The sequence below is a fragment of the Nelumbo nucifera genome, chromosome 5 (genome assembly GCF_055504915.1).
Source record: "Nelumbo nucifera cultivar China Antique chromosome 5, China Antique-T2T, whole genome shotgun sequence".
Taxonomy (NCBI): Eukaryota; Viridiplantae; Streptophyta; class Magnoliopsida; order Proteales; family Nelumbonaceae; genus Nelumbo; species Nelumbo nucifera.
The window spans coordinates 52329951-52474129 of NC_142653.1; the positions used below are offsets into that span (position 1 = coordinate 52329951).

Consider the following 144179-nt stretch of genomic DNA (forward strand, 5'->3'; position numbering starts at 1 on the left):
AGAAATGATTTGTTACACATTAAAGAGTTTAGAAGAGCTTAGGATAGACCAAAAAGTACATGGGTAGAAGTAGTAAGAAATGATTTAAGCACAATTGGTATGGATTTAAATAGAACGGATTGGCATTGGCAAAACAGGATCCATATGGATGATTCCATGTTGTTGGGATAAGGCACGGAAGATGATGATTTTATTTGATTAATTATTTATCCATTTGATTTGGACAATATGATTCTATAAGGATAAGTTTCATTCATAAGAACAAAAAAAGCATATGAAGATACATTTTTTTATTTTTATTCTTGACTTAAAATATTAAAGTACCAAAATATGCTATTTAAGACTTATTGGATATAACTTTAATTTGGGAAATTTAATTTAGTTGCCAACATTATCCTTGGTTGGCATAGAGAACTAAGGGTCCATTTGGTTTATGAAAATAGGGGTTTGGAATTGGAATCCTATTCACATTCTTGACAGAATGGTATTTTCTCATTTGAGAGAATGGCCATTCCCTCCCCCTCTCTTGGGAATGATAATCCTATTCTAGTTGATTCTGATTCCAATTTTGATTCCTGTCTAAACCAAACAGACAAGGGATTTTTCTGATTCCATAATTCTTAAAATCATGTCTTAATTTTTCACGATTCTTTTTTTTGTTTTTCACGATTCTAGTTTCCTATAAAACAGCCCATCAAAAAGGATTTCTACAGGTTACGTATATAATTTACATTGTATTTGTCCTATTCTTCTGGTTAAGTAAGTTGGTAATAACGAATCAAACATAATTTAATTTACTAAATCGAATAAAAATTAGAACTCATCACTCTTCGTAATGGGTCTCAAACAAAATATATGCTTTCTGTACCGAGCAGGGGTCATCAACTAGTATTTTGGTTATGGGAAAGTCTTTTTGTTTGAGGCTCTAAGGGGCCCTTGTGCTCGAAACATGGGACAGATGGCAAGTTGTGGGCCCAGAAACTGTACTGTCTTGTGTCCCCAGACACAAGCTTCAGCGTTTTCCATTTATATATATAAAGCTACTACTTTACCACAAGAATATGTTTACCTGAGTGCTTGCCGGCCGGACAATCACAGAATTGCATTCTAAAGAAATGCCACCGCGCCACCGCCCTTCAGAACAACCAAAATGAATAGCTTGACGAATGGTTGATCATTTGATCTTCGTAACGCATCTGTGTGTTTAAACACAGTCGAGGGTAGAGTCTCTTCCTCCTCACCAGTCACCAGCGTCGTCGACAATTTCCTCTCTCCATGCTGCCTCTCCACCACCTTCGACGTCGAGCAGTTAAAAAGGCTACAGCTTTACCGATAGAGAGGATCCATGGCCTGCCTCTCTCTCTTTCTTTCTTTCTTTCTTTCTTTCTCTCTTTCTTTCACGCATATAGATATAATGTTCCTCGTTATATGACTTAGCTTTGTAGGTCTTCTCCAAGTCAACGTTGTGGGATTTCATTAATTATCTATACGAAACAACCAGGCTACTTCGCCTCTTCAGTTTTCACCAGAAGACCCTATATCCATATCCATAGTTAATACTCATCGGCAGTCCAATCCCCACGCTTACCTTGTCATGGGCTTCTATCGCTCCATGTATTTACCAAATTCTCCTAGCTAGTCTCAGTTTGTATGCACCTGTGTAAAGTGTAAATTGTGATTTACTTTGTTTCAAATTTGACTTTGTCTTATTTCTTTGTGGGAAGTAAAATGTAGTACCACTTTATATGCAAGTAGAATAGAGGCAGAATGAGTGTGTTATATATGTTTTTGACATTGAGGTAGGAAGCAATCAAAATGGCATGGTTGGCACTTTATGTATGAAAGATAAGGTATGAAAATGGTGGTACAATTTTGCATCAGTTTTTGAGATACAATTTTGCACTGCCAGGGAGTATAAATAAGAGTACAAATTTTATATCAGGAAAGAGTGCAAATCATATATGATTTCAAACAAACGAATGCAAAACTCAATTGGGTGCAAAATTTGTATCTAGTTCAGATTTTCACTACAAACAAACAGAGCCTAAAGTATTCTCTATCAGTTGAATATGTCTTGCCAATTACATAGATTTATTGACCTTGTCAAGGGAAAAAACAAAAAAAAAAAACATAGAACAGCCTTCATACATGGCTTACATTTCGAATTTCCAATCTGAGTTTTTCTATGGTTTGGGTTTAAATTTTTTGAGATTTGTGTTCGGCCTGCACATGAGAAGTCAAGTGTAGCAAAATATTGGCCCAAACTTATCTTATAAAAAAAAATATATTGGACCAAACTTGGGTTAAGGCTACAGGTAGCCAAGCTCGATTTAAGCATAGCCTGGTGTAGACTTCAGTTACCCAAATGCGGCTTGACTTCAATTTGATATCTAAACCTTATACATATAACTTTTAAACCATTTGAACAGTCCAATTCATTTTCAAAGACATAAAAGTAATCATATTTGAAGGCCAATAAACTCGCCCAAACAAGCTCAGTTAGACACAAACTTGAAAGTGTTTTGCATGGTTTAGGTCAGATTAGGCTTGGGCCTATAAAGTCAGGTTTGACTTGAGCCAGGCCCAGGATCGGACTCAAGTTTTCACTTTAGAATTGGGTCTGGTGTGGCTCCAAGCCTAGCTTCCAAATTGCAGCCTTAGTATCTAATCCACCTTGTCCAAGAACTTAGATATTAATCTGAGACTAGCAGCTTAAACAGTCTAAGAATCTTACTCAAGGAAACCCAGTCATCAATTAGATACAAAAATAGTGTAGATAAAAATCCAGAAAAGATAATATTATTTGTCACGGCTGTTCTTCCTTTCTTTTCTTATTGCACCAATTAATAATAAAGATTAGATCTATCTGTCTGTGTGTGCGGTTGTGGGTTTTATTAATTTAGAGGGCATTATTGGCATACAATTTTTTTTGGTAAAGATAAGTCATCCATATTGCTATCTATTTGTAAATCTACCATGACTCAATGTTCAAGGTACACAATCTTGGTATATACAAAGACAGGTTACCTGGCTTTGTCAGTAGCATGTTTGAGGAGGATTCAATTTCTTTTTTTTTTTTCCTTTATTTCTGCCCCTTACCCCAGCTTCCCCTTTCACTCTCTATACTTTTGACCATGAATGCTGAATCAAAGTGTTATCCTTCTCCTCTCTGTCATTTAATCCAAACCAAGGGACAATGAGCATTTTCACAATACAAGGAGCTAAAAACTGTCACCCAAGTAACTGTCATGCAAACATGTACGTATGTTTTAAAGCAGACTTGGATTAAATCTGAATCTGATCCAGGTCTGCATGATCTGAACCTAATCAGATATCCCTATATCTGATTGGATTCGAATTTCAATTTATGTGGTTGGATCCAATCTGAATCTGACTCGACTGCAGCCATAGACCCAAGTATAAGTCCAGGAAGAATAAACTGAAAAAGCTGAAAATAGTCATGCTGAAAACTAAAAAAGCTGTCATGCTACTGAAAAAGCTCCCCACCATGCCACCTAAGAGATCCATATTTCATTTTTCTTATTTGATATGTAAACAAGCTATCCAAAACAGAATTTTCTTATTTAACCAAAATCTCCTACTTCTATATTTTTGAAGTCCTAGAGGTCATTTTACTCAAATGACCTCTATTTCCATGGCTGCCATACTACTGAAGATGATGATGATGCAATGTATAACCAAATGGCTGCCATGCTCTGCCCGTAGGCTATACTAATTATAACAACTACACAGAAGAAGATACCTTCAAAGTAGACCTTTCACGGGCTGGGTTTTGGGCTCTACTTTACATGGTTTCAGGCTTGGGCTTGGAGTTGGGTCCTTTAAAATTTTGGCAAAAGTTAAGCCCAAGCCTGGCCCAGAAAAAGGTCTACTTCAGAGCATAAAAGAAATATGATCAGTGTCAGTAAGATACCTTGAAAGAGAATTGTATTCATCCATCAATTAGTATTTCGAATCCATCATCACTTACAAATGAAGTACCTGATGAAGTAATAACAAAAGGAATTGTAGGAATTGGTAACACTGGAGATTTTGCTCGTGTAATAAATTTCTGACCTGAAAGAAGTAAAACAGAATTTGGAAAAATTGCAGTTGATCCAACTAATCTAATCTCCATAATTTTATGACTTCTATAAACTTCAAATGCAGTTTCTAATATAACATTAGACCATATAGAATCAAATTGCATACAGTTGACCTGATGTTTTAAAAATTACAAGTGCGAGGGGTTCCTAGAGCTTGAATTGCAAGATGAGGTGCATGATTGAATTAAGATGTCACCTTTGAAAAAAAGAAATTTAATATACAAGAATACATAAATCTAAATTCTGTAAGAAATAAAATATTTCAGAAAGTCTATTATCACAAATAGTTATAGTACTAACCTGAAAGTAGAGTTTTGATTTATGGAAACTAAAGCCAGTTAAAACTAATAGTCATTAAAAGTGCCTTTTCATTCAGATCTATAGTGACAGGTGAATAAAAACATAGATCTGCATGGAGGCAGAGATGCCATTGGATTGAGAGGCTTCCCTACATGCATAGGTTTTGAGACTTGAATAGGATTTATGTGTTCTGTTTTCCAATAAAGGTACAGAAATCAATGCTTTTTCTTACTTGATATGTAAACAAGCTGTCCAAAACAGAATTTTCTTGATTTGTAGCAGTCTACATTCAAGACAAAGTTTTGCTTCATTGCCTTATTGGTGTGCCATGAGTTATGCATATTTGATATGTTTTAATCTAAAGATCACCTGCATCTAGATCTGATACAACAGTTGGTTGAGATAGTTAATTTATTATTTACTTTTTTTTTCAGAAATTAGGCTATTCTAGAACCTCACCCAAATAATTTTAAGTTTCAGCACAAAGGTGGTACTTAATGGAATTTCTATTTAAGCTAGCATGCTTCTGTGGTATGTTTGACTCTTCTATGAAAATCATTTGGATATAACATTATTTAGAGAACCATATTTTTATTAGTAAATCCATTGCCCAAATACCTCCATTCTAGGTTTGTGGTGGAACAACATAAGGTGATGTCTATAAAAGTGATGGTATATTAGAGACCGTGTCTCTCATATGATTAATGTTCTCTCTACAATTGGTGAGATAAGAATTCCAGGAGTTTTGATTGACACGTTCTCTTTTTGATAAGTTCAAGATGCCTTATTGTGGATCATGCAGCCTGATATATGCAAACCATATTTTACAAGGGTTAGGGTGCTCCAGAACCAAGGTCCATGAAACTAGAAGGAAACCAGCAAATGGATGAGTGCATATCCTTCTGGAGTAATATGGACATAGCTTGCTTAGGGATAGAGCGATAATGTATTAACCATGAAATGACTCCCCAAGATCTCGAAAGGTGGTTCACCTGTTATATTGAGTATTAATTGGATAACCAAGGAAGCATTCCCCTCTAGCTAGCAGATATCTGTAATTCCATATGAGAAAAGCCTTCAGCAGGTAGGGCTGTAAACATGAAAGTAACATGTACCCATTAGATATGTGTGTGGACTGTAGATAGATATGGATACATGAAAATAATATGTATCCATTAGCAAAGTTAGGTTTACTAAAGAGTCATAGGTTCAAATATCATAAAAGTTATTTTCAAGTCATTGTATACCTCATATACAATATCAAAATCCTTCTGAATTCATTTTATTAATAATATATAATATTCTGCTTATTTTTAATTTAACTTATCAATGATATTCAATATCCAAATCTGATCCAAACTCAATTTGAACTGACAAATAAATTTGATTTGAATTTCAATATTAACAGATGATGTTTGGATCTGGGTATATCCAATTTAATCCAATCTGTCTGCAATCTTACACGACTTCTTCTATAAGGCTATCAGAGATCTGAAGATTAAAAGAAAAGCATTCAAGGGTCCACCATATTGACCAGAAGTGGTCTGAAAGACATACCTATGTGCCTGTAGAGTTCCATCCAAGTTGAATTTGATCCATGTATAGGAAAGATGTATCCAAGAGAATAATGGAGTGGTTTTGGGGGACAAAGGGAAAGGTTAGATGGAGAAATGGTAGTCTCAGTAAAATGATATTTGAACTCAACTCTCCAATGGCAGCATATGAATATGAAATAACAAAGGACATTAGTTGGAATGCACTAGAAATAGGGGAATCTCATATTTAATTTTGATGGACCCTAGGGAATCCGGAAGCTTCAGGGATTAGGGGAATCTCAAATTCAATTTTTCTGACCCCATTGATGTTGAAATTCTCCAAGGCTGAATTACATGCCTTGATTCAGGGGTTAAATTTGATGAGCATGAAATGGTGGTGGAATGTGGAGTTGAGGAAGACTGCAAAACTATAATTTGCTCGATGAGGAAAGAAGATACGATTTCTTGGAGACAGTCATAGTCCTTAGGTACCTTATTGAGTGGCCCATTCAACAAGTTCTATGTATATTGCCCAATCCTTGTCTGAATTTCAATCAACCACCTCAACTCCTAGGATGAAATTACTGCCCCCCTCCTCTAATTGAGGAGCATTATATGGTGAATGGTGAAAGTATAATATCTAATCTAAGTAAGTGCCCTGATGAAGCGTATTTTGGCAGCACCCCGCTTGCTGGCTACTCGGATGCTGACTGATGATGTGCGATCTGACTGCTCTCTGGTCATTTGGCTACTTCCTGATGGCTGATGACTCAGAAGCCGAGCTGTATGATTTTTGCTAGATGAAGGCTTGGATGCCGAGTTGACTTGGCAGACTAGGGGGTTGATCGAGTACCGAGCTAGATTGATTGTCGAGCTGTGTAGCTTTTTCAGAGAAACCTGCAAGGAATCAATGTTAGAGGACCCGTGGTGGCTAACCCGGCAAGGTCGCTCTGATGCTTAAGTTAGTACTCTTTTAGTGATTGTGAGCTATAAATTAGAAAGTATGAGAGCTAGAATGCACTTAATCGCGCATACCTTTTCCCCTGTGTCATTGGGGTTGGTGCCTTTATATAGGTATTGTTTGGTGTGGGCTTCACGCACCACATCCGAGATTTCCGGGAGGTCGTGCCTAACTGGTTCGAAATCCTCAAAGGTAACTGCCACGCACGTTGACCATTCTCTGGAACACTCGGTACGTGGGCCAACTCCCGAGAAACTTGGGAGTGTCGGGATATGCATACCGAATTTGTCGACGGGCATATCTCACAGGTCGCCACCTAGACCTTAGTTAGGCCGACAAACCCTTGAGGGAGGTCGCTCCTCGCGCCAAGGTCACTTCAGCCAATGACGAGGTGCTACAGGTCGGCCCTGGATGAGGTGCTCCTAACCGACCTAAGTTGTGGCCGAGGTCAACAAGTCAGAGCGAAGACGAACCACGATCTGGGACTCCAAATCATCGCTTAGGTGGTGTTTATGTGTCATCCAACAATTCCAAGATGCCATGTGTCACGATGTTACTGGAGGGCCAAATTTGCCCTCATCAATTGCCCCCCACTCTTGAGCTGAGGGCAACTCAGCGAAGGGAGAGATTGCTCCTTTTGGCCTGGAATGATTGTTTGATGAGCTCATAGTTATTGGCGTCGACCCAATTTGCTTCTCAAGTCGGAAGAGTCCAAGTGTTTGCAGCCTTACGCAGGACCTCTCCGTCTTGATTTTCGGGGCACGAGAGCGAACTCATCCGCTCGAGGAGAGGTGAAACAGGTACCCCAAGGACATCTACCTTATTAGGGATGCAACCATCAAGGGGTTCTGCAATCCGACCTATTACCTCAAGAGCGAAGCTCATCATGTCGCCCTCATGAAGGGGTTCTATGTGACTACTTTATCAGGTCGCTCCACTTAGGTAGACTTCGACGCAGTGTCACTCGATCTAGTTCTCAAAAGAGTAGCCAGTGATTTCGACATGGAGCCTGAAACCGAGGTGAAGAGATCGGCCAAGTTTGCATCTGTCATGATGCTGAGAGTGAACTAGATTTTCCTTTGTTCTCTTTCTCGTGCTGAATGCAAACTGCTTTTTATTTCTCCCATGCTGAAGAGGCGACTGGGTCTTATTCGTGTTTAACGCCGAGGTCACTTTTCGTTTGGTGTCGTAGCCCTTGGCTCTAGGAGCGACTTGTGGTCCACTCTCCTTATCCTTGATCTTACCCATGCCAAAGGGGCGACTGGGTCTTATGTAGTGCTGAGGTCTTTTATCAGCTCGGCACCTTAGCCCTTAGGCTCTGGGAGCGACTCATAGTCCACTCTCCATTTATTTAGCCGACGTGCGGCCTGACCTGTTCGCTTAAGCAGGTGGTCATTCTGTTGTAACTTTAGATGTGGCAACTCCTACATCGTCACTTGAGATTGGCTTATTCGGGAAGGTGCTTGCAAGATCATGGCGTACTGCTCTTAGAACTGTTGACCGCCTGCTCCTATTGGAGTCATGGGAGGCTCACCCTGAGGGGTTAGCTCTGCTGTCTACGGATCGCCTACTTTCACGAGAACCATAAGGGGCTCGACCTATGAGGGTGGTTCCACTTTCAGCTCGCTTCCAACTCTCAGGGGGGCCATAAAAGCTCGATCTATAGTGAGGCTTCGCAGTTCAGGCTAGAGGTAGTTCGGGTCAGATCGTTGAGGCTCGTTCGGGCTGGTTATTCATTTCTGTTCAGTTTGTAGGTTTTGTCATTACTTTCGACGTTAGATGATAAGTTGATGCTACGGTTGCACTGCATCAGCCTTCGGAGACGCTGGTCGCCAACTCCTACGAGAAGCCACAGGGAGCTCGACCTGCAGGGGCAGCTCAATTAGCTGTAGGTCGCCAACTTGAGCGGGAGACTTGAAAGGCTCGACCAGCAAGGGCGTCCGCACAGTCTGTAAGCCGCTAACTCCCGCGGAAGCCGCGAAGGGTTCAACCTGTAGGGGAGACCTCGCGAAAAAGGCTAATGAGGCTCGTCCGGGCTGAAATGAGGTTGGTAGAGCTGCTTTACCGGTTGATCATCAACTCCCGCAGGAGCCACAAAGGGCTCGACCTGCAGGGGCGGCCTTACTCCAAGGTGCCTGTCGTCAAACTATTGGTTGTTGAGGTCATTCAGCTGCTGATTGTTCTGTGAATGCGCCGAACTTCTCCCATGCTTACACCCGATTGTCACAAGGGGGTTCTCAAGGTTTGTCAGTTGTTCTTGCCCCCCAGTAATTGATTTCGTTCTTGATGTTGGTGTTGCTTAAAAATGCCATTGAGTTAGCAAAAATGGAAATTAGAGAGTAAGAACTTAAATTTTTAAAAGGTGAGATCTTAGCTTTCTGGAAGATGAGAATTTAGCCTTTTAGAAGGTGAGAACTTAGCTTCTTGTAGCGCATTCCCACAAACAGCGCCAATTGATGGTGTGCAATCTAGATGCTCCTAGATGGAAGGCAGCTCGTACGCCTATCACTGACTGGATGAGCAAACTGCAAGGAAGAGGGATCAGAGAACCCGGGGTGGCTAGCCCGGCGAGGTTGCTCTGATGCTTAAGTTAGTACTTGTGTATTGGTTGCAAGCTTAAAGATTGAATGTAAGAGAGCTAGTAAGCACTTAAATCGCGCATACCTGGTTCTTGGGGGCAGATGCCTTTATATAGTTGAGCTGCCGTGAGCCCTAAGAAACCTCTCCGTGATCTTCAAATCGAGTGGTAGGAGTCAGTTCCGTTTCGAAAAGTGCTTATCCGATAAGGCTTATCGTGCCCACCTGATCCGGGCGGGCTAAGGATAAGGTTCACGGTCACTCATCGTAATCCCGAGATCTTTGGAAATGGTTGGCAAACTCATAAATGTCTGCCACGAACCACTTCGAAGCCTTTGGCTGCCCAAGGAGCTTGGACCTCGGTTCCACCGAGCTGACGAGGACCCCAAGGTGAAGAAACGACCGAGGTGGTCAATGGCGCTGAGTCATCATTTAGTTGGCGGGGTGCATCCACGTGTACTTCGTGCAATAGGTCGGACCAAGATACCCCTCATCATGCCCCATTCCTCTTAGCAAGCTATTCAATCCAACTAAGAAAAATGCCACCAAAACCCTACGATGGTTAGATCAATTGGTTACAGAAAAAATTCAACTCTTACATACAATTTTCCATTTGATAAACACGAAGAGAGGGTGCAGCTATTCAGTCCAGAAGCACCGACAATAAACAGACAGAGAGTGTGTGTGTGAGAGTCTCACCTAAAGCCGAGAACGAGATCGAGATCGTTCTCTGCTTGCCGTCTTGTTGTGGGAAAATCGAGACCGAGATCATTCTCCAGCTGTCATCAGGTCATGAGAAAGTCAAGATGTGGTTGCCAGTTGTGAGAAAATCCAGACAGATGTCATTCTCCGGTTGTGAGAAAGTAGAGAGAGAGGGAAAGACAGAGAGAGAGTGGGAAGAAAATGATTTACACGGGAGAGGAGAAAAGGAGACCTAACTTTTTTGGTGCCAGTTTTATAGCAGCAGTGGACAATGTTTTTAGATTTTATTCATCAGTAAAGAATGATTTTATTAAAATAATGAAAAGATTACAAGTACATCCAGAACCGGGACTGTATACCCAACTGCCCATATATTGTATTTAGTTTTTAGAATCCGCCATCCGATTAGAAGTTCTCTTAACCTAACTGAAAACTGCACCTACTTTATTCACTAGCTTCCCAATTTCCCTCAAAGTTTGCCTGTAGATCCAAGCTCCTGGGTTGTTTCTGCACATCCATAAGATTACCAGCTTTGACTCTCCCTCTATTTCAATATGCTGCAGTCCAATTTGCTTTGCTAATCTTAGGCCTTGTAACAGCGCTTTACTTCAGCCTTTAATGGAATCATAAAATCCAATTGATCCTGAATATAAAGTCACTACCTTGCCTTGCACATCTCTGAAAACACCTCCAATCCCTGAAGGTCCCGAATTTCCAATTGAGCTCCCATCAAAGTTCAGCTTCACCCTATTATTTCCTGAAGGCTTCCACTCCATTGTCTTGAGTTGCGTAGGAATTTACCACCTCTCCCCAAGCCCTCATAATATCATCCACAGTATATTCCTTAAAGGTATCTGTAGTTTTAGTCCAATGAGCAACTTTTATTTTAATGCTGTCTACAATATCCTCCATAGATCTGCCTTTTTTCCTTAAATAATCTCTCATTCCTTTCTTCCCAAATCATCCATAATACTGCTGCCCTTGCTGCTCTCCACATGATTCTGCCCCTCTTTCTAGTCTGTCTTTGAAGTTTGAAAGCTAGGGCTGAAGAGGGTATCTATGCTCTGGGGTGGATATTTCTTTTAGATTTTTCTTTCCGATACTTAGAAGTTCCTATGGACTATTTGATAATGGTCCCCCAAATCCCTACATTCGTTCAGCCTTCCTCTACAAACCAATTTCCCTAGCTGGCGACCATCTATTTCCCTTTAAATCCTATGCTTCAACACTTAATTCCCAAATTTTTATCACTAGTTTAATTTTTAAGGAACCCTTATCTGTCCCACATCAAAGAATATTTCATGATTAAAACAATACTAAATAGAATAGCATGAATAGCAATATCCCTCTGGTTCCAATAACTATGATACAATATTATATTACTTTGATTGGTAGTGGAAAATGAAGGATAAGGTGTAAGTATTAGGAAAAGAACATATCATTAATGTATAAATGAATTTCTTTTCTCTGCCTGGTGGGAAGTAAAAATAAGTTTATAGGCATAAGAAAAGAGGTCATCTCCTCTAAACTCTAAGCTAAGATAAATCAATTGCCAAACTTAGTAAAGCTAAGTCCACAAATATACACTTTTATAAAGTGAAGGCTTACATGACAGGTACAAACCTGCCCTGCAATTCTAGGCTCAGCATGAGACATTTTGGGACCAATAATTATCAACAGCTAAACCCTGTGACCTTCAAAATAGTAGCTACAAAACCAAATAATCTCACCCCAAAAATTCAAAATTCCATTTTCTTCTGTGCAACCTTCCCAAACAATATAGTTCCACTACTATCACAGTGCTACTCAGTTTTGTACTTAAAAATCCAAAAGCAATAGGTAGTGGTTCAATATGGGTGCAGTTATTGAAGACTGTTTCCAATCATTAGGTCAGGATTATTTAAGGAACAATTACTGCAGAATACATAAGGAAGTTGCATAAAAAACGAAGATAGTAAGTAGAGAATGTACACTAAGCAAATCTCAGAAGGATTCCAACAGGTTGAACTGATGCAGGAAGAGGGGAATAATGGAAGGGCCACTTCAATTGCTGTAACTTAGGTAAAGGTTGTTCTGTAGCTTCCTTCATTGCCTTCCTTAATGAAATTCCTGACTAGTGCATTCCAAGTCACATGATTGGGTAATATTCCATTGTCCACTCCTCTACTTAGAAGTAGGGTGGCATCATCAAGCATGCCTGCTTTGCAATGCCAACTGATGAGGGTGTTATAAGTAATAGTGTCAGGAACAATTCCTTCAGATTGTAACCTGTCCAAGAGCTTCAAAGCTTCCCAAATGCGACCACTCTTGCAAAGACCATTAATGAGGCTATTATAGGTGACTATATCTGGTGTTAACCCACGGTGTGTCATATCCATTAGAAGCTCAAGTGCTGCTTGTACTCTCCCTGTTTTACAAAGAGCATTGATCAAAATGTTGCAAGAAATGTTATTAGGTCTAACACCCTTTCTCATCATTTCTTCAAACAATCCCAAAGCCTTCTCTATGTCTCCAACTCTGCAGAGTGCTTTTATTAGGCCATTATAGGTTATGACATCAAGTAAGAAACCCCGGAACACCATTTCACTCACAAGCTTCAGTGCTTCTTGCAATGCACCTTGCCTTAGAAAGGCATGAATCAAGATGTTGTAAGTTACATTGTTAGCAATCACCCCCTCCAACAACATATCCTGGTAGAATCTTAGTGCCTCTTCAATCTGGTTTGCCTTGCATAGACCATTAATTAGAGAATTGAATGTGAATATGTCAGGCTTACATCCTTCATGTGGCATCTTAGCAAAAAGTTCCACAGCCCCATGAACTTTCCCATCCTTGCATAGAGCACATATAAGGCAATTATATACTGCAGTACTTATATCATGTCCCTTAGCTGATATCTCCTCTAGAATATCACTGGCTTCCTTCAGTCGGCCTTTCTTGCAGAATCCATCAATCAAAATAGTGTATGTTATCATGTTGGGCTCGCACTCCTTGGTTTCCATCTCATACATCATCTCCTGAGCCGAAACCAAACAACCCACCCTGCAGAGACCACGGATTAAAATGTTGTAAGTGAAAATATCAGGTTTGCACCCAACAGTTAACATCCTTTCATTGAACAAGGTTTTTGCTTCATCAATCCTTCCAACTGTCACATACCCATTGAGCAAGGTATTTAACAAAACCACATTAGGGTCTGGTAGTTTGTCCAGTAATGCCCTTGCTTTGTCAACATGCCCATTTCTACATAACCCATCCATCAACACCCCATAAGTTACAGAGTTGGGAGTGAAACCACGGAGAAGCATCCTATCAAACAACCTTCCTGCTTCATTTATCCGGTCAAGCCTGCAAAGACCATGAATGACATCATTGAATGTATCTACATCAGGTCTACAGCCCATCAAAAACATTTCTTCTAAGAGTTTCAATGCTTCAGACACCCTATTATCCTTGGAAAGGCGGTGTATCAGAGTCTGGTAAATTACTGAATTGGGCACACAACCATGTTTAGTCATTTCCTTGAGTAGTGAGCATGCAGAATCCACTTCATTTACTGAGCAAAGGGCTTTCATTACGATACTAAAACTATAAACAGTGGGACGCACTCCCTTACTCAACATTTCATAGAACACATTGGCTGCAATTTTAGCACAATCGCCAGCAACTAATATTTCCATAACAACATTATAAGATCTGAAAGTGGGTTCACAACTAAAACAATCATTCATCTCCATGAGAAGCCGGGTTGCTTGCCCAGGCAAACCAGCTCTCCCATACCACTTCATAATCACGATAAAAAGGGCTTCTCTAAAAACAATCCCTTCTTCCTTCATCTGAAGCAGTAGTCTATCTATAACCTTAAATTCCTGGGAAGCTCCAAGTTTATCAATCAGAATATAATATACATCAAAAGAATGGCAATAGGCCTTCTGCTTACTTGCCCAATTAAATATCTCCATCGAAGTTGGGGCATCGAGAGGTAGTTCAAGCAATTTACAAAGCTGTTTTGGTGTGACCCTACTGAGTGAGCTCCTGAGCTCTTCAAAATCGAAGGGTTTGAGCAATTTTTCCCACTCATTCTCACGATCCAATACACTGGTGTCCAAGTAAATACCACCACCACTCTCATTAGAGCCAACTGAGAAACAACGTTTTCTGCATAAAGCTGATAGATAGTTTCTGATACAAGTTGTAAAATTCAATCTTTTCAACATAATTCTACATGGGAAACTTGGAGATTCCAGAAACTACCAGAAAGATAGGAGCTTGGGAGAACCCAAGAAGCATAACGGCCAAGATCCCTATTCTTCTTTTCTGCACCTAGTAAGAATTCCAAATAGACTAATCAATCTGAACTCGGATTTTCAGAAGAAGAGGTCAATGTAAAACAAAGAAGAATGAATAGAAAACAGTCGTAACTACATATGAGACATTTGAGAAGAGCCATAGGCAAAGGTGGGAATCCCCTCTTCTTACGTACACTTTCGTCTTTCGGTCCAGAAACCAGAACCTTGGGCTGATGGCAAAGGTGGACCCTGGGAATTCACATCTGCCGATCTGCGCCCCACACAACCAATGACAAATACGGTTGATGTTTTTACATCTGCGCCCCATAGTAAATACCGACCTTGTATTAGGAATATCTATCGATGATAGTACGGGAGATGATAAACATTATTGGAAGATGTTCTCAATACAAGGTCATCTGTTGTGGGGGCATTGTGAGGTGCAGATGTGTACTCGATTTTGAGGCACGCTTTATGGGACGCAGATGTTAACTCGAGGACTTGAGGACGTCGGGCTTAGGATTTATCAGGGTTAACGAAATGAGGGTGGGTTTGAGCCTGGATGGGGTTTGGGCTTACACAGGAGACCGACCTTAGAGACACATCCCACCCTATACGAGAGATATTCCGATACATGGTGAGATGTCCCTGTGAGGTTGGTGTGAGGCGTAGATCCGGTCTCAAAAGAATTGGGTCGGGTTGGATGAAAGGTGCCGATGGGGTTTGGGCCAGGGGAAAGGGCTGGCTTAAGGTCTTGTACAAGGATTATGCCAAAACCTCCCTAATTAGAACTCGGAGAGTATCCCGAGAAATACTTTTAGGTTATGTTTGCTTTGAAAGAAAAGGTAGGGAAAGAAAGGAAAAAGAAAGTAAACCTATACAAGTTTTGTTAGGCTTTGTTTGGTTTGTGGGATGGGGATTAGAAAAAATGAATATTTCTTTTTCTCTCATTTGTTTTGAGGGAAATAGAATGATGGGATGAGAAAAATGTGGAATGTCAGATCCTAAAATCGCGAATTTGGAGTCGCACCAAAATCGTGCAACCCCAATGGAAAAATTTGAGAAATCACTGTTACAAGTACTAGCGACGCCGAACAGAAGAGGCGGCGGTGGCAAGAAAATCAGTGCGAGGGGCAACGGCGATCTGCTACCTCCCCTTCCCCATTTGAACCCAAAAGTAGAGCAACGGCGGCGGCACCCCCCTCTCAGCCACTCCCTTCCGTTCTTCTTCTTCCCTGTTTGAACCAAAAGCAAAGCAGCGGCGACGGCACTCCCTCTCAGCCACTCCCTTTCATTCTTTGGTTTTACATACACGTTCAAGAACTTGAGACTGAGGAGCGAAGGAAAATCAGATATGGGAAGTTACCGTTCATGGCGTTGTTAGAGACTTCTAGGTACTATAACGAGCAAAGGTTAGTGATAGGCTTCACGCTCCCTGAAATATTGCAACTTGAGAGGTCGAGGGACACGGGCTTCTCCAACCCAAAAGGAAAATTTCTGAGATTGTTATGGGATAGGTTGAGTACTTCCAGGCTCAAGAATCCTGAAAGATGCACTTTGGTGAACCTATTGTGTGAGAGATTGAGCTTCTGAATCGACGACAAAGAGGAACCTGAAGCGTTTCTCGACATGGGCTCAAAACCCATGTCAATTCATCGCGAGATTGACTTCAACAAGGCTCAACATAAACCAAAACCCACCGGGAATAAACCCATTTAGTGAATTGTCGGAGAGATCAATATATTGCAACTACGTTAGATTCCAAAGAGAGAGAGAGAGAGAGAGAGAGTAAAGTAGATGAAGGCGTGAAGCTTCTTCTCTTCCCGCAAGAGTTGTGCTTGTTGGTTGTTGCATATATTCCTTGAATATTTTTATACAACAATAATTGACTAGAGAACCCATGCTTTCCACCGGCGAACTACTGTTCGTCTTCCTCTTGTTGGTGAAATAGTGTTTTTTTCATTATTTTCCCATATATAAAACCAAACAATGGAAGTGTAATTTTTTACACTTTCCCATCCCATCCTATCCCATCTTTTCTCATCCCACCCAAATCTTCCCACAAATCAAATGTGAGCCTAAAAGGTTTCTTTACCTTTCCCAACCTTTCCACACTTTTTCCTTCAAACCAAAAGTGAAAAGTTGTATTATTTTACATATTTGCATTTGTACAAATACCCTATACTTTAAGGGGTAGTGTTAATACCTGAAATTCATATGTGTTATAATATAAAAAGACAAAAATACCCTTTACCTATTATTTAATTTTCTTTACCTACCACATTCACATAAAACGCTTCCTCAACACCTCGCCGCATGGTACTGTCCTGGAACAGCTTCGTGCAAGGGTGTGTTCCCATCTATATTCGGTTCTCTCACAAGAACATTCCCATGCTGAAGAATCGCACTTACATGTTGAAAGTCCTAGTGACTGTTGGATTTTAATCTCATAAGAGATTAAATCCAATGGGTTTGATTGGTCAATTACATGAGAAATTGCACTTGCACACTTGGTTAAAAAATCAGTTTTTTCTCTTACAAAAACCCAGTTTTGAACTTGTCCCACATTGGAAAATTACAAGTTTTGTTTTCAGTATTTCAATAGGAGCTGATTTACACTCCTTAGAATTAGTAGAGGAGAGTATGGGGATTCGATACCGCGCAACGCGCGCGCATGCGTGTGCGTGCGTGTGTGCGGCGCACTTTGCTCGCACCTTGCGCGCACCCACGTGGCTCGCGATGGGTAGCTTTGGTTTTGGTGCGTTGCTGACTGTTGATCACCGTTGATGAGATCAACGGTCACGATTCGATCGGGTGTGATCAAGAGGCACAATTCAAAGTTAATAGTCACTAACTGTTAACTACTTTTTAAACAGTCACAATGTTTGAAATTGTGACTGTTCAAGGTGCCTTCTCTAAACTAGTACCTACCTTTTTCACAAATTATTTAAGGAGCATGAATCAGACTCCAAATCACACAATGTCGAAATTCACTATCTCTCTCTCACAGAAGGTTTCTTTGGAGACTCTTCAACTTTGCTGGTTGCAGATTCTCGCCCAAGGCTCTGTTGTATCCTGGGAACGAATTTGCCTATAACCCAACAACAAACTCAGTGAAACTAAGTGGGGGCAAATAACGTTCTAAAGACAGTGTCTTCAGACGCGCCTCAGAGCTTCTCCTCCAAAGTTACAGTGACCCCATCTTCTCCAACAGTGACCTTATCGTTGGTGGTCTTGACTGCGGCTTAGTTAGGGATGCCTCATTTGGTAGATAATATCCTTCCTTCATCGAATGTGTTCATCCGAAAGAAACAGGCCAGAATCAAGTATCATCACCATTGATGTCGGTGGGCAACTCTTCCAGACCACCAAACAAACCCTGGCCCATCCAGAAGAAACCAGAATCGAGTATCATCACCATTGATGTCGATAGGCAATTCTTCCGGACCACCAAACAAACTCTGGCCCAAGCTGGTTCCGGCTCACTCCTCTCGAAGCTTTCCAATCCCTTGTCTCTTTCTCGCTCGGATGTTCCTTTCTAGTATGCTCGAATTCATTAACATTTTTAGAATCTTCTAATCGAACATTTTTAAATGTATCACCGATCCGAACAGTGTGGTAACCTCCGCGTCTGTAGTCTTGTTGAGAAAAATGATGAAAAGAAAAAACTAATGATGAAGTGGTTTCTTTAATGGATTTCAAGCACTCTTCAGTGCAGAGCGATCCAAGAGAGATTCTAGGTGACTGGAGACTTGGCTCATCGAGTCAGTGCTCGTGGAGGGGCATCAGCTGATCCTTTGGGTAACAAGTAACATCTCTCGATCTCAGTAATGGCACTCTTATCGGTCTACTCCAAATGGGTTCTCTCATAGCTTTGGTGATTGCTTGATCAGGTCCGTCGAGAATCTCAACGGCACGGGAGGTAGACGAAGGGTAACCTAGATAATGCATGGCAAAAACCTTGGCTTATCTTTTATGGCTCCCATGCTCGTTCTTCTTCTCCTTGCTGCTGCTATAAGGTGGAAGGCTGTTTTATATGAGCCCAAAGATGCTATATTTGGTACGTTGAATTTAGGGCTGTTCATGGAATAAGAATAACCCACGTCTGTTCATCACTTGCAAACGATCTAATTCTATATTTTATTATATCAGCGATTGGACTGATATAGTTCTTCACGTACCTTGTCAACAGGTAAATTTGTCACCAGCAACCAGAACTTTTGGACGGCTCTCTCTTTATAGCAAGGGTAGAGCAGTCGTTTTCTTCCTGTTTCTTCCATTTCCCAGCAAGACAAGTCAACCGGCTCATGGTAATGACATTGCTTACGCATTGATTCAAGTAGAGTGAGCAAATATGAGGATGAAAACAATGAATAGTATGGTTCAGTTTAAGGTAGAAGATAATAATTAAATAGTTTCTTCTTTTAATTTGAAGCGTGGTTATGACATTTTCAAGAATTTTAAGCCAGACATGTCATCACGTGATAAGTTAATAGGCTGCTAACATTAGGGACTAAATTTGCAGTTTTTGAAACATTAGGTATGTAGTGACACGATTTGAAGTTGGGTATTAACTTGACACCAACCCTAAAGTACAAGGTACTAATTTGGATTTTTTCCTATAAAATAATATAAAATACAAAATTTTGCACTCTATATATTTGTATTTATATTCCTTCCAAATGAAAACTTTTCTTTCCTCTAGAACTTTGAATGCAAAAAAAGTTGTTATGAATTTTGAAAATTGTTAAATGTCCATTTTAACCCCATATACTAGATTTTTTGTTTCTCTATGTAATTCAATAAAGAATCATATTAATAATTATTATATTTATTAATAAGTAATTAATAACAATTAATAATTACTATTAATTAATAATTAAAAATTATTAGTTATTAATTAATACTAATTAAAATAATAGCCATTAAATAATTAACAACTAATAATTAATAGTTAATAAATATGAATTAATAATTACTATTAATTAAATATCCATTATTAATATTTAATTAATAATTATTATTAATCAACTATTAATTATGATAATCATTAATAATTATAATAAGTCTTATTAGTTCAAAATTAATTGTAATTAATTATTAATAATTAATAATTGATAAAAAAATTATTACTAATTAATTATTATTTTTTTAATTCAATAAATAAATAATATTAAAATTTGTTATAAAGATTAGTAATTAATTAATATTTAATAAAAATGATTATAATAAGTAATAATTATTAAATACTATTAGTTATTGTTAATTAATAATTAATAACTATTTATTACTTATAATAACTAACAATAATTATTAATTCATAATTATGAATTATTAAATAATACTAATTAATATAATAGTTAATAATTAATTAACAACTAATACTAATTAATTAATTAATAATTAAAATTTAATTTGTAACTAATACTAATTATTATAATAACTAATTCAAAATTCAAAATTAATAATGATTATGAATTACTTATTATCCGTTTGTAATTCAATAAAGAAACATTATTAAAATTTGCTATAATTATTAATAATTCATAATTATGAATTATTAAATAATACTAATTAATATAATAGTTAATAATTAATTAACAACTAATACTAATTAATTAATTAATAATTAAAATTTAATTTGTAACTAATACTAATTATTATAATAACTAATTCAAAATTCAAAATTAATAATGATTATGAATTACTTATTATCCGTTTGTAATTCAATAAAGAAACATTATTAAAATTTGCTATAATTATTAATAATTAATTAGTATTTAATAATAACTATGAATTAATAATCATTAATTATTAGTTATTATTTAATAATAATAATAATAAATTAATAAAATAATAAGTTTTAATTAATTATTATTGCATATGAGGCCCTTGAGTTATAAGGAAGTAGAAGTGTTTTGTGTTTGGGGGGTATCATTAGAAAACAAAAAAAAAAAATGTAAGTTTCCTCTTTAAGGGATAAGAGATAAGAGGAAACAAACAATCATTTTCCTCTTAAAATTGTAAGATTCCTCTTAAGAGGTAAGAGTTAAGAGGAAACAAACAGGCCCTTAAGATCAATTTGAAAGAATTCACATATGCACCCAATAGCATACCCCAATTGTGTATTAAGAACACCTCCCACTAATAACTTCGGAAGACGTTTCCAATGCACATTGAGATGTGCATGTGGACGTTTGTTGAGTGCCCTTTGTGGGGTGTAGATGTAATATCAATTTGAAAAGAATACAAATACAAATATGTACATACAAATGTATTCATAATACAAGATTTCTACACATTCCTATTTGTACACCTTCAAAACTTAACCTTTCAAAATTTGAATTTTTTGCCTCAACCTCCTCCATTCAGCTACCTGTCTTCTTGTGAATAGCTATCAAATAAAAGTGTTCTTCTTGCTCTTCCCGCCCACTTTGGTAAAGCACTTTTAGCTCTTAAGTCAGGTTTGGGTTCAAGTCTGATTTGATGTAGACCCAAACAAATGATTGATCACCTCCTTTGTCTGTGGGAACTCCATCTATGACTCTTCGACAACATTCATCGATGATGTTTGGATCTCTGTATCTTCTCCACTCTTACCTATACTTCTATTGCTTCTAGCCTTCTATATCTCTTGAAGGGCTTCTCACCTGAGTCTTATAGGTTCATATAAAATCAAAACCTGTTTGAATCCATAGACCCTCATCACCACCACCAACCTTCGAGAGTTTCTTCCTAGTATTGGTAAAATATAGGGTAGGAATTCTGACCAGATAGCTACCACATAAAGAATACCTTTAGATAAAATATTTTTCACCATTGGAATCGATGACGTGCAATTAAGTGCAATCTTAGCTAGCGTTGTTGTTTTCTTGCTCTCTTTCTCAATACAAGCTCGAGTAATTTAAGCATTGGAGTGCTCACCCTAGGTCCAAACCCCCGAACACTTTATTCTCTCTCTTGTAGATCAGTTCGTCCACCTCAACACTCATCGTCTGAGTTGTCTACTTGAGCAAAACTAGCACAAAGCTCCCCTACTGTTTCCATTGTACTGCTACTCCAAAGATGCATTGGAAGCCCATAGACTCTTATGCAACACAAAGAAACATTCCATTCATCTTCCATTACTCCAAGAGCATTCTTTGCAACCAAACTCTCAAGACATGCTCTGTTTCATGAATCAACAGCAAAAAGACAGAGCATTCCTTGAGGTAGCTTTCATACTCCAAGGAATAAAAGAAGACCCCATCTCTCTCTCTCTCTCTCTCTATATATATATATATATTAAAATTGGTCTATCCATGTCAACATGTCTCTCCTTTAAGAGAAGTTATTTATTAGATAACTTATGAGTTGAGACCTTAATAAACACTAATAAAAAATATTAATTGATAGTTTTAAAATGCCAACAATTAATTAAAAATCTAAAAAATTCTAAAAAACCTAAACATAATTAAAATACTAAAAATAATTTAAAAATATTGAAAATTAACAATATTTTATATTAATAAGGGTATTTACTAAAAATAAAAAAGTACAATTAATAGTATTTTATTATTAAAAATAACAAAAATTATTAAAAAATACCCAAGCAAATGGTATTTATTTAGTGAAAATAATTAGTGGTATTTTTATTATCTATGGTATTTATTTAGTTTTTTAATTTATTTTTCTGCAAGCAAATGCAAATTAATTTTGTAGTGACTAATATGCAAATATAAATGATGAAAATACCGAAAATTATTGAAAAATACTCATATGCAAAAATTATTGAATAATATGAAAAATACCAAAAGTTAATTAAAAATCCCAAAATTCTAAAAAACCTAAAGCTTAATTAAAATACTAAAAATAATTTTCAAATTAAAGTAATTGTACTTTATTGCAAAAAATACTAAATAATAATGAAAAAAATAATGTATTTTAATTATTAATAGTAATATAATTAACAATAATTAATTTTAAACTATAATTAATGGTAATTATAATTTAATCTATAAATAGTAGAAAATTACATTTAATTACCAAAAAGTTTTATTTAATAACCAGAAAATCACATTTAATTAGTTTTAGCTAAGAAATTAGTAATATTTCTGAAAATATGATAATTTCCTGAAATTATTGTATTTTAAATAAATACAATAATTAAATAAAAATCATAATTTTATAATTAACATGGGCTTCTTTATCAATAGAAAATGTACAAACCCGAGCCCAACCCTTATATAATATATATATATATATATATATATATATATATTATAAACACTTAAAAAACACTTAATTTTAACATAAACACTCATAAACATGGCCGAAGACTTGGACCACTAGTTCTTGAATTGCCCAACAATTCGATTGAAGAGAATCCCTCAAAGGACTGGATTTGAATTTGGTTGAGTAAAATGGATACCACAGCATATTTGGCATTGTTGGAAAGCCCGATATCAAATGATAATGGAAAAATATTGATATCAATAAAGCTTTCAATCATTGTGGCATTTCACTCTTAGATTGATGGTTTAGTTCTAACAACGAACTTTTGCTTGTACTTTTGGAAGAAAAAAAATTGAATAAATACTTATTACATAAGTACTTAGAAAAATGGAAATTTATAAGTTCTTATTTTTAAAATAAATATTTATTTTAGACTTATTTTCTAAACAACAATAAGTACTTAATAATGACTCAAACAAATACTTATTTTGAATAATCACTTATTTTTAAACATTTTCAAACATGACCTTCATCACCCGCCTTGCAAAGCTCACAATTACTTTCATATATTTGACAGAGAAGCTCATTAGCTCACAATGGTCGAATGTGCATTAAACAGAACATGAAAACAAGAATTATGGATGGCAATTCGTGAAGGCACCAAAATTGCTTCCAAGTTTCAGGCAGAAGTGCAATATGATTATTTGAAGAAGATTGCTCACTCTGCAACAATTTCAAAGTTGATGTATATGTAAATCTTCCATGTGGAATTAACATGGTTTTAAAACCATTATTGACCCGGGCGATCAAATCGTTTGACCTGAACTGTCCGGTTTTGTTTTATACTTGATCCAGGATTTCTCAAAATAGCATTAACTTGTCAACGAATCACTGACCTAAATGATTGAATTGTTAAACCGGCCATTCCCATGAATGATTTATGGGACACTACTATTTTAATTATTTTTTTTTAATTTTTCAAAAATTTTATGAACTCATTAATTTGAATCATACGGCTGAACCATTAACCCAAAAATCATTGACCAAAACGGTTGTGTTTCTGAATCTTTCGAATTAGAGGGAAGCTCCAAACAAGAAATCCCAGTCATTTTGGTGAGGGGAGGTATAACTTGAATAAATGAAACTAAAAACAAAGGGATCATACAAGGACAACATTGGTATAACTTGAGTCTTTTACGTCTTTTTGGTCGAACAGTCAAACTCTACCCCATGGAAGAGTAGACGGGACACATGTTTATCAAATTAAAACAACTACCAGACGAGGCACGTGTTTATCAAATTAAAACAACTACCACACGAGGCACGTGTTTGATCCCAAGTCTCTACTTCCACAGGTCAGAGATATTCTTAATACATGGCTGAAAAGCATGAGAAAAGGTTTTGGCATAATTATGTGAGTACCAAATTCAGTTTCTACTTTCTAGTATTTTTTAATGACTTTTTCTAGTTGGGACTCCACCAAAGTATCAATGCAGGCAATAGAAAATAATTAGGCAGACTAAACAGACTTGTTAAATCAAATTATCCTTTTCTAGCAAGAGCCTATGACTATAAATTGGTGGGTACAGTCATCCTTCACTCATAATCAGAGGTAAAACCAGAATGGAGATAGCAACAAGAGTACAAACCTTGGCACTTAGAGGGTTGAGGGAGCTGCCGGCGGAGTTTATCCGGCCAGCTAATGAGAGGCCGGAAAACAGTAAGGCCATTGAAGGCACATCAGTGCCTGTAATTTCACTCTCTCAGCCAACGGATGTGTTAGTGAAGGAGATGTCGAGTGCATGCAGTGAGTGGGGGTTCTTTCTCATCACTGACCATGGCATCTCTCCTTCACTAATCCAACGTCTCCAAGATGTTGGCGAGCAATTCTTTCAGCTCCCACAAGAAGAGAAAGAGAAGTATGCAAACGATCCTTCTTCAGGAATGTTTGAAGGCTATGGCACGAAGATGACTCGCAACCTTGAGCAGAAGGTCGAGTGGGTAGATTATTTCTTCCATTTCATATGGCCTCTTTCAAAGATAAACTATGCAATATGGCCTCAGAACCCTCCTTCTTACAGGTATGAATGTTAAATCATGTTCATATAAAGTATCAACTGTTCCATAAATGTTGACAATATTCACTTAATGCAGGGAGGTGACGGACGAATACACACAGGAACTGTTGAAAGTAACCGATAAGCTGCTGGAGTTGCTCTCCCTGGGACTTGGTTTGGAAGGGGAGAAACTGAAGTCTTGCTTGGGTGGTGAAAAGTTGGAGCTTGAACTGAAGATAAACTTCTACCCACCATGTCCACAGCCTGAGCTTGCGTTAGGGGTGGAACCCCACACGGATATGTCTGCTCTCACCATACTTTTCTCTAACAATGTCTCTGGCCTTCAGGCGTGGAAAGATGGGAACTGGGTTGCTGTTGATAACATACCAAATGCACTCTTTGTTCATGTTGGTGATCAGTTTGAGGTTATTTCAGCTCTCACTCGCTCATTCTCATTTAACATTTGGAAAAGTACAGTGCAATACATTGCATAATTCTGAATTTTACTACAACTTTACACAATTCAAAATGACAAATACCCGTCTGCATATTGGCATCAATTCTGAGGTAGCACCTACTCCAACTGTATGGTAGGGTTAAGGATTCTTAGGATGTGCTGAACATTCATTCTCATATTTGCAAGTAGGGGTGGATTCGAGCTAAGCCAAGCCGAATAGTATGGGACTCGAGCTCAGTTCGCCTAAGAAGTACAAGACTCGAGCTCGAGCTTAAACTCGGCTTGGCTTGAGCTCGATTTAAGAAAAAATATTTCATAAAAATTAAAAATTATATATCGGAGGTTGGTTTAGGACTCCTTCACCCTCTGAACCGATCAAACTCTGATACACCCACATATCAGAGAGGTTCCGGAATACGTGTAGATGCTTTAAACCTTAATCACCAACATTTGAATGAAAAGACATCTAAGGCCTCTCATTAACTAGTCGTTTTACTGTTGTAATGGCCCTTCCTTTTTATTGCAGGTACTGAGCAATGGCAAGTACAAAAGTGCTCTCCACAGGAGCTTGGTGAACAAGGAGCACTTGCGTATGTCATGGCCTGTGTTTTGTGTTCCACCATTAGATGCTGTAATTGGGCCCCTTCCATCACTGATAAATGAAGAAAATCTACCGAAATACACGAGCAAAACCTATGAAGAGTATCGATACCGCAAGTTTAATAAGCTGCCACAGTAGAGAGGCCGCCATTTGGTTAATGTAGCTCACCCTCTCTGGCCAGGACTAAACTTTGCAATCATCTAAAATATTTTCTGCAAGTTTGTAGTATGAGTTTGAATAAATCCAATGATGTATGGATTGCATGATTAGAAAAACTCTGCTGGTTTCACTTTTTCTTTTTAGGGTGGATGAGCTTCAATTCTCCATCCATTACATCACGAAAGAGAGTTACAACCACAGAAAAAAACAAACAACAAGAAAGGAACAACAGAACAAATTAACTAGCACTATCAAGAGATAGGAACGACATCAAAAGCCTGAAAAATCTTCTACAAACTAAATCTTGCAGCCACATGGGTTACCCTGTTAGTTTCTCTGGAACACCACAGGAACCTAGTTGATTTGCCACTACAGCAAACAAAACATTAGTGTCCTTGCAAAAGAAAGAAGATGTCTTGATGCCAAGAGTTTTCATTCGGATTCATTCCTCACAGAACCATATTCATACTGTATTTACAATCATTTAGAATATGTCTCCATGAATAAAAACATACGAATACAGAGATCTTTTTGATGCATGTATGGCTGCAAAAGACTATGAGCATGATGTGAGAACTATTTTGTGAGGGCTGAATCCATACTCATTTTCATCATTATTATAATAGATTAATTGATCACTATTGTTTGATTTAAACAAAATGCTAGCGGGGAAGCCCTTGTTCACAGAGGCAAAATAGAAAAATGTCAAATGCAATTTGGAGATATAATAATAAAATGGACAAATGACTTTTAGCCCCCCTTCACAAAAGGAAAACTCCCTCACACTTGTGCCATTAAAACCCAGCGGCTAATTAAAATGCCATATAAACCCCCACTCGGCAGATATGATATACGTCTAACACTTTCAATTTTTTTTTAAGAAAATACCATTCCGTACTCTTCAATGCATTTCTAATATTAATTTGGGTATCCATGAAGGCGGCTTTTCACTTGTCCTTTGAAAAAACCATAAGCACAATTTCTCCATAATATCAAAACATCTTTTCTCTCTCAACGATACAGAATTTCAACAAAATTGACTTTAATTTTTATGAACAAATTAAACAAGTTGTCTTAAGCATAATTTCTCCATAATATCAAAACAACTTTTCTCTCTCAACGATACAGATTTTCAATAAAATTGACTTTTTATTTTTATGAACAAATTAATCAAATTGCCTAAGTGATCTTAGTTATCTGAGACATAATGGATTTCTATCCACACGTCATAACCAAGAATAGCCATTTGACATCGGCTCTAAAATAAGAAAATTTAAATTTTCATAACACTGGTACCATAAGAAAGTATTGTCGAGCATTAAGAACCGACTACTACATGTAAGGCTGTAATTGGATCGGATTCCGATCAGATTTAGAAATATTTGAATCCGATCCGATTATTGAAAATTTTCATCCAATTCTATCCAAAATTCTATTGGATTTGAAGACTTAGGATTTGAATACAAGTTAAAATGGACTCAGATCGGATTCGGATTTAATCCGACTCCGCTTTAATCCTATAAAATTTAAAAAATTAATTACTTTTCACTTTTAATATATAATAAATTAATATAAATAAACAGATTGAATAATATAATTAGCATGAGAAAGGGAAAGTGAAACTAACTAGTTTTTCATAGGTAAGGTCTAAATATGATGCTTGGGTATCATCATGAGACATGAATAAGAAGTCAATGGAGGTGGGGTGAGAAAGTTGAATAGCTAATCTACACATTATAGGAGATAAAGATGTGAGAATTTTCTAGAATTGGTTGACATTCTGACCTGCTACATCTGCATCCCTGTTGGGTTTGGTTTGGTTTTGTGTTGTTTTCTAAGTGAGACTTTCTTGGATAAATAGGTGAATGATCGATTCACCCATTGCGTGTTAAAAAGCCTTTTGATTTAGTGCTAAAAGCTTTCAAATTAGTGATTGATTTCTTAATGGAATTGCAATCCATGGAACCAAGATCTCCAAAGTTTTAGTTTTTGAAAGCCTAGTTGCTATTTTTTGCAGGAGGACAAAGCTCCCCCAGAAGTGGTGCCGCTTCTCATGAGGGTTTGGGTTTGCTCTCGGGATTGTTCATGAAACCAGGAAAGAAGCACATGAACATAACAGTGCTGAGCAAAACTTGCAACTCTTGTAGAGACTGGACATTTTTGTGTGTATAGGTGTCTCCGGTTTGTCTTGAGAGTAATTGGTTTAAGATCTTACCACCAATAACTTTGACAAGGCTCTGGGATAACTATACTAACAAGAGGTTTAAGTTGATAAACACCTTTTGTATGCATAACTGTGTCATAGAAGTTTGGATTGAGAGAGAACTATGTAATTTATCAATCAATGTGGGGGATTGTTGGATTTTAATCTCATAAGAGATTAAATCCAATGGGTTTGATTGGTCAATTACATGAGAAATTGCACCTGCACACTTGATTGAAAAATCAGTTTTTCTCTTACAAAAACCTAGTTTTGAACTTGTATCACATTGGAAAATTATAAGTTTTGTTTTCAGTATTTCAATAGGAGCTGATTTACACTCCTTAGAATTAGTAGAGGAGAGTATGGGGATTCGATACCACGCAACGCGTGTGCGGCGCAATGAGGCGCACTTTGCGCGCACCCGCGTGGCTCGCAATGGACAGCTTTGGTTTTGGTGCGTTGCTGACCGTTGATCACCGTTGATCTCATCAACGGTCACGATTCGATCGGGTGTGATCAAGAGGCACAATCTAAAGTTAACAGTCACCAACTGTTAACTACTTTTTAAACAGTCACAATGTTTGAAATTGTGACTGTTCAAAGTGTTTTCTCTAAACCAACACCTACATTTTCCTCATACCTCTTCACAAATTATTTAAGGAGCATGAATCAGACTCCAAATCACACAATTTCGAAATTCACTCTCTCTCTCTCTCTCTCTCTCAGTCCGATCTGCTACAGTCTCACATAAGGTTTCTTTGGAGGCTCTTCAACTTTGCTGGTTGCAGATTCTCGCCCAAGGCTCTATTATATCCTGGGAACGAATTTGCTTCTAACCCAGCAGCAAACTCAGTAAAACTTAGTGGGGGCAAATAACGTTCTAAAGACAGTGTCTTTAGACGCTTCTCAGAGCTTCTCCTCCACAGTTACATTGACCCCATATTCTCCAACACTATATTTAAGTGAAATCCTTGTAGAAGAACTTTTGTGAACCATGTGAATGTATCGGATTGTATTTGCAAAAGAAAATGAAAACTGGGACGTCGACAATTGTGTGATATGTTTCCTCTAAAAAAGCATATCAATTGCGTGATATGCGTCTTCAAAGCATTTGGCACAGTTCTAAGCTTAATTTTCTAGATTCAGTTTTTATGATATTTTAGTTCGTTTGAATTGAAAGGATACAAACAACAGTTCTAACATTTTATAACTAAAAATTACAAAATAAGAAAAAAAAAACTTATGAACCATACTCTTGCAGAGGTAATATCTTAATGCAAAAAATTAAGAAGCGCCCACTAGGAATCATGGTAGTGATAGCAACAATTGCCTTATAGCAGCTGTCAATCCAAGAGTTTCTGCTATGTCTTGAAAACAAACATGTACACAGAAGACAATATTGTCCCACAACTACTACAAAATAACTAGAAGATGCTTACCCATGTGTCCTAAAAATCGTAGAGATATAATTATGTACCTAAAAGTTGAAAAGAATTATAAGATGCCATACAAAATCGAAACCAGGGGTTGGACCATGACATCAGAAATAAAAATCCAAGGAATGGAAGTAAAGTTATCAACATAATGGAAGATTTGATAAATGGAACTATGCAGTTTAGGTATTCAAAAGATAAATAGAAGAAAAGTGTAATTAATTGTGATGCCAACCAAAATGAACAAACAATAAAAAGATAATATCTTCATGATACTCGAGGTCTTGATTAGATAAATAGAGCATCTTTGGTGTTATTTAATATTTGAACAAGTTCAGCACTTTTGATGTTAACATGGCAAAACGTCTCTTAATACTGTAGGGACATTATAGCATCCTCTTTGGGAATGAAACACATTCTATGCTTCCCTTTTAGCCTAAAATCATACAATTTAATGACAATTCTTTTTTTGGATTTTTAGAGAGGGAAAAGTTGGTCAATGAGATTTTGATTCCCATTGACAAAGAAACCCATGTTCTTTTCTCAGATTTATGTAGGGACTAGAGAAAATTTATTTTTCTAGGTATGGTAAGTGATACTCATCTCCTAGGTGGGTAAAAATAATTTCCCCACTTGGAGGGAAAGTTACCAATACTTGAATGGGGAAAAATTGCACCTTTTAATATCGGATTTTTATGGCTAAAATAGTCATTGCCTTATTTACATGGGAAATAAAAGAATAAGTGTAAATGAACTTACTTGGGTAAGTTTTTCTTGGGAAACACTTACCCAGGTAAGTAACTTACCAAAAAGCAAATAGAGCCTTTAGAGAAAGGATCTTTAGTCCCATGCTAAACCAAGGTACAAGGTTCAACATAAGATTTTTTTTTCTGTATTATACATATTCAACTTATTGTCTTGTATCAATTCCCAAAGTCATAAGTTTTAATCAAACAATTTTAATTTGAAAAGCACAACCTTGGTTAGTCATATATACCTTATATTTACGTTATATCCATTTTATGCTACTACTACAAAAAAAAAGAAGAAAAATTGGGTATTTCAGCTCAACTTTTAGGCTAAGTTCCATGATTGACAAATGGTTTAGTGATTCTTTTCCTATATCAAGACAAGGTTTGTTAATTCTAATTGAGTTTAAGTCATGTGACCTCGTTACAATCTCTTCAAGAAAAATTTGTTTCACAACTTTGTCTAGAACTTTAACTGGATCAAGATTCCTGAGTCATGCAGACAACTTGACTCAATCTAAATCACAACTATTGGGGTTAGCTACATAAATCCTATCATGCCATCATGTTCCATCAAGATCCATGTTTTCTATCAAATAGAAAGTCCTTAACATTTCAGGATTTATCTTCATATTGTACATTTGTACTATACTTGATATCTTAGACCAGTCGGTTCTGTATTAGATTTAGGTAAATACATAATCAGGCTATTTAGGTTCAATATGTCTTGGGGATTCAACAGTTTTATTCTGTCATGTCATGAATGAATTTTAGTTGTTGGGGAATGGGAGAGAGGGTTCAATATGACTGATCACCAAACAGAGTAGTGGAAATTCAGGTGCTAATGTAAAACGCCTTGAGCAAGAGACATGATAGAATTCGACACTTGAAATCAGAGGTTGCAACCATATCCCGTGATGTTATCCACATGCTTATGAGGCATGCTGATTTTTTAGACTTTCCACCTAGTGCATGTACTACAACAATAGAAGCTTAGATTGATAAACATATCATGCTTGTTTCTTTCTGTATTTTACATATATATTGCTTGTATTGGTTGATTAGGCCTTGATCAAATAAATCATTGGATGATATTTTGTTATAATAGATATGTAGCAATTTTTGAGAAGCTTTACAAGAACATACATGATAAATAAAATGTGAATTTACCAGGTAATGCTTGAAGACAATGGGCTTGATTCATCCTACCCAACCAACAATTGTTGAAGTGTGATGTGACAATGTTAATGGCATTTGATAGTGACAATGCTAATGGCATTGATTTGTGTTAATCGACCACCGGTGGAGTATAAAACAAGACTAAGATGTAGAAAACCAAAATTCTTTGACTCTTCTTGCCATGGCTCGCCCTCTCACATGCTTACTGCAATCGAATTCAAAGTAAAAAACATTTTACATTTCATTTTTGCCAAGTGTCAAATAAGTGCTAACATGTTCTTCTATTGCAGTTCAGATCTTCTCCTACCATATGCTGTAATGCCTAATTAAAAGGAACAGACAAATAACGAGGACATGTTAAAAAGGAATCAGGGGTGTATTTAAACACGTAATCCTGGAAAAAAAATCAGGGTGTGTTGATGACTCATCCCTTTTTCATTTAATTTTTGGCAAAAATAGGCCTGGCAAAAAACCCGAAAAGAATTCAGCTTGGTTTAGATAACAAGTAACGGCAGTTTTCAGAGTGGGCCCAATCAGGGCGCACACGGAACAATGCTTGGCAGGCATGTTGGAACCAATAACACGGCTGCACTTGGCAACCCCAGATGGTCATGCTCCCGCATATGGATTGCATCCAAGCCGTCCGAGCCCACATACCTACAAATGACCTCAAGTATAGATAGGAGACAACCCCCTCAAGGTAAAGGACTGGAACTTAGACTCAAGAACAAGCACTTCAGAATTCTTAATTTCCTTTGTGGCCTCGTTTGAGTGTTCACACTTCAGGCCTCGTCCACCTTGCACCTCCCTCATACTAATTTGACTATTGGAGCCTCTGCCTCGGGTATCAACCTGTTAGAGACACTAATATCTCCCATCGACCAGCTACAAGCCTATCGGCCCTTAGCAGCCCTTGGTCCTTTACCAAGTAGGGCATGGATCTCCTTGGCACCTTCCCTCAACTCATGGGAACCAGAAAATACCTCGTTGTCACCATCGACTACTTCACCAAATGGGTCGAAGTTAAGCCCCTAGCTACCATCACGACCAGAATGATACAAACTTTCCTCTAGAAGAACATCATCTACCGCTTCGACTCCCCCACATGCTAGTTACTAACAACGGGAAGCAATTAGATGACACGAGGTTCCAAGAATGGTGTGCCTCCCTCGGAATCAAGCAACAGTGTGGTACACTACCCTAAAACTAACGACTAAGCCGGCGTTACCAACGGGACTATCCTAGAAGGGTTAAAGACCAGACTAGATAGAGCCAAAGGCCTCTGGGCTGACGAACTAAACAATGTCCTATGGGCCTACCGGACGACACCTCGGATAGCCACAAAATAAACCCCATTCAACCTAACTTATGGCACTGAGTCCGTCATCCCAGTAGAGATCGGCCAGCCAATACTTCGAACTGAGACGTACAACGAAGCTGAGAACAGCGAAGAACTTAGAACAAATCTAGACCTATTGGGGAAAGTCCAAGAACAGGCATAGATCAGGGTAGTAGCCTATCAACAGAGAGTAGCTCACTATTACAATTCAAGAGTGAAAGAAAGACACTATAGAGAAGGAGACCTCGTCCTCAGAAAAGTATGGTGCTTGAGCCCGGTGTAGGCAAGCTCGACCCCAACTAGGAAGGTCCCTACAAAGTCAAGCACGTCTTCGGCCCCAGCACATTTTGGCTCGAATACCTAAATGGAAGACCAGTCCCTTGGACATGGAACTCAGAAAATCTCTGGATGTATTACTAGTGAATATACTCCCTAGTAGCCAAACAGTGAATGCAAGTGCAAATTTCCTCCCCCCTTGGCCTAGTATTTTAGTGTACAAGTTCTTATTTTGATAAGTGGTCAAGACCCCTTAGTCACACAACTGGTTGACATGTATAGCCTCCTCCAAGGCCCCACGCTCGGACTAGATGGTGGTCGAGATAGACAGTTCTTCATGAACTATACATCCGCCTCGCCTTTGTGCTAAGGCAGGGAGTTGACAGGGGCCTCGGCTAGTAACCTCGGCCTATAACGAACAAACAACTAAAATTAGCCTAAGTACCACGTCAAGCAGGAAAAATGTGACAACCTTGACCAATCATGCCTCAGTAACCCAGCCCGCTTGAAGGGTCACCCCTTGGGCACTTCTAAAAAAGATAAGCCTGGTTAGCCAAGTTATACCTTCCGCCTCAAACCTCTCCGTCAGTAGGCCACCTCAGCTTCATAGCTCAGCCTCGGTCAAGCCCCTTTAACTTCTTAGGCGAGCGACTAAGTAATAGGTCACCCCAAACATTAACTTTTTTCTGCTTGTGACCTCTTAGAAGGGGGCATAGACCCCCAAAGCAAAAAAGAAAATAGAGAAGAAGCAAGAACAAGTAACAAAGGCACAAGATACGCAAAAAGAATGTCTCATTAAGTATATACATTCATCTCTTACAAAAGATGAGGTCTCGGATGGAGAAACCATGCCCTTTACAAAAAGATAAAAAAAAAAGAAAAAAGAAGCAGAAAGGCAGGTTGCCTACACACCATCCTCGGCATGATGGGCAACAGAGTCGTCGGCAACAACATGAACGATAGGGACCTCAGGAGGAACCTTAGGGGGAAGAGTCTCGACATCTAGAGGGACCTTCAGTTCATCCACCGAGAAGTCCAGAACCAACCTCAGCATCTCGAGCTTCGTATCTTCGATCCCCTCCAAGTAGGAATCGGCGAGGGCTTGTTGGTACTCCTCTATCATCTTCCAAATGAGGATAGCATTCTTAGCGTCCACTTCGGCCTCCGTAGCTCATGCCTAGACCTCCACCATGGCCTAGTCAAACCAGACATGCTTGAGCTCGGACTTCTTTAATTGTTCCTGAAGCTTTGCAATCTGAGCCTTCTCCACCTTCAAATCATCCTCCAGCATTTGTCGGAGCTACTTCTCCTCACCTAGAGCCGAGAGGGTGTCATCCCGTCTACTCTCAACCGAAGCAACCCGCACCACAATCTACTCATTCTTCTTGACATCCCTCTTTAGGTGATCGAGGAGGAGACCAACTTGTTCACCAAGTTGATGTAATGCCGATAGACCTGCAACGAAAGCATCCTCATTAGTAAAGTTAACCAAAAAAGCAAAAAGGCAACCATTGAAGCAACAAATGGAAAAACAAACCTCAGCCAGAAAGTTAAGACCCTGGTCCTAGATGGCGAGAGGGTCCTCGTTCATCATGGTGAGACAATCCCCCTAAGGGATCATCTCCTTGATCCAAGGTCTATCAACCCTCTAGGCATCAATGGAATCCCCCTCTCAAACATTCCACCAAGGGTGGGATACTCATCGCATGATGAACTCTCTGATGAGAGTAGAATTTATCATATTTTTATCCCCAATTACTCTGTCTTTTATACTGAATTAGCACCTAATTGGACTCATATTTTTGTTCAGGGCATGAAAGAAGGCATCAAGAGCAAAGAAAGACAAATCAGATGATTTTTCATAGTTTCGACATCGTTCAGTGATCTAGGCCTAACTCGCGTCTCCGAATTCCAAATAGGCTGAGTCAAGACCCACTGGAAAGATAAGAGAAAAATCTACAACTTTCATGTTTTGGGCTTTCATAGATTCGGCCTGCATCGAAGTCAAATCCGGGCCCGAAGTCGGGGAAAATTTGTAGGAAGGCCCAATCCGCGACGAATGAATTGAATGGTATATAGAGATATATATACATGATTCATCTGAATTTAATGGTTTTTCTTGGACTTAATGCACTTCCATCTTGAGAGCTCTACTCGAGAGATCGAAGGGTTACCTGATGGGCGTAGGTTTAGTATATCTCGAGAGAGAATATTAAATAAAATTGGGAAGACCTCAGCTTATGGGAATGACAAATAATCTTGGTTAATCGAACCCATCAATATTCATTACATTGGTTAGGTGGACCAAAAGTCCTAGCGATTTCATCCATTGCATATTTGGTTAGTAATCACCTTTGTTTCTATTTTCCCTTTCTAGTGTTTATTTTCAGTAGTTCTTGCTCAAATCTGCATTTCGATTGTCCAGATAATTAGGGAAGATGGTGGTTCTAATACTTGTTTTGTTAAATCCCCGTGGGAACGATATTATTATACTACTTGATAACTAGTGCACTTGCTAGGGTTATATATTTATAGCTATCACTCTCCCTCTTCCAGGGGCTTTGCTGAAGATGAAGGCTCGTTTACAGACCCCTTTATTGAAGGCCTCCTTGGTGCAATGATGGCCTTCCTTCCTCTCTCACCGCCCTCGGCTGGGCGGTCTTTGTGTGCCGACCTCTTCCTTGGAGGGGGATGAGGTGCCTCAGTCGGCCTCTTCTAGCCAGTCTCCCACTACCGGATCCCCTTGGCCCACCTATTACCTCGGTCGCCCCCTCTGCCAGCGGCAACTTGAGGTCGAGTTGTCCTATTGGTAGGTGCAGGAGCATGTCTCCTCAATGTTTGTCTCCCCAATGTGCCCTCGCTTGGGGCTTTCTTCTTGGCCTGGGCCCTCTCCAATAGAAGCCTCTTCGCATCGACCAACATCCCTGCAAATAAAATGAAACAAACATTAGTACCTTAAAGAAGAAGTGAAAAGACCAATGTGTTAAAAGCCGACAATAGGATTTCTCCTTCTGAGATGTGCCGAACTAAGCTCGGCAAAAACTAAGGGAAGTTCCTCCCCCACTAGGGGCTTAGCTTGGATCGTCCCCAACACGAGAATGTGGATCATCACTGTGGCTTCATCGTCCTGAAGATGAGGCATGGGCTTCTTGGCGGATAGGTACTTCTCCCCTAGCTCGTCCTAAACGACCAACCCTCGAGGTAGAAGAGGTACATCTCCCCCCAGCTCTTCCAATTATGCATGGACGAGGGGTTGTTTATGGGTTGGCCTCTCTAAGGCTAGAAGTAATATATACCATCCTTAGTAGGGTGCGGCCTTAGCATGACCATGGCACGAAAGATCTTTGGAGTCAACTCCACATCTTGAAGCCGAGCCACCACCAGCAAGGCAAGGATGTTGGTAGACACAGATCTCCCCCTCCTCCAGTGTCGACGGCTGATCACCAGTGTCAGGGACCCTAAGCCTATAAGACTGAGGTATATAGTACTTCCTCCCCAAAGCTTTTACTTGCTCAAAGTCAAGGGTATTATCTAACCCGAGCAAGGGAGACGTTCGATTTTCAGTCCTTGGGCAGCATATTCAACGACCATCCTCGGGCTGGGCTCAGAAACTTCCTCCCCCTCTACTACCTAGGGGGAACCCTCAGGCTCCCTTGGCCTCGTAGACACGTCGCTCCCATAGGGATAGTCATCACCCTATTGGATGCACTTGGAACCTTTAGGGGCAGTCCTCTCCCTTAGTACCTTGACTTCATGCCTTGGAGGTGGGATCTCGGCTACCGAGGAGCCTCGGGTGAAGCTGGCGAGTGATGGGGTCCGATAGGAGCTCGCCCCCGAGGGGTCCAGGAGTTCATAGCATTTTGGGCTGGAGTCGGAATAAGACATGATGACGAGGTGTTTACCTAATGAAGATGAAGGCTGGAAAGTTCTAAGGAAGGTGGGTAAGCTGAGGGCTTTGGGAAGCAAATGTCACTACAAATGAGGGGGGTTTGGAAGAAAATGGTGGGAAAAACACGACTAAGATCCCTATTTAAAGAAAAATGGACGGTCTAGATTGCCTCTAATCCAACGGCCGCATGGTGATCACCTTTACGGCCCTGTCCACTGACTAACATGTGCCACTCGCCTTGGGAAGACAAAATGACAACGAGCAAACCGGCTGGGCCTCTCATCACACTCATTGGTTCGCCCAGCGGTGCTAAACCAGTGAACGTGTGACTCGGCTCGCGTGACTCCCGTCTCCCCTATGGATGCGGTACCACAACCCGTTGTGGACATGACCCTGATTCGATAATTTGAAAACCCGTGTCGTGCATGGTCTCCTTCACAATTTGCAGACTGGTAATGGTGAGTTCCGTCCTGCAAATGGCTAAGTCACAAGCTTAGGCCTCTAAGTGTCATGCCCTCAGTAGCCTCAGTACTCCAACAAGAAAACAGGGTAGGAGGCAAGGTTCCCTCTCATCCATCTTCAGCATGGACACCAAAGCCGAGGCTAAAGCCAAAGCCTCCCAGCAGCAAGAGCCTCCATGACATCCCTTAGAGAAGGGAACAAAGATCAAGTTGACACCACCGCAGGCCATGTCATATTCGTCCCCAACAAGTCGAGGCGAAGATCCTTACCCAGAAGGTCCAACAATGTCTCCCAGTGCAATTAACGCACTCTGTTTTGCTAAAACCGAGGTCCTCAACTTAGATCTCCACCTCAGCCTCGAGATTGGGGTGCAAATGATGTAGGCGAACATCAGGAGCTATTGTTAATAGCCACGTGATCAAACACCACTTGACAGAAGTAAGTAGATACCACATTAGAGTGGCAACAGCTGGCAATGTTATTGTTTACTAGACTACAGTGTTGGCAGCAGTATTAAAATTCCTATTGATATAAACAATGTCTAGAATATCATAGAAAACATTTAATTTAGCAACAAGACAAAGAAAACCAAGCAATACATATTGCCTCGGGAGTAATGGAATCAGTTTCCATTAAAGCTTTCGCCCTTTTCAACCTTTATTTATTTGTTATTCATTGCAATGGTTCATAGGAATTGTAGACTTCACTATATTCTAGTTTGATAATCAATTATGATATTTTATTATATTCTAAACATGCTTGCTTCATAAAACATATGCAGTCCGCTGCAGACTTATCTGGAAAGATCTCAAGTTTTATTGTTTAGAACGAGGAGAAGAGTAACAGAAGAGAAAGCGACCGCTTCGACGACTTCGAGCCCAGTCCCTTTGCTATATCATGTAACCTTTGCTAGATCAAATAAAATTGTTACACTCTGTCTCATACCATATGAAATGAAATAGGCACATGAATTCATACCCACTAAAGAGAATAAATTAACAATTCGCTTTATAATTGTTTTAATAAAACGATTTCAATAAAATGTATTTACAAATATGTATATGATTAATTTACAACAAAAAAAAATCCAACAAATTTTCTTTACTATCTGTTTTTTTCTTTTGTTAAAAATTTAGAAAAAGTTAACAAAAAGGTATGAAACGTATTAGAATAGCCGCACTCAAAACAGAATGGTCTTGACTGGAAATTAATTTACGGAAAAACAAAAATATATGAGTTTTCTCTGCACCAGCCACTATTTGAAACGTTACACCAATCGTAAAGCAAAAGCTTAATATACCAAAAAAAGAACATTAAATCTATATGCAACATATGTGGTAAATAGTCTAATGTGACTTGGTACTCTGCAATTTGACTTTTAACCAATCATCCTACAGTCCTAACCAAATAGAATTTTTCAGGACTATGATCTGTCTAAAGTCGTTAAATGATAAAATAGAAATTAATGATTGATAAAAGTTAATGCAAGTTCAATTTCCTTGACCCAAAAGAAATTTGATAATATAATGGGTGATGTAACACGATTTGGTCACTCTTATCTAGCAGGGCCTTGTTTTTAATTGGCAACAGATAGTACCTGAGAAGGAGAAGATGAATGATTCTCAGGGAGCTCGTCCGACAGTAACACTCTGATGCTTAAGTTAGAACTTGGTGGAGAGCATAGAGAGTTGCAAAGAAATAAATGCTAAGAGTGAAGATGCACAATTTTCGATTAGAAAAATTCAACTTACCCCTTCCTTGGGGGTCGGAGCCCATATATTAATGCTCTGTCAAATCGGGTGTAACCGCCTCAGATTCTCTGCTACAGCAGTTATTCGCCAAGCTGATTCGATTGGTGCAGGTATCCGTTGCAGAGTACGGTCCTGTCAGTTGAGAGACGTTATGCAGAGCTAGCGTGGACGACGCTGCCTGACGTTGAGACATGGGTGCAGTCCTCTAGACTGGCCAAGAGACAAGGGAGCAGTCTGAAAAGCATGGTCTTGTCGGATAAGAAGTTTCCCGAAGACTCCGGATAATTCAATAGCGAGCTCCCTTGTAGCGAACTCCTTCGTAGCGAGCTGCCTTGCAGCAAGCCGTTCTGTAGTGGACTGTAGCGATCTGTCTTGTGGCGAGTAGTTCTGCTAGAGTTTCAGCGAGCTCATTACGCCGAGTTGTGGCCAAGCTGTCATGCTGAGCTGTCACTTACGTCGAGTCATATCCACGTGTCTCTTAGTTAGGAGGTTGGGTCAAATCACCCTCTATCAATTGCCCCCCACTCTTCGGGCTAAGTGGATTTGACCCATAATTTAAACTAGGTTGACTGATCGCATGATGTATACGCGTGGATGTCAGGCGACTTCTGGATTTTTCGGGCGCCAAAAAACACGCCAAATTGCCTTCTGTTTCGAAAGACGTGCAACCAGCTTTATTTCAGTCTCAGAGGACGTGCAACCGGCTTTATTATAAGTCGTTGGATCCGCTTTGATCAAAACCGTTGTTTTTTTTTGGGCACAATGGCTATAAATAGGAGAGCCCCAGGCCTCTTTTTCTTTATGCCAACTTGCCTTGCTTTTAGTTTGAGGTCGCGCCTTCGCCTTGTTTGCTCGAGCTCTCCCCGTTTTCGTCGCTTTCTCAGTTCACTTTTCCGGTGAGTCCTCTACTTTCTCCAAACAATGTCTGGGTATCTGTACTACGGTGGCTTTTCCCGAGACGATAATCAGGGCGAGGTCCCCTCGAGCTCGGGAGGAGCTTGGGGGTTCCTTGAAGGGCAGACTCCGGAGGTCCGAGAGGCCTCAGGTAACTCGGCTTCCACTTCCCGGGGTCGGGAGCCAGATAACTTTGGCCCTTCCTCCATGTCAATGGAGAGGCTTCGGGCCCTAGTCTCTTACTATAACCTCCCCAGGGATCTCATCTACAGCCTTCCATCCGGTAACTATCCCTGGGAGCACGGCCACGACGAGATCGTGATCTTTGAGGAGCAGCTCGTGGCTGGTCTCTGACTTCCTCTACATCCTTTGATAGTGGAGGTTCTTACCCATTTTGATGTCACCATAGACCAACTCCACCCGAACTCAATCAGAAATGTGGTTGGGACAATTTCTCTGTTTTTTGAGTATTGTCTTCCTCTTTCCCTCGATATCTTTGCCACTATCTTGTCAATTAAGAATGCCTCCCCCGGAGCCCCTCCAGAAAGGCGCTCTTATTACTTTTCCCCCCCGTCTTGGCTTCAAGCTCCTCCACGGGCTGCCAAACAGGATCCCAGCCTGGAAGCGGGGTTATTTTGTAGTTCGCAACCCTGAGGGGTGTCCCTTTCCAACCCACTGGAGGGCCGCCGTTTAGGACCCGGGGATTGAGTTGAACCCGAAAGTTCGAGAAACGCTATAGTCTTGGGCTGGGGTAGACTTCCTCTGTTCGGACTACTTGGCTGAGGACAAGCTCATGCAGGCCGGCTTGATCCACGGTAGGTTACCCTTAGGTTGCTTTCTCCCCCCCCCCCCCCCTTTTTGTGAGCTGGACTAATGCCTTGTGATTCTTGTAGCCGGCATGTTTGGTGTGGATGCATGTCGCCTTTTGTCGAGAAACCAGAAGCGTAGGGCGAAGAGGTCGCACCCCGACCAAGCTTCCACTTCTGGGATCGCCGAGTTCGAGGCTGCGGACCCAACCTTTGTTTGCCGCCGGAGGTCCCACCTGTGCCCTTTGAGGGAGTAGCCGCGAGAGGCGACGAAGAAGAAGAGGTCCCACACCAGGAGCAGTATCCTTCGGCCGCGCGGTCCGGCCCCACCGTCTTCCCGCGGTTTCCTACCGAGGGGAGGGACGAAAGTGTCACCAACTTCCTCGTGGCCTCGCGGAGGAGCCAACAGGCAGTCATTCATGAGAAGATCGCGAACTGGGCCGGGATGCACCATAGGAAGATCGCCAAGCTGGCCTCGACTCACTGCATGGTGGTAAAGTTATCAACATAGTCATGAGATTTTGATTTTCATTGACCAAGAAAACCATGTTCTTTATTCAGATTTATGTTGGGACCAGAGAAAGTTTATTTTCCTGGGTATCTCTTAGGTGGGTAAATAACTTCTACACTTGGAGGGAAAGTTGCTAACACTTGAATGGGGCAAAATTGCCCCTTTTAATATCGGATTTTTATGGCTAAAATAGTCATTGCCTTATTTACATGAAAAATGAAAGAATAAGTGTAAATGAACTTACTTGAGTAAGTCTTTCCTGAGAAACACTTGGGTAAATGTATTTACTTAAGTAAGTAACTTACCAAAAAGCAAATAGAACATTTAGAGAAAGGATCTTCAGTCCCATGCTAAACATAAGATTTTTTTTCTATATTATAAATATTCAACTTATTGTCTTGTATCAATTCCCAAAGTCATAAGTTTTAATCCAACAGTTTTAATTTGGAAAGCACAACCTTGGTTAGTCATATATACCTTATATTTACTTAATATCCATTTCATGCTACTACCAAAAAAAAAAAAGAAGAAAAATTGGGTACTTCAACTCAACTTTTAGGCTTAAGTTCCATGATTGACAAATGGTTTAGTGATTCATTTCCTATATCAATGCAATGTTTGATAATTCTAATCAACTTTAACTGGATCATGATTCCTGAGTCATGCAAACAACTTGACTCAATCTTAATCACAACTGTTGGGGTTAACTACACAAATCCTATCATGCCATCATGTTCCATCAAGAGCCATGTTTTCTATCAAATAGCAAGTCCTTAACATTTCAGGATTTATCTTCATATTGTACATTTGTACTATACTTGATATCTTAGATCGGTGGGTTCTGTATTAGATTTAGGTAAACACATAGTCGGGTTATTTAGGTTCAATATGTCTTGGGGATTTAACAGTTTTATTATGTCATGTCATGAATGAATTTTAATTGCGGGGGGATGGGAGAGAGGGTTCAATCTCTCTCTCTCTTTCTCTCTTTCTCTCCTATAACTGATCACCAAACAAAGTAGTGGAAATTCAGGTGCTAATGTAAAACGCCTTGAGCAAGAGACATGATAGAATTCAACACTTGAAATCAGAGGTTGCAACCATATCCCGTGATGTTATCCACATGCTTATGAGGCATGCTGAGTTTTTAGACTTTCCACCTAGTGCATGTATTGCAACAATAGAAGCTTAGATTGATAAACGTATCATGCTTGTTTCTTTCTGTATTTTACATATATATTTCTTGTATTGGTTGATTGGGCCCTGCATTTGATCAAATAAATCATTGGATGATATTCTATTATAATAGATATGTAGCAATGTTTGAGAAGCTTTACAAGAACATAGAACTTACGAGGTAATGCTTGAAGACAATGGGTTTGATTCATCCTACCCAACCAACAATTATTGAAGTGTGATATGACAATGTTAATGGCATTTGATAGTGACAATGCTAATGGCATTGATTTGTGTTAATCGACCACCAATGGAGTATAAAACAAGACTAAGATGTAGAAAACCAAAATTCTTTGACTCCTCTTGCCTTGGCTCGCCCTCTCACATGCTCACTGCAATTGAATTCAAAGCAAAGAACATTTTGCATTTCATTTTTGCGAAGTGTCGAAAAAGTATTAACATGTTCTTCTATTGCAGTTCAGATCTTCTCCTACCATATGCTGGAATGTCTATTTAAAAGGAACAAACAAATAACGATGACATGTTAAAGAGGAATCAAGGGTGTATTTAAACGGGTAATCCTGGAAATCAAAAACCAGGGTGTGTTGATGACTCATCCCTTTTTCATTTAATTTTTGGCAAAAATAGGCCTGGCAAAACACCCGAAAAGAATTCAGCTTGCTTCGGATAACAAGTCATGGCTCGGTCACCTATTTTTATACCTGATGTAGGCGTATATGGCCTTGTCCATTAGCGGGCCTGCATGTGTTAGGCGGCAGTTTTCAGAGTGGACCCAATCACGGTGCACACGGAACAATGCTCGGCGGGCATTCCAGAACCAATAGCACGGACACACTTGGCAACCTTAGATGGCCGTGCTCCCGCATATGGATTGCATCCGAGCCGTCCGAGCCCACATACCTACAAACGGCCTCAAGTATAGATAGGAGACAACCCCCTCAAGGTAAAGGACTGGAACTTAGACTCAAGAACAAGCACTTGAGAACTCTTAATCTCCTTTGTGGCCTCGTCTAGGTGTTCACACCTCAAGCCTCGTCTACCTTGCACCTCCCTCATACTAATTTTACCGTTGGAGCCTCTGCTTCGGGTATCAACCTATTAGAGACACTAACATCTTCCATCGACCAGCTACAAGCCTATCGGCCCTTAGCAGCCCTTGGTCCTTTGCCAAGTGGGGCATGGATCTCCTCGTCACCATCAACTACTTAACCAAATGGGTTGAAGTCGAGCCCCTAGCTACCATCACGGCCAGAATGATACAAAATTTCATCTAAAAGAACATCATCTACCGCTTTGGCTCCCCCACGTGCTAGTTACTAACAACGGGAAGCAATTCGATGACACGAGGTTCGAAGAATGGTGTGCCTCCCTCGGCATCAAGCACCAGTATGGTATGCTACGCTCAAACTAACGACCTAGCCGAGGTCACCAACCAAACTATCCTAGAAGGGCTAAAGACCAGATTAGATAGAGCTAAAGGCCTTTGGGTCGACGAACTAAACAATGCCCTATGGGCCTATCGGACGACACCTCGGATAGCCATGAAAGAAACTCCATTCAACCTAACTTCTAGCACTGAGTCTGTCATCCCAGTAGAGATCGGCCAGCCAACACTTCGAACTGAGACGTACAACGAAGCCGAGAATAGCGAAGAACTTAGAACAAATCTAGATCTGTTGGGGAAAGTGCGAGAACAGGCATAGATCAGAGTAGTAGCCTATCAACAAAGAGTAGCTTGCTGTTACAACTCAAGAGTGAAAGAAAGACATTATAGAGAAGGATACCTCATCCTTAGAAAAGTCATGGTGCCCAAGACTGGTGTAGGCAAGCTCAACCCCAAATAGGAAGGTCCCTACAAAGTCAAGCAAGTCTTCGGCCCCAGCACATGGAACTCGGAAGACCTAAATGGAAGACCAGTCCCTTGGACATGGAACTCGGAAATTCTCTGGATGTATTACCAGTGAATATACTCCCTAGTGGCTAAACAGTGAAATGCAAGTGCAAAGTTCCTCCCCCTTGGCCCATTGTTTTAGTGTACAAGTTCTTATTTTGATAAGTTGTCAAGAACCATCGGCCACACAACCGGTTGACATGTATAGCCTCCCCAAGGCCCCACACTCGGATTGGATGGTGGTCGGGACAAACGATTCTTCATGAACTATACATCAGCCTCGCCTTTGTGGTAAGGCAGGAAGGGACAGGGGCCTCGGTTGCCAGCGTCGGCCAGTAACCTTGGCCTATAATGAACAAACAGACTAAAATTAGCCAAAGTACCTGGCTAAGTAGGAAAAATACGACAACCTCGACCAAGCACGCCTCAATAACCTAGGCCGCCCGAAGGGTCACCCTTAGGAAACTTCTAAAAAGGATAAGCCAGGTCGGCCAAGTTATTGCCTCGAACCTCGGCGGCAGTGGGCCACCTCGGCTTCATAGCTCAACCTCAGCCAAGTCCCTTTAACTTCCTAGGCGAGCGACTAAGTAGCAGGTCACCCCGAACATTAACTTTTTGGTGCTTGTGACCTTTGAAAAGGGGGCATAGACCCCTGAAGCAAAAAAGAAAATAGAGAAGAAGCAAGAACAACTAAAAAAGGCACAAGATACGCAAAAAGAATGTCTCATTAAGTATATACATTCATCTCTTACAAAAGATGAGGCTTCAGATGGAGAAACCATGCCCTTTACAAAAAGATAAACAAAAAGAAAAAAGAAGCAGAAAGGTAGGCTGCCTACACACCATCCTCGGCACGACAGGCAACAGAGTCGTCGACAGCAGCATGAATGATAGGGACCTCAGGGGGAAGAGTCTTGACATCTAGAGGAACCTTCAGTTCATCCACCGGGAAGTTCAGAACCAACCTCAACATCTCAAGCTTCGTATCTTCGATCCCCACCAAGTAGGAATCGGCCCCATTGTCAGTGAGGGCTTGTTGGTACTCCTCTATTGTCTTCCAAATGAGGATAGCGTTCTTAGCATCCTCTTCGGCCTTCGTAACTCATGCCTGGGCCTCCACCACCACCTAGTCAAACCGGACACACTCAGGCTCAGACTTCATTAATTGTTCCTGAAGCATAGCAATCCGAGCCTTCTCCAGCTTCATATCATCCCCCAACATCTATTGGAGCTGCTTCTCCTCACCTAGAGACGAGAGGGCGTCATCTCGTCTACTCTCAACTGAAGCAACCCACACCACAAGCTTCTCATTCTTCTCCACAGCCCTCTTTAGGTGATTGAGGAGGAGACCAACTTGTTCACCCAAGCTGACGTAATGCCGACAGACCTACAACGAAAGCATCCTCATTAGTAAAGTTAACCAAAAAAGCAAAAAGGCAACTAGTGATGCAACGAAGGGTAAAACATACCCCAACCAGAAAGTTGAGACCTTGGTCCAAGATGGGGAGAGGGTCCTCGTTCATCATGGCGAGACAATCACCCTAAGGGATCATCCCCTTGTTCCAAGCCCAATCGACCCCCTAGGCATCAATGGAATCCCCCTCTCAGACATTCCACCAAGGGTGGGATAATCGTTGCGTGATGAGCTCTCCCTCTTCTAGTGGCTTTGCTGAAGATGAAGGCTCGGTTACAGATCCCTTTTTTGAAGGCCTCCTTGGTGCAATGATGGCCTCCCTTCCTCTCTCACCACCCTCGGCTGGGCGGTCTTTGTGTGCCGACCTCTTCCCTGGAGTGCGATGAGGTGCCTCAGTTGGCCTCTTCTGGTCGGTCTCCCACTGCTGGCTCCCCTTGGCCCGCCTATTACCTTAGTCGCCCCCTTCACCAGCGACAACTTGAGGCCGAGATGTCCTCTTGGTAGGTGCAGGAGCAAGCCTCCTCAACGTTTGTCTCCCAAACGTGCCCTCGCTTGGGGCTTTCTTCTTGACCTGGGCCTTCTCCAATAGAAGCCTCTTCGCATCGACCAACATCCCTGCAAATAAAACAAAACAAACAGCAGTACCTTAAAGAAGAAGTGAAAAGACCGATGTGTTAAAAGCTGACAATAGGATTTCTCTTACTGAGATGTGCAGGACTAAGCTCGACAAAAACTAAGGGAAGTTCCTCCCCCACTGGGGCTTGTCTCGGTTTGTACCCAACACAAGAATGTGGATCATCACTACGATTTCATTGTCCTGAAGATGAGGCATGGGATTCTTGGCGGATAGGTACATCTCCCGCTAGCTCGTCCTAAACGACCAACCCTCGAGGTAGGAGATGAAGAAGAACTTGCTCTTCCAATTATGCTTGGACGAGGGGTTGTCTACGGGTCGGCTTCTCCGACGCTAGAAGTAATATATACCATCCTTAGTAGGGTGCAACCTTAGCATGAACATGGCACGAAAGGTCTTTGGAGTCAACTCCACATCTCGAAGCCGAGCCACCACCAGCAGGGCAAGGATGTTGGTGGACACAGATCTCCCCCTCCTCTAGTGTCCACGGTCGATCTCCAGAGTCAGGGACCTTAAGCCTATAGGACAGAGGTATACAGTACTTCCTCCCCAAGGCTTTTACTTGCTCAAAGTCAAGGGTATTATCTAACCCGAGCAAGGGAGACGTTCAATTGTCACCCCTTCGGTAGCATATTCAATGACCAACCTCGGGTTGGGCTCAAGAACTTCCTCCCCCTCTACTACCTAGGGTGACCCCTCAGGCTCCCTTGGCCTCGTAGACAAGTCGCTCTCAGAGGGAGAGTCATCGCCTTGTTGGATGCACTTGGCACCTTCAAGGGCAGTCCTCTCCCTCAGCACCTTGACCTCATGCCTCGAAGGTGGGATCTCGGCTACCAAGGAGCCTTGGATGGAGCTAGCAAGTGATGGGGTCCGATAGGAGCTCACCCCCAAGGGGTTCAGGAGTTCATAGCATTTTGGGTCAGAGTCGGAATAGGACATGATGACGAGGTGTTTACCTAATGAAGATGAAGGCTGGAAAGTTCTAAGGAAGGTGGGTAAGACGAGGGCTTTGGTAAGCAAAGGTCTCTCGAAAGTGATTGCCTTTACGACGCTGTCCACTGATTGACATGTGCCACTCACCTTGGGAAGACAAAACGACACCGAGCAAATCGGCTGGTCCTCTCATCACACTTGTCGGTTTTCCCAACGGTGCTAAACCAGTGAATGCATGACTTGGCTCGCCTGACTCCCGTCTCCCCTACGGACATGGTGCCACAACCCGTTGTGGACATGACCCTGATTCGCCAATTCAAAAATCAGTGTCGCGCAAGGTCTCCTTCACAGTTTGCGGACTGGTAATGGTGAGTTCCATCCTGCAAACGACTAAGTCACAAGCTTAGGCTTCTAAGTGTCATGCCCTCAGCAGGCTGAGGCCTCCACAGATTTCTCTACTTCGACAAGAAAACAGGGTAGGGGCAGGGTTCCCTCTCATCCATCTTCAACATGGACACCGAAACCGAGGCCAAAGCCAAAGCCTCCCAGCAGCAGGAGCCTCCACGGCATCCCTTAGAGAAGGGAACAAAGATCAAGTTGACACCACCGCAGGTCATGTCATGTTTGTCCCCAACAAGTTGAAGCCAAGTATTTTATTTAGTGTTTCTAAATAATTATCAGTATTTATTCGAAGATAGTATGAAAAATTACAGAATTTATTAGTTAACATTGATTAAATAATTATAGTATTTTATTAATTAACAATATTAACTATACTTTTAATTAATAAAATATTTTTAATAACTACTATATGATTAATTAATTAAAACTATTTATTAATATACATAATTTATTAATTAACAGTATTTTTAATAATTTCATTATTAATAATTAACCATATTTTACAGTATTTTCAATAATTGTAGTATTATTAATTGTAGTATTTATTAATTAAAAGTATTTATTAAAATATTTTTTATTAAAAATATCAATATTTTTATTAATTCTTTAATTAATTTATTGTATTATATTTAAAATAGGCAAGAAAATAACCAAAAATAAAGTACCAATAATTTTTTCTTAATTACCAAAAATGGATTAACATGATTTCTAATAAATGTGATACATTACCAAAAATTTAAAAATATAACCATTAAAATTACTTTTGAAAATATGCACCAATTATGAATAATCTTCAAGAAGTAAATGTAATTAGTTCATAGTGTATTTAAAATACATTTGATTTTTCATATAAATTATATAATTTAAACATTATAGTCCTTGCCTATGATGATATTAGTTCATAGTGTTACAATGGAAAATAGAAAAATGCGTTTAGTACTATTAAGTATTTCCATTATTGCACTTCCATTCAACAAGGCCCATGCATCGCACGGGTCCCTGCTAGTATATACTAAAAGGCAATGTGCCAAGTTGGCACTTTAGTGCTTCTTAGTTTCTTCTTGGCATTTATCTTTTTTTCTCCATTTTTTGTATTTTGTTTTGTTTTAAAAATATAAAAAAGTAATCATTGTATATTTTGATTAGATCAATAAAAGTTGTACACTATTATAGGGAGAGACCTTTGGGTTTTCCAAAGCCTCTTATTTTAATGCATGTCATTATTATATTTAAAAATAACATTTAAGAGAGATGCAAGAGAATAGAAATACAATATAATAAAGCAAAACATTAATAAGTCAAATAATATAAATATATTGGGGTAAAACAACATAAATAAAAATATTAATTTCAAAATCCACTAAACTTTCACTTAAAATGGGTCCATTAAGCCCCGTTTTCCTTGAGACTCAGTTTCAATAAACAAGTTCACATATAACTATTTTAAAGCAGGTCCATTAAAACCTGTATGCTACACGGTTATGATTATAACCATCTATATTATGAGTAATAATAATAATAAATTAATTTAGTTCATAATAATAATAATAATAATAATAAATTAATGATAATAATCATTTATTTTAAATAATAAGTTGTTAAATTATTAAATTAATAATAATAACTACAAATAAAAAATAATAGTTATTTAATTAATATTAATAATAAAGAAATAATTTACATAATAATAAAAAAATAATAATAGTTTATTTTATATAATAAATTAACTTTGTTTTGGACATTTTTATTATAGTTTATTTTAGTTTTTGACGAAGTGATTAGACCATTCTTTTGATTTTTCTTTTTCAATTTCTTTGCAAGTCTTGATTGCTTCTTTTGTGATTAACAAAACCTGTGTGATGCACGGGTCCCCGCTAGTATATACTAAAAGGCAATGTGTCAAGCTGGTACTTCCCTGCTTCCTGGTTTCTTCCTGACATTTATCTTTTTTCTGTTCTTTTTTGAATTTTATAATTTTAAAATTGAACAAAATAATTCAAGTGACCAATTACCTTTAAGACTTACTCATTAATACATCATTAACTCTCTCCTCTCTCTCTCTCTCTCCTCTTCTCCATTAATTCTTTGGGTAAAATATAAATACCTTCCCTAAAGTTTCTGACAATCATAAAAACCTCCCCTATAGTTTCATTTTAACAAATATCTCCCCTAAACTTTTGAGAAACTCGATAAAACCTTCCTCCCATCACCTTCATAGATGGAAAACATTAGATTGATGTAACAGTTTCTTTCAAATACCCATTCTACCCTATTATAAATTATTTTACATACAAAATTACTGAATAACAATGTTTTAATTCGACCAAAACATTAGAAGATGATTGTTAAAAGTATATTTTTGTCAAGTAAAAAATGGGATTATTTTAGTAATTTTGTATGTAAAATAATTTATAAAAGGATAGAATGGTTGTTTAGAAGAAATTGGTTCATGAGTCTAACGTTTTTTGTCTAAGAAAGTGATGGAAGAGAGGTTTTTGTCAAATTTCTCAAAAGTCAAGGGGAGGTATTTGTTAAAATTAAACTAGAGGGAAGGTTTTTATGATTGTCAGAAACTTTAGGGGAGGTTTTTGTATTTTACCCTAATTCTTTTAATAATCTCTCCTCATTGATTATGCTATTAAGTCTCTGTCCTCTTTTACATTAACTTTTTTAACCCTCATTAATAAAGCAAGTCACTAAGCACTAAGGTGATTGATCACTTGAATTATTTTGTTCAATTTTAACATTAAAATATAAAAGAGACATGCTGACATGGCACATTCCCTTTTATATAATAACCATTATAAAGTAATGGTTATTTTATAATTAACAATAATTACTTTTTAAACAGTAACAGTAATTAACATTAATTATTTTTATAAAATAATGATTAACAGTAATTAATTAACAATAATTAACAGTAATTACATATTAACATTAATAATTTAAACTATAAATACCAGAAAATTACATTTAATTTACAAATAATAGTCATAAATTAGTTTTACACAATAAAATAACAAAAATTAAAGTACAAATATTTCTGAAAATTGTCATAATTACAGTATTTTTAATAATCAATAGTATTTTAATAAATATAGTATTTATTAATTAACAGTATTAATTAACCATATTTTCAATAAATACATTATTTATTAATAAACACTATTTTAGCAAATATCATACACTTAATAAATACAGTATTGTTAACATTATTTTAGTAATACAGTATCTTATTAATTAATAGTATTTTTAATAATGTGTTTTTAAATTAATAATATCTATTAAAACTATATTATCAATTATAGTATTTTAATATTAACTGTATTTATTGATTAGCAGTATTTTCAATAACATTATTAATTAACAATGTTTTTGATAATTACAATATTTTAATAAATACTATTAATTGTTATTATAGTTTATTTCCATAAACTTTGCAATTGACTTTGTTTTGGACATTGTTATTATAGTTTGTTTTAATTTTTCTTTGTCAAATTGATCAGATCATTATTTTGTTCTTTTAATTTGTTTACAAGTCTTGATTGTTTCATATTTTATTAACAAAACTCGTCATCACACGGGTCCCCGCTAGTTGAAAGAAATAAACTGAAACTCAATCACTCTGAATGCATGAAGCCTGAGGAGAAGAAAACATTACCGCTTTCATCATTGAGCAAAAGCAAAATGTATTCACATTGATCTTGACATATAGTATTAACCTAACAACGTATCAAATTGATTTTGGCAGGTTATTTTTTTTTCACCCTTCAACTAGTATCATTTCTTTGTTTTTTATGGCAACCGAGTATCATTTTTGTCCAAAAAAAATAACTGGTATCATAGAAATGGTAATCAATGAGTTGGTATCTATGAAAATGCCGAGGCTCATTTTTGAAAAAGAAATGCAAACGGATAGGATCGGATTCGAATCAGCGTAAATCTGGATATGATTTGGTATTCTATAGATCCAAACCGATTTGATCCAAAGATTCAATCAAATATCACAAACATTGATTCAAATTCGAATCCAAAAAGAATGTCAAATATCCGAATCTGATCTAATACGATTTAATTTTTTAAAATATTAATAAATTATTAAAAGAAAAATAACAGTTTAAATAAAGAAAAATAAAAAAACTACAAATATTTTTTGCCAAATATTTTCAACATATATACACATGTTTTTCATAAAAGAATAAATAATATGAAAAATTTACAAAAGTATACAATATAAATAACAGATTTATAAATAAATATGTGAAGTGAAGCATTGCTCTTCCACTCTTCTTTGAGATCACTTTCATACAAGGATCAAAGTATTGGTATCAAGTATCGTATCAGACAACTTGGATATGGATATGGATACGATACGCTTAGGAAACAAATGGATACGGACGAAAAATATAGAAACGTTTGGAGACGCAAGGGAAATGCATAGAAATTCCATAAATATATTAAAAATATTAAGTTTAATATCAAAATAATTATAAATAATATATAAATACATAGGAGCTTTATATTTTAATGGTATATATGAAGAAATATATTACAACTGATATAGCGAGATGCAAAGATGTTATGCAATTTTATTGATAGTGCATCGATCAAGAATCTAAGACATATTATATAAATTCTTAGAAATTAATACATGCACAAAGCCATTATTATTTTATCTTTTATTAAATTCCCAGGCACAAAAAATATGCAACTATTCTATTTGAATTACTCTATCAATATTTATATTTTACTAATTTTATTTCCTACCATTAACAAAAAATCAACAAAAAAATTCAATTAACAAGTAAATATAGTATTATAAAAAATTAATACATTATTTTCATTTTTAAAAAATAAATATGTTATTATAAAATGTAAAGTAAAGTATTAATTAATTATTTATAAAAAATATACAATCTTAACGTCAAATATATCAAATCTATTAAAACTTTGAAGATATATATCATATAAAATTCATAAATTTTAATAACAAAAATAGTTATTCCATTACTAATATTTTTATTTTATAAAATTTCTAAAATACAAATTTATTTTATTTTTATATAATGTGGATTAGTGGAATTGACTAATTCAATTTATGTTATACTCTCAAATATTTGTAAATAACATTTTTATTTTTTAAATAGTAAAGACATTTTTATTTTATGAAAATTAAAATATTATTTAATAATTTATAGAAAATTGAATATACATGTAATTTGTAAATTTATAAATTTTAAGTTTTAAAATTATTATTCTATTAATAATAATTTTATTTGTATAAATCTCTTGAAATTAAAAATCAATTTTTGGTATATATGTAGATTTGGTAAATTATTTATTCAATTGTTCATAAAATACTAATTTTAAAAATTATTTTTTTTAATTTATAGTTGGAGTTGTTGAATATTATTATATATTGTTTGTTTGGGTTGTATGTACACTACTAGACTTTAATGTTAATAGAGGTTAATATATTCCTTTTATTATCAAAACATGGTAGGTGGCTTGGTGGTTGAAGAGAGAGGCGTATGTTCTTGGTAATTTGGCGACACATGGTTATCACCCCATTTTCAAATTTTTAAAGTGAGATAGTAGGCGTCACCCTATTTTCAAATTTTTAAAGTGAGACTGTAGGCAATAGGCATAGACGCCCGTGCAGTACACTGGTACATCGGTGCGTATCAGATCGTATCGCTCGATACAATACGATATGCATTCATACAATAGCGTATTGGCCCGATATGCGCTGGATGGTTAAGTACAGTTGTAACGTATCTTGTGCCGATGATGTCTGATACGATATGATACGCCCCGTATTGATCGTATCGTATCGATATTTTAATCCTTGCTTCTATCCCACTCCTTGTCCCTGACTTCTCTAAACTTTGACTCGAATCTTCTTATCACTTCTCTTTTAAAAGATTCACCACCCATAAAAAAACAAACCCAACGTTTTCACTACTTGGACATCTCCCTCTACAAGTTGATTGATGGAACTATAACCCCCCAAGCCTTCTTCACTAGCGGACACCAAACCTTGCCCATTCACACTATCATGTGATACTTTTTTGGTTATTTCTTCTCCTTCTCTTTTGCCTTTCAAAGATTCTACTATAGCTTCTAATTCACCTCTCTCTAGGGTCGGGATGAAACTTGCACTAGCACCTAATTCATTGTCCTTTGCCAACTCCACCGTGCACCATATCCTCCTATCAGAATGTCTCCTACACAAAACCTTCAGATTGGCCTTTTTCACCACCCCTTTAGATATGATCACATTTTTGAGAGATCTTATTGGGTTGAGATGCAACTTGGCCTCCCTTGGATCTATTGCCACTCATAGCAACACCTACATTGTTGAGGATGGGATTAATCTCTTAGCATCCCCATTGCAACCACCTTTACCAACTAACCCAGCCGACACAACATAATTCCCTCCTTGGCCTGAATTTGAGCGTCCACTATCCTTAATGATACTTGAACCGCATACCCCAAATGTAAGAGCTCCTAGGTTGCTGGCATCCACGATTGGTGCCACCAAAGAATTTCAATTCGAAGTTCCACCCAACCATGAGGTGAGCCCCACCTGACTACCTGCTTTCCTATGTTCATGAAATGAGAGCACTAAGCTCCTCCACCATCGGGCTCTTTCCTTACCCAAGGTTCAACTTCAAAGTATTGAAAAAATGCTAAGTGTATCATAAAGATAAATTTAATAGACATATTGAGATATGCCTTATCGGGCTCTTTCCTTACCCAAGGTTCAACTTCAAAGTGTATCATTTAATGATTTTTATGAAAAAACATATCATAATCAACATATAGAAACATAAAGTTATTTTCTAATAGGGTTATAACTACAAGATATAGGCATAATAATTATTTAATGAAACCTTTTATATAATTTAATAAACAATTATTTATTTCTTATTCAAACAATTATTTTATTTTTTTATTACAAAAATTAAAAAATAAAATGTAACAGAAAAATAATTTTATCAATGTGATAAATCTTCCATATATTTACAATGTGGTAAATATTATGCTTAGATAACTCCAAAAATTGGAAAAAAATAAATATTAAAAAATAAAAATAAATATTTTACAATAAATTTCAATAGATCTATGACTTAAAGATTAGAAAAGAATATTCTAAAATTACAAAAGTTTAAAAAATAAATATTTTTAGCTTTACAAAAATAAATATTTGTATACTAAAAATGAAAAAAATAAATGTTTTTACTAAAAAAATTATAAAATATAAAAATGAATATTTTAGAAATTTCAAAAGATCTATGGATATGGTAGATCACCGATAGGTCTATAGCACAATTATTCTTCATGGGAAGATTACACCAAAAATATAAAATTTTATTTTTTGTTGTTATATTATATTTTTTTCTAAGTTTTCTTCAAAAAATTAAATAGATCTATTTAAAAAACAAAAGATAAGAATTCCAAGCATTAAGAAAAATACAAAATATTGTAACATACTATGAAATAAATTGAAAATATATATATTTTACCAATTTTTGTAAAAAGTTGAAAAAAATAAAAAAAAATTGAGTTTTGGACATTGTTTTTGGGTTTTTTTAACAATTTTACAATCCAAGAATGTGTAGAGATAATTTGGTTAGTTTGGAAGAGTAGAGAAGGCTTTTGAAGAGAGTTAGAAGCCTATTTTTTCTCAACTTTTTAATTCATTTTTTGCCTATAGGAAATTGTACTGTATTGGCTAATACACCTTGATACACCCTAATACAGGTCCGATACGCCCTGATACGGTCATGATATGGGTTCAACACGACGAAAAGACATGATACAAATGATTTTGTAGCATTTCCCGTGCTGGCCCCTTAAAGATATGATATGTGTTGACCAATATGGGTCAGTACATTTTGAAAATTTGAACCTTGACCCAGATAGTTTTAGGGCACTTCTCACCACTATTTGCCGACCTATCTCTAAAATGGCGAACTTGGCCTCACTAGTGAATCCTTCTACTAGACTTCCCCCTTCCTTGGAACTTAACTCATGTGGAAAAACATTGGCTGTTTGTGAAAAACAGCTTGGGCTATTTTGGGAGTTTGCTATGAATGACATCTCCTAATAACTATGTGGTAATAAACAATATTTACACTCAATACCTTTTTAGTTGAAAAGACAAATGAGGACCTGAATTAGCTAAATTGTAATGTGTAGAGGCTCCCAATACCCATCTAGTTTTTTTCTAAACAGCCAAAGTGATTTCCATACAGAAAAACTTTGGTTGTTTGCGAAAAACAGCCTAGGCTGTTTTGGGGGCCTATTGTGAATGACATTTCATAATAACTGTAGGTAAAACAGTATTTATACTCAATACCTTTTTAGTTAAAATGACGAATGAGGACCTGAATTAGCTAAGGTGTCTTGTGTAGAGGCTCCTAAGACAGCCTAACCTATTTTCTTTTTTCTAAACAAAATCTTTGTCGGTTTGTGAAAAACAGCCTGAACTATTTTGAGAACCTGTTGTGAAGGACACATCTCATGACTGCTGATAAAACAGTATTTACACTCAATAATACTTATTTCGTTGGAAAGACAAAATGAGGACTTGAGTTAGCTAAGGTGTGATGTGTAGAGGCTCCTAAGTCAGCCCACCCAGTTTTTTACAAATAGCCCAAGTAATCTTCACTCATACTTCATCCACTACAATCAATGACTAAGGAGACACTTGGCATGACACCTCTCTCTACTCACGTTTCACCTTTATAAGGCTCTAATTTAAATTTTCATGACATAGCATCAGTACACTTTTCTCGGGTCTGGATGTAGTAAGCACGTTAGTAAGCGCACTAAGCACCTAATAGTTGTGTGACACCTTTCCCAGCTAATTCGCCTTTAATCTTAGGGGATGTTTGGAACCGTGACCATTTTTCAGAAAAAACGGTGCCACGTCGGATCCACATAGCTGTTTCAACAAACGCCAATGTATCTCATTGTTTGGTTCAACTGATTATTAAAAAATCAGGCCATTTAAATTTTCATGACATAGCAACAGTACACTTTTCTCAGGTTCGGATGTAGTAGGCATGTTAGTAAGCACATTAAGTAAGCACCTAATAGCTGTGTGACACCTTTCCCAGCTAATTCGCCTTTCATCTTAGGGGATGTTTGGAACTGTGGTCATTTTTTAGAAAAAACGGTGCCACGTCGGATCCACATAGCTGTTTCAACAAACGCCCATTTATCTCATTGTTTGGTTCAGCCGATTATTAAAAAATCGGGCATGTTGGGACCCATCGATGCATGCATCAGTGAACCATTTCCCCCAATGGTTGTTGATGTGTATCCTATATGGTGCTTAACAATCAGCACATACATGAAAAAAAGTGATGAAAAAACGATGCTTACCAAACAACATAGTGTTGCTCACTGCTTACGTGGCAGAAGTGTTTTTTATGAAAAACACATGGGCATTTTTTCTTGAAAATCCCACAAGTGCCCACGCTTCCAAACACCATGTTAATGTTTTTGTTCTGTTAGGAGTTTTCTATTGTTTTATTATTTGTGTCAAAATAATTAAGAATAAAAAAATCATTAAAAAGAAAACTTGTCCCATTTAATGCGCCTTTCTCTCCACCCTTCTGCCGTTTAGGGTTCTCCCACCTCTGGACCTTCAGTCGTTGCAACTGGTTGGTTGGGGCAGGCACTCAACTTGGTTGGGTAGAGTGGATTCAATTAGTTTCATTGTGTTTTTTAAGGACCCTTAGAATAAATATCACATATAATTCTATTAATTACAATCTTTTTTCATCCTCTACTTTAGAAGTTCTGAAACTAATTTTTACTCTATTGTTTTCAGTGTATAAATTATAAAATTTTAAAACATAAAGAAGTTTCCTACACATGGAGAGCTTTAGTAGTAATATATATAAACTAGTAGAGGGGCCATGCTTCGTAGGGTCTGGAATGCAATTGTCTACCAGTTGATCCGGTCTCTGGCCAAAAACCATTGAATCGGTCAACGATTCATTGACCCAAGTGGTCGAACCATCAACCCGTTGATCCATTCAATGGTTTTTGGTTGTTTTTTATTTTTTTAATTGGGAACCATCTAGGCAACTGATTCTGTTTTATCCTAATCTTGGTCCCTAGCCAAAAACCGTTGAATCGATTAACGACCCATTAACCTAAGCGGTTGAATCATTGACCCGTTCAATAGTTTTTGGTCGTTCTTTTTTATTTTTTTAATTTTTGTTGTGAGAATGGGCCATCCGTTCGAGTCGAACAATCGAATTGTCAACCCAAAAACCAGTGGCCAGAACGGTTTCGTTTTTAGGTCGTTTGAGTTACACGCTCGAATGACATAACACGTATGGTACTACTTAATGGAATCATCCAAGCAACTTGTTCCATTTTACCCCAATCCCAGTTTGTGGCAAAAAACCATTGAATTGGTCAACAACCCATTGACCCGAGTGGTTGAACCGTCAATCATTGACCCATTCAATGGTTTTTGGCTACTTTTTTATTTTCTAAGTTTTTGTTGTCAGAACGGGTTGTTTGTTTGAATTGGACAGTTGAACCGTCGATCCAAAAACCAGTGGCAAGAACAGTTCCATTTTTGAGTTGTATGAGTCACACAGTCGAATGACATAACATCATAGTTTTTAAAACCAACCCGGAGATCGAACCAATTAGGGGTCTAGTTATCGGGCCAAACGACCGTTCTAGCCAAACAGTTGACCCATTCTTGCAAAAAAAATTAAAAAATAAAAAAAAATAAAAACATTCAAAACCATTGGAACGGTTCGATACCCATTTATTAACAATATTTATAATAATTATTATATATTTATATAATTAGATAATTAATTCTAACAAAAAAGACATGAATCAATTTTCTAGAGATATGCATAAACTATTTTGACGAATTGATGTTTTGGTTAATTGAGAAAGACATACAAAAAAAGATAAATATTTATTATGACAAAAAAGACATAATCGATTTTCTAGGAATATGCATTAACTATTCTGATGAATTGAATATAAGTGTTTCTATTTACAAATTTATGATAATCAATGTAGTTCTCCTGCCCTTCTAATCAGTGAGTTCAATGAGAGAGAAACCCTCTTTATAATTGAAACTTAAATGGCATAAGGTTGGAGATCGAGAGTCCAATGAGTTTCAAGCATTTCCAACTTCCAACACATTTAGGTTTTCCTTTTCTATGATTTTTTCAGTTTTAATTATTTTGACACAAATAAATAAAACAATAGTTAATGCACCTTTCTTCTAAACGTTTTTGTTCTGTTAGGAATTATTTATTATTTTATTATTTGTGTCAAAATAATTAAAAATACAAAAAACAATAAAAAAGGAAAACCTGTCCCACTTAATGCGCCTTTCTCTCCAACCTTCTTCCATTTTGGGTTCTCCCACCTCTTGACCTTCAATTGCCCAAACATCGATGAAGACTCTGGTTTTAGCTGGGATATGGTAGCCATTAACATTGATAGCTCTAATGGACTCTCTTGGAATAAAAAAGGAAGCAGGAGGATGTAATCTTAGAGTCTCTTTGGTAACAGCTTTTAAATAAGCCATTTGAGGAATGTCATCTTCTTCAAACTTGGATTTCTTACCCACAACACGTCTAACTTCTTCTTGGGCTTTTCTCATCACTTTGGGATTCCTGATGAGCTCGGTCATGCTCCATTCCACGGTAATGGCCGTCATATCACTTCCACCAATAAACATGTCCTGTGAATAAGTAGTGGGAATATGATATATAAGATATATATATGAGCAAATTAGTTAAGAAATATATTATTTGGAGTGCAAAAGCCAAAATGAGTACAAAATTGCATTTGTAGGTCGACGCATGGATCAACTTCGATATGATATCCGAGAAAGCCAGCAATTGTAATGTCATTTAAAGGAGGCCTAAACTGAGAAGATCAAAAAGTGTTCTTAATTAATATTTGGTAGTTCAGAAACAGAAATGAATATTACCAAAATGATGGCTTTGATGTTGTCTCTAGTGATGGGGATATCAGCGTTGAATCCTTCTGAGCTTGGAGCAAAATATGCAGAAAGTCTTCTCCCTCCCTCTGGTCCTTACTTCTTTGGTCATCAGTAGTACTAACATGATCTCTGATCACTTGATCCAGGAGTTTATCCAACTCTTGAGATGTCCTCTTTAGCCTCCATCCAATCCGGTAACTGTATCGATGCATCCTATGGGAAGAAATCCTGAACACTAAACATTCCCAAAAGTGACATTACCTCCCTTGTCAAAGGCCCGATCCTTCTGCTATTTTCATCTTCTTCTTCAAACTTGCTACTGAAAGCAGCTCTAGAAATCAAGTTATCGGATAGAAAGGTAAGTAACTCGCTTAGATAAATTGAGTTGTGCAACTGACATGCGTGAGATATCTTCTTGATCAAAAGAGCAACCTCTTCTTCCCTTATAAATCTGAATGACTGCACTCTCTTGACGCTCAAGAGGCGGAGAACAGACATCTTCTTCATCTGTCTCTAGTACTTGCCGTAAGGTGCAAACCCCAAGTCATTACAGCCATAGAGAAGCTTCTTTGCAGCAGTTGTAGAAGGCCTAGTTGCGAAGTTAGTATCTTGGGTCTTAGTGATCTCTATAGACATCTCTAAGGAGGAAACGACGAATAGAGGGACACTGCCCAAATGCAATAGCATGAGCGGCCCATACTTTTGAGACAGGGCCCTGAGAGAGCGGTGGGGAAGCGTGCCAAGTTGGTGAAAATTTCCGATGACTAGAATCCTCGTTGGAGACGGTGGCAGCTTGATTGAACATCCCCGGAGTCTGAATAGGAAGACAAAAGAGAAGAGGAGAAGTGGGAGTGAACAAGGCAACAGAATTCCTTGTTGCTCGGCCATCGGATGTTCCAAGCGGCAGGGGTTGGCAGGGTGCAGGTCAACTGCTCGGCCACTGGAATGCCCCAACCAACCAGTTGCAGCGGCTGAAGGTCAGAGGTAAGAGAACCCAAAACGGCAGAAAGTTGGAGAGAGGCGCATTAACTGTGACAGGTTTTATTTTTTTATTTTTTATTTTATTTTTAATTATTTTAACACAAATAATAAAATAATAGATATTCCCAAGGGAACAAAAACGTCTAAAAAAAGGCGCGGTGTTACACTGCTATCAGTGCTTACCTAACGTGCCTACTACAACCGGACCACCCGGATCCCAAAACACCTCACTCACTACGTCCCCACCTCTTTCAGCACATTTCGTCCATGTTTTTCTATCGTCGAACTCCATTGATGCAAGATGAACCTCTATCCATTTATACTCGACACGAACTGCAATCCAGAGCTTTTAACGCTTCTAATTCTGATTCACATATGAGAAGGAAACGATCACCAGCTATAGCTGCCTTACCAGCTTTGAACATCCGAGCAAAGGGGGCGAAATCCCTGAAACTCTCCTTCTAGACACCTGCGAAGACTGCCTTCTCTCTCTCTAACACCTACCCCTCCCACGCAGAACCGCAACCTGCTATTGAGTTTCGAAGTTTCGAATTGTCGCCCTCTCCCTCTTTTGAGAAACCCAACATCGTCATGTGTTTGCAAAGTTTTAGATCTAAGTGAAGCGATTATCCCATTATCCCACGATTACATGTTTAGAATAATGTTCGTTCTACTAGAAATAAAACCATCCGAAGCCTGCTGAAGGTACATAAGCATGCATCACAGTTGAGCCTTCCATAAAAAAGAAAGAAATTAAAATTGTAATCGTAGACAACAAAGTCTTAAGATACAACAAGCCACATCAATTTATTAAAAGAAGTCACACTGGGAAAAGAAAATCCACTCCAAAATGACAACAAAACATATATAGTAGTTGTAATTTGACTTATTGCTGACAGAATAGAAGCACACTGAATATCAAATCGAGAGGAAACGCAAAATCCAGTCCGATGACCTCGACTTCTTTTGGAAAGAAGGAAAGCTTTCTTTGGATGGTGGATAGCAAGCCTCGTCATCCATACACGGTTTGACGTGGTTTTGTTTTCTTATGGAGTTTCAGCCATATTGGAAGGAGTATTATCTCCTGAGTGAGTATAATACTTATCCACAAATCTGAATCATAGAAATACTTGGGAATGAAAGGTAAGCATATTGGAAACAAAGCTACGACAGAAGTAATGATGATGGCAAACCAAAGTTCCGTGAACAAAACCACATAGAAATGAGCAGCAAAAGCCATCCCCAACGCCAGAAACGAAAGCCAAACAAAGATGGTGGCAACTAAAGCAACCCTAGTAGATATTTGCTTATCGGAAAATATCACCCAAACCAGCAAATATACGGCATTAATGGAGCTGCATATAGCCAGAGCATCAAATATAACAAATGCTTTGAACATGAATTTTCTTACTAAAGTTGCTGTTCCTTTCCCTGCACCATCAGTTTCATATCCTCCTGTCAAAGTCAGAGCTGCAGAAAAGGCAATAGAAGCAATAAGTGTTGATACCACTATAAGGGTATTAATATGTTTCTTGTAGTAGGTTTCGCTTTTTGTTCTTTCTCCCTTTGTAGTATCGGGTTTGGCATATCTGGTGGTGATCACTTCTGGTTGATTCCCCAAATATTTACAATAATATTTGAGTATATATGAGATTATAAGCTGCATAACGGAAATTTTCTCTAAATCAGCCTAAAGTCCGACAATATTTGTATTTCTGCATGTTTTCCAACTCTGAGAATTCAAAGCGCAACTATTTAATGAGAAGGTCATACCTTTTGAAACATAGCATCTCCTTCCATGTCTAGCTCGGCAATGTTCAGAGCTGTAAGGTTTTCGTTGTTCATCACTGTGAAGTCCACTGCAGGCACCTTTGAAAGGGTCCACGCAATCCTAACATGGCAGTTGATGGTGGCCAAATGTAGAGGTGTATTCCCCTCCTTATCCACCTGGTTTATAAAACCCGTGTGATAGCGCTCACAAAAGTATTGAACAACTTCAGTCTGTTTTTCCAGTACAGCAACATGAAGAACATTTCGGCCACTATAGTCATCAACCAAATCAATGCAATCTGGGCAATATTCAAGGAGCGTTTCAATGATCTCCACCAGCCCAACAATGGCTGCTTTATGAAGAGGTGAGTGTCCTTTATTATCCAAGTCATATGCAATGGAAGTGTCTCTTTGTAATAATAGTTGCACCGTTTCGAGATCACCGAATAAGACGGCATAATGAAGAGAATTCATATTAGTTTCGTCTTGTTTCTTGATGAGTTCCGGCATTCTGTCCAGTATTGTTCTTATAATACCTAAAATTTGAAGCAAAGCAAATGAACCATGATAAATGCACGGCCGAATGGAGAACTGAATTGAATGAATAATTAAAAAAACCTCTATTTTTTTCTTGGTATCAGAGCAGGTTCATTTTTTCCTTTTTTTTCACCTTTTTTTCTCATACACACCGAATTGTATGAATAATTAAAAAAACCTATTTCAACCCAGTTGTTAGTGGTTTCTGGAGAGAAGGGGTGTTTTGTGAAGTCTACAAGGAATGGCTGAGTTTTCTTTGTTTCTCCCAGCTTCCAGGTGTGGCGCAGGTTACAGGTACGGTTGCATAGAGGTTAGCTCATAACACAGTTTTTGTTCTGTCTTTATTTGTTGTTATTCGAAGTTGGTTGAAGTCATTTTTGAAGTATTTAAGAAGATGAACTCATCATACTTTGAAAATAAGCATGTTGTTGAATCTGGACAAGTTTCGTAAGCCTCTGTAGACTTTCTACTAGCTGCGACCACAGTCTAGCTGGATGGAACTAATTATCTAGCTTGGTCACAATCAGTAAAGATTCACATTTGTAGTAGAGGCAAATGGGGTTTTATCTTTGAGAGCAAAAAGGCTCATCCGGAAGATGATCCATCATATGAAAAGTAGATGCAAGAAAATTATACTCTTATTGGATGGCTTGTGAACTCTATGCAACCACAGATTAGCCAATGCTATTTGTGGATGAATTCAGCAAAGGAAATTTGGGATAGTGTTAATGAAACCTATTCCCAAAAATTAAATGTGGCCTCAGTTTACAAATTGAGAAGTGATGTGAAGAATTTGAGACAGGGGGAAAAACCATTAGCTATATACTTCTCAACACTGAAGTCTTTATGGCAAGACATAGATTTGATAAAAGCTGTAGCGTGGGACACAACTAATGATGCTGAGACCTATAGGGAACTTGTTGAGAGAAACAGGGTGTTTGAGTTCTTGACAAGGCTAAACCCAGAGTATGACATTACAAAGCAAAATATTTTATCCAATGATAGTGTCTCACTGTCTCAAGCACATGCCTTGGTAAGTAGTGAAGAAAGCAGAAGACTTGTCCAGGTCCAAGGGGCTAGTCTAAATGATCACTTTGCTTATATGGGAGTGAAACCCAAAGGGGTTGCAGGGAATCCAAGTAGCTCAAGGAAGAAAGAGATTATATGTGAGTACTGACCAAAACACACTGAAGACAAGTGTTGGAAATTGCATCTTGAGCTCCTACCACTTTGATTTCAGAAGTTTGACAATATAAAGGCAAGGAGTGCCAATATTGTTGCTGATCCAGATTGTGACAGATAACAAACTGAAGAGATGACGGCTAGTGAGCAGCAGCTATGAAGGCAGAATATGAGAAGTTTGGGAAGATGATCAGTCACCTAGAGGGTGTGACCTCTTCTTCCAACCCTCTAGGAAATTCAACATCTTCTGTATTTGCTCATTCAGGTATACATGCTTCTACCAATCATGCAACCATTTCAGGTAATCGTAGGATCCCTTGAATTATTGATTTTGGTGCTTTTGATCATATGACCAACTTTTCTACTTTGTTTGTTTCATATGATTTACTTCCTGGACGTAACAAAATCACCCTAACCGATGACTCTCTTGCCCCTATCTTCAGCAAGGGAACCATCAAGGCTATAGACTCCTTGGTTCTTCCTTCTTCTCTTCATGTATGCAGATTAAATACAAACTTGTTATCTGTAAGTAGCCTAATTAAGTCATTAACCCAAAATAATATTTAGGTTTAACACGGACCATCTTCGTCCAATTGGAAATATTATAAGGCTTTTTTCACTTTGATTTTTCTTAACAAAGCCGGTGTATATATGATATTGTGGTCCTTTCTTAATACAATCTTATTCATCTTATAAATGGAGAAAGCAATTGAGATGTATGTAGAATCTGACGCACAATTATTCATTATTGTTAGACACATAGGAAGAGAAACATATTTAAATAAGACCACTCTAATTTTTTTTTAAATATAACTACTTAAAATTGAATCATTCCAAGACATTTATTCTGGAAGCCATTGTGCCAAATACCTAGTAAAAATTAAGGTGTTCAGTAGTGTGTAAATATCGTGGATGAGACCATTTTGGTCTAATCCATGGTAAGATATAGTGTTCTATTATGTGTGAATAGTTTCCATCCACAAAATAGCATGAACAGGGATGGGACACACCCCAATTTATCTTTCACAGCATTTTTCATGGATAGTCCACACTATGGTGTAGATAGTTTATAGAAAGGTTTTAGTGTTATGCACTTGTATTACATTGGTCCAATTATTCTCATTTTATTTAATCTTTTAATAAATTTTTAATTTTTAATTTTTAATATTTTATCAATAAAATAATAAATTTTAATGTTAATTCTAGCACATGTCCAATGGTCTGTTTCTCAACTCTTTTTTCATTATTTAAATATTAATTTTTAATATTTTTATCAATAAAATCATATTTAAAATATTAATTTTTATTTTTTAGTTATTATTTAAAATAATATTTTTTAATTATTCAAAAATGCAATTGTTGTCTACATATTGATGCTTTTTTCAATTTATTTATCATATAAAATGCAAGTATTAAACATTTATGATTAATTTTGTAATTCTCCAATAAAATGTATATGAAATATATGAAATCAAAAAGTATGGTCTACACCACACCTAGAGAACGCCACTAATGTGGTGTAGACCACCAATTTCCCATTCACACTATATAACATCCCCTAAACTTTCAAATATTTACCTGAATGCCTGCCCATAACAGCGGCGTGCAGAGCTGTGTGTCCATTAGGTCCACCATGATTAGGAGATGGAGCAGTTAATCTTCCCAACGCATAACCAACTACGCTTTGCAATCCTTGCCGTGAAGCCAGATACAATAGAGACTCGCCCTTCCTATTAGCCGACCATACTCCAGAATCCGCCCGTTCTAGCCACTCCATAAGGTGAACACCACGCTGTTGTTTGTTCTCATTTGTTGTATTGGGTGCATTAATTGAACCTCTTTCTGGGTCCTCGTTGTTTTGGACGATTTGAGGAGTTCTTAGCTCAGCTCTATTGATGTGATCATTAATTGAATCTCTTTCAGGATCTTCACTGTTTTGGACGATTTGAGGAGTTCTTAGCTCAGCTCTTTTCAAGTGCCTGTTAATCAAGATTCTTCCAGGATCTTCATTGTTTTGGACAACGTGAGGAATTCTTACCTCAGTTCTATTAAAGTGTCCAGCTCTCGTCGCAATATGTAGTGGAGTGTCCCCATCGGAATTTCTCATGGATAACAAAGATTGGCATCTCTGGTATAGTCTTAAGGCGAAATCCATTCTTCCGAAACTCATGGCAATGTGGAGGGCTGTGTTCCCCGAGGGAGTTGCTTGAACCCAGTTGAAATTGGAGTCGGTGCTGTCGAAGAATGTGATATTCCCCTCTTTTGCTGCGTTTGCCAATTTAGGATTCATGGATTCTCTATTTGTGTATGCTGGTCAAGGTCCTCGAGGAGTATGGCTCGCTAAAAGTCTAGTGGAAGATTTTCTGGCTTTGGTAAACTGAAGACCTCAGCTCCTCCGCTCCGCCACGGTCGGATGGACGAATCTGTATCGATCTGCCCTCGGGACTCTTTTACAAAGAACTGCTGGACGCTATGCACTCCAGATGTCAAATCATTCAACGCCTTAATAACATCTGCACCTTTCTACTGCACTGCCTACACTCTCTACAGATAACGTAATAAATTTAATTTTTAGTGATCGGTGAAAAAATATGAACCGATTTAGTGATAGGTGGAAATTAAAATCGGTTCATTTTGAAAATTTACACCAATTAGGAGAAGACGATCTACAGAGGAAGAGGGAAGTAGGGGAAGAAGAAGAAGAAAAAAGAGGAGGAGAAGAGAGAGAGCACAAACAACTGCTCCTCTCCGGCTGATTACAGTGGAGTTCTGCCTTGTTGGGTTCAGATCTTCCTTTAGAGGTAGGTTGCAACTGCTCCTCTATCTGGCTCTCCCTTCGGAGGTGGGTTCAGATTTGCCTTCGGAGGTTGGTTGCAACTGCTCCTCTCCAGCTCTCCCTTCGAAGGTGAGTTCAGATCTACTGCTGCAACCAGTTGCAGCGGGGTGACGAAAAGAGAGAAAAAGGTAGGGGGGGGGGGGGAAGAAGAGAGAGATGTATTTATTATATTGATTATCCATGTAAATGAAAGTCAAAATAAATCATGTTTACCAAAAATCGACTCCGGTGAAAAACAATGAAGAACGGCGGTAGTGTCCGGTGAAGAATGGTCTGGAATTTCAGAGAATGAACGGCCAAATAGTCTCCGGTGAAGAAAGTTTTGGATTGTCAAATAGTGAAAAATGGTCTGATTTATCAGAGAATGAACCGAATAATAGTCTCGACTGAAGAACGGCATAAACAATTGTTAGAGTTTGTGTTAGAGTGTTCTGTAGAAAAAGAAATAGGAATTCTACGTGGTTGTTCGGTTAAGGGCAAAGAGAAAACATTCCCTCCATTTTTGAAAAAAAAAATGATAGATACCTCCCTTCAAAACACAATTGCTGACTTGCATTTATCAAGTACATCACGTTGCCTCATGTGATGAAACACCACATCCAAGAGCTATTAACAACACCACTTGACAAAAGTCAATAGATACCCCATTAGAGTGGCAACAGCCGGCAATGTTATTCTTTAGTGTTGGCAGCACTATTAAAATTCCTATTGATATAAACAATGTCTAAGTCTAGAATATCATAGAAAACATTTAATTTAGCAAGAACACAAAGAAAACCAAGTGACGTAGCGTGATCCGGTCACTCCTAGCTGGCGGGGGCTTCGCTCCTAGCTGGCAACAGGGCACCTGAGAAGAAACGAAGAAGATGAAGGATTCCCGGGGGGCTTGCCCGACAGGAATACTCCGATGCTTAAGTTAGAACTAAGAGAGGGAGAGAGAACTGAAAGCAAGAAGGAATTGCAGAGAGAGCTAAGAGTGAAGGTGCGCTAATTCGCAATTACCTTTGCCTCTTGCGGGTCGGGGCCCTTTTATGCTGAAAACCTGTCAAATCAGGCGTAACCGCCTCTGTCAAATCAGGTGTAACTGCATCTGTCTCTCTGTCAAATCAGGTGCAACCGTTACTGCCAGAGCAGAGGTGGTGGGCGCAGGTAGCCGTTGCAGAGTACGGCCCTGCCAGGCGTGAGACATCTTTTTGTATCGACAATCGCGTCGCCGCCTGACGAGAGATGTGGGTGCAGTCTGCAGATTTGGTGGATCCGGTTGTCAGGTAGGAAATCCTTCAGTAATTCGCTAAGTTACTCTTATCCCGAGCTAGTTTGTACCGACCTACCCTTTACCGAGCTACTCTTTACCGAGATACTGGTATTATACCGAGGTTCCTCTACCCGAGGTGGGGACCTTGAGCTCGGCTTAACTCTGGGAATGAACTTGTCCCGGGGTTCCCTTAGCTCGGGACGCCCCTGATTTTGGAGGACCTCAGTTCTAAGTGTTTGCTCGGGAAGGACTGGAGCTCGGAGCTCAGGGCACTCAGAGGAGTGTCTTGTAGTCGAGCTACCACGCTGGACCTTAGCGGAGTTTTCATACCGAAGTGTCACTTATGCCAAGTCATGTCCATGTATCCCCTTATCATGAGGTCGGGTCAAATCACCCTCCATCAATTGCCCCCCACTCCCCGTGCTAGGGGTCTTGACCCAGTGCGAGGAGTTCACGGCGTGACGGGTGGATTTGGCTCGAGGTTCAGGTCGCCAAGTTAGATGGCTCGCCGGTCTGGAACAGTTCGCTCCCCGGCTCAATCGAAGACAACCCGGGTCGCATACAGTTCACGTGCGGACTTCACGCGATTTATAGACTCTGTGGATGCCAAAAAATGCGCTAAACTGATTTCACCTCGAGGGTCGTGCAACCAGTTTTCTTGAGAGCCGTTGGAACGTCTCGATCTTGACTGTTGATTTCCAAACATAGTGGTTATAAATAGGGGGGACCCCCGTCATTTTCTCCGCCATAAGTTGACAAACTCTCTCCTGGAGGTCGCGGCAAAGCTCTCTTAGCTCGGGTTTTCTGGTCAGCCAATCTTCCTAGCTCGGTCTTCCTTCCTTAATGAGTTTCCTTAGCTTCTCCTTCAGTTCGTTTCTAGTCCTTTACTTTCGTTGTTAGCCTCTAGTTTGATTAGTCCGTTTAGTTCGTACCTATGTCAGACCAAAGCTTCAACTCCTTGGACGAGCCCGAGGTGGGTACCTCGGCTTACATAAGCGTCCTCGAGGCGCACTCCACTTATGAGGTGCGGGAGACCTCGGGCAACCCAGCGTCTGCCTCCAGCAGAGTCAAAATGCCAGACCAGTTTGGTCCCTCTATCATGATGGTAGACAAGCTTAGCGGCTTAATAGATCGATACTACCTCCCCAAGGAGTACTCCTACAACCTCCCAGCGGGCAACTTTCTCTGGGAACATGGTCACAATGAGATCATGATCTTCACGGAGCAGCTCATAGTCGGGCTCTGTCTTCCTCTTCACCCCTTAATCGTTGAAGTATTGAACCACTTCGACTTAACCATAGACCAACTCCATCCGAACTCCATTCGGAATGTGGTCGGGACCATCTCCCTCTGTTCCGACTATGCCCTTCCACTTGACCTTGATATTTTTTCTGCGATCTTGTCCATCAACAAGAACGCATCTAGCGTTCTCCTCGAGCACAGGCGGACTTATTACTTGTCCCCCGCCCTGGGTACAAGCTGCTACATAACCTCCCTAGCAAAATCCCGGCCTGGAAATGGGACTACTTCATAGTTCAGAGCCCCGAGGGATGGCCCTTCCCTACTCATTGGAGGGTGGCCATTCAAAACTTTGGCATTTACGCTGGACAAGGATACAAGGGAGATACTCCAATCGCAGGCGGAGCTCGGCTTCGACTACAAGGACTTCATTGCCGAGAAGAAGCTCATTGAGGTTTGTTTGAGTCCCGGTAGGTTGCCTTGCCTTAGAGTTAACATCTTTTGTAGTTCATACTTTCTTGATGACATTACTGATGCCGAACTCTGTTGCAGGTCCTATGGAGCATCTTAGTGCCGAGAAGCTGTTCGGCAAGATGAAGAAGAGGCAAAAGCAAGCTAACAAGAGAGCCCGCATCGAATCTCCCCCGGCTCTTACCCCAGAGCCCGTGCAGCCCACCCAAGCTCCTCTAGTGATTGTCTTGGAGAAGTCGGAGATCCTCCCCCCCCCCCCCCACGAGAGTCTGAAGCTGCCGTGGAGGCTTCAACCGCAAAGCCTGCCACTGCGGAGCCCGCCAGTACGAAGCCTGCCACCACAAAGCCCGCTCCTGAGATGGCTGTCTCAACGTTGGGGAGCGGGGATGCAACCCGGAGTGTGCTGAACCCCAAGAATAGCCTCTGGAAGAGCAAGGGGGCCACCTATGCTGAAGAGGTCTCCGAATGGGCCGATCACGCCTGCTTAGCTCGGAGCTCAGGCAGCTACCCACTCCATGGTGGTGAGTCTCTTTACTTAAAAACTTTTGCGATTCGTCGCCTTACCAGTGCTAACTGACATTCCTTTGGCAGGTGATCTCCGCCGTCCATGCCCTCACTCTCCAATCCGACAAGAACTTGAAGCGAGCTCTAGCTGTTGAAGATTCTACTCACGAGGCTCATGCCGATCTGAAGCTAGCTCGCGGTCAGATCCATCGTCTAGAGAGCGATACCATCGCTCAGAAGAATTATATTCAAGTGTTAATGTCGGAGAAGGAGGAGTTGCAGTGCAAAGAGGAGAAGCTACAATGCAAGAACGAGGAGTTCCTTTGTGAGAAGGATCAACTGCTGCTCAAAGTGAAGGAGCTCGAGTCGGGCAAGGTGATCCTGGAGCGCAAGGTGGAGAACTTGAAGACCGACATCAAGGAGAGGACTGAAATCCTTGTCGGTGCCTTAGACGAGGCTAAGGCAAAGGTTGTTCAGGATTACGTCCAGTCCGAGGGGTTCGATGTAGTGGTGATGGAGGCCTACCGAAAAGGCTTCAAACTTAGTCGGTGGTTGATCAAGCGCGAGTTCCCGCAACTTGACGTGAGCGCGATCACCACCTCATAGATTACGAGGGAAGTAGCCCAGCTAGCTACTGAGGACCCGGACTCCGATCTAGAGAGTGACGACGAGGCTACCACCACCGATCAAGTCGGTACTTTGGAGGCTCCGAGCAAGGAGAATGCTCCCCTTTAGTTTGTACTCTGAGCCTTGTGAGCTCAATTTCTTTCTTTTTTTTTTTTCGTGAACTTGTAATGAAACTTTGTAATGAACTTCTGTAATAAAGCATTTTGCAATGGGAAATATTCTTTGCTAAGTGTTTGTGCAATTTATCTTTGCCAAAGTAGTTGTCTTACCCCGAGCTATTAGGCTATCGAGTCGAATTACAGATGTGGGTGTTCTTTAACTACTATTACCCCGAACTGTCTCCTAGTACTTAGTAGGGGTGATTTTGTAAGGTACACCGAGGTGGGCGACATAGTAGGGTATATGCTCTACTTGTCTCCAGTTGGGTTATACCCGATTTGCTTGCATTCGGGGCGTTAAAAAGCCTATGCCGTTGAGGTGACTAAGTCTCCTGCGGTGCCGAGGCCCTTTGCTAACTCGGTGCTTTATCCTATAGGCTAGGGGAGCGACTCATGGTTCGCTCTTCCTAGGGTTCTGACGGTACCAGACTTCTTTTGTTAGTTTGGCATCTTGGCCCTTAGGCTGGGAGAGCGACTTATAGTCCACTCCTGGGGTTTTCCCATGCCGAAGAGGCGACTGGGCTAATGGTGCCGAGCTCCTCTTGCTAGCTCGCTATTTTGGCCTTTAGGCTAGGAGAGCGACTTGTAGTCCACTCCTGGAATTTGCCCATGCCGAAGAGGCGACTGGGCCTTATGGTGCTGAGCTCCTTTTGCTAGCTTGGCGTTTTGGCCCTTAGGCTAGGAGAGTGACTTGTAGTCCACTCCTAGAGTTTGCCCATGCCGAAGAGGCAACTAGGCCTTATGGTGCCGAGCTCCTTTTGCTAGCTCGGCATTTTGGCCCTTAGGCTGGGAGAGTGACTTGTAGTCCACTCTTAGATCGACAATTATAGATAATATTGCCTTAGGTTGACAATGTTCCAAGTTCTAGGTACCCGCTTCCCTTCTAGGGTTTCGAGCTCATATGCTCCTCCCTTGAGCACCCGTTTCACTTGGTAGGGCCCTTCCCAACTTGGCTCGAGCTTACCAACACTGGGCTCAGGTACCATAACTTTACGGAGGACCAGGTCCCCGACACGGAGATTCTGCTTTTTGACGTTGGCGTTATAGTACCGAGCTACTCTCTATTGGTAGGCCACAATCCTAAGGTATGCGAGATCCCGTACCTCGTCAAGCAGGTCGAGGTTGGTGCGCAGATCATCTTTGTTTGCTTCGTCATCATGTGCTTCCTGGCGTAGCGTCGGTACCTCGATCTCGGTGGGAATTACTGCCTCAGTGCCGTAAGTGAGGTTGAAGGGGGTCTCACCTGTTGTGGTCTTCACTGTGGTTCGGTAACCCCATAATACGCTGGGTAGCTCATCTGCCCAGAGTCCCTTAGCTCGGTCTAGGGGTGCCTTTAGTCCACGAAGAATGGCTTTGTTCGTGACTTCCGCTTGTCCGTTCGCTTGAGGGTGCGCTACCGAAGTAAAGTTTTGTTGTATGCCCATATCTTTGCACCAGTTCTGGAATTTGATATCCTCGAACTGCTTGTCGTTATCGGAGACGAGTACCCGGGGTAACCCGAAATGGCATACTATGTTCTTCAAAAAGAAATTCTGCACATTCCGCACTATGATCATTGCAAGGGGTTCAGCCTCTACCCACTTAGTGAAATAATCGACTGCTACTACCAAGAACCTCCTCTGTCCAGTTGCTGGTGGAAATGGTCCTAGTATATAAATCCCCACTATGCAAAGGGCCAAGGGCTGGTGAGGTACTTGAGGTCGATAGTGGGCTGGTGGTGGATGTTGGCGTGCTTCTGGCACTTGTCACATATTTTGACGAGATCGATCGCATCTGCCTTCACCGTTGGCTAATAATACCCCTGTCGTAGTGCTTTCTGGGCGAGAGCCCTGCCCCCCAAGTGTCCACCGCACAGGCCCTCATGAATATCGTGGAGTATGAGCTCGGCCTTGGAGGGTCGTAAGCATCGCAAATAGGGGAGCGTGTAAGATCTTCAGGACAGTCATTCATCTATCAAGACGTATTTGGTTGCTTGGCGCTCTACCTTTCTAGCGGCATTACAATCTGTAGGGAGGGTCTCGTGCAACAGGAAGCTCATAAGCGGGTCAATCCAACTCAGCTCTGCCTATGCGATAGGAGCAACCTCCTCTGCCCCCCCGAGAATGCTAGGCCGAGGCAAGTTCTCTATATACACGGTTCTCATGGTATTATCACTAGTACTGGCTAACCGGGACAGGGCGTCAGCTTCTCTTACTTTGGCTAAGTAGGCGATCATCGTTGGCTCGCGAGCTTCATATTCACTTGTAACTTGGTGGCTGAAGAGAGATGTGTATGTTCTTGGTAATTTGGTGACACATGGTTCAATTCACCCCGTACTCAAATTTTTAAAGTGAGATAGTAGGCATCACCCCATTTTCAAAATTTTAAAGTGAGACAATAGACATTAGGCATAGACACTCGTGCAGTATGCCGGTACATCGGTGCGTATCAGATCGTATCGCTAAATACTATATGATACGCGTCGATACAATAGCGTATAGGCCCGATACGCACTGGATGGTTAAGTATCCAGTTGTAACATATCTTATGCCAATGATGTCTGATACCGATACGATATGCCTCGTATTGAGCGTATCGTACCGATATTTTAATCTTTGCTTCTATCCCTCTCCTTGTCCCTAACTTCTCTAAACTTTGACTTGAATCTTTTTATCACTTCTCTTTTAAAAGATTCACCACCCATAAAAAACAAACCCAACATTTTCACTACTTGGACATCTCCCTCTACAAGTTGATTGATGGAACTATAACCCCCCAAGCCTTCTTCGCTAGCGGACACCAAACCTTTCCCACTCAAACTATCATGCGATACTTTTTTGGTTATCTCTTCTTCTCCTTCTCTTCTGCCTTTCAAAGATTCTACTATAGCTTCTAATTCACCTCTCTCTAGGGTCGGGATGAAGCTTGCACTAGCACCCGATTCACTGTCCTTTGCCAACTCCACCGTGCACCATATCCTCCTATTAGAATGCCTCCTACACAAAACTTTCAGACTGGCCTTTTTCACCACCCCTTTAGATAAGATTACATTTTTGAGAGATCTTGTTGGGTTGAGATGCAACTTGGCCTCCCTTGGATCTGTTGCCACTCTTAGCAACACCTAAATTGTTGAGGATGGGATTAATCTCTTAGCATCCCCATTGCAACCACCTTTACCAACTAGCCCGACCGATAAAACATAATTCCCTCCTTGGCCTGAATTTGAGAGTCCACTATCCTTAATGATACTTGAACTGCATACCCCAAATGTAAGAGCTCCTAGGTTATTGGCATCCACGATTGGTGCCACGAAAGAATTTCAATTCGAAGTTCCACCCAACCATGAGGTGAGCCCCACCTGACTACCTGCTTTCCTTTGTTCATGGAATGAGAGCACTAAGCTCCTCCACCATCGGGCTCTTTCCTTACCCAAGGTTCAACTTCAAAGTATTAAAAAAATGCCAAGTGTATCATACAGATAAATTTAATTGGCAGATCGAGATATGCCTTAGATACACATGGATACGGACGAAATATTAAGATACACATGGAAACACATGAAAATACTATAGATACCCCAACAAATCATAAATATACAACATTAAAAATATGGCCTAAATAAGCTATATATACATAAAAATCACATCATTTAATGATTTTTATGAAAAAACATATCATAATCAACATATGGAAACATAAGGGTATTTTCTAATAGGGTTATAACTACAAGATATAGGCATAATATTTATTTATTGAAACGTATTATATAAGTTTTCAAACAATTATTTATTTCTTATTCAAACAATTATTTTATTTTTTATTAAAAAAATTTAAAAATAAAATGTAACAGAAAAAAAAAAATTATCGATGTGATAAATCTTCCATATATTTACAATGTGGTAAATATTATGCTTAGATAACTACAAAATTAGAAAAAAATAAAAATAAATATTTTACAATAAATTTCAATAGATCTATAACTTAAAAATTAGAAAAGAATATTCTAAAATTACAAAAGTTTTAAAAATAAATACTTTTAGCTTTACAAAAATAAATATTTGTATACTAAAAATGAAAAAAATAAATATTTTTACTAAAAAATTATAAAATATAAAAATGAATATTTTAGAAATTTCAAAAGATCTATGGATATGGTAGATCACCCATAGATCTATAACACAATTTTTCTTCGTGGGAAGTGATGAAGGGTGATTTGGTTCGACCTAGTAAACAGGGGACACGTGGACACAACCTGACCAAGAGATGACAACTCAGCCTGACAAGTTCAGTTCGAAATAGTGGAGCTTGCGTACTCTGTCACCTCGGCACAAAGGCCGCAACTTAAGAATCACCTTGGGGCAAAGCCACCTCGATGAAGGTCTCACCTCGGCATAGAGGCACTTCGGTATTCAAGCCAGTTCGGAACTAAAAGGCCGAAGTACCAGTTTGGAACCAACAACCCGAACCAACATGTAACCGACTCCCGCGTAACTAACTCTAGGGGTCTCTCCAACGATTCCTGGATCCCTCGAGATCTCGATAAGTTAACAGACCCCGACCTTTTCGGGATCACAATGAGCAGTTATCCTCATTCCACCGGAATCGGAGGAGGAACGAGATAAGCCTTACATGTTTGTTGTTCCTTTGGAAGCGGAGCGAACTCCATCTCCACATCCTGGATATCCCGGAACTCTTTTGTGTGCCCCTCGAATACTCACCGGGATAGCCACCCTGGGTTCTCGTCTTATTTTGCAGATTTACCTAGCTCGTCGTCCGATTGGAAGCCAGATCATCCTCTAGCAGGGTGCAGTTAGATCGCGCAACATCAATTGGCGCCATCTGTGGGAAACACTACAAAAAGATAAGTTCTCATCCTTTGAAAGGCTAAGTCCTCTTCTTCTAGAAAGCTAAGTTCTCACCTTTTAGAAACTAAAGCTCTCACTATCTAGTTTCCAATTTTTATGAATTCAAAGACTATGCAGGAAGTTGATGGCCAATAGACTAAGCAGCTCTGCCGACTTTATTTCAACTCGGATAAAGCCTCATCAGTCCTCTTCACAAGGTACCCTCTACAAGATGAGCTCTTCATGGCTTCCGCGGGAGTTGGCGGCCAACGGACTACTCAGACACCCTTGCTAGTTGAGCCTTCCAAGGCACCCGTGCGAGCTAGTGACCTAAAGTTAGTAGTGCTGCCCCTGTAGGTCGAGCTCCCAGTAGCTTCTTATAGGAGTGGGTGACCGGCATCACTAACGAGGCTGATGCTGCGAGCTGTAGCTCTAAAGTGCCGAACTGATAAAAGACCTCGGCACCACATAAGACCCAATCACCTCTTCGACATGGGCAAAGTCAAGGATAGTGGACTACGAGTCACTCCCAAAGCCTAAGGGCTAAAGTGTCGAACTGATAAAAGACCTCGGCACCACATAAGACCAATCGCCTCTTCGACATGGGCAAAGTCAAGGAGAGAAGACTACGAGTCACTCCCAGAGCCTAAGGGCTAAAGTGCCGAACTGATAAAAGACCTCGACACCACATAAGACCCAGTTGCCTCTTTAGCATGGGCAAAATCAAGGGTAAGGAGAGTGGACTACGAGTCGCTCCCAGAGCCTAAGGGCTAAAGTGTCGAACTGATAAAAGACTTCGGCACCACATAAGTCCTAGTGGCCTCTTCGGCATGGGAAAAATCAAGGGTAAGGAGAGTGGACTACGAGTCGCTCCCAGAGCCCAAGGGCTAAAGTATCGAGCAAATAAAAGACCTCGGCGCCACATAAGACCTAGTCGCCTCTTCGGCATGGGCAAAATCAAGGGTAAGGAGATTGGATTGCGAGTCGCTCCCAAACCCCAAGGCTGCAAACACTTGGACTCTTCTAACTTGAGAAGCAAATTGGATCGACGCTTATGAGCTCATCGAATTAGTCATTCCAGGCAAAAAGTAGCAATCTACTCCCTTCGCCGAGTTACTTTCAGCTCGGGAGTGTGGGGCAATGATGAGGGCGGATTTGGCCCTCTAATGACATTGTGACACGTGGCATCTCGGAACAACTAGGTGAGATCCGAAACCACTTAGGCAATAATTTGCCTTAGCCAAGATGATGGTGTCCCAGCTGGCGACCTGGCACAGGCATCGACCTGGCGACATGGCACTGGCACCAAACTGGCGACCTGGCACAGGCGCAAACTGGCAGCCTAGCACAGGCACCGACCTGGCAACCTGGCACAGGTGCCGAACTGGCAGCAAGGCACAGCGCTGACCTGGCGACTTGGCACAGGTGCCGACCTGGCGACCTGCGAGACGTGCTCGCCGACAAATTCGGCATGCATATCCCAACACTCCCACGATCCTTGGAAGTTGGCCCACCTACCAAACGATCCGGAGGGTGGTCGACGTGCATGGTAGTTGCCTCCGGGAATCTCGGACCACTTAGGCAACCTCTCAGAAATCTTGGATATGGTGCGTGAAGCCCACGCCAAACAATGCCTATATAAAGGCACCAACCCCAATGACATGAGGCGGGCAAGTAAGCATATTCTAGCTCTCATACTTTTGTGATTTTTAGCTTGCAGTCTATGAGAGTACTGACTTAATCATCGGAGTGACCTCACTGGTTTAGCCACCTTGGGTTCTCATCTTATAGCAAAAATATAAAATTTTATTTTTTGTTGTTGTCTTATATTTTTTTCTAAATTTTCTTCAAAAAAATAAATAGATCTATTTAAAGCACAAAAGATAAGCATTACCAAGCATTAAGAAAAATACAAAATATTGTAACATACTATCAAATAAATTGAAAATATATATATTTTACCAATTTTCGTAAAAAGTTGAAAAATTTTAAAAAATCTTGAGTTTTGGACATTGTTTTTTGGTTTTTTTTAACAATTTTACAATCCAAGAATGTGTAGAGATAATTTGGTTAGTTTGGAAGAGTAAAGAAGGCTTTTGAAGAGAGTTAGAAGCCTTTTTTTTCCTCAAACTTTTTTAATTCATTTTTTGCCTATAGGAAATTGTACTGTATTGGCTAATACACCCTAATACAGGTCCGGTACGCCCTGATACTGTCACGATATGGGTTCAATATGACGAAAAGACATGATACAAATGATTTTGTAGAATTCCCGTGCCGACCCCTTAAAGATATGATATGCGTCGACCAATATGGGTTAGTACATTTTGAAAATTTGAACCTTGACCCTACGTAGTTTTAGGGCACTTCTCACCACTATTTGCCGACCTATCTCTAAAAAGGCGAACTTGGCCTCACTAGTGAATCCTTCTACTAGACTTCCCCCTTCCTTGGAACTTAACTCATATGGAAAAACTTTGGGTGTTTGTGAAAAACCAGCTTGGGCTATTTTGGGAGTTTGCTATGAATGACATCTCATAATAACTATGTGGTGATAAACAATATTTACACTCAATACCTTTTTAGTTGAAAAGACAAATGAGGACCTGAATTAGCTGAAGTGTAATGTGTAGAGGCTCCCAATACCCATCCTATTTTTTTCTAAACAACCAGAGTGATCTCCATATGGTAAAACTTTGGTTGTTTGCGAAAAACCGCCTATGCTGTTTTGGGAGCCTGCTGTGAATGACATTTCATAATAACTGCGGGTAAACCAGTATTTATACTCAATAACTTTTTAGTTAAAATGACAAATGAAGACCTGAATTAGCTAAGGTGTCTTGTGTAGATGCTCCTAAGACAGCCTAGCTTGTTTTTTATTTTTTTTTCTGAACAAAAACTTTGTTGGTTTTTGAGAAATAGCCTGAACTATTTTGAGAGCCTGTTGTGAATGACACATCTCATAATGACTGCTGATAAAATAGTATTTACACTCAATAATACTTTTTTCGTTGAAAAGACAAAATGAGGACTTGAATTAGCTAACGTGTGATGTGTAGAGGCTCCTAAGTCATCCCACCCTGTTTTTTACAAATAACCCAAGTAATCTCCACTCATACTTCATCCACTACAATCAATGAGTTAGGAGACACTTTGCATGACACCTCTCTCTACTCACGTTTCACCTTTATAAGGCTCTAATTTAAATTTTCATGACATAGCAATAGTACACTTTTCTCGGGTCTGGATGTAGTAGGCACGTTAGTAAGCACACTAAGCACCTAATAGCTGTGTGACACCTTTCCCAGCTAATTCGCCTTTCATCTTAGGGGATGTTTGGAACCTTGTCCGTTTTTCAGAAAGAACGGTGCCACGTCAGATCCACATAGCTGTTTCAACAAACACCCATGTATCTCATTGTTTGGTTCAGCCGATTATTAAAAAATTGGGCATGTTGGGACCCACCGATGCATGCATCGGTGAATTGTTTCCCCCACGGTTGCTGATGTGTAACCTATGTAGTGCTTACCTGTCATCACTTACATGAAAAAAAGTTATGAAAAAATGGTGCTTACCAAACAGCATAGTGTTGCTCATTGCTTACATGGCAGAAGCGTTTTTTTATGAAAGACACATGGGCATTTTTCTTGAAAATCGGTCCCACAAGTGCCTACGCTTCTAAACACCATGTTAATGTTTTTGTTCCATTAGGAGTTTTCTATTGTTTTATTATTTGTGTCAAAATAATTAAGAATAAAAAAATCATGAAAAAGAAAACTTGTCCCATTTAATGCACCTTTCTCTCAACCCTTCTGCCATTTAGGGTTCTCCCACCTCTAGACCTTCAGCTGCTGCAACTGGTTGGTTGGGTGGAGTGGATTCAATTATTTTCATCGTGTATTTTCAAGGACCCATAGAATAAATATCGCATTTAATTCTATTAATTACAATCTTTTTTCATCCTCTACCTCAGAAGTTTTGAAACTAATTTTTACTCTATTGTTATTTTATTTATAATAGATTGCTTTGATTCATTGTATAAATTACAAAAGTTTAAAAAATAAAGGAGATTCCTGCACATGGAGAGCTTTAGTAGTAATATATAAACTAGTAGAGGGGCCCTGCTTCTTAGGGGCTGGGATGGAATTGTCGACCCGTTGACCCAGTCTCTGGCAAAAAACCATTAAATTGGTCAACGATTCATTGACCGGAGTGGTTGAACCATCAACCCGTTGACCCATTCAATGGTTTTTGGCTGTTTTTTATTTTTTTAATTGGGAACCATCCGGGCAATTGGTTATGTTTTATCATAATCTCGGCCCCTGGCCAAAAACCGTTGAATCGATCAACGACCCATTGACCCAAGTGGTTGAATCATTGACCCGTTCAATGGTTTTTGGTCATTTTTTTTTTATTTTCTTAATTTTTGTTGTGGGAATGGGCCATCCGTTCGAGTCGAACAATCGAATTGTCGACCAAAAAACCAGTGGCCAAAACGGTTTCGTTTTTAGGTCGTATGAGTTACACGCTCGAATGACATAACACGTATGGTACTACTTAATGGAATCATCCAAGCAACTTGTTCCATTTTACCCCAATCCCAGTTTGTGGCCAAAAATCGTTGAATCGCTCAACGACCCATTGACCCGAGTGGTTGAGCCATCAACCGTTGACCCATTCAATGGTTTTTGGCTACTTTTTTATTTTCTAAATTTTTGTTGTCAGAACAGGTTGTTCGTTTGAATTGGATAGTTGAACCGTCGATCTGAAAACTAGTGGCAAGAACGATTCCATTTTTGAGTTGTATGAGTCACACGGTCGAATGACATAACATCATGGTTTTTAAAACCGACCTGGAGACCGAACCAGTTAGGGGTCTGGTTATCGAGTCAAATGGGTCGACCGTTCTAGACAAACGGTTGACCCATTCTTGCAAAAAAAATAAAAAAAAAATAGAAAAATAAAAACAGTCAAAACCGTTAAAACGGTTCGATACCTAATTATTAGCAATATTTATAATAACTATTATTTATTTATATAATTAGATAACTAATTTTAACAAAAAAGACATGGATCAATTTTATAGAGATATGCATAAACTATTTTGACGAATTTACATTTTTGTTTATTGAGAAAGACATACAAAAAAAGATGATATTAATTATGACAAAAAAGACATGAATTGATTTTCTAAGAATATTCATTAACTATTCTGATGAATTGAATATTAGTGTTTCTACTTAAAAATTTATGATAATCAATGCAGTTCTCCTGCCCGTTTTCACCTTAAAGGCCTAGCCCGTAGCAGAAATTCAGAACCCAGCGAATGAGGAAGAAGATGAGTTCAAATGAGAGAGAAACCCTCTTTATAATAGAAACTTAAACGGCAGAAGGTTGGAGATCGAGAGTCCAATGAGTTTCAAGTACTTTCAACTTCCAACACATTTAGGTTTTCCTTTTCAATGATTTTTTTAATTTTAATTATTTTGACACAAATAAATAAAACAATAGTTAATGCACCTTTCTTCTAAACGTTTTTGTTCTTTTACCAATTATCTATTATTTTATTATTTGTGTCAAAATAATTAAAAATAAAAAAATAATAAAAATGGAAAACATGTCCCAATTAATGCGCCTTTCTCTCCAACCTTCTGCCATTTTGGGTTCTCTGACCTTCAACCGCTCTTTGAATTGCCCAAACATCGATGAAGACTCTGGTTTTAGCTGGGATATGGTAGCCATTAGCATTGATAGCTCTAGTGGACTCTCTTGGAATCAAAAAGGGAGCAGGAGGATGTAATCTTAGAGTCTCTTTGGTAACAGCTTTTAAATAAGCCATTTGAGGAATGTCATCTTCTTCAAACTTGAATTTCTTACCCACAACACGTCTAACTTCTTCTTGGGCTTTTCTCATCACTTTGGGATTCCTGATGAGTTCGGTCATGCTCCATTCCACAGTAATGGCCTTCATATCACTTCCACCAATAAACATGTCCTGTGAATAAGTAGTGGGAATATGATATATAAGATATATATGAACAAATTTGTTAAGAAATATATTATTTGGAGTGCAAAAGCCAAAATGAGTACAAAATTGCATTTGTAGGTCGACGCATGGAACAATTTCGATATGATATACGAGAAAGCCAGCAATTGTAATGTCATTTAAAGGAGGCCTAAACTGAGAAGATAAAAAAGTGTTCTTAATTAGTATTTTGTAGTTCAGAAACAGAAATGAATATTACCAAAATGATTCCCAAAAGTGACATTACCACCCTTGTCAAAGGCCCGATCCGTCTGCTATTATCATCTTCTTCTTCAAACTTGCTACTGAAAGCAGCTCTAGAAATCAAGTTACCGGATATAATGGTAAGTAACTCGCTTAGATTAATTGAGTTGCACAACTGACATGCGTGAGATATCTTCTCGATCAAAAGAGCAACCTCTTCTTCCCTTATATATCTGAATGACTGCACTCTCTTGACGCTCAAGAGGCGGAGAACAGACATCTTATTCATTTGTCTCTAGTACTCGCCGTAAGGTGCAAACCCCAAGTCATTGCAGCCATAGAGAAGCTTCTTTGCAGCAGTTGTAGAAGGCCTAGTTGCAAAGTTAGTATCTTGGGTCTTAGTGATCTCCATTGACATCTCTAAGGAGGAAACGAGTAGAGGGACACTGCCCAAATGCAATAGCATGAGCGGCCGATACTTTTGAGACAGGGCCATGAGAGTGCGGTGGGGAAGTGTGCCAAGTTGGTGAAAATTTCCGATGACTGGAATCCTCGTTGGAGACAGTGGCAGCTTGACCAAACATCCCCGGAGTCTGAGTAGGAAGACAAAAGAGAAGAGGAGAAGAAGTGGGAGTGAACAAGGCAACAGAATTCCTTGTGCTCGGCCATCGGATGTTCCAAGCGGCAGGGGTTGGTAGGGTGCGGATCAACTGCTTGGCCATTGGAATGCCCTAACCAACCAGTTGCAGCGGCTGAAGGTCAAGATGTAAGAGAACCCAAAACGGCAGAAGGTTGGAGAGAAAGGCGCATTAACTGGGACAGGTTTTCCTTTTTTATTGTTTTTTATTTTTAATTATTTTGACACAAATAATAAAATAATAGATATCCCCAAGGGAAAATAAAGATTTTAAGACCAGAAAGTACAAATATCACATACCTCTTTCTCTGGGGGAAGAAGACCTTTTATAACCACCTGGTGCACTCACTCCCAAGCTTCTGCCAGGTCAGGTATAACTGCCTCTGTGGGGGGCAGACATAACCGCCACTGTCCTCTCTGTCAGGGCCGTCTCTGCCACAACTGAGATGGCGGTAGCAAATGGCCGTTACGGTGTGATTGCCATCTGTTAGATCCAGACTAGTCAGGTGTGCTGCCCCAGAGTATGGACCTGTCAGGTACGGTTTCACAGTTGCGCGACCTGGAGCCGAGGTGCCGGAGTGGTGCACGAGGTGAAGTCCTGAGTTTGGATGAGAGTATGGCCTACTGTCCCGAGGTGCCGGGATATGACCCAGACAGACCTGAGTTGGGATAGTCCGGGCTTCGCCCCTCGAGGGCTTGCTAGCTTCGGGATCCTTAGGGAGAGCTCGGGTTTCACCTCCCAGGAAGTGTGGGTTCCTTTTGGGGAGCTCGGGAGCCTCGGGCCTCTTCTTGGAGAGCTCGAGAAGCTTGGGCCTCTTCTTGGAGAGCTCGGGAAGCTCGAGCCTTCTCTTGGGATATGGTCGTGCTATGTCACCGTGCCGAGCTGGCGTTCCTGCCAGGTCACCCAGGTTTCTTCCACGTGTCGCACAGCCTAGGGGTCGGGCCAAATCTACCTCCATCAATTGCCCCCGACTCCCCGTGCCCGGGGTCTTGACCCGACGTGGGGAGTTCACGGACTAACGGGTGGATTTACCCCGTGGCATGCTTCGTCCAGTTTGGAGATCCCCCGGTCTCACCCACCTATGTTCTTGGATCAACCGGGGTTAGTGCGGCTCGACCAGAGTCAACCCGTGTCGCGTACAGCTCACGCGCAGATGTCAAACGATTTATCAGCTCTCGGACGTCAAAAATTCGTGCTAAACAGATTTCACCTCGGGGGTCGTGCAGCCGGTTTTCTTGACAGCCGTTAGATGGCTTTGATCTCAACCATTGATGCGCGGGTACAATGGCTATAAATAGTGGGGGCCCTGGTCACTTTCCTTTGTCAATAATCAGCAATCGTTTCTTGAGCTCACATCCAAGGTACTCAGCTCGCGTCACCTTCCCTAGTTCGGTAGCGTTCCCTTGGTGAGTCCCCTTAGCCTTTTCAATTTCCCTTCCTTTCCTTTTATGATGTCTAGTTCGAGTAGTTCAGGTAGCTTAGATAACCTTTTAGAAGGGCCTGAGGCGGAGACCTTGGGTCGGGCTGCCTCTTTTGACACACTTCTAGATGAGCCCGAGGTAGGGCCTTCAGCACGGGTCACCCCTAGTAGCCTAGAGTCCACTTCTCATCAGGTTCGGATGCCGGACACGTTCAGACCCTCCACTATGACGTCTGAGAGACTTCGGTCCCTTGTTCGTCAGTTCAACCTACCCGGGGACTATGCATATAGCTTACCTTCGGGCAACTTCCCTTGGGAGCACGGTCCAGATGAGATCGTGGTCTTCCGGGAGCAGCTCTTTGCCAGGCTGTGCCTTCCTCTCCACCCCCTAGTCGTCGAAGTCTTGAACCACTTCGGCGTCTCAGTCGGTCAGCTTCACCCAAACTCCATTCGTAACGTTGTCGGGACCATATCCCTCTGCTGTGAATACGTTATTCCCTTGGACTTAGAAATTTTTTCTGCCTTCTCATGCTTAAGAAGCAAGCAAGCTTCCTTCCCGAGCACAGACGGGCCTACTACCTGTCTCCCCGCCCATGATTTAAACTTCTTCACAAACTTCCAAATAAGGTCCCAGCGTGGAAGCGAAACTATTTCGTGGTCTGAAGTGCTACGGGGTGGCCGCTTCCTACTCATTGGAGGGCAACTATCCCTGATCCCAGCGTCATGTTAGATAAAGATATGGTGGAGACCTTTCAGTTTTGGGCCCAGGTCGGGCTCGAGTGCAGAGATTACCTCTCAGAGGCTAAGCTTATTCAGGCCTGTCTGAGTCTGGGTAGGCTTCTTTACTTAGTTTATTTTTTTTTAACTGACACCGAGCTCTCTTCGCAGGTATCATGGAGGCGGAGAAGACCCGAGGTGTCAACCTCCTTGACGGAATGAAGAGGAGGAAGCGGGTCTCAAAGCGAGCTCGCGTGGAGTCTCCTCAGGCCATGGAGTCCGAGGTCCCGAGCCATCCTCCGATCATCAACTTGGATTCTCCCAGGGAACCTGAGGCGGTCGGGCCAATCCTGGAAATGGCAGCGGAGCCCGGTGTTGCGGAGGCTCGGGAGGCCGAAACTACAGAGGCTTCTTGAACACCGACGATTTTTTCCAGCTCGGGGAGCCAAGAGGGGGTTGGCAGTGTGCTGACTCCGAGCTGCGCTCTCCGAAAGAGCCAGAAGGCTATCTATCCAAGCAAGGTCGCGGCATGGTCCGAACTTCCTCTCGGTCACATCGGCGCACGTGCTGCGTCTCATGTTATGGTGGTAAGTTGACATGGTTTTCCCTTTGTGCTTTTTCCTTCATTTTTTACTTTCTTGCCGAACTGACTCCTTGCTTGGCAGGCGAACTCCTCCATTCATGCCCTGATTATCCAATTAGAGAGGAATCTGAAGCGGGCGCAAACTTCCGAAGAGGCTTTGGGATCAGCTCGGGAGCGGGTCCAGTATCTTGAGGGCGAGACTTCGGCTCAGAGGAGTGAGTTGGAGAGACTCTGAAGAGAGAATGGCGCCCTGAGGCTTGTCGTGAAACACCTCGCGACCTCGAAAGGGGTCTTGGAGCACGAGGTGGAATACCTCAAGGCCGACATCAAGGAGAAGTCCGAGATCTTCTTCTAAGCTCTTGAGGACGCCAAGGTGAAGGCCGTTGACGATTACATAGCATCGGAGTGCTTCGACGACCTGATGGTGGGTTCATATCGGAGAGGCTTCAAACTGAGCCGGTGGATGATAAGGCACGCATACCCCAAACTTGATACTCGTGCCAACACCACCTCGCGTATTACTTCGGAGATGGCTCGTGCAGCTTATGAAGATCCAGATTCTGAAGACGAGGTTGACTCCCCAAGGGTTGCCGAGGTCCCTTCTGAGGGCAAGGGGGATGTACTTCCGAAGTGATATGTACTGGGCCTGCGAGCCCGAAGTGACATGTATCGAGCCTGCGAGCTCATCATTTTTTTTTTGAATACTGTAAAGTAAACATTAGTAATGAAGTACCTTTTTTAGCTTAAGTGTTGTGCAATTATTATCTTTTTGCCGAATTGATTGTATTACCGAGCTGCATAGAATTAGGTCCCCGAAACGAGGGGGTTCCTTGAGGCGGGTTAACATAGTAAGGCTATATGCCTGATCTGTTCTCCGCCTGGGTAAAGGAAACATCAGTTTAGTAGGCTTGGCTTAGAGCGAGCTATACACCCCGGGTTTCATATCCGTGTTGCCTGCTCTCTTGGCACTAACACTTAGTTTGCGTTGATGAGTTCCCGAGGTCATCCTCAGCTTAGTGCTTTAGCCCTTAGGATATTTTCCTAGGTTTTTGCCCATGCCGGAGAGGCGACTGGGTCTTGCAGTGTCGAGGCCTTTGTTACCTCGGCATTCTGGCCCTTAGGCTCTGGGAGCGGCTCACAGTCCGCCCAGTTCGGTAACTTACAGGTAATATCGCCTTAGGTTGACGATGTTCCATGCTCGGGGTATTTGCCTACCCTCCAGGGTCTCGATCTCGTACGCTCCTCCGAGTGCTCTCTTTACTCGGTAGGGTCCCTCCCAGTTTGGCCTGAGTTTGCCAATGCCGGGCTCAAGTACAATGACCTTGCGAAGAACTAGGTCACCGACGCGAAAGTTTCGCTTCTTGGCTCTAGCATTGTAGTACCGAGCTACCCTTTGCTGGTATGCTGTGGTCCTGATCTATGCGAGGTCCCTCACCTTGTCGAGCAGGTCGAGGTTGGTACGTAGCTCGTCGTTATTGGTATTGTCACTGTATGCTTCCAATCGAAGTGAGGGGATTTTGATTTCGGCTGGGATGACTGCCTTTGTGCCATAGGTGAGGTTAAATGAAGTTTCTCTGGTGGCGGTTTTCTCTGTAGTTCGGTATGCCCATAGAACGCTGGGCAGCTCGTCCGCTCATAACCCTTTAGCTCGGTCTAGCCCGGCCTTTAGTCCGCGGAGAATAGCTATGTTCGTGACTTCTGCCTGACCGTTTGATTCGGGGTGCGCGACCGACGTAAAGTTTTGTTGGATCCCCATGTCTTGGCACCATTCTTAGAATTTGATGTCCTCAAACTGCTTGCCATTATCGGAGATCAGTATCCGAGGTAGCCCGAAGCGGCACACTATGTTCTTCCAAAAGAAGTTCTGGACGTTTTGAGATGTGATTGTTACGAGAGGTTCAGCTTCAACCCACTTTGTGAAGTAATCTACCGCCACTACTAGGAACTTCCTCTCACCCGTTGCTGGCGGGAATGGCCCGAGTAGATCGATGCCCCACTGTGCGAAGGGCCATGGGCTGGTGAGGTACATGAGGTCAGCGGCGGGTTGATGGTGAATATTGGCGTGCTTTGTTATGGACACTCCACCCGGCAGCGCATTGCGGCGCAGTTATAGGCAGCAACACGCACCGCCCGGTAATGCTGCACAGCAGCCCAGCAGCGCGCCGCATGCACCGCCTGGCAGCGCGCAACACGCACCACCCGGAATCGTGGCGGTGGGCTGATGGTGAATATTGACGTGCTTTGTTATGGACACACCACCCGGCAGCGCATTGCGGCGCAGTTATAGGTAGCAACACGCACCGCCCGGTAACACTGCACAGCAGCCCAGTAGCGCGCCGCACGCACCGCCTGGCAGCGTGCAACACGCACCGCCCAGAAGTGCGCAGTACGCACCGCACGGTAGCAGCACTAGGCAGCAGCATGCACCGCACGACAGCAGCATGCACCGTACGGCAGCAGCACGCACCTCACGGCAACAGCACTGCGAGACGCGCGCACCACCCGTCAGTAGCATTAAGGGAGTAAGAGAAGAGATTTATTCTTTCTTATGTTATGTCTTTTTAATTTTCTACCTAACTAGGGGCTTCTCTATAAATTACTAAAGTTTAACTTAATGAAATAGAATTAAGGGAGTAAGAGAAGAGATTATGCTCGAAAATCTCTCTCTCTTAACCCAAGTTGCTGCCACCTTCTTCTTCTTCTTCTTCTCTCCTCTTGAACTCTAATTTCTGCTATTTTCTTTTGATTTTTTGCAACTTTCTAAATAGTCATTTCTTCTCAAAAGGTTGTTTTTCTTCTATATTTATATATAATTATTTTAATTGAGACCTGGGATCAAACCCCACTACTACTATAAAGTTGGGGGATGGGCTACCCCGTGTGTAGCTCTATAAAATAAAAGAAAATGTGTTGACTATAATATAAATAACTATATAAGTTAAAAAAATTTAAAATTAAACTAACCAAGATAACCAAAGGCTTTCGTATTAAGTGCTTTCTTATTGTATTTTATTGTTGAATCAGGAGAATCTATGAAACAAATTTACACTAGATTAATAAAAAAATAAACAAAAACCTAATAACCCATGGATCGAAAGGAGAAATGGTTATTTTAGACATTTATATAAGAAGAAAATTGGTTACCCCATGTATTGGTGGACAAGTTTAGGTTTTGACATTAGTTTGGTCCAAGCTAGGGTTCATATTTAGGTTGACGATTAACCTTATCCAATCCATCTAATTTACATGTACAGTCGTACACCTAATTTACTAAAGAGAGCCAAAAGGGATTAAAAGAGACTTAAGAGGAAAGGAGGGATTTAATGGGGAGGGAGAGATGTTACAAATATTGAGAGACAATTAAATATGGGTTTTTTGAGAGAGAAGAATGATCATATTAGAGAGTAATTAAATATGGGTTTTTTGAGAGACAACGAAGATGTATGATGGTTTTAATTTGGCGTTATTATATTTTTTAATAATCTCATTTAAAAATAAATATACACAAGGAGAATAAGAGGAGAGGCACATGTGAGCTATATGGCTAGATTGCTGCTTGTTATATATAGCTAGATTGCTATATATAACTAGATTGCTGCTTGTTATATATATATAGCTAGATTGCTGCTTGTTAATTAAGGGGCGACCTTTTTAACTACTTTCACGGGGTACGAATCAGATCAACCAGCTTAAGATTGGTTGAAGGCAGGTCGAATCAATGGGAGATTGGAGAAGCCCATGAAAGATTCCAAAGATTGCACACTCACCGAAATAGAAAGTGATCTCTCTAGTTGAATCATGAATTAGAAAGAAATCTTACTTGTTTTTCTTCTCTTTCTATTATTTTTAATCTTTGTAAATATGTAAATTCTTGAACAGCAATTCTTTATATAAATTATATTGCTTCTCACGTTCAGAGAGCGCGTTCAAGAAATCTCTCTAATTTACTATTAATCAATTTCTTTATCCAATTACTAATAGAAATTCTGTTAATTAAGAGTAGTTTTTTATAATTAAAAATATTACCCTTATTAAACCAAAATTAACTAAATTAATTTATTGGACTTAACAAAGTAGATTTATTTGAATTAACAGTAACTTTATTTGAATTAAAAGAATTATTAAGAGAAATTTTGCTATAAATTTACAGTTAACTTATTAAGAGAAATTATTCCAGGTGCTATTCACGTAATGTATACATCTCTTTTTAACCCATTTTCCATAATATTGGATATTGAGTTTTTCCATGCATCGCATGGCTTCCTACTCTTTAAGCTTTTATTAAAGTATATATTAACTCCCATAATCTTTTGTTGAATCCTATTTTTAATGAAAACACTTTATCTTTTTTTTTTTCATGCCTTTCTAATTGTGAGGGCATAAAATTTAATTCGAAGTTTTGAATTAGAACTTCTCATTAGAGGTGTTCACGGTTCTATTAACTGAGCCGTGGGCTTATTTTTGAAACTGTATTAGACTATTTGTTTTTAGAAAACTGGTAACTGAAATCAAACTGAAGCCAATCGATTAACCATTGGTTTGGTTCATTGATGTTTTTATAATTACAATACATATTATAAAAAATATATAAATATATAATAAAAGACTAGAAATATATATATATATATATAATATTATATTTTAAATGATAAATAATATTATATGTTAAAAATATATATTTATATATAATGCATATTTATTAATTTATAATATATAGAGAATATATATATATATATATATATATATATATATAACATCATATACATAAAATATATACAAATATATGTTTACTGGTGAGTTCGGTTAACCACTGGTTTTCTATATTGGTTAACTGAAACCGAACCAATACCTTCACTTTTTTAAAAATACCAAACCCAAAACCAAACTGACTGGTGCAGTTAACTGGATTTTCAGTTCAGTTTCGACCATTTTTTGGTTCGGTTCGATTTTTCAGTTTTTCTTGCTCACATTTAGGGGTGTCAATGGGCTGGTTTTGGGTTGGACTGTCCAAATCAAAATCCATTTAGACAGATTGGATGGACCAATATGACATATTGAATTTGGACGGACTGGATGGACCAATATGACATTGAATTTGGATGGACTGGATGGACCAATATGACATATTGGATTGGACCTGGTCTGTCCATAATGAATTTATATCGGATTGAGCCAATATCTAGTCCATTGATACAAGATAAGAACGTTGGCGTCAGTGGACCAAGTTTGAGTTGAAACCAATCTAAATTAACAGGAATATGAACAGATTGGACAGTCTCTGGACCGGTCCAAAATGGTCCAAAATATTTATTGGACTGGATTGGAGCAGGTCTATTTGTAATGGACTGGATTGAACCAAATTCAGTCCAATTAACACCTTTACTCACATCCTTATATTCAAGTTATTAATTAATTCCCATTCTTTCACATTAATGAAGCTATTTTTTGAGTTTGGATCTACTATAGACTCTTTGCTTGGTAGACTTTATAACAAAGCTATTATTTTGAGTTGGTGCAGCTAATGCGTCTCACTTGAATAACTTAATTGACGTGGCTGATTCAGCTTGCTGATAGATCGGTTTAATCTCAGTTCATTATTAAATTTTGGTTTGTTAATTGAAAATTGTTGATAATTGTTGCAATTATTGAAATTATTGTAACCTAAAAATTATTGAAAAATACTAAAAAATACTGTAAATTATAATTAGATTGCCAGGAATAAAGAAAACTGTCTCTTCGGAGACATCCATAAAATAGATTACCAGGTATTAATGTTTAATAACTGTTAATTCTATAAAACATAGAATTCTAGATAAAACAGTAATTCTCATATGAAATTTCTTGAAATGAAAATTTTTGTTAATTAACATCATTATTTAACAGGGAACTCTTGTATTAAATTATTGAAAATTGTTGTTAGTAAAAATTTGATGACACAGAGAAAATTATCAGCGGTTATGAAAATTAAATGAAATAGAAATTCTTATTGAAAATTATTTTAATAGCGTATTTGGATCTACTTTAATAGGATTGTAAATTGTAATCATTTATTTTTTACATTTTAAATTAAAATAAAAAACAAAAACAAAATATTATTTGACATCACAAAAAATCACGGGGAGTGGAGATCCCCATTGATGATGATCCCTTTGGGGACTGGGATAAGGATAACCCTACCCCTGTCGATGGCGACAGAGATTTTTGGATGGCCTGCCCTGCTCCGTTGCCATTTCTAACCCTGATTAAGGGTCTTAAATATCAACTATTACCATTGGAGTAGTCTTGGGCTAAAACCGTAAATCATGGCCTCCATTATATTGATATGGCTCCACCTTGACGTGGATGAAGTAACATAAGGTGGAGCAATTAATATTAATGGCAAGTGAGTAGCTGATTACGATCAAACTCTTTAGACATAACCCAAAATAATATTTAGGTTTAACACGGACCATCTTCGTCCAATTGGAAATATTATAAGGCTTTTTTCACTTTGATTTTGCTTGACAAAGCCGGTGTGTATATGATACTGTGGTCCTTTCTTAATGCAAACTTTTTCATCTTATAAATGGAGAAAGCAATTGAGATGTATGTAGAATCCGACGCACAATTATTCATTCTTGTTTGACACGTAGGAAGAGAAACATATTTAAATAAGACCACTCTATTTTTTTTAAATATAACTATTTAAAATTGAATCAGTCCAAGACATTTATTCTTATTCTGGAAGTCACTGTGCCAAATATCTAGTAAAAATTAAGGTGTATTCAGTAGTATGTAAATATCATGGATGAGATCATTTTGGTCTAATCCATGATAAGATATGGTATTCTACTATGTGTTAATAATTCCCGTCCACAAAATAACGTAGACAGGGATGGGGCACATCCAAATTTATCGTTTATAGTATTTTTCATGGATGGTCCATACTATGGTGTGGATAGTTTATAGAAAGGTTTCAGTGTCATACACTTGTATTACATTGGTCCAATTATTCTCATTTTATTTAATATTTTAATAATTTTTTATTTTTTAATTTTTAATATTTTATCAATAAAATAATAATTTTTAATATTAATTCTAGCACAAGTCCAACGGTCTATTTCTCAACTCTTATTTTCATTATTTAAATATTAACTTTTAATATTTTTATTAATAAAATCATATTTAAAATATTAATTTTTATTTTTTAATTAATTTTTAAAATAATATTTTTTAATTATTTAAAAATGCAATTGTTGTCTACATATTGATGATTTTTTCAATTTATTTATCATATAAAATGCAAAAATTAGACATTTATGATTAATTTTATAAATCTCCTATAAAATGTATATGAAATATATATAATCAAAAAGTGTGGTCTACACCACACCTAGAGAATGCCATTATGAATGTGGTGATTCACACTAAATAACATCCCCTAAACTTTCAAATATTTTCCTGAATGCCTGCCCATAACAGCGGTGTCCAGAGCTGTGTGTCCATTAGGTCCACCATGATTAGGAGATGGAGCAGTTAATCTTCCCAACGCATAACCAACTACGCTTTGCAATCCTTGCCGTGAAGCCAGATACAATAGAGACTCGCCCTTCCTATTAGCCGACCATACTCCAGAATCCGCCCGTTCTAGCCACTCCATAAGGTGAACACCACGCTGTTGTTTGTTCTCATTTGTTGTATTGGGTGCATTAATTGAACCTCTTTCTGGGTCCTCGTTGTTTTGGACGATTTGAGGAGTTCTTAGCTCAGCTCTATTGATGTGACCATTAATTGAATCTCTTTCAGGATCTTCACTGTTTTGGACGATTTGAGGAGTTCTTAGCTCAGCTCTTTTCAAGTGCCTGTTAATCAAGATTCTTCCAGGATCTTCATTGTTTTGGACAACGTGAGGAATTCTTACCTCAGTTCTATTAAAGTGTCCAGCTCTCGTCGCAATATGTAGTGGAGTGTCCCCATTGGAATTTCTCATGGATAACAAAGATTGGCATCTCTGGTATAGTCTTAAGGCGAAATCCGTTCTTCCGAAACTCATGGCAATGTGGAGGGCTGTGTTCCCCGAGGGAGTTGCTTGAACCCAGTTGAAATTGGAGTCGGTGCTGTCGAAGAATGTGATATTCCCCTCTTTTGCTGCGTTTGCCAATTCAGAATTCATGGATTCTCTATTTGTGTATGTTGGTCAAGGTCCTCAAGGAGTATGGCTCGCTAAAAGTGTAGTGGAAGATTCTCTGGCTTTGGTAAACTTAAGACCTCAGCTCCTCCGCTCCGCCACGGTCGGATGGACGAATCTGTATCGATCTGCCCTCGGGACTCGGTAACAAAGAACTGCTGGACGCTATGCACTCCAGATGTCAAACCATTCATCGCCTTAATAACATCTGCACCTTTCTACTGCACTGCCTAGACTCTCTACAGATAACATAATTAAAAGTTGAGGTGTAAATTTAAATTTTATTGATTGGTGAAAAAAATGAACTGATTTAGTAATCTTGGAAATTAAAATCAGTTCATTTTGAAAATTTACACCTATCTTATTTGATTGTAAAAGAGATGGTGCAGAGGAGAAGATGATCTACGGAGGAAAAGGGAAGTAGGGGAAAATGAAGAAGTGCCTTCGGAGGTTGGTTGATTATCGATATAAATAAGTCAAAATAAATCATGTTTACTAAACGCATGTAAAATCAAACTGGGGTGTAAAATTTACCCCGGTTCAATTCTTCACCCCAAACAAACGTAGCCAAAAGGATTTTTTACATTTTTCTTAATTCAACAGTGACCTTTCTCTCATGTTCTATACCTCTATTTATTAGGTGTTTTTCTTGGTCTGTTTTTAAGCCTTTGATGTTTTTAAGGAGAAATTTTTTACTCGTCAGGCTCTTCTTTAATACTTTTTATTTTCAGACTTCAGACATTGGACTTAACATTATTCTTACTTTTTTTTTTTGTCTCCAAAATGCCATTCATACATTTTATTTATTATTTATTATTAATAACACATTCTTAGTATATAATAATAATATTATTATAAGGGTAAAATACTTAAATTACCCCTAAGTTTTATAAAATTAACTCTACCCTTTCAGTTTGCAAAATAAAAGTACCTCTGAATTTTCTGACAATTGAACACCACCCTTAACAATTGATGGAAAGAATGAAATATCCATTTAATTAACTACTACAACTAGAAAATGGAGACGTCAAGGGGCTTCTCCTTAGATATAAAGTGAATTGCAGTGGATGTACTCGGTTCCAGAGAATATTTCCCATGGATGGCCTGCCAATGGCTCAAAGCCATGTTTAGCAAAACATGTCCCTGCGGCTTCCACAATTCACAAAGACAACCTCGGAATCAGAGGATTGGCATTGTTTGTTATATTAACCAGAGTAGGAATTTGTTCATTACCAGCCTTGGCTCTGGAACTACTAACGGGATGGATTTTGAATCCCATATATTCTTCTAGACTTCTCTGAACCTTGCAATTAAACCTCTTTTGGATGCTTAAAAATTTAGAATTAAACTTGAATCCAAATGATGAAAGAAAAAACGAAAGATTACTTGTATTAATTGCTGAAGGAAAGATTAATTAACTACTACAGGAGTGAACACCATTGAAATTTCCGAAGAATATTTTGGGCATTCATGCGTGATTGATAAATGATTAGGAGAACAATGGCATGTTCATCCGTGATTGATAACCTAACCTGTAATGGTTACACACAATGAGTCTATTCCATCCAAGGAAACTTTTGAGAATTCTTTCAGCATATTTTAACAAATGATTAATTATGCCATACATCATGATGTTAAATAATATATCTAATTCCATTTGGTATGATTTTTTACGTGGATTATCGGTTTTTTAAAAATTCGACAGTTCATATTTTAGTTTTTTTTTATTTGGTTGAGAAAAGATTTAATCATTAAAGTCACAGCCTTGAAAAGATTCAAAAGATCTATTTTGAACAATTTTTAAGAAGTTTCAAATAGAACTTTTTAATTTTTTTTATAATTTATTTTTCTAAGAATAAATATATCTTAACCAAACGATCTTCAAACTATTAAAATATTAATATAAAAATTTATATAATCTTTTAATTATCAAAACTTCTAAAAACTCTTTTAAAAAAGACTTATCAAACAGTCCCATAAATTCTATGCAGTGAAAACATGAAAATAATGACCGCCTTTGTTGAAGATCATGCACGGCTTTTCATGACAAAAGCATTCACTCTTCAATATTGCGTGGAGATGGTAAGGGATGTCGACCCAAGACGTTGATGGCACAACCTCCCGGATCGCGTTAACCGGAAGAAAAAACAACTAGGACTTGACTTCATGGACCAGCCCGTTAGTTCGTACCATGTTTTTATTCCTAATCAGTTGACTATTCTCAATCCTATTTAATTAGGGTAAGTGTTTGGCCATAGTTGTCTAAATTGCAAAGTAAAGAGTGGATGAGCTGGTTCCACGCATTTGCATGATTGCATCTTCCTCTTGGTTGTCATCTGACACAAATTTTAGTCATTTAGTAATTTATTATTGAAATCCAATAAATTCTTTTATTTGTTGTTTTTTTTTATTCCTACAAACTCCGTTCTTTAAATTTGAAATTTCTCTTCAGCTTTGCAATTTTGAGAATGATAAACATAAACTCCAACAGTCGCAATAAAACCCTCCCATCGAGTCATGATAAACACAAATTCTTCCACCGAATTATCCTAAATCATGAGGGGATAACGTGAAGCTTGGATCAAAGAAGCTCAAAATTAGAACAGTGGTTTGGTGAGCATATCTACAATCTAGTCACTAGAGGGAATATGTCGAATGTATAGTATCTTATGTGCAGGTAAATCTTGGAGAAAATGATAGTCAATCTCTATATATTTTCTGCAAGCATGAAAGATTAAATTGGCAACCAAGCATGTAGCACCAATGTTCTCACACCATGCCACTGGTGCTGATACAAAATATCCAAAATCAATAAGAAGAGACTAAATCCAAAGAATTTCAATAACTGAGTTGGCTAAAGCTTGAAACTCGAACTCTGTGCTAGAGGGGACAATGGTAGCTTACTTTTTGAAACTCCATGCAATGATGTTGGAGCCATGATATACAGAATATCCTCTAGTGAACATTTTGTCATCTAGGAAACTAGCCCTATCAGTGTTGGAGTAATCCGTTAAATTAATATCACAAGAGATAGTGAAATGAAGACCAAAGTCATTGGTAGACATGAGGAATCGAAGTATTTGTTTCATAGCCCATCAATGCTCCTCTGTTAGGCAATATAAAAATTGACACACTTTGTTAATTAGAAATGAAATATGCAGCCTTGTTAAGGTGACGTATTAGAAAGCATCAACAACAATTTGATATTCAATTGGATCAGTAAGAGGTGTGCAAGAGAAATTGGATCAATTTAATAGAGGTTGCCATAGGAGTGGAAATTAGTTTAGTGCCATCAATGAGAGTTACCCGTAAGAATGAATCCATCAACATAAATGAGCTTAAAAAGTTTATTGCCACCATCATCATAGATAAAAAGAGACGGATCAATTGCTTAATTTCGAAAACCCATGTGAAGGAGATTGCTACAATGTCAGGAATACGAGGCCCAAGACGCTTGCCTAAGTGTGTAAAGTGCCTTGTGAAACTTGTAAACATAATCAGGTTGAGAAGGATCTTCAAAACCCTGAAATTGTTGTACATAAATATCCTCATCAAGTAAACCATGCAAAAAAAGGCATTATTTATGTCTTTTGCCAGATTGGTCATTTGTGAGAAACGACAAGAGCAATGATAGTACTCACAGTTACAAATGTATTTTTACATATATAGAAGTTTGAATATGTAAATATTCAAATATATTCAATCATATTTTTAAAAATATTAATATATAGATGTATGTTTACATATTTACATATAACATGTGCATACATATATACATATATATTAGTGGGGATCCCACGAAGCGGGGATCATGGTCCCCGTGGGGCGGAGAGTTCTCTCCCCGTCCCCCCGTTACCGCTAATGGGGATGAAAATTTTCCCATCCCCGTCCCCGTGGGGGAAAAATCATTCCCATCCTTGCCCCGTTCAGGACGGATCCCCACAGGGATCGGGGAAATGGGGAAAATTGCCATCCCTATCTGAATTTGATGTGGACAAGGTGAGTTCCAATCTCCCCTTCATTAATAAAAGAAGAATGCCCAAAAAAAAATTAACAAATAATAATATATTTATAAATCAATACTTCAGCAGCATGTAGGAAGGGTTTGTCACCTTCAAAGTTGCAGAGCATACAAGGCCGAAGCAAGATCTGGAGTTGTTCTCACTGCCTCCAATCTTCACCCCAATGAGAAAACGTATAAAAATTAAAAAAGCAAAAAGAATAATTGGGACTTGGTTTAACAAATCTAAGGGAAGAAAAACATTTCTCATCAGAAAGCTCTTACCATGAAGTGGGTTTGAACCCAAAAAAAGGCATAAACACCTTGGTGCGTTTTAATGGGAAACAATGGCTTTTAGCCGACGAACGACCATGTCCGTTCAAGGTTCTACAAGCACAAGTGTATATCTATAAAACATTTACCTCTATACCGCTGGAAACAATGGATTTTAGCTGATGAACGACCATGTTTTCCCGATGGCATGAGGAGATCAATGATGCCAAAAATGTGAAGAATATAGTCGCCTTTATTCTATGGTCATGGATCTGGTCTTATTTTGGCCGGATATCGTTGGGAATGCTGCCAGAGACTTTATTGCTGTAGACGCAAGGAGATAGTGAGAGGACGGTTGTGGAACTTTAGTCGAAAGTCTCGACATTTTTTTCTCATGATTTTTGCTTCTCACTGGGGTCGCACCATTTCAATGTGACCCTGCATCCTTGGTTTTGAGAACCAACGTCACACGGTTTTCTATTCCATCCCAGCGAACAAACACATGAAAATGAAAATCTAATAGGAATATTCTCATTTTCCCATCCCAATGGCAGCAACCAAACATACCATTAAAGAAGCTGAACAGGTGAAGAGAACCACATACATCTTTCTTTTAAAATCCCAACAAAGTTGGTATTAAGAAAATAAAGAAAATTAATTGACAATGATACGAGAATAAAATCACACTTGAAGTACAAGATATAACCCAAAAAATTAATTCTTGAGTAGGACTTAGACTGCCTTAACTCAATTGAAAATGTCATAAGATTCCTTCTTCAATTTCACTTAAAAAATCCCGCACAGCTTACAACTCCCGACTAGTACATTCCAAACAATTCTTTGATCATTTGAGCCAAGTCTAATTCACTTTTATAACACAAAACTAATTACACATTTACAGTTGTAGGTCGTGGCGCAGACTGAAACAAGCATCAGGTCTTTTGGGCTTTAGTCAAAGTTGGCTTTGGGCCTGAAATTTTAGTTTTGACCCTTGGGCCAGGCCCAGGTTTGAGCTCAAGATTTGACCTTCAGGAATGGGCCTGGGTTCGCCCCAAGCCAGGCCCTGCCCTGCTCGTCCTTGTTGCTGCATTACTATCCAGTCCACCTTGCCCAAGAATTTAAGCATATTGCAAGCCACATGCAGGATATTAATGGATATATATTGCCATATTGGTTAAAACAAATTAAAATAGTAATTCTCATTAATTCTACACGTACCATGCATAATCAAAATTTAGTGTTGATTTCTTCACAAACCTAGCATTGGGGTTGGATTGGATGGGGTCATTAAAGGTTAGGCCTTAACCTTAAATATTTAGTTTAGGGTTGACCCATGACCTATGGATTACTTGAGTCGTTAATGGTTCAATTAGGGGTGTCAATGGACTGGTTTTGGATTGGATTCCATCCAAATTAAAATTCATTTAGACGAATTGGACGGACCAATAAGACATTGAATTTGGATGGACTGGACGGACCAATATGACATATTAGGTTGGACCTGATCCATCCATAATGAATTTATGAATTGAGCCAATATCTGGTCCATTAATAAACGATAAGAACATAAGTGTCTATGGACCAGGTTTGAATTGAAACCAATCTAAATTATCGGGAATTTAAACAGATTGGACAGTCTCTAAACCAGTCCAAAATGGTCCAAAATATTAATTAGACTGAATTGGACCAGGTCCATTTGTAATGGACTCACATTGAATTGGACCGGATTGGACCAAATCCAGTCGAATTGACACCCCTAGGTTCAACTGCCTGGGTTGGTTTTTTAACTAAAAGTATGAGTTTAAGAGTTTGCATCTTGTGAACCCATCGATTCACGGTAAGTGTGCACCCTCGAATAGGAGGCGTACACATCGGCCCCTTAGATCTAACATGCAAAATTTCAAATAACGGAAAATTCTCGTTAAGTTTGAATTGTCCAGTTGAACCGGACGGTAAAAGATAAAATCTCAGAGGCCATCTTTTGGAACTATTGGGGAGCTCATTCCGAAGTTTCGAGCTCCCCTCCATTTCTCTCTTTTGAGCCCTATCCCTTGGAGCAGACCACCGGTAATTTCTCTGCGCAACCAACATCCGATGGTGATAAGAATTTTCCTCTTTTCCTTCTTCTTGTTTTTCTTCTTCTTCATATTTTGCTTGCAACGTACCAATCTTCTCATTATTTGTTGTCCGATTTTTTCCATTTTCTTCTTCCCACTGACACTGGAGTTATCGGTGGAACCCTGGTGGAAGGTAACATATGAGAGGTCCAAAAAAAAAGATGGTACTCTCTCTATTTTGCAATCTAACTTCTTCGTATTTTGCTTGTGCTTTGCCATTTTCATGACAGAATGTATTCATCTACAGTGGTTATCTATAAAACCAATTCTAATGCCTTCATACTTCAATGTAGTATTCTTGTTCAGGGCCTTAGGTGGTAGTCATTCCACCAAAACACGGTGTTCCTCTGATTTCAGATGGCCTAGCTAGATTCAGTTATTTCATTCCTTCTCGACAGAATCTAGTATCTAAGAGCTGTGGTAGATTGATCAAATGATACATTGAAGATCTGCGTCCTGGGCCGTCACTAATTACGCTGGACAAAATTTAATTGATCACAATAACCTCTTTAGCAGTTGTGCTGTGCATCATCTGAGGGTTAATATTTGGTTATGGTTCCTTTGAACTTGATGGTGGAGCTCAACCTGAAACCTTCATCAGCTTGATTATGGTTCCTTTGGTTTAATCATCCAGTTCAAATGTTTTAAACGATTCAACTGTCTAGATCGACATCGGCATGAAAATATTGGTATAAAAATAGGTGACCCAGCAGTGACCTGTTATCCGACCCAACCCGAATTCTTTTCGGGTCTGGTCAGGTAGCTTCTGGTTTAGGTCATTGCGTAGGCAACCTTAACCCACTTTTTTTTTTTTTTGCCAGAAATTAAACCACCTGAAGCCTGCCTAAGGCAGTAAGGTATTCATAAGCATGCATTACAAATCATCCATAAAATTGTAAACAAAGTCTCAATAAGAAGTAACATTAAGCCACATACCAAATTAAAGTTACAGCTGAAACCTTAAATGAAACAAGTCACACCGGAAAAAAAAAATCAAATACAAAATGACAAAAGAAAATAGTATTCTTATTCAAACACAGTTACACAGACGCCAGATGACACACAAATCTGATATCACTTTGGCCCCTTTATTAATTACATGGTAGATAACAAAACCGCTTCATCAATATTGACCAAATCCAGTCCAAAGAATCAATGAAAACAAATAGTTGTGGAAGAAAGTGTTCGTTTCTAGAATCTCCTCTGAACAGCATTACGGGCAATAGTGGCGGTAAGTGTTGCTACCACCAAAAAGATATGAGCCTTTTCCCTGTTATGTGTTATATTCGCTTCTCGTGAAGCATATGATTTGGCATATTTGCGCATGGTCACTTGCGGTTGTTTCTTCCATTCACTAACGTAGTCAAATATAAGTGATAATATAAACTGCAAAAAAAGAAGGACAAATGACTCACTATTTATATTCGGTTAAGTATATACTTAGGTCCCACTCGATTTTTTTTCAGAAGCCATTTACCTACATGTGATCTTTTGATCCAAAAGTATTTTTTGAAAAGATATGGGTATTACCCATTTACCAGAGAAAACAAATTTACCATAACACCTACATGCACAAAACCAAGAAACAACATGGGTTTGTTAGCTAACAAAAACTACAAATCTATTGACCAACCCCCCTCTCCCCCCTTATTTTCCCAGGTCCATCCTAGAGGTAGACACATATCAAGCTTTTTATACACTGTAAATACATACAAAATAATACAAATATAAGATTTTGCATTTGTGCTCCTTCCAAACTCAGCCTAATTTGGCATGGTCTAAACTGTTGGGTTTTCCTCTTATGTGGAAGATGGTCCAAGAAACCCATGTGGTATTTTTGAGCCCATGGATGAGAGTATTCTTGTTCAAATGAAAATAGGAAAATGAAATAACCTTTTAATGGTGTTAGTTGCCAAAAATATTGGGAGAAGAAGAGAAGAAAAATGAAAAGAATTCTGTACAAAAACGGAGAGAGAAAAGGAGCGGATTCTTTAAATTTCAGTCTGCGCAGTTTTCATCTTGTACTCTGATCTAAGGTCGTTTCTGGTCCGATTGAGCTGAAATTTTGCAAGCATGTTCGTGACTTAAGGTTATTCAATATGAACGGTGGAGATTTGGTTTGACTCACTGGTTTGTGAGATCTGAGTCCGCGAACAGTACCTCTGTTTTGGATGAGATTTCTCCATTATCTTGAGATATTTGTTAGTTTCCAAGAAACGTATTTTCTTGATGATTTTCTAATTGTATGCCTCTAGTTTTATCTAGAGACAACCCTTGTACAATCACTTTCTTGATAGTGAAAGTTATTGGGTGACCGTGGTTTTTTTCTTTCCCACACCGGGAAGGTTTTTCTACATAAATTTGGTTGTGTTCTTGTGTGCTTGTTCTTTGGTTTAAGCTCTACTAAATTGTTTCCTAACAGATTCACACAAAGAGGGAGAAAAATATTATTTCCGCTGGTTTTGGAAGTTGATTATAATTTGCTTGATTTCGTGATTCTCCCAACATAAACCAAGCTTTTAGTCACACTTGAGCCTGATAAAGCTTGGCTCATGATAAAGCATGGCTCATGAGACTCGCAAGCCTACTCGAACTATATATAAACTAGTTTTATAATTATTAATTTTTTATATATGATTTTTTTTTAATTGGGTAAAATACAAAAACCTCTTCTCAAATTTCCAACAATCATAAAACCTCTCCTATAGTTTCATTTTAACAAATACCTCCCCTAAACTTTTGAGAAACTCAACAAAAACTTCCCTTCCATCACTGTCCCAAACGTAAAACATTAGATTGATGGACCGGTTTTTTTCCAAATATCCATTCTACCCTTTTATAAATTATTTTACATACAAAATTACTGAAATAATCTCATTTTAACTCAACAGAAAAACATATTTCAGTAATTTTGTATGTAAAATTGCTGAATGATCGTTACAAGAAGTTTTGTTGAGCTAAAATGGGGTTATTTCAGTAATTTTGTATGTAAAATAATTTATAAAAGCGTAAAATGGGTATTTGAAAAAAAACTGATGCATCAATCTAACATTTTTCAGTGACGGAAGGGAGGTTTTTGTTGAGTTTCTCAAAAATTCAGAAGAGGTATTTCTTAAAATGAAACTATAAGGGATGTTTTTATGATTGTCAGAAAGTTCAGGGGAGGTTTTTGTATTTTACCCTTTTTATTTTTAGAGGAAGTTTGGCTCACAGTAGATATTCAGCTTGGCTCAATCCAGCCCTAGTTCATTTACTAGAAAACCAAAACTCAAACCTTCAACACATGCATTTGCTCATAAACTACTACCCATATAAGAAGTCCAAAAAGAAATTAGGCATAAAGAAAGATCATACATTTCGAATGGCCCCTTCCTTTTCCATGTCCAGCGCAATAATGTCTCGAGCTGTGAGGCTTTTATTGTTCTTGGCTGTTATGTCCACTTCACCTTCTTGTAAAATATCAATTATAATCCAAAAGAAGAAGTTGATGGCGGCCAAATGGAAAGGTGTGTTCCCGTCTTTATCCACTTGGTTTACAAGACTCCCACTATAGCGCTTACAGAGATACCTAACAACTTCCGGTTGATACTCTATCACAGCAACATGAAGAACATTTTGGCCATTTGCTATTGGCCAAATCAACACAATCTGGGCAAAATTCAAGGATCATTTGAATTATCTCTAGATTCCCATTAATGGTTGCTTTGTGGAGAGGCGAGTGACCTTCATCATCCACTTGATATGCAATGGAAGAGTCTATTTTTAATAATAGTTGCACCGTGTCTAAATCACCCAGTAAGGCTGCATGATGAAGAGGATTCTTCTTGGTTCCGTCTTGCTTGTGGATGAGTTCTGGCCTTCCTTTCATTATTGCTCTTATATTTCCTAAATTAAACATGGCGAAGTGAATGGAAGAACCAACATTGTGGCCTCAACTCAGTTTTTTTTTTTTGTTGTTGTTGGAACTTGTAAAAATCAGAAAGCAAAAGCAGATTTACCTGAATGCCCGGCAATCACAGCAGCGTGTAAGGCCGTTAGATCATTAGGTCCCTCACAACTTGGAGAAAAACTAGTTGATGATGATAAGGCATCACTGATGATTTGCTCCGACCCTCTGTGTGTGGCCAGCAGATACAGTAGAGACTCCCCTTTATCATTTGCAGACCACGCTCGAGGACCCACAGTTCTCAACAAATGCTCTACAAAGGAAATGCGGTCTTCTGACCTTCCGCTTCCAAGGTCTGGATGAGAAAATGTTTGCTGATGACCATCATCATCTTCAACCATTGTGGAATTCGTTGTATGAAAGCGTCCAGCCTTTATAGCTACATGTAGTGGGGTGTCACCGTTGGAGTTTCTCATGGTTACCAGCGACGGACAACGATTATAGAGTTCTCGGGCGAAACCTATGTGTCCATGTCTCATGGCAATGTGAAATGCTGTGTTCTTCAAGGGAGTTACTTGCTTCCAGTTGAAAGAGTCATCCCTGAATCGACGTTCTCCGAGGGAATTAGTGTTACCCTCTACTGCAGCTTTTAGCAGTATAGGATCCATGGCCTCTAGATCTGCTCCTTACATCGATCGACGCTCTCTCTCTCTCTCTCTCTCTCTCTGTATATACATACATATCTGCCTTTTTTCTTTCTTTTTGCAAAATAGTCTGCCTCATGACTGACATCATATTCTGCCTCGTGAGCTGACATCAGCTAATGTCCAATAACCGCATTACATTTATCTTCATGTGCCATCACATGCTACTTTAATGCGTCGTCTAAATCTTCTGTTTGGCAATGGCGTCGTGTCAGTGAATATATGAAACCTACCATTGCCAAGGGAGCGGTACTAACAAATGCTCACAACGTTGTTTCAATTAGCCATGAGGGTCGCACATGACATCATGAACATCTCCCTCCCCATGAATAATAAAGGGAAATTGTTTCTAATGTGCAGCAGCAATGGTATGAAGTGACAATGTTGGAAACGTTGGTGGAGCTAGGAATTTTTTAAGAGGGGGCCAAAATTTAAATGGATCGGAGGGAGAGGAATAATAAATATAGATGGTCATTGAAGGATATATATACCAAGAGTGGGGATTTTTTGGGCCATAGTGGCTCTCCCGGATGAAAGTGGGCGCTCTTGCTACTATAGTCTCCCTCCGAGTCCTAGAGGCCAATGTCAAGCCTCTCCCTCATATGTGTTAGACCTCCACGACCTTCTCAATGACTGATGGGCTCAAATGAACTAGGATGTGCTTGCGTTAGAGAACTCTAGGAACCAGTATGACCCATTCCGTATTCGTGAGGACTAAGACGAGGCTCAGGCTCCCATCGATCATAGGATTGTCAACCTACAGATGCAGATCGGAGCCATGTGAGATGAACTTCAGCAAGTTAAGGAAGGCCGAGGTAATGCCTCCACAAGTCACTTTAAGGCTTTCTTGGAGCCTCTTCCACCTCACTTTAAGGCTCCCACTTTGGAGATGTACAATGGAACCACTAACCAGGACGACCACCTGGAAGGCTTTTGAGCACTCATGCTCCTTTATAGATATTCCGACGCCTTGACGTGTTGAACTTTCAAGGTGACCTTCAAGGGAGTAGTCCGTCAATGGTTCTTTAGGCTCCCACCTCGATCCATAAGGTCATTGGAGCAGTTCGCCAATCTTTTCCTATCCCATTCTGTTAGTAGCTGATAGTGCTAGAAGAGCATCGTCTCCCTCATGTCCATTTGATAGAAGTGTAGAGAGAGCTTGTGGTCCTACATCAATGTGCTTCAAGAAGAGAGAACTCGAGGTTCGAGACCTCGACTCCTCGTTCTCAATGCATACAGTAATCAGTGGCCTTCTACCTGGACCCCTCAAGTGGTCCGTCACCAAGACACCACCCAAGACCAAGGCAGAATTTTTGAAAAAGGCGCAAAAGTACATCGCCACGGAGGAGGCTTCGACCGGCAAGTGCCAAGAAGGCAAGGCCAACCCCAATCGAGGGGGGCCTGAGAAGAAGCGGAATGACAGAGACGGTTGTGGCCATGGCCACAACAACAACAATAAGGACTCCAACAAGAAGTCGCCGGCCCCGTTCTTTAATAAGTATACACCACTCAATTCCACCAGAATGCAAATCCTTATGCAAATAGGGAAGGATCCTTCCCCGAGAGGGGTAACCCCAATATGAAGAGGAACCCCAAGAGGGGTAACCTAAATAAGTATTATAAGTACCACCGCGGCACCGACCATGATACCGAGGACTGCTACGAACTCAAAGACGAGATCGAGTCCCTCATTCACTGTGGTCACTTGAAAGAATACGTGGGGGGCAATGCCGGTGCCTCGTCTTCATAGTAGTAGCATCACAACTTGGTTGGGGTCATCGACATCATTGTGGGGGGCACGACCTCGGGTGGCGCTTTGACTTCAACCCGCAAGGCCTATGGTTGGAAACTCAACATCCAAGGCTTGATACCCAAGAAAAAGAAAGAAAGTGAAGTCATCTCCTTCTCGGATGATGACTTGAAGAGGGTCTTGGTACCCCACAATGACACATTGGTGGTGTCAATGACCATCTCTAATTTTATGGTGAAGAAGATCGTTATTGACAACGGATCATTAGTCGGTATCCTCTTCTACGATACTTTTGAAAAGATAAAGCTAACTCCAAAGCGACTATAGCCGGCCAATGTGCCACTTGTTGGCTTCTCCAGGAATGTCATCAAATCAGAGGGAAGAATCGCCCTATCAGTCATGGTAGGAGAAGAGCCTTGGCAGGTGACAAGGATGATGGAGCTCTTGGTCGTGAAGATTGGCTCCCCCTACAACGCCATCATTGGGAGGCCGACACTTTATGCACTCAAGGTGGTCATCTCCTCCTACCGCCTTGCCATGAAGTTCCCAATTGAGCACAATGTCAGAACCATTTGAGGGAACCAACAAGCAACCAAGCAGTGCTATGTAGCAATACAAAAAATGGACTTTGATCCCTATACTTACAGTTTCAAGTGGGATTATTGTTGTGTGTTTAAGGAAGAAAATGGACCATCATTGGTTTTGAAGTGGATAAGGGTCATTTAGAACATGTATATGTAGACCAAAAAGCCCCAATGCCTTTTTCCAACAAAAAAAAGTGCCCTAATTTGAATGACCATTAACTAATTATAACTTTATAGAAACTGTTGTACACAAATGATAAAGAACATACTCGAGGACATCCAGAGCTATAGGTAGAAGGAACGAAGCTAGCTAGACTAGGGCTTAACAAAGATGGTTATCAATGCCCAAATATAGTACTTTTGTTCCATAAAAGTATGTGCAATAACCAGACGGTATTTTATTTTATAACCAATTTAAAATACAAAACTTATTTTCATTACTTCGATTATATTTATTTGAAAAACATTATTGTATGTTTACACTAATTTAGAATTTACTCAGCTTTCTGTTGTACAAATTAGATATCATTTAATTCATTCCATCCTACTCTTCTGATTTCAGATTTTCCACTACATTGTACGGGACCCCACTATTACTCATGTAATAGATCGAAGTGAACCTTAACCTCAAATATACCAAATAACTCTCATTTTTATTAAGAAAATAACTCTGACCTTTTGATAGTCAAGCTCAATTCATTTTTATTGACACATTGGAGACCCAATTTGCTTCTGAGGCCCAAGCCGAGCCTGAGATAGGCCTAAAGTGTTTGGATTTGACTCAAAAACAAAACAAAATAAAACCAGTTGGTTTGATAAATAAATTGGTTTTCAAAATAAAAACAAATAAAAATGTTCTCGGTTATATTCATGTTTTGTGTGCATTTGCAAAGCTGAATAAAAAATCACGTTCTTCAATTGATTGTTTAAGGCTGTGTTTGGTTTGAAGGAAAAAGTAAGGAAAGGAAGACAAAGGTAGGGAAACTTTTATAAATTCTGTATGGGGTTCATTGCCTTTCCCTTTCTTTCCCTACTTTTTTTTTCAAACCAAACATAGCCTAAAAAACATGTTTTCATCTGATTATTTAATATCGCGTTCCATAAATTAAATCATTTGTACACTACAAAATTTTCTTTTATTTAGAAAACCAATATTTTGATTGTTCCAAAAACATGTATTGTTTCTTAAAGAAAACCAATTTGATTTTGTCTCTCAAAATTAAAATGGAGTTGAAGAACATATTTATTTATTTATTTCTGTTGTGGCCATTAACTTCATAGACAATTGAAAATTAACATTCATGTTGTAGATAGACACCCTAAAGTTGGTAGCGAAGAAGGCTGTGTATGCAATAATCAGATTCAGAATTGCATTAAACATAGATCCTAGATTCTCAGTCTTAAGCCTGTATTTTTAGACTGTTAATCCCTATCAGCAATTAGACAACAATTAAACCATCATCTCGAAGGTATATAAGCATGCATCACAAGTCTTCCATAAAATTGCAGCCGTAGACAACATAGTCTCAATAAGATACATTAAGTAACAGCTGGAACATTAAGAAACAAATTAAGGATCCCAATGTAGTAGGTATATTAAATGAGTACAATGAATGAATAAATTATAACTGTGTAAAACATGTCTCATTTATACATTTTTATTTTATTAGACAGAAATTATCCATTAATTTATCAAAATAATTAAAAATAAAAATAGATGCCTATCAATTGGATCCACAACGGTAGCGCACCTTCCGAATTAAACAAAATGGAAACGAAGGATATACAGACGAATGATATGAATACAACTAAAAAGTGATTACCCGCATTCAGATGGAGGACGCTCGGAAGCCATGGTCTGGCGGGTGATAATGCAAAGAAATATTCAATGAAAGCTGTAAAAATTAATATAGGAGACACCGAAACAAGGTAGTGAGCAATGATGACCTTCCAAATAATGACTGACCGGTTGAGGATTGGTATGTCAAACAACAGGACAAATATGGCAGATAAAGAAAAGCATAAGCCCCAATAATCATAAATCATAAACCTGTGGAAAGAAATTGGATTTTCTTTTAGAGGTTACTATTCCCTTTTTTGATCATCAATTTCAGAATTTCCTGACAATTGCAAGGCAGCAGAACAGGCAATAGTGGCGGCAAGTGTTGCCACCATCAAAAGGGTATCAATCTGTCGCTCGTAACTCTTTATTACTAAATAGCATCTAAGGTCAATTTTTGGGGTTTAATATTTATAAAGGCAATACGTTTATAAAGGATAAAAGCACTGTTTATATTCTTTTTCTATTCATTTGTTTATCGTCCGCCGCCGCCGCCGTCGCACTAAATAGCATGAACAGTGTTTTTGCCCTTTATTAATATTATTTTAATAAAGTTGACCTATTTTTTGAACTTTTTTAAATATATTGCTTTTATTAATATTAAACTCTAAAAGTTGCCCTTATATGCTAGAATCCCTTCTTTAAATTCCATTGTAGCATTTGGTTTGACATCAACTACGTTGTTTTGTGTTAATATTCTTGATTCGCTTAATGAAACGTTCTGCATAACAGAATATTTTCGTTTTAATTAGTCTAATTATCATTATTAACTAGAAAACGATCCTGTACTAAGCACCAGATAACTAAATGTGTATATAATTTAATTTGAAGTTTACTATTTAGTTATCAAAAATTAAATTAAAAATAAACTAATATAAATCTTGCATTTCTGTAATTGACAATCTATTTTGATTTATTTTATTTGAAAACTATTATTAATTTATGTTTTTTTAATTTGATTTAAGATATTAAATGAGATATTATTCATAAATAATAATCCACTTTATTTGGTATTTACTATTTATCTAATAAATTTATTTTGAGTTATTTATTTTTAAAAGTTAAACTAAATTGCTCCTTAAAAGTTAAATTAAGTTTATAATTAATAAATTATTTTTTTTGAAGAAAAAATCATTTAAAAACAAACATGAGTTTATGGTAATCTTATAATGGATCCCACCATTTGTATTTAATAGACTATGCACAAATATATGTTAAGCTAATAAATAAATGTCTATTGAGAATGCTTAGGAGTAAAACTAACTACTTTTTTGAATCCTATTTCTTTAATTAATAGGATGCCAAGTGTCTGGATGGCGGTAGTGGGCTATGGGTTTTAGCAGCAACTTCTTAGAAAATGTCATATGTCTAGCCTATTAATGGGGGGCTATAGCTTAGTAATGGGTTGTAGGCTTTAATAGGAATTTCTCATAAATTGCCATGTGTCCAGATTTTTAGAAAATAAGAAGGCCACTTGTTTGAATGATGGTAATGGGTTGCAGGCTTTAATAGCAATTTCTCAAAAGCTGCCATATGTCTAAATATCCAAACAAATAAGAATGTCATGTGTCTGAATGGTGGGGGGTTGTAGCTTGAAGACCTTCCTTTAAATATGTACAATGTAAAGCCTTGTATTTTATATTAATTTGTATATATTTGTATTTATATTCCTTCCAAACTAATCCCAAGGCTGAGTCTGGAAAAATACGAATGTAAATATGTACAACATAAATACATACAAAATACAAGATTTTGCACTATATATTTGCATTTGTACTCCTTCCAAACTTGGCCTACGCAAAAATGATTCACTAATTTGGCTTTAACTATATGTCCTTGTTATAAGTATATATAGATAACTTTGCCTAAAAAATGCTTTGGTTCAGTTTCATATTTTGTTAAATTGCAGTTTATGGTTTCAATTTGGTTTAATGACTTACAAAATAAATATGGAAAAGGCTAATGACAGGTTAGAATGGACATTTATTAGAAAAATCCTAGAAAAAGGGAATAAATAGAAAGTGGATAAATCTATTTATGGAATGTATCACATAAGTAAACTATAAAGATTCCATCCTTAGTGAGGGATTAGATAACGAGATCCTATATCACCATATATATTAATACTATGCATGGAAGTACTTACTAAAAAATATATTAATGATCATGGACCGGCCAGGTTGGGTTTAGCACCAATGATAAGGGCTTTAACCTAGGCTTGGGCTTAGCCTAACCCACACCCCGAGCCTAACCCACACCCCGAGCCTAAATTGTAAGGCCAAGCTAGGCCCTAGACAAGACCAAGCTGGGCTTATAGGCTTTTTGGACTTGATGAGAAATGAATTTGGGCCTATGACATCCTATAATAAATTTTTTTTTAATTAACATGATGTACATATAAAAAAAATGGCACGAGCCCAAGTTAAATTGGGCTTGGCCAAGCTTTAGGGCTATGCATAAGAAAAGGCATGGCCTTATTTAATTCCAAGAGTTAGATGAAGGCAAGCCCTTCATTCCCATTCTTAACTTGGAACAACACTAAATAGTTAATGCTACCATTGAATAATTTTCTAAATCCCATGTATTGCCTAGGACGAAAATTCATGTAGTCGAGTTAGCTCAAGTGTTCACACATGTATTGACATGTGCCAATTTATTAAAATTTTCTATTATTTATATATGTTAAAACTTAATTTTTATATTATATATAAAATAATAAACATTTAATAAAACAAAATATATTTGTAAATATATAACATATAAAATATAATATAATGTATTATCTATATATAACATGTATATTATATAATTATAATTAAAAATTTTACAAGCCGGGTTAAGCCTGGGCCAAGTTTGAAGTGTTGGGCCTAAGCCTGGCCCGGAACTTTTTGGGCTTGATGCAAACCTAATTTGGGTCAGGCTTGTTCACAAAAACCTGGGTCCATTCCAAAAATTTGCAGGCTGGGCCTGGCCAGGTTTTTGAGTTGGGCCAAGAATGATCACCCCTAATTAAAACACATGGGGACAAAAAAAATGAGGGGATCTTAGAGTGAAACCAACAAAAAATAGGCCAAATATCTCCATTCTTTATTTGTAGATGATTGCCTAATATTCTCCAAAACATCAATTGATGTGTGTTTGAAAGTCAAATACACATTAGAGAAGTTTGTAAAAGCATCCAGTGTGACGTGTGCTTCGGGAATTTTATGTTGGCTCAAAGACAAGGAATCACCACCACCCATTTAATTTAAGAGGAAATGAGTCCTCTATAACTATTGAAAATTGATTTTGTTTTGAGAAATAGTGACTTCATTCTCCATATAAAAGGCATTTAAATGAGAGATTCTAAATTTCACTAGGATTAGGAGAGGAAGGTGTTAGGCATCTCTCTTTCTCTAAGTTATAAATGATGGTTTGACATATGTGTTATTTATACTCTTAACTTCAAAAAACTTGAATTAATAAAGATGGAATTCAGGAATTTGCAATAAAATCCCTTCTAGATCTATTTGTCTCAATTTTAGGGGGATGTTATTAGGCATTAGGTACTAATTTTCCTTAAAACCCTTGACTCTCCCTTTAGATTGAAATTACAAGAAGCTTGAAGAAAAGCTATCACAGATTTTGAACTACCAAAATACATTACAAAAAAACAACCAAATAGCCAATAATTATCTAAAAAATTATAATATAGGTTAAGAAACTTACCTCTTTGATTTAGCCTTGTTTAAACTTGTTAGTAACAATTTCAGAATCTTGGAACGATGTTTTTTAAGGACTTGAACTGAGAGGATGACTTAAAATATCTCCTTGATGCGAGGGAGTGAATATTTTAGAGGGCTTTTTCTTTTCTTGAAGGTCAGATCATGAATACACAAGGAAATGAGGTGGTGTTGATGAGCTTTGACTCTATATTGAAAACTTTCTTAAGTTCTTGCTAAAATGGATAGAGATTTGAATGGAGGGTTCTCTCTTCCTTTTTTTTCTTCAAAAAATCTGTCCTAATTTATAGAGAGGGAAGAGTGAGGTAGGTCTAAAACTTGTTCACTACATAGTCTAGGGTTTCAAAAAAGTTTGAGCATGCAAGAAAACTCAAAAAGCTCAAACTATCATGCTTTTTCAGAAGATCTTTGAGGGTTTAATCAATTGAATCGAGATTCTAATGATTTTTCCAAGGTTTCTCGTGCCCAATGAGGTTATTTTCAAACTTGTTGGTTTCATATTTGAATCTTACCTCTCAGTGGAAGAAAATGTAAGTTTGGAATGGCCATAATGACCCTTATGTTAATTTCCAGGTTTAAGAAGGGTGACTTTGAGGTTTTTGGGTTCTTTTGGTCTATTTGGCTTGTCCTAATTGGTTTATTAAGTGAAGGAATGAAATCAACCCTCACTTTCTTGAGGTCTTAGGTTGGAAAAGATGAAGGGGCATTTTAATATGTTGTTTCGAAATGAAATCTTTTTAGTTTAATGGTCAAATATGTAAATTAAGTTATAAAAATTAATGTATTGGATTTTTTGTGTCTTTGAAGATGATGGTGAGGTCCAATTGGTCAAATTAGGCCGGAATAATGGATATCCACGTTAATATGTCGATGATGATGGGTGGGCATTTTTATTCATCCTGAATTTGACAATTAATCTAAATATTTGATTAGAGGCATGGATTGGTTCATATCAAGGTTTTGGCTAATGGTTCATTAACTAATGAGAAAACTCAAAATGGAATCTTGCTTGTTTTGGGGGGATTGGAGGAATTTAAGGCTAAGATTAGATAGATGGGTTATTTTGAGAATTTTGGACTTAATGAGAGGTGCTTGGTTGTTTGGACTACAACTTCTTGTGTGACTTAATGATAAACATCAAATTAAAATTTTTGTTGATTAAATAATTAAACAAGAAAATTTTGAATTGAAATTTGGCATATGGGAAAAGATTAAAATGAGGAGTTGGGTAGATGATTTAGATTTAAGAAAGAACTTGTTGATCTTGGTTTTCTAGTTCTATTCATATGAGGTTATTGAAATAAGATCTTGGCATTTTTAAGCTTAATTGTTGTTGATTTGAAATGGGATTTGGGGGTTGATTGTGTCTTAATATCCTTGAGGAAATGATTGTATTAGATTTGATTTTGAAGAGTTAAGATTTTAACACTATGGATTAGGACCATTAGAGAGAAAGTTAGTATGATGAATGGTAGATCTTTAGAGCTATGTTGTTTGCACATAAAAGAGAATTTTGGGTTTCGACAGGTCTCAGGTTGGTCTAGTTTTATTTTCAAGCTTTGGAGTCTTAAAAGACGATATAAGAGGTAGGGTAAAAGAATTAAGCAAATATTGGGTGCCAACATCAAGGAAGAAGCCTAACTACCAAAATCAACCATAATGTTCTCCAAAAAACACCCCCTTAGGGTTCTAGAGAATATTGGGAAATTATTAAAATTCCAAAAAAAAAAATAACATCAAGGGAAAATATCTACAAGCCACCATCATAAATACAAGAGTTGATTGAATATTTTTAGGAAAATATAGAACAATCAATAGCAAAATGGAAGGTTAGAAAAGTAAAACCGGGAAGGGTTATGATGCTGAAAACGGGGGTAGCCAACATGACTCTATCAAATGCGTTTCTTTAAATTTCCACTTCAAACGACTAGATAAATCAATTTACTTTAAAAAAAAAAATCTTATGGGATAGTAAAAAGGACAAAAAGGCAACACCGTCTAAAAAATATAGTAAAGTATATATGCTTAGAGAAAATGGAGATCTAGGGATCTGCAAAATGGAACACATCAATGCAGCTAAGCTTATGAAGTTGGAATGAAATTGTTGGAAAATAATGAAAATTTATGGTATAAGGTGGTAATAAAGGCCAGTGTTTTGGAACCGTCGTTGATCTGGAGGGTTGGACCACTTGACCCGTGTGAATCATTCAGACAATCGGTTCTGTTTTTGCATAAACTCAGAATCTGATAAAAAATTATTAAAAAAGTTAATAAAACGTTAACCCGGGTGATTTATTAAACCATTAACCCATTTAACAGTTTTATACGATTTTTTATTTTTTAAAATTTTTTTTATCCCAAAAACATTTAGCTGGATTTGAAAAGGGATATAAAATCAAAGAAAATATTCAAAGAAAGGTATCATATGGAAAGTAGGGAATGGGAAAAAAATGACAGGCACGTGGACCCTTCCAATAGGGGGCGTGTACGTCGCCCACGAAAAAGACAGGAGGTTTCGCGCATGACTCGAAGGGACGACGTGCACGCCTCCTATTGGAGGGTTCGCGCCCCGTAAACCCAGGGGTTCACTGAATCTCGTCTCGAAAAAATGCCAATAGGGGTTCACAAAAGAATCACCTCTAGTGATATCTCAAGAAGATTGCAAGGTGGAATCACTAATAAATAATAGAAATTGGGATATAAGCAATGTGAGGGATGTTTTCCATGAGGAAATAACAAAAAGAATGCAAGCAATCTTAATACCAACTCAAGATCAAGAAGACGAAATGCTATAGGGGGCGTGAACGAGCAGATAATTTTCAGTTATATCCGCATATGAACTACTAAATAAGGAGGAAGAATTGGATGAATAGATAATATAATTTAGCAAATTAATAAATAAAACTGTATTTCATGTCACCCAAAAATCAAAATCATTTTATGAATTCTAATTAGAGGAAAAGTCCCATCCAAGTGAAGACTATATAATAAAGGAATCCGTTGTGATCCAGAGTCTGCCCAACTAGGGGATGTAGATCATATTTTTACCCAATGCCCCAATGCCAAATGGCAAGGCAAATTTAGGCTCTGGTAGCAAACCTAATTCCAATGAAGATTGACGATACCAAAAATGCAAGAAAAGTATAGCTTATATTCAATGGTATTGGTACATACGGAAAAATACATAGGAATGAAAGAATATTCGATTATAAAAATTTGGCGCTACCTCAGGTAGTAACGAAGGCATTATAAAGTATGCAAGAATACCTGGAATCCCACGAAAGACCCAACCTAATTTATAGAAAAATGAGGATTCGATAGATCCTACAATAGGAAGATTTCAGTAATTATTTTCGGAAATTAATTAGTAGTTATTCACTTATTTGGTCATTTTCAACAGTTATATAATAATTTTATGGAGAAATTATTAAGAAATTTGGTAATATTCACTATTTTCAGATTTCAAAATTATTATCCAGTATTTAATTTGAAAATTACCAATAATTTTCAGTAATTTGAATTTTCAAAATAATTCAATAACTATTTGGTGTTGTGAACAATTAATTCTGAAACCATTTGTATTAATTTCTGAAAATAATTCTAAAATCAATATGTTTAATACTATATTACGAATTAAAAAACATCATTGAAATATTAAATATTTAATAAATTAAAATAATAATTATTGACAATAATAATAATTTGAATAAATATATTAAAATAATTGAATAACTAAAAATATTAACTATTGGTAATATTTAATATAAATAAAAATAAATATTAAAATTATAGAAATAACATTCATAGCTAATTACTGAGAACACTAAATCCAATTTGTAAAAAGTACTAAATTTGAATAAAAAATATTACAATTACTGAATTACTAATTGACAATATTTAAAATAAATATTCAGTAATTATTTTTGGACTAGTTTTAAATATCATTAATTATTTTGAGAAAGTAATAGTAATAATTGGTTATTATTAGTTAATAACTAAAAAGTAATAATTAGTACTTAAAACATAACCAACTTAAAAGTTCTTAATTATTTCTAGAACAGTTAGAGAAGACGAAATGTGACCGGTTTAGTAGTTAAAACCAGTCTAGACCAGGTTTAAAAATCTATATGTATGTTATAATGGATCAGACTCAAGCAGACTATCTAGAATCCGACCAAATTTAATTGTCTTCTTAACCCGGACATCTGAGTAGTGTCGTATGGCATTGGCTATAAAAATCAATAAAAATTATGGTTTTTAAAATCAGACCGGACCAGAAAAACCGATAACCAATCAGCCCTTTGGGTCCGGTTTTACTAGAAACCGGAAATTATTAAAAAAATGTTAAAAAAGTGAGAAAACTGCTGACCCTTGCAGTTGAATCGGCGTGGGCAGCGGTTTTATGTATCACCCAATTGGAGAATTAATCAGAGGAGAGGAAATAAGATGATGTTAAACATGATTCTAAATAGTAATTAGACGAGTATACAAACATTTGTGCAAATTCTTCAGATAAAAATTGTTAAAATTCATTCTTTTTTAGAAGAATTTTAAAAATGAAAATTTTCAAAATTGATGTAAAACAAAAAATTGACGATTACAAATCTTGGCGAGCTGAACGGAAGAGAGAGAGAGAGAGAATTACCTGAATACCCGCGAATCACAGAGGCGTGTAAAGCCGTTAGACCATTGGGACCCCCACAATCTGGAGAATGACTAGTTAGTGCACGAAGGATGATTTGCTCCGACCCATTCTGTGTTGCCAGTAGATAAAGTAGAGATTCGCCTTCCTTATTTGCAGACCAGAGTCGAGGATCTACCGTTATCATCAACAAAGAAGATGCGCCTTTCTGTCCTTCCATTTTCCAGGTCTCGAGGAGATATGCATATGCACGGCTGACCATCATTATTACCTTTGTTGAGGTGTCCAGCCCTAATGGCCACATGTAGCGGGGTGTCACCCTTGGAGTTTCTCTTGCTTATCAACGGACACCGATTATGGATTTCTCGGGCAAAATCCAACTCTCCATAACTCATGGCAATATGAAGTGCCGTGTTCTTCAAGGGAGTTACTTTCTCCCAGTTGAAGGAAATATCTCTGAATATAGATCGTTGGAGGACATTGTATTCACCTTGTACTGACGCATTTAGCACTATTGGATCTATCCTATGGCATCTGTTCCTGCCTCTACCGGCCCAAATCCTGCTGCTTCTAGTTCTATAAGCATAGGATCCATTCTTTCTCTCTGTTAGTGCGTTAATATATATATATATATTTTATGACGTGATTGACATTAACTTAACACTATTACATGTGTAGGAACAGTCAAATAGGGCTTAAGCCCTCGGTTAGCTCCCAGGCAAAATTTGCAATTAAAATTTTTTAAACCTGATCAGCCTTGCCAACGGGGAATATTTCGCTGGGGCAAAAGTGCAAAACTATAAGTTGTTTTTTTTTTAAATCTTTTTTACTTTTTTAAGGCTGTTTTTTAAACAATTAAACCTTTAAAACAAAATTACCGTCGGATAATGGCACGCTTCTCTCTCTCGTGACATCAGATTGCCTTACCATCACGTGACATCAGTTATCAATTTAACAAATAGAACTGCTATTCTGCTAAAACAACCAGAGAATAAGTCCGGGGCCAAAACCGTGAATCACGGTCAATTTGTATTTAGATTTACATTGGTTTGGTAAAGGTTCAAAAATACATCAATTTTCGATGTAAAAATATGTATAGATTAGGGCGCCGTCTGGTGCGTTTTTTCTCGTGGTTTTCAGTTATTTATAAATTGGGAAGACCGAAAATCGGTTTTGGCATGCAGTAGATCTAACTGCCAAAAGATGCAGCGTTGAAAAAACACGTAAAGCCTATTTTTTGCTGATTTTGAAAAGTTTTAAACGAAGTATTTTGTGTCTTTCATGTTTTAATCTCGTGCAGAAAAACCCAAAACGATGCATGGAAAGACATGCATCTACAAAACAGTCTTAATGCGTCTATCAAACAGTCTTCGAGCTGTTCAGATCTTATGTCAAAAGCTCAATGCGTCTATTGACTGTTAGAGCTACGAAAAGATCTTTTCAAAAGACTTGCCAAACGGGGGCCCTAGGATTTGCATTGAAAATAAGTGAAAATATTACTTCTTCAAAACCAAAGAAAATTTTCTCTTGTTATTAGAGGAAGTAAACAGGCATGCCCATTGCATTGATTTCGACTGTTTTTTTTTTTTTAAAGCCCTCTTCGAAAGTTCGAGAGAGATAGGGTTGTTCATAAGAAGACCCAACCTGACCAAACCAATCAACCTAGATTGACCCAACCCGAGTCAGCCGAGTTTTCTTCAGCACCGGTCGGTTTCGGGTTGTAAAAAATCATAAACTGATGGTTTGGGTCGGTTTTCATAGTAGTTAATAGTTAGTTCATAGCTAGTAATTACAACCTACTTAGTTCCTATTTAACTAAGTTGTCTCTATCCTAGTTACAACCTAACTTAATTTCTAATCTTCTAATTAGGAATGACATTAAGGGCAAGTATTGTAAGACAACCAGACAAGGAACTTTTTTGAAAAATTTTAAAGAAAAGAATGAAAGGATCCTAGTTTTTATGATCTTTTACACCAAATAGGCAACCAATTACAATTAGAATTAGGTGTCATTTTTTACTTAAATTATAATATTTCTTGAAATATACAAATTTCAGTCTTATTTCTCTAATACAGTTTGACTTTCTATTTTCTTGATAATTTCTATTCTAACTTGGTCCGCCCCCCTACCAATTTCAGTCATCTTTCTCTAATAGAATTAGGTGTCATTTTTTACATTAAATTTCAGTCTTCTTTCTCCAATCTACTAATTTATTACCATGGTTGAACTTGGAGCCGAAACTGACTCAAACCGACCAGGTCGATTTTGCTTAACACAGGGTTGGTTTCAATTTTAATTTCAGGTAATCCGACCAAATTGGATCAGTTAGAAAAATCTCAGTAAACCGACTTAACCCGACCCATTAACAATCCTAGAAAGAAGAGAACATTTCTGAGCTACCATAAAAGTAACGATCTCTTCTATAAATGAGGGAGGTAACTCTATTCTTACTTCGATCTATTGAACTCTTATTTTGATTTTTTTTTCATCTCCAAGTTGCTTTCCTCCTTGGAACAGAGATTTGACCTTATTATCCAAATCCAAGTGTATTCGTTTGAAGCGTAAATAGCCCATACACCCCAACACACCTTTCACTTTGCACCACAATTTGTTATATGCAGGTACCTCAAGCTACTATACTTTTCAGGGGAAATAGTTTCTTTAAAAGGGGCAGAATCGGTGAAATGAGTAAAAAAACTATTAGAAGCTATTAGGGCTTCAGGCTAATTGGAGCTTTCAATTAAACTATTGAAGCAGTGACAGAACAGGAGAGTTCTCTTTAGTCTCTGAAAGCTCGAAGTAGGCTCTGAAACTGCTGTTGCATGTTGCCTACAAAATCCATATGCTTAAGTGGTTAAAACCAAAGAAAATGTGAGTGCTCAGGTTGAAACAGGAGATTTTTGCTTCAAATTGCTAGTTTTCTATGGTTGATTAGCCATAGCTTTATAACGGTTGAATAGAATTACCATCAGAGGATCTACTATGGTTGGAGTTCTCTCCACTGTGCTCTTACTATAGTTCTTTGTCATTGTCAAGATGCACTCTATCTTCTTGGCCAGAATTATTTCACTTAGGGTCCGTTTGGTTTGCTGCAGAAATTAACAAGTTTCTTTTGTAGCAATAAATATTATTTATGAATCTAAAGATATAGCATATGAATCTAAGTGGAATTTTACTATTGGTTATATGTTCAATGATCATATGTTACAAGCTTCATCGACTAAAAATTCTTTGCCCTAAAGGCAATGAAAGGTGTAATCTATGTTTTGATGATTTTCTTTCCCACAAATCATTCATTATAATTTGGAAATTTAGACTAGTATTGAATGGTTCAGTTTTGTTCAGATTTCAATCAGGAATAGGAACTTTGGAACTTGGAGTTTGGACAGTTTATGTTACATGTGACACCATAGCATAAGAGTCTCTCAAGTCAAAACCATAGGATTCAGATTGGTGAGAGAATCCCAAAACTATCTTATGTAAGAGAACCTAAGTCTCCCCTATGGTTCAGAAACTCCCCACTGAAAAACAGCTTTCCATGTAAATTTTTTCCTCTCCCCACTCTCCATATCAATGGTTGGCCCCCTTTATGGGCCATCCATACTTCATTTATGTTTTGGCCCCCCTTATAACAATTTCTTGACTCCGCCCCTGCCTAAAAGGCCATCAGCACAACTGCAAGGTTTATGATGTCTTAAGTTGTTTCTTCTGCTGAAGAGGAAACCTTCTTAGTAATATAAACAAGATATCCCACCTTAATAACCTTTCCCTTCCCTTAAGTGAGTGATTCCCTGCATACTAAATTTTGGCCAAAGAAAACCTGCAAACACCTTAACCATTTAATAACCTAAAAACCTATTAGCATTTAAATCAAATACACATTCTTGGTTCAAGTCAATTGTCTTACCTGGCCCTGATGTTTTTGGCCTGGAAGCAAGACTTTGTCTGACCGGAATTTCTTGATTGATTGTGAGGAATGAAAATAAGAATTTTATTTGTTGAGTTATAATATTAGAAGCTTGTGATCCTCACCAAGCACAACAGAAATACATTGTATATTCACTGTTAGTTGGAAATGATGCTGATCTTTAAAAAGGGAATATATTAAATAAGTGATAAGGATAACATTCTACCTTGTAGCGTGAGCATAGATTGACACCATTAAATGTCAACTTGTTTATTTTCGATGACACTTGATTTGCGGTGGGCATCTCCCGGCCATGCTAATTCGTCCGCCATATTTGTGGAAAAACTGGGGTAGTTGAAAGAAAATGGTGTTGCGGCAGAAAGGATGAAGAATGAGAAGAAGATAAAGATATGAAACTGAACAAGAACTAAGTTTGAGGATTGGAGATGAGAGTTTCGTGAGTGGAAGAGAGCCATGGTTAGAACTTTGGGAATTGGCAAATTGAATGTGTGGTGTTAGTACGATTTATTGGAAATGGAATTGAAATGGTGGATGACTCGTGAAAGCGTGAATTGGATTTTTTTTAATTGTAGCCTTCACAATGAACGACTTTTCCATTGACTTTTAATTTGTCAATGACTCGTTTTTTAGCATTCAATTCTGTTCCACGTTCTCTTCGACGTTGATCGGACTTATCCGTCGACTTTTAAGTTTTGATTTGGCTTCCGCCGGTGGCAACAGGCAGCATTTGCGAGAGCTGGAGCTTTTGGATAAAATATCAAAACACAAACGTAGTTTATACTTTATAGAATTGTCGTGAGAGGGGGATTTTTATAATTTTATATAAAAAAGTAATATGAAAATAATGATACATTAATAAATTTTAAAAATTAATAAAAAACATCATTAAGATACAAAAAATAATATAAATTTATCTAGATCATAGAAGATTGGTCATTCTCACTAGAGTACAAGTTGAATTGTGATTTAACCCGCCAACCCATTAATGGCCTGATTATATAAAATTAAATGGGTTGGGTTCAATCCAAACCCACTTTAAGCCAATTCAATTCGCCCAAACCCATTAATCTTATATTTATGTACTTAAAGCAAAAAACTAACTCCTTATTAACAAATAAATTAGTCATAGCTTAGTGGTAATAGTAGTTGCTATTTATACAAGTTATGAAGGTTTAAATCATGTAACATGCATGTTGTTTTTATACAAGCAGCAAAACCATTTAACTCTGTTCGGGTTTCGGATTTGACGAACCACACAGGTTCAAACCGGTTAGAGCAACTTGAACTATCTAATTGGATTGTCTTCGAGGTAATCACATCAAGTTCTTGAGTGTTTGAACCGTTTAGATCCGAATCAGTTCGGTCGAACTAGACCCCACCCGAACTGGTTCAATCCGGTCGGACAAAAATCGATCGGACCGGTTCAGCCAAATGGTGGATTGACTTGGGTCGTCTCGTATTAGGTTAGTACACGAGTTTGAGGCCAAACCAATTGTTCCGAAACGGGTCAAAAGAAGTAAATCAAACCATGCCAGATTTGGGTTGGGTTGTATGGATATGAACCAAATTGGATGATCCAAACTGGGCAAAGCAAGCAGGGCGGTTTAGTGTTCGGACCTCGCCAGGTTTGACCCGCTTCGGATTTGGGTTGGGTTGTATGGATATGAACCAAATTGGATGATCCAAACTGGGCAAAGCAAGCAGGGCGGTTTAGTGTTCGGACCTTGCCAGGTTTGACCCACTTCGGATTTGGGTTGACCTAGAACAGCTTGTACTAGGTCGAGCCGACCTGTGTGAATAATGGTTGGACCGAACAACCCAAATCGAGCAAAGCAAGCAGTACCAAACCATCCCATCCGAGGTCTATTTCGGATTCAGGTCGACCCGGATCGGTATATGTTGGATTGGGTCAGACCGCATTGAATTGGTCCGGACTTGGGTCAAATTGATTTGGATTTATGTTGGGTGAAGTGTGTTGATTCAAGACAAAACTAAATTTAGTTAATAATTAATAGAAAATTAATGTATTAATTGTAAATATTTAATTCAAATGAATAAAATTAAAAAAAAAGGCTAAAGAATTAATACTAATGCCTATAATGGTTAAGCCAATGGTTATCCACAACCCAACCCAACCCAATCCATTTAAATGGACGAATTGGGTGACAGGTTGATCAACATAACCTGCCAAGTAAATGAGCAGATTGGACGAACTAGAGACTTGGTGGATTGGGTGGGTTCAGCGGGTTGGGTGAAAACTTGTCACCCCTAATTCGATAAATAAACAAAACCCAAAAGGTAATGTTTGAATTGGACTTATATAGACATGCTATATTGTTGATCAAGGAAGTTTGGCTCCTAATTTGAAACCGAGATGGGAGATCAAGCTTTGATACTGGTTGTAAGGGTTTCCATAGCGTCTTTGCTGCCTCATTTGGTAGAGTTTGGAAATGATGCTAGTGGCATCAACTTCATAAATTACCACCATGTACCATGCTAGTGGAGCTTTCACTGCCTCATTTCGCCAGGCTGTGCGTCACTTCATACATAATCAATTAAGAGTGGACACACTATTATTGTTTTTTAGGCTGTGTTTGTTTGCAATGCAAATAAATTTGTACTGATGCAAAAATATGACAGTACAAATATTTTGAGTGTAAGTTTTGATATATTTTTTGTTTCAAATTTTACTTTATTTTGTTTGATTGCAGTATAAATGAAATAAATTAAGACATGAAACAAAATAAAGTCTAATTCAAAACAAAATTTAACAAGAAATTGCATTTTTTACATTTGCACTCCCATGCATTTGTACTAGTGCAAATAAATTTGCACCGCAACCAAAAGCAGTAATGGAGCTCACATGTCAACATACGAAACACTTGCATGTTCACTTGTGACTGGTTACATATTAAGTGATTCATAGCCAATTGAACAGCAGATTCGACCTCCCTTGATGCACGATACTTGTGAGTTCGGATCTGTTGACCACGGTTGTATGACCACATATATAACTGACCATCGCATGAGAGGATTACACTTATCCATACACATGCAAAATACTTTGGCATGTGTGGGGAGCCAACGAAGGGCTGTTAAGCCCCACCATTAGCTCCCTCAAAAAGAAAAATTCCTTAAAGAAATAACAAGAGATGTCTAAAATCCAATAAAAGAAACATAGGGAGGTTGGCTTACTAGTACCCTATGCCTTCAACCAGAAACAAAGAACTGACGATAGTCAGATTCCAATAAGTTGAGAAAATTGGATTACAAGTTGGGAAGTTAAGGTTCAAAAAAGTGATTAGGGTTTCAAATATTTAAACAACGGGTAGTATAGAGAGAGAATGAAGAAATAAGGAGATGGTGATTAAGATTTCAGAGATGAGAAGCATTTGGAGACAAAGGCGGAGTTTAAGGAGGAAGAAGAGACAACTTTTTCTGAGATTGAGTTTGAAATTTATTTGAGAGCTAATGGTGGGCTTAACACCCCTCTGTTAGTTCCCCACACATGTTAGTGTTTTGCATGTGTATGGACAGATGTTATCTTCTCATGCGGTGGTCAACTATGTGGTCATATGGTCATATAATCTCACCATCTTCTCATGATGATGAGATTTTTGACCAATCACCAACCCCCACCCCCCGAAATTTTTGTTAGTACCAATTGATTGGTTGCTAAGGGCGAATCATGTATGCGATTTTGTGGAGTTAGGGACTGTGGAGAAAGCATGACATTATAACATAAGGATGCAAATCGGATAGGCTTAGGCTCTTAGGCTAGGCTTGGTGAAAAGCTCAACCCAGACCCAAGCTTAAGGGCCTGAGCCCAGGTCAAGCCTAAACTATCAAATCCAGTCTCAGCCTGTAATGAAATTTGATGCATTTGGATTGGATTCAGGACCAAACTGAGCTTGGGTTCGTCATGGATAAGTTCAGCCTAGCGTTAAGCTCGGCCCAGCCTAAAAAATACTATTATGTTACATTCCATCCATTGTTATGACAGTAATAATAGTGAAGATAAAAATGCTTTCATTGAGATTCGAACTCAAGACCTCCCGCTTACTAAACGGGTGCTCTAACCAACTGACCTATGAAAGCCGACATCCTAAACTTTCAAACCACCTTTTAAGACCCTTATTAGAATAACCTAAATTGAAAGCGAATTCTGATTGAGCCAAGCCTTTGTTAACGTATAAGAGACCAATTGTGCTTTAAGAGAGATGACAATCCTCTTCTAACTTTCAGTGCTCTCGAGTTTTGGTAATTGGCAGCCTCAACGTCTATGGTGCTCGCAAGGAGTTTGGCTTTGGTTAGGCAAGCCTGTGCTCACATCGTTCTTAATGGAATATCTACCCATGAAGCAAAGCACATAAGTAAGGAGATATTCCTAATGCAAGGCTTGGTTGCTTGAACGGGCTCTTGCAAGTCATGAATTTGGACCATGACCATAACTGGGGGATGTCATGATTCTATAGCTTTCCAAGAACAATTAAGGGTACAAGTCGTGTATCCATTTTAAAGATTTTATTCTGCATTGGACCCGAATTTTTTAGTCAAGCCCATTCAAATGTTAACAAAACAAAATCCTAACCTGAGCCTACAAAATTGTACCCCTAATTAATTATTTGGTAACTCTAGAATGAATGGTTCACTCTAGGGGTGCAAAGTTGAGCGGTCAAAGCTGGGTGTAAGGTCAACCCAGGCCCAATCAAAATAATTTGGCCTAAGGTCCAAACCCAGACTGGGAGTCAATCCCAATTTGTGATTTGTCCAATCCTGTTTTAAAAAACAAAGAAAAAATCCCTCCTTTTAGCTTTTTGCATTTGCATGAAGCCATTTTAAACGAAAATTTTAGTGACTAGCCAACTACTCAAAATCGTCTTTTTTTCTTTTTTTTTTTTAATTTTGTTTCAAAAAGTGGCTTTTTCGAAAGTCCATTTAGATCAAAAAGCACCCCCAAACATGGTCTAAAGGGTGGATAGGTCTATATTATTTTACATCTGGGTTTTTTTTTTGGGGTCCTAGAGACGAGTATGAACCACTAGCAATGGCCTGACATTCTTAAGAACTTCTCTAAAGATAAGACAAAACAGAAATTAGATGCTTGTTGTTTGGTGTATGAACCACCAGCAATGGCCTGAAAGCTAACTTGGGAGCTTAGTATGATGAATAGCTGCTAAGAGATCAGAGCATCATCAACTGGATATTATGATCCATTCCCCACACCCAACCTACACATGCCACTAATTGAAACTTGAATATCCTGAGGATCATCCCAAGAAAAAAAAATAACAACAACAACAACTTAACTTCTCCAACATAGAGGTCAGTACTGATGACTGTATTGAGAAACTACAATTTGATGGAAGCTCTCATAGGAACTCTAGGACAGATGGCAATGGAGATGTTTTCTATAGAAGAAATAGCAGCATCCTTCGGGTCTTTCCTATGGGGTAAGCTGATTCAATGAAAGCCAAAATTGTTGCACTTTTAATAGTTCTTTAGATAGTAAAACAGCTAGGCCATTCACTTATTTACACTAAAAGGTATTTAACAAACACAAACAGATAGAATGAGAAACTAGGGAGCAGCCTGTGGAGATTGGCAACTTTTGAGCAAACCTATGAAGATTGCAACATCTTTACATGGACTTATTCTTGTTTACCATGTATATATATCCTGTCATGAACACCAATTTCATTTTAAATTTTATCTACATTCAGCAATCCTTTTTAAAAATAAATAAATAAATAAACCAACCATAACCTCTTGGAGATAAGTAATTTCCTCCAAGAACCTTAAGCAAGCAAACTTCAATTGCTAACCAACTACTCATCAGACAATTACCGATAAAGAAGTCTGTTCGAACGGACAGTTCGCTCTGACAAGAAAAATAAAAGATTAAAAAACCCATAAAATGGCCAAAAACTATTCCCATGTCGAATAATTCAATGGTTTGATCACCTTAGTTAGTGGTTCCCTGACTAAATCAAGAATTTTTTGCCAAAATGTGGTTTTGGGGTAAAATGGAATCGTTTAAGTGACCCATTTCCAATTTTTCTGGGACAGTCCGGTTTTAAAAACATTGATGTTACTCCTATCCTCCTTAACTGCCTAGTGGCCTCCCAGGTTTGAAGGACAGCAAAAAATCATATCCCCACCCTAGAGAGACCATCCATCAATTGGTACCTCTTCTATCAGTGTAGTAGAAATCACTATTAAAAAAATGATGAATAACGGCAGTTTAAAAAGTGGCTAAATGGTGATTACTGATAGAAATCATATTATATAGCGGCAGTCGTTTAAAAATGCCTCTATAGATAGTATCGACTACCGCTGAAAGGTGCGGATTATTCATATTTCCCTCCTCCCTTTTCTCATTCTCTTCCCGTCCCTTCTCTCTCTTTCTCTCTCTCTCTCTCTCTCTCTCTCTTTGTCTCGCTCGCTCTTGCTCTCTTACATCTGATATCTCATCGTTGTGAACACCAGACAACACCCAATACCATAGTGACCACCAAACAACACCTAACAACGATGCCGGCATCAGGTTCTCAGTCATAATAGATTTATTTCTTCTCCTCCACTGAATTGCAAGTTGTCATTCATCGCCGCTCCAACTCCATCTGAACTGTCACCACTGCAACTCCAACTCCAGCTCCAGAGTTCACTAATCTAGATCAGAGCTAGAGAGGGAGAGAGAGACCGCTAGAATGAAACTCCAGCCTTTCAACGTCACCGTTTCTCACTGCCGGTCCCCTTAAGTGTTGCAATTGTTCTTGCTGCAACCGCCGATTTCACCAGCATTCCCCTTAGGTGTTGTTGTCGCCACAAATATTCTCATGAATCATCGATTAATCACGATAGATTCTCACAACACCTCTTTTTTTCAGCTCCCTTAAGCACCGGAAGCTTGATTTTCATCACTCCCTCAGGCACTGCAATCATGACCAGTCTACCCTAGACGAAGTCCATACCTCAAGTGCTTTCTTGAGATTTCAATAGTTGTTCTGGGTTTTTTAATTTTAATGGCTAAGTTTTAAATTATCTTGCTTTTGATTTCAAATATTCCCAGTTTGGAGTAGCAGAAAACTATTCTTTCTTCTATTTGACATGATCTCTTCTAATTAATTGCTAAATTTAATCACCAAATTATTCCCATGACTCCATGACTTCACATTGTTCTTTTGTTTATTCCAGATTAATCGAGTTAAACCACCATCTTCTAGTTGAAACTAGGCATACATCCTTTATGTTTTATAAATAATTTCACTAGTGGAGTTGATCCATATTTTAATGTGAAGGTTTATTATTTTTTAAGTTATATGGATCATCAAATTTCTGTTTTCTTTGATTTTGTTAAATTTGGTTGCATGATGAGGTTCTTCTATTAGACCACGCTTATTACATGGTTTCTTCTGAACCTTGTACTGGGTCTGAAATGCTAAAAATTTAATCCTATTTTTTTTCATGATTGCTTGATCTTCATCATCGTCAGCCTACCTTAACCTAATCTATGGTTGACTATCATTTATTTGTTTTCTCTTGAGTAGCCTTGTGGCTTGGTTACATTTTTGGAGGGGTGGCTGCTTTTGTTTTCATAATTTTTTGTTCTTTTTGTTCCTTTATATATGTAGCATTTGTGGCTTCACATCAACCGATGACCATTCTTATGCCTTTTTAATAGTAGGTTATGTAGACCTTCCAAATGTTTACAGACTGTGCTTTATAATGGCCTCCTTCAATTCTGTAATTTGGGGAATTGGAAGTTTCTGGTGGAAATTTTTGGGCCTTTATTAGATGATTGTTTTACTATGCCTGAGCATAATTTCCAATTTTGAATACTGACTTCATTTGAATAAAATATTTAAGGGTTTTACTTCATCTCTAGTGATCTAAGACATTTTCAAATCTCACTAGAATCTCTACATATATTTGGTTCAAGGATTAGTTTCTTAATTGCTCTCTGCTCTTTCAAATCATATTGTTGTCATTAGTGTAGTCCATATTAATTAATATGTTAGCAGCTAGCATGAACACCTACCATCATTCCTGTTATGAATCTAAATTAAACATATAAAGTATCCACAATCCATTTAATCAAGCCACCTTTTAATTGCAGAATAAAAATTCAATGCAAGTCTCAACTGCTAAAAAGAATCTTTATTTTCATCAACATGCATATGTTCCTATACATATAAGGTGATCCTATATATGAATGTATGGTCTCACTGAAAATTGATGCCATGCTTGATCCTGAATTAGTCTTATCCCCTTGGTTAAAGGTTAAAGGTCCTCCTATAATCTTGTAAGAAGGCAAGACATATATGAATTATCTAAGTCATCACACTACAAACTATAAAAATCCAAGGGTCTTTAGTTAAATCAGGAACTCCTTGCTTCTTTGCTTTGTAGTCATGTACAACACCTTGGTGCTTCTTAATTTTCTAGGCTAGACAGAGAAAGAAACAAGAATTCTATTGTAACTTTAGATACTAAAAATTCTTTTTTTGTTGAAAAAGGTAATTTATTGTATTAACATAAAGCAAAATGATTACATCAAGTGCCATGTACACCAAGCCACTGTACACTAGGATTGTACATAAAGTATGAGGGTACAGTTGTCTAAAAAATCTGTTGCAGGACATTTGCTTCAAAAATTAGGGAATAGAAAACTACAAACAGAACACATCTTTAATTCTTTTTTAGCACTGCTTGTGCACTTGATTTGTTCTTAAACGCATGCATTTCTCTAAGACCAAACATGCCAGAATATGGCAAAAGGTGTTATTCCCCATATAGCTTTTCATTTCCTTACTTAAATCTTCCAGGTTTCATCCTTGAAGATAAAAGAATATGAAAAGAAACCTATCCATCCAAAGGTATCTAGGGCTGCTAAGTTTGTGAACAAAACTACAAAAATATGATTTGCCATCTCAACCTCAGCCAAACAAAGGGTACAATTGAGATGTTATCCTACTATTCCCCCACTCAACAGTCTATCTACTTTTAGGTGTTTCTCTAGACCTACAATCCATACTAAAATGTCACTTTAAACAGTGCTACTGGCTGCCATATTTGAAGTTTGGGAAGTCAATTGAGGGTTAAGGATCCAATTTCTTGAAGAAATTACAAATATTTAAAGGAACCTCAAAGTAGATCCAATAGGTAGCTTCCATGCAGTATCCAGTAGTGTATAAGATATTTATTGCTCCAACATTGATACAAAGTTCTGCAGGTATCATAGCTAATGTCCCCAAACCAGGAAATCTGGTCTACCTAGATTTCTTGCTATGGATGTTCAACTTTTTGTAACCTTTTATTCAGTAATCAGTAGAAAGCAAAAATCTTGAATGAGTGGAGAAATTGTTTAGGAAACATTTTCCATGACGGGAAAACCATTTGCATAGATAACTTTGTTTAAAAACTCGATCGTCTGGATTGGGAACAGTAGTGATTAATCCTGTCATTTGATCACCAACCTTGGAAGTCTCTTGAGTTTCACCTCCTTGATTTCCTCTTGTGCAACAGTAGTGGATTAATTGTATCATTTTATGTTGCTCTTCTTGAGTGTTCACTAGTCCTTTTAATATGATTTTTGGAGTCTCATTATTTTGGTTGCTTACAACAGGGTTTTAAGAAGTGGGAACATAGTAAAAAAGACTTGTTATGTCACAGGTTTGTACTCTCTCCCATGCACACACAATTTTCCTGGATAACAGCAGATGTATTAGACCATTAGCAAGCCAAAAAAGACTTGTGCAGTTGGTAGTCATGCCCACAATTTTCAACATCATTACAACTTTCAGAATAATACTAAGAGATAAGATGTGTGGATTTGAGCTTTATGAATCAACTCTAGCATGCCATAGCTTATGTTGCATGCAAAAGGGCTGAAGATGTAAAGCTATATATGCCAACACAAGGACTTCATGTTTCTAAATCTAATGGAATGACCCCTTTTTGTTAAACTAATGCTTTAAAAATTTCTGTGACTGACTTCAGTTTTTCATTTTGGTAAACAGAAATGGCTTGGTTTGTATGATGAGCAATTTGTTTTTGCAAAGCTATCTCCAAGATTTCAGATAAAATCTTTATCTTTCTCTGGTTTCTTGAAAGGAAAATGTTGTAGAATCTGCACTCTATTCAGAAATTTATTGTTGTACAATATTTTCTTATTCCTTAAAATTTGTTTTTGCAATATTTAAGGTGGTAACTTGGTAAGTTCATTTCTTCTCAATTTAGAAGTTGGGGCATTGAATTGGTAAGTCATTTCCATGAGTATGTTGCAACTTTTATTTTGAACATCAGACTACCATCTCCTTGTGTACATACCCAGCATGGAAATTTTACTGTAATTCGGGATACAAAATCTTTACTGAAACCAATCATAGTTCCTCCTCTTGTGATATGGTGTGGATTTGTGTTAAATGAAAGGATTTTGGAAGGTTGAAACTTGAAAGGAATGCAGCCAAGGGTCCTCTTCATATGCAAGGGAGTCATACCAACAACAGTTAAGTAAGAGAAGTTCAAAGTTTGAGCCGTTATGTCAGACCTGAAGGTATACTCCTCACAGTCTTGAACATTAATTTGATTTTCCTCTACAATGGGGCGCGAGTGGTTTAGTTTGAATATTCACTTCTCTTATGGATTAATTATAATGTTAACTTATCTTTTAAGGGATCATTGTGGAAGGAGATTCAAAGATAATGGTGGGATGATTAAGGAATAAATCACAAGCAACTTGGAAGTACAAATATGCATTAAGGATATTCGGTTCTTTAGTTGAAGAATTGGATGCCAGATTTCAGCGGGTTCCTAGAAGTGCTAATAGCATGGCTGATAGATTATCAAGGGAAGGGGGTAAATAGATCTGAAATGTATTGGGATTGGTTTCAAGGGAAACCAATTTTCATCAATTTGTGGAATTTTCACTTTTTTTGTTTAAGTTTTAGTTTTCCTAAAAAGAAGTTGGTTTCTCTCTATTACTAGTATGTGGGTTATTTTCTTGAATCAAGTATCCCAAAATCATTGTTTTAACTTGGAAGCTGAGTATTACCTCATTTGCTTTATAATTTGAGTGTTCTCTAATATCAAATAGATTGTGTTGTAACACTATTTATTTTTTTATCGAGGTAGAGTTCTTTTAATACAGAGAAAAGTTCAAATTGAACTTCTGAAACTTGTTGATAGCTATGTGAGTCACTGCTTTATACTATAAACAGTCAGATCTTTGTGTTATCATTTTAAGATATATGCCTTGATTTAGGCTTGATAATAACTTATTGTTTAATTTCCTGCATGAACACTCCCATTTTTTTCAAACAATTACAACACCATCAGAATCCTTTCTCAATGAACTTCAAATTGTGGAGGTTTGTTCATCTCCATTATTCTCTCTTATAATATATGAAGATTGTGATTAGTTTTGATATTATGATATACAAATATTTGGAATAGGTTCTTTATGAATTTGGATATTTAAATTTTTTTGTGTCAATGGTCAATGATAATAGAGATCCACAGGAAATAATCCCCTAAGCACCCACCCATAGGAAGAAATTCTTTGAAATCATTAATTGATTGATGAACTTGGGTTGATTACCATACCCTCAAAATGTTTTATTATTTAATTGCTTTATCCACTAAAAGATTAAGCAGTAAGTCATTCAGTTCAGCTATTTTAGTTGTTGTCAAACAACCTCAGGTCTTCCTTGGCATTTAACAGGGAATCAGGTCAAGGATTTCATGGCACAACACAAGGCCAACACAGGCATTTGCCTCTTCTAGTCCATCATGTAATCTTTATTGAGTTTCCTTAATGTTGTGCTTGGTTTCCCTACCTTTTTTTTTTTTTTTCAAACCAAACACAACCTGAAATATAGAGAAGGATAAGTTTTGAGATCTTCAAACCTTTAACGTGAGAAGTTCATTCTACTAGGCTAACACTATCAAACAATTTCATAGGTCATCAATGGTTTTACCATGGAAGTAGAGATATTTTGAAGTCCTATCATGAAAGGAGAGACACTAGTATGAAACCATGAATTTCTTGTGACTGGGTATACAACAAGCATCATTTAATAGCACTCTTTGAGTTTCTTGAATTTTAATACTCTTATAATTTGTTTGCATAATTGATATTTCCTTATGGTTTTAATTCAGGTTTGTTTATGATTGTTTTCATTCTTTGTGCAGGAATTAATCTAAATTGGATTTTGGGAGAAGTAAAAGAAGTTTATGTAAACAAGTTTTTGAATAAAAACTACATGTTGAAATCTGTATTAAGGAGAATGGATGATGAAATTTGTATTAAGGAGTTTATCAATTTGAAATGTGTTCGTGACTTAAATATTTTGAATGGAGAATGTACATTTATATTTTATTTATAATTGATATTTTGACTTTTTTGTATTTAATTTTAATTTGGATAAATAAAGAGAAAACAGTTTATTGGAAACAAATTATAACTTTATTTAATAATTGAAAACAATTTCTTGTTATTTGGATTTTAGAATTTTAGGTTATTTTAGCTGGTGAAAAAATAAATTAAAATATTATTTGCAATTGTTTAGGGTAGGGATCTATAGCGGCAGTCATTACAGCTGCTAAAGGTAAATTGACTGCCACTAAAAAACATATGCACCAAACTATAGTGGCAGTTAGTAAACTCATTTAGCGGCAGTTTTGGTTGCTGCCGCTAAAAGCCTGTTTCTAGCAGAAGTTTTTTGACTTTTGCCGGCAGCCACCAAAACTGCCGCTGGAAATTTTTTCCAACACATCTTTTAGCGGCAGTTTGGTGACTGCCGGTAAAACCTTTACCGATAGTTTTACGGACTGCCGCTAAAAGTAAATTTTTTTTTGTGATTGAGAGGAGCTCTTGAATCCTACAAGACCATCCTACTCATTGAAGGTAGTTCAAAAGTGATAATTGAAGCACTAAAAGAGTCAAGCAAATCATCATGGAGATGCCAAGTTACACTAGGACCATGTTTGTTTGAGGTGGAAAATCGAATTGGGGTAAACTTTACACCCCGGTTCGATTTTACACATGTTTGGAAGATGTGTTAATATTGCCTCGTTAATCGATGTAAAAGTCCATTCTCGCCAATATTTGCATTGAAAATCAATGAAATCGATGTAAACTTTTCCTTCTTCTCCGTCCAATGATCTCCTCTCTATACAAAGACCTCATCTCCTCTGATCATGAGAAGACCTCCTCCGTCCAATGATCTCCTTCTTCATTTCGCCCACACATATTCTCAGCCTCGAATGAGAGAGCATGAGAAAACCTCCTCCATCCAATGGTCTCCTTCTTCATTTCACCCACATATTTCCAGCCTCGGACGAGAGAGTGTGAGAATACCTCCTCCATCCAATTGTCTGTTTCTTCATATCGCCCACACAGAGAGTTTCAGAGAAGAGTTTCAAGAGACTTTACCAGATCGACGACAAAGAGAGTTTCGGAGCAGAGTTTCAAGAGGCTTTACCAAAGCAAAGTTTCAAGAGGCTTTACCAGATTGACGACAAAGAGAGTTTCAGAGCAGAGTTTTAAGAGGCTTTACCAGAGCAGAGTTTCACTTTTACATCAGAACAACCAAACAACATGAGAGAAAAACTCCGAAACACCCCAGTTCAATTTTCCATCGATCACTAAACCGGGATCGAATTTTCCATCGGTGTAAATTAGAATTTACACTTAAAACAAATGTTCACTTCAGATGCATCATCAGACGTAATCACACCCATCAACAAGGAAACCATGTGTCAAACAATGAAGGTCACGACTGGGTCTTGCATAGGACTACGTTCAATGCATGGGATTTTAATCTTCTATCACTGATAGATTCCCTAGGCTTCTCTTTTCTATGTTTTTGCTCTTAATATCCCTCTGTATATCAAAACAAAAAAAAAAAGGAAAAAAAAAAAACGAGAGGGAAGACGAGGCTTTGATATGGTTGTATGGGTTTCTATAGTGCTTTAACTACTTCGTTTGGTAGAGTTTGGAAATGCTAGTAGTGGCATCAGCTTTTTATATTACCACTATGTACCACTACCATCTATCCTTGATGTCACTCAGATCTATTGCTAGCTTGGTTGTGTATCAATTCATACATAACCAATAAAAAGTGAACACACTAGTGTTCTCTATCAATGGGGCTCACGTGTTAACATATGGAACTCTTATATGTTTACTTGTGATTGGTTATATACATAGCCAAGTGAGCAGCATATTCGGGCTCTCTTGATGCATTATACTTATTTGATGGTGAGAATTTTGACCAATCACCCCCTCCAATATATTTTAGTTAATACCAGTTGATTGATTGCTAAGGCTCAGTTTAGGAGTACAAATACAAATATGTACAGTGTAAATTTGCATTTATACTTCTTCCAAACTGAGCCGAAGAGCTAATTATGTATTGCATTTAGGGCTGTTCACGGGTCGGGTTGGGTCGGTTTATTTGTGTTTTTTTAACCGACCCGACCTGGTCGGTTTACCTAGAAATGAAACTAAAATCAACCCAGTACTAAGTAAAACTGACCTGGTCAGTTTGAATTGGTTTGGGTTGGTTTTGTGAATGATTCTCTCGGTGTGAATGGTAAAGGATTCAAGTCTAAGAAAGCAAAGGCTGGATGCCAGAAAATTAAAAATGATTTGATGGATTAAAACTGATATTTTATATATCAGAAATTTTATATATAATATGTAAATTTCTGAAATAAAGCTGAAATATAATATATATATATATATATTTCCACAAATATATATCTGAAATAAATATTAAAACTGAAATATATATATAGTAAAACTGAAATATATCAGATATATATATATATATATATATAATATCTGAAATATTATATATATAATAAATATCTAAGTCGGTTCAGGTCGGTTCAATTTCAGTTTTCACACATAAAAACCAAAACCGAACCAAACCATCGGTTTATGTTTTTTGTAACCCGAAACTGACCAGTGATGAAGAAAAACCGGCCAACTCGAGTTGAACTGGACCGGGTTGATCGGTTTGATCGGTTTGGGTCTTGTAATGAACAGCCCTAATTGCATTTTGTGGAGTTAGGAGTGGTGGAGAAAGCATGGCCTTAGAACATAAGGATGCAATTTGGGTAGGCTAGGCCGGGTTTAAGCTCAATCCAGGCCCAAACCAAAAATTTGGGCCTAAGGTCTGAGCCCGAGAAGGTCAGCCCTAAACTATCCGACCCAATCTGAGCTTGTACTGAAATTTTATGCACCCAGTTTGGGCTCAGACCCAGGCGAACTTGGACTGGTTATGGCCGGGTTTGGGCTAAGGGCTAGGACTGGGCCCAACCCAAAAAATACCGAACTTTTGAGCCCAAACGCAGTTCGGAGGTGGAAAATTTAAGCCCAGCCCTATTATAACATCTACAAAACTGTTGATTTTTTCGGTAAAACTAGAAATTGTAGATAATAACAAATTGTGTTTAGTTAAAACAATTTTTTTGAAGAATAAAATAATTGTTTTAGTATAATTGGATGGGACGCTACAACGAGCTAATATAAACTGTCTGACAGCTCTGGTAGTTATTATTAAAAATGCTTTCATTGATATTCGAAGTCAAGACCTCCCGCTTACTTAATTAGGTGCTCTAACAATTGAACTATAAAAACATACATTATAAATTTCCAAAAGAAGTTTCAAAGAGAATGAACCGCAACCCCACACCTGGCAAATGCTGATGAGCCAAATGCTTTATCCCTTATTTGGAAATGATGAAAATAAGTATGAATACAAATATATAAAGTGTAAAACGGTTCATATAAATTTTAAAGTTGGGTTAGTTTACAAATAGATTTTTAGTTGTAATAAATGCAAATATGAATTACAATAAAGCATATACCTTTTTTTTTATCAAAAGCCCACTCGAATGCAAATTTACTTCTTTTTAAGTAATGTACTTTTATATCTTATTGTCAATGTAAATATACATTAGAAAATATGTTTTCTGTTATTTATCAATACAAAAATGTAATGTAGCCAAACACAGGCAAAAGTTAAGCAGAGTGCAAATTTACCCTGAATTGGGATTTACAGTCCATTTGCAACGTTTCCAAATGCAGCCTTAGTTGTTAACGTACAAGGGAGCAATTCTGGGTAGCCAAACAAGTGGATGAGAATCCTGTTTTAACTTTCAACTAGCGGGGACTCATGCAAGGGATTTATCAGGTGAAAGTAAAATAACCAAAACTTATAACTAAAGAATACAATGTTGTTTAAAACAATTAAATATTTACTTTAATATTTTGTTACAAAAATGATTTAGTATTTTGAATTAATTATATTAACGTTTTAAGTAAAATTAACAAATTATTGCCAATTATTTAATAAAATAATTATTTTTTTATAATATTTGTTCGTGTTCTATTTTAATTATTTTACTTTATTAATGATTAAATGTTACAATTTTTTGTAAATATCACTTAAATGTTTAAAATACTTAAATATTAATAAGTATATAATCTATAGTTAACTTTTTAGTCATAATTAAATTAATCTAAACCCAAACTCAAGGTTTAAGACTGGATTAGGCTTGGATTGATCTTCATCTAGGCCCAATCTACCGAAGTTGCACGTATGTGAACCAAACCAAGTAAAACCCATGCATGCATTATTTTTTGAGTTTTTTAATTATTTTTATATAATATTGAAACCAAAGGAGCTATGGGGGATGGGTTACCCCCACTGTGTAGTCCATTGAACCAACCAAACAAAAGATCTTGGGCCAAATTTTGATAGTGTATTAACAGTTTTAAGGTTGCCTAGCCTAGCCTAACCCGCACCTCAAGTGTAATAATTTTTGTCCAAGCCTAAGACATGGGCAAAGTTGCTCGTGATAATTATAAAACTATGCTTTTTACAAGTTAAAATTTTTTATTTAATTTTAGTATATTTAAAAATTATATATAACATTTATACATTAATATTAAATTTGTCATCTAAATATTATATAATAATATTTACCATATATGCATGCAACTTTTAGGTTGAGCTTAGGGGTTGCTTAGGTTAGGCCCCATCACCTAAAGCCGTTATTGGATTTTGAAAGTTTGATAGCCGATTAGACTTCGAATTCGATTATCATATATTTGGATGTTAGAACTTGCATTTGATGTGTATGCAGATCTAGAAATTTCATAGTCGAATGAGGATGCGAATATAGTTGGGTATGATTTGAGTCTAATCCATTTACAGCCCTACTACCCACATTATGTATGGGCTTGGTGTAGATATGAGTTAGACCTAACTCAAAAGAAAATAGTTGCTTCAGCCTAAAAATATATAGGTCTAGCTGGATTGGGCTAAATTATAAATGATAGTTTTTAAATAAAACTTGCTAAAATTTAATACTTTTATTAATTCTAGTAATTTTATATCCCTACCATCCGCATTATGTGTAGGCATATTGTAGATCCGAGTTGGACCTAGCTTAGAAGAAAATAGTTGCTTAAGCCCAGAAATTTGTAGGTTTAGTTGGGTTGGGCTAAGTTATAAATGTTCATCCTAAGTAGAAGGAGTATTATGACATTTCAAATTGGGTCATTACTAATTTTATTATTTTAGTTAACTTTTATAATTTTTATATGGAATGCAAATGGTTTATTTTATTATTTTTCATAATGGTTTATTTTTTATTAATTTCAGCTATCCTATTAATATTAATTACCTTTAAATAGAATCAAATTGTATTTTAGTTTTTTTTAGTTTTTTAATTTATGAACTACTAATTTTTATTAGTTTTATTAGTTTTTTATTAATTATAGTTATTAGGTTTCAAATTATATAGATTACTACTACTACTACTACTACTACTATCATCATCATCATCATCATCATCATCATCATCATAATCATTATTATTATTATTATTATTATTATTATTATTATTATTATTATATGTGCTAAAATATGTTGTATCGTGTATCGATCACATGTAATAGGTTTTTAGACGAATTGGAATTGTTTTTGAAAATGGGCCAATGTAGACTTGTTTAGCCTGTCTTCTTCACAGGATTTTATATCATTTTAATGGGTCTTCTATTTCATATAAGTCTCTTATGTAGCATGTGCACTATGCACATTAAAGGTCTCAACTCATAAAAGTTATAAATTTTGAAACATTATTAATTAATTAATTAAGATGCATTAATACAAAGGTTATCTAACAAAATAAAAATAATAAATAAAACAAAGTACAACACTAGAACATGGGTTCTATGTGTTATATATCAAACCCATGTTTAAATCATACTATTATTAAAACTATTAATTAATATTTTTTGTATTTTAATTTCTTATTTTTGTTAATGATTATATTAAGTTTAATTTTTAAGAAAACCAAAGATAAATGTATTCTAATTTTTACTAAGTTTTGTTAATAGTTATTATTTTTAACTGTAACTTTAGTGGATTTTTAAATTAATAATCATTTAAAATAATATTTTTATTTTTGTAGTATGTGCATCGTGCATAGTAAAGGTCTCAACTCATAAAAATGATTTTAATTTTGTAGTATGAGCCATGCAACTACCGACAACCCTATTCAAATGTTTCTGTGTTTGAATAGTGGCAACCTTATTTAATGTAACATAGTGATTCTTTTTTTAGTAAAAATATACTGATTCAGTTGGTACAAAGTTTCTATTGGCACCACTACCACTATTTCACTTTTTTTTTTTCCTTCTAATTTTAGGATTAAAGAGAATTGGGAAGAGTTACATTATTGGAAAAGTTATGGTTTCTTGTGGAGATATCTACCTATGTTTTCACTCATTAAAACAGGGGCTCTGCTACTATGTTTTCTCAATGTTTTTTAATATGAAATGGCATTCATAGTCCCATTTTCTCATCTTAAAAGAGTATTAAGAACTAAATCTATATGAAACAATTGTTTAAACAACTATTTCATTTGCTGTGTTCAGCGACACTATAGATGGAAATGGATCGGGTATAGGTTCTCCATTAACCCAACCAAGTTCCGACCCATTTGGTAATTTTGGATAATTTATTATTTTTTGATAATTTTTAGGGAATTGACAATTTTTTGGTAATTTACTGCTTTAAGTAATTTATTATTTTGGGTAATTTTAACAAAAAATAATTAATGAAAACATACCAATAATTATTGTTGATAAAAATTAAATAACATTTTAATTTTTATTAATAAAATTATACTAAAAATAATTTTTAGGTAAAAATAAAGAAATAATTTTATGTAATTTTTGGAATTTACTGTTTTTAGATTTAATAAAAATAATTAAATTAAAATTACCAAATTTAATATTATTTTTAAAAATTATTAAATTTTGTTTTATTAAAAATTAATTTTTAATTATAATTTTAATATATTAATTATTTAGTTTCATGAATAGTTAAAAATACCAATAAATATTATTTTTTCATAATTAATATTTTTAACTTTATTTATAAAAGTAATAATTTTTATGAATTAACAATTATAAAATTTAAAATTAATAACTATTTTCATGATTATTATTGTTAATAAATTAATATACCAGAAAATTATAAAAATTAAATTAAAATAATTAATAGTTGTAATAAATTAATAACTATAAATTAAAGTTATTGTCGTTTATTATGTTAGTTGATGAATTTGTGCTTTTGGTGTTTGACTTTTGGTTAGTAAATTGTTCAAAATTATTGTCATTCTATTTTTTTATTTATTGGTCAGTTATCAATAATTATTGAAAAGCACTAGTAATGTAATTTTTCTCTTATCAACCTAGGTTCAACTTGAGCTTAACTCATCATCTTGAGTTGGGCCTGGTTAGGCTACTCGATACCTCAATCCAGGTTCAACCTAGGTTTAGGCTAGGCCTGAGTTTTTTTGGCTCAAGCCCATTTTAAAGTTCAAAAACTCAAACCCGACCTATGAAAAAACTTTGATTGAACTGGATCGGGCTCAGGTTAGGCTCACCCAAGTTGCATCCCTAACTCCTTTTGCCTCAAATTCTTTTAACAAAACCCATACATCGCATGGGTCACACCCCCTCCCCCCCCCCCCCATATATATATATAAGCCCATGTCACCATGCCTCTCCTTTCTCCAAACCCCCTTCCTAATTTCCTGTTTTTTTGAATTTTTATTTTTTTAAATCCACATAAATACCCACTAAACAAATAAGGAAATAACATAGACTTAACTATTTCTAACAACCATAAAGAAAGAGGGATTTGCTTTTCTAATGTTTAGCCAAGTGGCACCACTTTCCCTGACTTTCTCCTAAATTGTCTCTAATTTAGTAGAGAGGTTCTCTTAAATTATTTCTAATTTAGTAGAGAGGTTCTCTCCTAAACTATGCCCAATTCCAATATATCCTCTCCCCCACTTTTTTTCTACATCTATCTAAAGATTAAATTAAAAAATTTCAGAATTATTTAAATATTATAAAAAATTATATACTAAGTTTAAAATATTTATTCAGAACACAAAATTTAATTATAATAGATTTAATAATTTTCATAATATTAATAATTCTATATTTTTACAAAATTCATCATGAAATTCTATAGTAACAATATAAATTATAATTTTATGAATTATTCAATTTTAATGTTATTCAAATAATAAAAATTTAACTTTAAAAAATAAAACATTATTTAAATATTTCAATAACTAAATATATTAAACAAAAAAACATTAAAAAAAGTTAAATAATTATATAACAAAATATTCAATTACTACTAACTAACCTTAGTTTAGTTTAGTTTCTAGGCTAATTAGATAACATGTGGAAATTATTTGAGAGCAAATAATTGATAAAAATAATAAAAAATAGAAACATATGTCCACAAATATTAATAAATTATTAATAACTAACCTTAAATATTCAGATAATAAATTAGCATTAGTAAAGTTCATAAAATATGATAGATTTCTGGAACTTAGTAGTAAATCATCGTATATTAATTATTAATATTTAGCTTATATATTTATCATAAATTATCATAAATTAAATATTTACCATAAATTAGAAACATTTACCATAAAATTAAAATCATTAAATATTTAATGTAAATTATTACAAATTTTCTAAAATATTGGAAGTTTCAAATAATTATTAGAACTTTCCATAAAAACAATAATTATTAATAGTAGTTAATTGATACTATAATAATTTTTTTCAAGAAATACATTAATGAAATTTAAAAAAATGACCTAAAATTATAATGGATAGTAGTGTGACATGGACAACCTTTCTTTAAAAAATTGGTAGAACTTAGCACAAATTATCATAAAGTAGTAGAAAATTAGAATTATGGCAAATTATCACAAAATAGATTTTCCATGTTTATTCTACAGTAGGAATTACATAACAAACTTTTTAGGTTTTACAAGTGCTTTTGTAAATCTATTCCTTCTTTTTATCCCCAATAAATTAGTTTATAGGATTAGAAATACCTTATGTTTACAGGAGAAGGAAACAATGGTACATGGGGAAAACATTTTTTACCAATTACTATAGAGGATTAGAAAACTTAGGTTGACAATTCTACAAGAGAATCCTGACATATTTACAAAAAAGAAAATTTCTTGAGCCATCAGGAAAGCAACCATGTTGCACAAGAAATTGTTAAGTGAGATATCAATTAGAAGCAATAAGCATTTTTTGAAGAGAACTTCTATCTTCCTAAAGGAACACAAAGCAGTAAATCAAATGTCGTCCGATCAACTTTCTCAAGGATGTTTGCAAAATCTGTATGGGAGAAACCTTTGCTATAAATTAGTACAAAGGATTAGAAGGCTTAAGATGAAACTCCAATAGAACAAGTCTGATATATCTAATTGGGAACTTTGTTACATAAATGTTGCTTTTGGAGATATTGAACATTCGAAAACAATCTTTAGCTTTGGTTAGATGAGCTAATGTTTTTTTTTTTCAATTGGACTTCTTTTTTATTCAAGGATGATATAATTATTGTTAGGGGAGAGGGTTTAAGTATAACTCAACTACGAGATGAGAGTAATAATTTCCCCGTTACAAATCATTTACTACTTCATTTGCCACCCTATGAACCTGTTATTGGATCTTTGGAAATAGATGAACAAAATAATGCTCAATTGCATTATTTAATGAACGATGAAATTTTGGTGTAAGATTTGCAAAATGCACATATTGTTCAGCACTTATGTGGGTTGAAGAAAGAGTACATTCCTCAATAAAAAATCACAAATTTACACTATATTGTTCAGCACTTGTGCAAGAATTACAATGTTTGCTTGATAGGATAAATCCATATGTGAAGGTCTTCTAAAGAGCGAAAGATATGCTCTACCAAGAGCATATTCCAAACTTGCGTATACAAATTATAGAATCTAGATAGGCAAGACAGTATATTAAATCAACAACAAATGAAATAGCTGCATTGATAGTTGGTGATGAGAATGAAAGCTTACACCATGGAGATATTATTGTCCAAACAAATGAAGGCATTTTAAAAAGAATTAATGAAACTCACCCATCATATATGCCATTACAATATCTTTTAATATTCCCATATGGTACAGATGGACGGAAAATGGATATACCATTAACAATTGGCACATCTAGATCCTGAAGTAGAGTTACAATGAATGATTTTGTTGCATCAAGGTTGTAGTAT

General features: G+C 37.8%; 4 protein-coding genes, 1 non-coding gene and 2 pseudogenes across 21 annotated transcripts; 1 reads left to right on the forward strand and 6 right to left on the reverse strand.

Moving 5' to 3' along the window:
- Positions 1-809: 809 nt before the first annotated feature.
- On the reverse strand, positions 810-14774 carry LOC104596712 (Pentatricopeptide repeat (PPR) superfamily protein). 17 transcript variants are annotated; one of them, XM_088888959.1, is made up of 8 exons: positions 12153-14774; positions 10179-10258; positions 9567-10009; positions 5964-9480; positions 5399-5496; positions 3935-4002; positions 3028-3169; positions 810-1656 (listed from the first exon to the last, which is right to left on the reverse strand). In XM_088888959.1, the coding sequence occupies exon 1, from the start codon at positions 14396-14398 to the stop codon at positions 12239-12241; it is 2160 nt and encodes a 719-aa protein (XP_088745085.1). In that variant the 5' UTR covers positions 14399-14774; the 3' UTR covers positions 810-1656; positions 3028-3169; positions 3935-4002; positions 5399-5496; positions 5964-9480; positions 9567-10009; positions 10179-10258; positions 12153-12238. The 17 variants fall into 17 exon arrangements, with proteins under 17 accessions (XP_088745085.1, XP_088745083.1, XP_088745084.1 ...); XM_088888957.1 differs by having other exon boundaries at positions 3935-4077; XM_088888958.1 differs by lacking the exon at positions 10179-10258 and having other exon boundaries at positions 3935-4077.
- Positions 14775-24269: 9495 nt separating this feature from the next.
- LOC104596714 (flavonol synthase/flavanone 3-hydroxylase-like) lies at positions 24270-26074 on the forward strand. The gene is made up of 3 exons (XM_010257985.3): positions 24270-24765; positions 24839-25166; positions 25725-26074. Exons 1-3 carry the CDS (start codon positions 24308-24310, stop codon positions 25935-25937), a joined length of 999 nt encoding a protein of 332 aa, XP_010256287.1. The 5' UTR covers positions 24270-24307; the 3' UTR covers positions 25938-26074.
- An 8435-nt stretch (positions 26075-34509) lies between these two features.
- Positions 34510-60835, reverse strand: LOC109114665 (cytochrome P450 71A1-like; annotated as a pseudogene).
- Positions 60836-61924: 1089 nt separating this feature from the next.
- On the reverse strand, positions 61925-66893 carry LOC104596875 (protein ACCELERATED CELL DEATH 6-like). Its single transcript, XM_019197672.2, has 3 exons — positions 65980-66893; positions 62686-63218; positions 61925-62572 (listed from the first exon to the last, which is right to left on the reverse strand). Exons 1-3 carry the CDS (start codon positions 66689-66691, stop codon positions 61925-61927), a joined length of 1893 nt encoding a protein of 630 aa, XP_019053217.2. The 5' UTR covers positions 66692-66893.
- Positions 66894-81940: 15047 nt separating this feature from the next.
- On the reverse strand, positions 81941-82832 carry LOC104596876 (cytochrome P450 71A1 pseudogene; annotated as a pseudogene).
- A 20861-nt stretch (positions 82833-103693) lies between these two features.
- Positions 103694-105057, reverse strand: LOC104596877 (uncharacterized). The gene is made up of 2 exons (XM_088887012.1): positions 104457-105057; positions 103694-104343 (listed from the first exon to the last, which is right to left on the reverse strand). Exons 1-2 carry the CDS (start codon positions 105010-105012, stop codon positions 104027-104029), a joined length of 873 nt encoding a protein of 290 aa, XP_088743138.1. The 5' UTR covers positions 105013-105057; the 3' UTR covers positions 103694-104026.
- A 20482-nt stretch (positions 105058-125539) lies between these two features.
- TRNAT-AGU (transfer RNA threonine (anticodon AGU)) lies at positions 125540-125613 on the reverse strand. Its single transcript has one exon. It is a non-coding gene; the product is annotated as a tRNA-Thr (tRNA).
- Between the last annotated feature and the right edge of the window lie 18566 nt (positions 125614-144179).

Coding starts and splice junctions, on each gene's coding strand:
- LOC104596877 (XM_088887012.1), bottom strand. CDS start 105,012: ATGGATCCTATACTGCTAAAAGCTGCAGTAGAGGGTAACACTAATTCC. Junction 104,344..104,456: donor TGTGATTGCCGGGCATTCAG/GTAAATCTGCTT, acceptor TGTTTAATTTAG/GAAATATAAGAGCAATAATG.
- LOC104596714 (XM_010257985.3), top strand. CDS start 24,308: ATGGAGATAGCAACAAGAGTACAAACCTTGGCACTTAGAGGGTTGAGG. Junction 24,766..24,838: donor CAGAACCCTCCTTCTTACAG/GTATGAATGTTA, acceptor CACTTAATGCAG/GGAGGTGACGGACGAATACA. Junction 25,167..25,724: donor ATGTTGGTGATCAGTTTGAG/GTTATTTCAGCT, acceptor TTTTTATTGCAG/GTACTGAGCAATGGCAAGTA.
- LOC104596875 (XM_019197672.2), bottom strand. CDS start 66,691: ATGAATCCTAAATTGGCAAACGCAGCAAAAGAGGGGAATATCACATTC. Junction 63,219..65,979: donor TGTTATGGGCAGGCATTCAG/GTAAATATTTGA, acceptor TTCAAATTTTAG/GTATTATAAGAACAATACTG. Junction 62,573..62,685: donor GAGATGCTATGTTTCAAAAG/GTATGACCTTCT, acceptor TCCGTTATGCAG/CTTATAATCTCATATATACT.
- LOC104596712 (XM_010257982.3), bottom strand. CDS start 14,398: ATGTTGAAAAGATTGAATTTTACAACTTGTATCAGAAACTATCTATCA.